Source organism: Tenrec ecaudatus, chromosome 8 (assembly GCF_050624435.1).
Source record: "Tenrec ecaudatus isolate mTenEca1 chromosome 8, mTenEca1.hap1, whole genome shotgun sequence".
NCBI lineage: Eukaryota > Metazoa > Chordata > Mammalia > Afrosoricida > Tenrecidae > Tenrec > Tenrec ecaudatus.
Genome location: NC_134537.1, coordinates 159,512,139 through 159,656,317, shown reverse-complemented (window position 1 = coordinate 159,656,317; position 144,179 = coordinate 159,512,139). Strand labels below are relative to the sequence as shown.

The 144,179-nt window shown below is 46.0% G+C and overlaps 1 protein-coding gene across 1 annotated transcript; it reads left to right on the top strand.

Moving 5' to 3' along the window:
• The first annotated feature begins 88,543 nt into the window (after window positions 1-88,543).
• On the top strand, window positions 88,544-119,165 carry TRIB2 (tribbles pseudokinase 2). The gene is made up of 3 exons (XM_075557093.1): window positions 88,544-90,270; window positions 95,027-95,319; window positions 116,637-119,165. The coding sequence occupies exons 1-3, from the start codon at window positions 90,001-90,003 to the stop codon at window positions 117,103-117,105; spliced, it is 1,032 nt and encodes a 343-aa protein (XP_075413208.1). The 5' UTR covers window positions 88,544-90,000; the 3' UTR covers window positions 117,106-119,165.
• The last annotated feature ends 25,014 nt before the right edge of the window (window positions 119,166-144,179 follow it).

Below are 144,179 nucleotides of genomic sequence, written 5' to 3'. Positions count from 1 at the left end.
TTTATCAAAAACATGTCTTTTTGATTATTATATACCTTTGATCACCTAATACAGTCTTACATTCAACAACATACTCAACAACTTTGCTACGTGTTCTTTGACAGCATATTTTTTGGCAATTGTGTGCAGCTACCATATTCTTTTAATTATAGTGCTACGCAATATTTTTATGTCTTGCTTAAAAAATATTCTCCCCTATTTAAAATGGTTTCTTTTTCAAGAAGAAAATCAAAATATTTTATCTTTTTAAAAACCTACGATTGCATTCAACCTGAACACTTATCTAGGGAAGACGTATTTCTGTAGCTCTCGTTGCTTTCTTTCCCGTTGCACATAGTTTTGCTATGAGTCATAAATGACTCCAGGCCCCTTAACAGCAAATTACTGTTTTTAGTTCTTTAGGTCTCAATTTAGGTCAGTTGTGTGACCGGTCATATCATCTCCCTGCTGCTATGTTGTTGTTCTTGTTGAACGCCATTGAGTCGGTTCCAACCCCTAGCGACCCCGTACACAACAGAACAACATATTGCCTGGTCCTGGACCATCCTCGCAAGTGTTTCTATGCTTGAGTTGATTGTTGCAGGTACATTGTGTCAATTCATCTCCCTGTGGACCTTCTTGTTTTGCACTTCCCCTCTACTTTAGGAAACACGATGTCCTCCTTTGGCGGGACTGATATATCCTGACCACCTGTCCAAAATATGTAAGACGATAAAGCCTTGCCATCCTTGTCTCCAAGGAGCACTCTGGCTGCACTTCTTCTAAGACTGATGGGTTTGTCCTCTTTGCAGTTCATGGTATTTTCATTATTCTTCTCCAGCACCACAATTCAAATGCATCCATTTTCCTTCGGTCTTCTTTACTCGTTGTCCAACTTTCACGTTCATAGGAGGCAATGGAAAATACCATAACTTGGGTCAGGTGCCCCTTCGTCCTCAACGTATCATCCTTGCTTTTCAGTACTCTGAAGAGGTCTTGTGCAGCAGATTGACCTAATGTAACTCGTCTTTTGATCTCTCGACTTCTCCTTCTATGAGCATTGATTGTGTATTCAAGCAAGACAAAATCTTTGACAACTTCCATCCTTTCCTCTGTTTATCAGAATGCTACCTATGGGGCCAGTTGTGAGGATTTGAAACTCCTTTACATTCAGTCATAATCCATAACGAAGGCCTCAATCCTCCTTCTTCGTCAGCACAGGCTCCAAATCCTCCCCACTTTGCATATCACAGGTTGCTAATAAATCTTCCTCTGATCTTGATGCCACATTCTTCTTATAAGCCAGCTTCTCTGAGTATTTGCTTAGCATACAAATTGGTTAAGTATGGTGAAGGGATACAACTTTGTCTTGCACCTTCCTTGATTTTAAACCATGCAGTATCCCCTTGTTCTGTTTGTACAACTTCCTGCTGTTTTGCCCTGAGTCACCATTCAGTACCTAATCCAGGACTCATATGCAATAAGCGTATTATATCTTGTCCTAAGCCTTCAGCGTCAGTGGGTTGACCTCTTCCAGCTCCCTCCCTTTAATGACAGGTTCATACATTCAACCCTTGGAAAACATGCTCACTCTTCTCTAACCCTGTGCCTCTCCCACTTCCCCCTAATTTCAAGTTATGTTTTCATTGTACTAAGGGTTCACACATCAAGTGCTTCGCTTTAGTGCTCAAACTGCCATGCATATTGTTGGCACATTGTAGATGACCAGGTGCCTGACATTTGTAATAGCTCCAAATAAAGAAAGATATAACTGACTTTTCTGTCACCAGAGGTTAATAGCAAACCCATGAGAGGTACCGTCTATGAGATGTCCTCCTGAACGTGGATCAGGGGCTGTGGACTGAGTGCAAGCTCATTGGAGGTGGGTGTCCCCTGTGGAGCTCTCAGCCTTTCTACAGCCTGGGAAATATTCTTCTTTACCCCATGTTCTCAGAAGTCTGCCACAGTTGGCGTTGGTGAAACATGGAAGGACATGTTTGTTCCGTGGTGTTTTTTCTTTCTGTTCAGTATTACTTGGATTTGCACCCCTTCTCTCCATCCCTTTTATCTTCAAGTACTGTCTGCTCCTCCTCCTCAAGGCAACGTGGGAACCAAGATGAACCGGCCGTGGTTGTGGCCCTCAAAGCACAGCCAAGCATTTGAAGTGCGTTGTGTGAAAACCCACGTGACAGAAAGTGCGAGGAGATGCAATCAATAAGTGAGCAGGCTCTTTGGGAGCACAGAGCTTCGAATGATTACCTGGGAGCTTTTAGAAAGGAAAAATAAGAATTCACCAGAAATGCAGGGGAGCCGGAGAAGAGCACATCTCACAGAACATATGATATGTATAAATGGCACAGAGCACTTTTCCATCATGGGCAGCTGTACTGAGTAGGCATGTGGGAAAAGACTGCCATTATCAAAAAAGCATCAAGTTATCTTTGTCATGACCAAAATCCTGTACAATTCAAGTACCTAGTAAATCATCATCATCATCAAATGCAGGAAAATTAGCCCTGCACTTCATTTACAGTGTGCTAGGATACACATCCTCATGTTACGTTACGAAGGAAACCAACACAAAGCACATGGGCTAGGAATTAAAATGCTCACCGTGAATGCCAGTGCTCATCCTGACAACCATGTCATCAAGCCATTGCTCGCCTCCTTGACTTCATTTACTTCTCAAAAGGGTAAGAGTCATACCACGGACTAACTTCAAGGATGGCTCTCCAGGTCACAAGGCATAGCGAATGGACAATTCACGGCCGCCCCGTCTCTCAATATGCAGAACTGTCATGCCACTTATGCAGGACATTATATGGACACCGATTTTGGAGACATATCAGGTGATGGTTGAAAGTCCGCTTTCCAAATGCTAGCTGAGTGAGGCTTCTTGTTATAGAGCAGTCAATTGTACCACCTCCTAAGCCAGCACTGTTTCTCCAGGGAGATTACGCCCCTATTGATTTCACAGTGCTCAGTACAGCAGCCCCTCGGCTAGGACAGCATGCACACGCTTATAAAGACACTCGATACCGAGACTATGTGAAAAAAACTATGCCGTTTGTATGTGAAGCTGAAATAGGTACTGTTTGGGGAGGTAAGAGTGAACTGTGTGTGTGTGTGTGTGCGTGTGTGTGTGCGCGCACGTGCACTGAGAAGCAAAGCTGTAAGCAGCATGAACTGCAGTGAGTTCAACTGTCTGAAAAGGTAAGAAGTATTTTTATAACCAAAGCACGAGACAACACTGACCATTTCTACTCACACATTAATTTTCTATGACTGTCAAACACAAGAATTAGGGTTCATATTTATTTTTCTTCTTCTATCAGTGTCTCTTGCCAATCAATATATAAAACTGATCAGTCTTTACTGAGAGTGGCAACTGGAGATCGGAGTTTTGGACAGGCCCCACAGGACAATTACCACAGAATTTGCTTCAACTCTCAGGACGGCTTTCAGACTCACACAAGCTACTGTGCTGCTGGAACACGTGTAGATCTGTCTGTTGGAAGAGACTGACAAGGCTTTGGATTGTGGTTACGCACCTGGTTAGACATCTACTATTCCCATTGCCTATTTTCTGAATATTGTTACTGGCTTCTCTGCCTCCTGATCTGCATTGTGAGCTCCCCAGGACGACAGACTGAGTCCTGCTTTCCTTTTTATTTCTCAGCACTTAACAGAGACCTTGACATGGGGGTTCATGTGAGAGGAGGGTTTGATTTTGCTGTCCCTCAAGTGCAGCCATCACACATCTTTTGGTGGAGACTCGCACTGAACACGGTTCAGTAAGATTTCCAAATTAAGACAAGGAAGAAAGGCTTGGTGATCCACTTCTGAGAGCCAGTCGATGAAAACGAAAGATGACAACAATCCAATCCCACAGTGCATGAGGTACAATGACAACTAACAGCAACCTGGGCCCCACACATCTGGGGTAAAGTGCCCTGAGTTGCATGGCAACCCTGGGTCTAATCAGTTGAAGGAAGCACTCACCAGGCCTGTCTTCTCATAGTTGTTACGTTTCAGCTCATTGTTGCAGCCACTGCTTCAGTTCATGTAGCTGAGGTCTGTGTCTTGTTTAGCTGGCTTACTGCTTGACAAAGAATGACATCCTTTCCCAGGGACTGGTCTCTCCTGATGGCATGTCTGCAGTGCCCAAGATGGAGTCTCACCACCTTCCTCCGAAGGAGCATTTTGGCTGTACTTCTTTTAAGGGGACCTGGTTTGTTCTTCTGTTGGTGGTACTTTTAGTAGGTCCCTGGTGGCTTCAGAATGCACAAGTCTTTGGCTTCTTGCCTCATTGGGCAGCATTTGCATGACTATGAGGCAATTCCAAGTGACTTGTCTTGGGTCCCATGCACTTGGTCCTTAAAGGGGAATCCTTGCTCTTTTAATACCTTCAGGAGGTTTTCTGCAACATCTTTCCCCAGGGTGATATATCATTCGATTTCCTGAGTGTTGCTCTCATGAGCATGGATTGTTAATCCAAGTAAAGTTCAATCCTTCACCAGGTCTATCTTCTATGCTTTGATCATGACTCGGTCCTCTGGTGAGGATTGTGTTTTCTTTATGTTGAGTTTTAATGTGTACTGAAAGGTTGTAATCTTTTTCGTCACAAACACTTCAAGTTCGCTTTACTTCCAGCAAAGAAGGCTAAGCCATCTGTACACAGAAGGTTGTTGGCCTCCCTTTAATCCTGATACCAGACTCTTCTTCATAAAGTTCAATTTACTCAACACTGAGATTAAATAAGTACGACACAACTCTGACACACAGCTTCCCTGATTTGAAACCATTCATTTGTTCTATTCAAACAACTGCTTCTTGGTTCTTTACAGGTTCTGAAGAGCACAGTAAACTATTCTGAAATTCCTATTCTTAGTAATGTTATCCAGAGATAGTTTTAGGACTCAAATAGTTCAATGGCTAGCACATAGTAGCACTCAGTAAATGCTAGACCTTTGGCTTTGTGCTAAGTTATGTATTGGGCTGCTAACCTCTGGCATTGTAGTGGATTGCACATTGGGGTGCTACCCTCAAGGTCAGCAGTTTGAGACCACCAGTCTCTGAGAGAGAAAGACGACAGGTTCTCCTCGGGTTCAGAGCCACAATCATGGGACCCAAAAGGCCAGTTGCAGCTACAGGATTGATGTGAGTCCGGATTCAGTCAATGATAGTGAATTGGGCTTTTTGGTTAACTATCTAGCACCTTGCTAGGGGATATTACAAGTTTCCTGTCATGCAGGACATCAAATTTTTGAGAGTGAAAAAAAAGAGCCTTAGAGTGCTTAGTGGGTGCTTGTGTGGACCAACGGTTCCTTGAGGGTAAGCCAGGGGGGAGTGGGGGTTGGAAGGGTGAGCACAGGAATGAAGAGTGTTCTAAAACTGATTGGGCTGATGACCGTGCAACTCCTCTTGATGTGACTGAATGACTGGATTTCATGATATGTGAAGTATATGCCAATAACACTGATTAAAAAAAGAAAAGGGTTGGCAGACTCCAAGACTGCCGAAGGGAAGACCTCACACTGGTTTGCCCTAAGTGAGCAAGGAGGAGCCAAATGCCACACAGAGCTTTCACTGGCAAATGAAGGCACACATGACTACACGGATGCTCCTTCTGACTCCTAAGTTATCCAGGTTCTGACATGCAAGTTCCCTAGAAACTGAGATGCAGTGTGATTACAAATCATTCTGCCTCTAAGACAAAGAGATCGGTGGCTCAGAAATTAATGAGTCATGGACGGCCCAAGAGCCACACTGGAAAAGAAGAAAGACATTTAGAAATCATGCAACTGAATGTCGTTATCTCGTGATGGACAAATAATCAGATCACTCCTGAAAGTGCATCCCAGGGAGCTGGGATCAGTACATGACCTGCCATTGTCCCACCTGGGTCAGGTGGATGTTCCCTGAAGAAGTTTGGCACATAAGAGATTGATGGAGGCAATGCTTGTAAAAGACAGTGTGTGGGTGTGTGTGAGTATGCAGGGGCTGTGATACTCACTTAATACATAAAGCTTTCAGACTCTGTTACTAACTCACCCCTGATAAAGGAAGGGGAAGGCAGTGGTCAAGAGAGTCAGGCGGCATGGCAGCCCTAGCAGTTTCAGCCAATTCAGCAAGAAGTTTTAGAGCAAAGCTAGTCTGTTAGGGGAGTCCAGTGCCGAGCAAAATCACCAGTGACCTTCATCTTGCTCAGTCAGTGCCTGGGGCTTTGCAGGAAGAGCCTGGCCCTGGTCGGCTTGGGAGTTGAGGTGGAGCCTGACCGTGCTAACAAGGGAGACTGAGTAACTGTGCTCCTTGCAGTAGAGCAGTGAGTTCTCTGTTGAAAGAAGAGCCAAAGGATGTGCCTCTGTGGCTGCCTAAGTGCACCACCCACCCCGACGTGCCGGCACGTCTACACAGCATCACGTCATCCTTGTCACTAGCTCTGGGTCTGATCATGCTCTGGGGTCCCGGATCCTCAGCCCTGGATCTTTGGGTGTGGACACTGCCTGGAAACTTGACTACACCATCCACCACCACCCTCTCCCCCATTGTAATAAATGGAATTAGTTCTTGCTCCTGAGTTCAGGCTTGCCCGTTCCTTCTAGACTGGGTTACTAAACTGCTGGTTGCTGTCTCCCAGTCCAGGGTACCAATCATTATCGCCATGGACAAGGCCTCTTGATGGGAGGCCTACTGGTAGCAGCTTTCAGGTGGGTATGCAATGTATGGTGTTGCCAGGTGGAGACAAACAAATCCATGCCTAGTCTTGTGCCATTCCCAGAATCAGTTGCCATTTTTACCACTGTCATCAATGTGATCATTGACTGATTTTGGAGAGTGGGTTGCCAGACTTTCTTGTTAGTGCATTTTAACCTAGAATCTCCGTCTACATCTATTTAGCATCATAGCAACACATCAGCCTCCACTGGCTGGTGACTGACGGCTGTACTTAAGGTGCATGAAACCCAGGTCCCCAACAATAATTCCACCAAAGAACCCGTCAAATGCGCCATAGGTCTGCAAGAGGAGTTCAACAAATATTTTAGACAGGTAGCCTCTTTCAACTACCCCAGACAACATCTTTTTCTTAAACCATGCTTTGTATCTCCTGAGTTTTGTGAAACTGTCTTAGTATAGGACCTGCAGAGGAGATGAGGTCCATGGACAAGCTACTTAGAAAGGGAGAAGTTTGCTCTGATTTTAACATCCCCCAAAGATTAAAAGTACAGCTTTCCATTGTCTATTCACCCTGCCAGGAAATTGTTCTACAGATCTGACCTACATTTGTCCAGCTGTGACTGAAACAGCTTTGTCCTGGGTGGTCCTCGGCATGGGCAGCTGGTGAAAGAACTCTTTGTGTCAAGTGACACGAGCAAGGCTCTACCCAGACCTTTCCCTGAGCTGGAAGATAGGCTTAACTCCAGGTTAAGACCCAGCTGATATAGCAGCGACTAGGAAGGCGGCTAGCGTGCAGTTGAAAACTGCGAAGGATTCAAGTTTCAGCTCTTTTTCTGCCCTGCTGGGTGACCTGGGCTTGGTCAGCTAACCTCCAGGAGCCCACATGTTGCCATGTATAGTGCACCCAATAATGCCCATGTCCCAGAGCTATTTGTATGTGAGATGATAGATGTGAGTTGCATGTTCTGTATTGTTTTTTAATGTGTCTAGCAACTGCTGCTAAAATATAAGTTTTTCTGAACCCAGATAGGGAAGTGAGCATTCTAAGGTCACTGAGCCAACCCACATTAGAGTTTAAAACATCTCTTTCTTCACAGTCCTGGTACTCTCCCCCTAAGACCTCCTTGAACCTCATACCGGTTGGAAATCTCCCTCTGACCTCAACATAATGAGACAGATATTGCGTCAGATAGAGAGAGGGATAGGATTGCCATAACTAAATAAAACCCTGAGATAGGCAGCTTTGAATAATGGGACTCTATGGTCTCACAGTTTGGGAGAATAGATGTTCAAACTAGGGTCTTGGTCATGCCAATGCCTTTTATGGACCTCCCTCCTGGTTGCTCGTGACTTCTGTCCATCTTTGGCCTACTGGTGGAACTGATAGACTCATCTATGCATGTTTCCGCCCCCCCCTCTCTGTATTTTGTTCTTTTGTCAGATGCCACTCAGAAGAGACCCTGCTTACAGATCACCCCACTCTGGTAAGGACTTATTAGCACAACAAATAAGACCTCTATTTCCAAGTAAGGTCATGTTCACCAGACAGAGGTTAAGACTTCAACAAAGCTTTCTTTCGAGAGGACACACTTCAACCCATCACAGGGCCACCAATAAAATAGTCTATAAACTTCTTGATCCTCCCAAGAAGATACTTTGGGCCTCCGGACTACCTGTCTGATGTGCACTCACCTGAGCGCATCTCCCAGCAACCCCACGTCATGCTCAGCTGAACTTGCTTGCATTCATGCAGTCCCATCATTCCATGGAAACAGACAGTGAGGGGGTTGACAAGGCAAAAAAGCAGAAATAATCAAGGCTTTCAACGTGGGCTGTCTTGGCTGCAGTCGTAGCTGTGTGCCGTCATTCCAGACACTTTCCTGCCGAGCAAAGCCAGCTGTGACTGGCCCTGTCACTATTTCTACATCAAATAAGCACATTTGCTTTCTTCCCAAACAGTACCTGGAGGCATCAAGGACAGAATAAATCTTTAGTGCCAAAGGCACCTGAGTAAGTCTCATCGATGGAAGAACTAAAAAGAGAATGAGGCGAAGTGGTCCTAATGGGCCTGGACAAGGAGGTGGGGGCAGCGGCTGCTCCGAGTCTGATTCACTCATGAATGGTTGGGAAAAGAGTTCATTGTGATTGGCTCCTGCTCGGTATAAACTGAGTCATCTCAGCATCAGAAGCAGGAGGAGATTGCATCCTTTGGATCCTAAGATCCCGGCACATTGAACCTGCTTTGTTCAGATCTGGTCAGAAGATTTTCAGATTTGGGCTTTAGTCCAAATACATGTGAGTCATCTAAGCACACATGTGTACACACACATATCTGAATCCACATGCTAACGTGAGTTATGATTAGAATTTGTGCCTTGTGCAACTGGCACTGTACTTGGCTTTGCCCTTGGCCTGTATTCTCTTAGGTGGCCAGATCGAGGTAGACATCCACTCCACAGTTCCATCCTTAGCTCTTCTCTTTGCCTGGTTCAGATAGTCTGCTATTTCGATGTGTGCTGTATTCACCACAGATCAAATTTATCAATTTGGGGAACACAAATTTGGCTGGCCTTGAGCCATATAATGTTGGTTTCATCACTTAATGCTTGGATGACCCTTGACAAGTTGATTCATCTATCTGGGTTGGTGTTTACATCTGCTAAATGAAGAGAATAATATATTCCTTGCCTACCTCATCAGACTGGTATGTGAAATGAAATTTGTAAATATGCCTTGTAAACTGTGACATCCCATACAAATGAAAGAACATCCAAAAATATGACATTTGTTTTACTTTATTTTGCTTCTTGTGCAATGCGTTTTGAAACACATTTGACTTATCTCTTTAAATAAAATTCTCCTTGAAGTTATCATAGTAAGAAAATTTGGGAATGCTTTTGAAAGATAGGAAGATTATATAAAAATGATCATCATTCACTCTTCTTTCTGTGCATGGTTGTGTTCAAGTGGCTGTAACAGAATTCCACAAACTAGATGCCTTAAAACATCAGGCACTTTGAACAATATGGTTTTTCTTAATATAGAGTTGATTTCCTGTATTCTATGCAACATTAAACAGGTATTTACCAGGCGGGAGAACACATAACACTTTGAAAGTTTCTTTCTGGCTAGTAAGGCTAAGAGTTACATATGAACTTGTCTGTATTTTATGACATAACTAGAATGAATTTGTGTTTATATATAGTCATTGCCAGAGTAGCAAATGAATTACTAAAGAGAATGTTGTATTGAAACATCTGATAGAAGTGTCAGATAGGGTGTTTGAAGAGATTTTTTTGAAACCCAAGTCATTTCTCAGAGTTCTTGAAACTAGAAGTCAAAAATCACAGTGTCAGATGAGCCCCATCCTCTCTGGAGGCTGGTGGGAAAATTATTCCCTTTTTCTGCTTCTGGTGATTCCTGACCTCCCTACGCTTGTTGATGTGCCCCTCCTTTCCCTTCCTCCTCGTCCTCTGTTTGATTGTAGGACACAAGCCCCCTCCTCCCGTATGCCCCAATGTTAACTAATAGCATCTTCAACGACTTATTTCTGAAGATCTCATTCATCGACTCCAGGGTTTAGGATTTTTCACACATATCCTTGGGGGACACAATTCAACCTGCAGCATGTTGCAAACCTATAAAAGCTGGCTCTTCCCAGTCCACCCCAACTCATAACACTCTTTTTTTTTTTTTACTCATAACACTCTTACAGAACAAAGTAGAACTATCCCCTCGAGTTTGCCTTTCTTTTATATTTTTTTATTAAATACTTTTATTGGGGGCTCTTACATCTCTTATCACAATCCATACATTCATCCATTGTGTCAAACATATTTTATATGTGTTGCCATCATCATTTGCAAATCATTTTCTTTCTACTTGAGCCCTTGGTGTCAGCTCCTCATTTTCCCCCCTCCCTCGTGAACCTTTGATAAGTTATAGATTATTTTTTTCATATCTTACAGCATCTTTTGTTGCCCTTAACCTATTTTTCTGTTGTTCATCCCCCTGGGAGGGATTATATGTTGATCCTTGTGATTGGTTTCCCCCTTTTCTCCCCACCCTCCCCTAATCCTCCTGGTATCTCTACTCTCCTTGTTGGCCCTGAGGGGGTTATCTACCCTGGATTCCCTGTGTTGCGGGCTCTTCGCTGTAGCAGTGTGCATGCTCTGGTCTGGTCTAATTCGATTTGTACGGTAGAATTGCCCCCTCGGGCTTTCAAGGCTCTAAGTCTTTACTGAAGTAGATTGTTGCATCTTTCTCCTGTGGAGAGGCTAGTGGGTTAAATCCACCAGTCTTTCAGTAAACCTCCCCACGCTTAACCACTGCACCACCAAACTTCCACTGGGTGAGTCTCCTAAGTTCTATAGGGTCGTGATAAGTCAGAGTCCCCTCAATAGCAATGGTTGATAGACATGCTGAATGCTTATCATATGTCAAGCATGCTTTTCTAAATACTAGAGACATCGAGAGCAATAAGATGTACTTCTGCTCCCCATGAGTCTAACTAATGAGGGGGAATTGAGGGTGAACAGGTAAACAAGCCCAGCATGCTATCTTGCAATAGGACTGCGATACGGCCACCCAGCCCAGCCAGGGACCAGGCGTGAGTGCTGACATATCCAGAAAACCTCCTGAGGTTAAGCATGAGAAGCATTGTTACAAAGTGAGGGGAGAGCCTATATAAACCGCTGAGATACAAGAAGCCTGGGGTGTGCTAGGCCTCTGGGACCTCAGAAGGCAGAGTACAGAATAGGAGACGCTTTCACCTGGAAAGGTAGATGTTCTGCTTGGTGTTTTAGACAACCCATCTGGAGCCTTTGTCAATTAATTCTGTATGACTGACATGTTGCAAGAGAAAGGCCGGGCTTTGTACAACTCTTCCGTCAGAATCCTATCGGTGTGTATGCTTTTGCTCTGTATCTTCTGAATGACAACAATTTTTGTTTAAAAAAATTAATGTCCGAGTGGCCACAGATCTCTGATTCCCACCGGGCCTCCATGAGTTGGAATGAACTTGATGGCACCTGGTGCTGCTGCTGCTGCAGGCACTGAGCTCACTGCCAACAAGGGGAGCCTCGGCCACAGTGACTCTGTAGGAGCCCTGGTGGAATCCTGGGTGATTCCTTGGACTGCTAATGACAAGATTAACAATTCAAATGAGATGTTTGATGTCTGTAAGGACCATTCTCCTTTGTCCTATAGTGCCTCTCTAGCTGGCCCATCAGAATCAGAGGAGGAACTTGCACGGGATTCAGCTACCTCCCCTAAATCTGAGCCTCTGGGTTGACCCAGGAAAGTGCTTTTGAATGCACCCCACAGGTGATTCTGATATAACCAAACCAACCCATCCCCACAGAGGAGTTTAACTTTCCAATGATTCTCTTCCACGAAGGCAGGAAGAATGGGTACCAAGACTACGCCCAGAATCCAACGAGTTGCTACTGCGGGATTGCTGAGAAAGAGAAGAACCACTCTCCTAGCGATCACGGGGATGTGCACATGGCCCTGCAGGCCTGGCCTGGCCTAACTAAGCTTGGGACACTGCATCGCTTTCTCCAGCCCCTCCATTCCCTGCTCCTGCACCGTAGCACACTCTTCTCGTCACCACCAGAATAGGCCACGTGGATAGCCTTGAGTATAAGAACTTATTTCTACCTCAGTGCAAATCCTCCTTCATCAACTCTCAAGGGAAAACCTCAAGTCATTGGTCACCTTTTCAGAGCCAGGACTCCTAAGAGGCAGTGGACTGAGTCTGCAGTTTCATTAGCATTTCAATCTTGAACCTGTCCCCTGGCAAGAAATCACATCTCCAAGACAGCTGGGCTGCTGACACCAACACTACAGACCTGCTAGATGCATTTTCTTAGACACACTTTGAGGAAGGAGTTTTTCAATGGGTTAGGAGGAGTGTTTGTGTGTGTGTGTGTGTGTGTGTAACATTCCTAAAGTCATTGATTATGAAGCACCTTTCAAGATATTAAATAAATTTCCTGAGCACCTAATATAGCTCAGATCCTTTCACAAACAATGAAGACAAAATAAACCAGAAGCGGTCTTTGCCTGGAGAACATAAAAATGCACAGTATAAAGAGGAGTTGAGAAATAGCACTTTGGACGCCAACAAACCTCATTGCAAATTCAGGCTCTGTCTTTCATTAGCTGAATGATACTTAGCAAGCTTCTTAAGCCACTGAAGCTTTAGTGCCTTTCTTTGCAAAATGGCGATCATAATAGTTTTTCTCAAGGCTCTTGAAAGGGTTTCCCAACTCGGCATAGAGAAAACATCTGACATAGTGCCTGCTACAGCAAAAGAGGGGTAGAATTTTATCAGGGATATAATAAAAGTGAGAAGACTCCATAAACACACCAGAAAGAGCCACGGCCAGCCTGACGGTAGGCACAGGAAGACTGACAGAGTCATACAGGGAAGTGAGGAAATGGACTAACTGGCTGAGGCACAGGGTCTAAGCAGGCAGTGGGGGGTGTATCCGCGCAGGTGCTCTGGGCAGATTCATCAAGAGTCCTGGTTCCCGTGTTGAGCTGGTATATGAGGGAGGGAGGGAGGGGGACAAGTGCTGTATCGGGTTTAATTGATGTCAGTTGAGAATTAATTTCATCATGCCCTATTTCAACTTTCATATATATAATGTACTTACTTATTATCTACTTTTTTCTTGTGTACTTATTTATGACATACTCATTTAGACATAATGGTGTTTTAAGAGAGAGAGAAAACCAAGCTCACTGCCATCAAGGGAGTTCTGACTCATAGTAACCGTATCAGTGAAGGTGGAAGTACCCATGTGGATTTTCAAGACTGTAACCCCCTTTTTCTTTCTTTTTACTCTTTATGGGAGTGGAAGGCTCTATCTTTCTCCAGTGGAGTAGCTAGTGGTTTCGAACTGCTAACCTCATGATTAACATTAAGCAACTAAAGAATTAAGTATACTCCCTTCATTTGGAGAAGGAGCCCTTTCCTAAGAAAACCTATTTTTTTTAAAATGGTTCTTATACTGCTGGGGACTAAAAAGCAGATAAAACAATAAACCAGACATTATTAAAGTGTTGCATTGCTCTTTTAGAGGACACTCTCCAAATGCACTACACCTGTTTAACTTTTTGTTTAAAATCGCCATCCTTTCCCCTTCCTGCAAGGCATAGGGTGCTCCTCAACACGGGGAAGTAAGTGGCGCCACGGGTGCACTTGGTCCTGTGGCTCATGGCACCTGAGCAGCCATGGCCCCTGATTAAAGGGTGCTCAGACGCGCACCTCTGTTTTCTTGTTTTATTTTCTTGCTCATTAACTCCTGGTACTCTCAGCGTGTTCTCAGGAGGCCGAACCATGGCTTCCAGAGTGCGTTCACACAGCTCGTGCTGTCTACTCTTACTCTCTAACGCCTCTGGCGAGGCGAAGATTCTTAACCTCCTTTTAAGGAAGAGGCGCCAATGCAAAGACATTATGTAACTCCCCAGAGTCTGTACTGCTAAGTGATGGCAGCTAGGAAGCCGAGTTTCTCTGCTCACAGTCTAAATTTCTTTCCATGGCCATTTGCATACATTCATTCACAAAACAGATATTTACTGGGTCCCATTGTTGGACTACTAACTACAGAGAGTCAGTGGTTCAAATCCATTATCTACTTCTTGGGAGAAAAATGAGCCTTTCTGCTCCGAAAAATTATTGACAGCCTCGGAAACCCTGTATAGGGTAGCTGTGATCCAGGGTCAAATTAACAGCAGTGGGTTGGTAGATTTATCAGCACTTTACTAAGCAATGAAGTTTATTCTTCGTGGTCTCCTTACCTATGTCACCAATTTTGGTTCTCACTTTATGCCTTGAAATTTAATATGTGGACTACTTTATTGGATGACTGAACTTCTGGTATTGGAAGAACCAGCACCGGCTTACCTGCCAGCCCTGGGCACATACCTGAGTCTCTTTCCACTCACCATTATCCCGATAGAAGTACAACTCTTGGTTGTACGTTGCTGTTGTTGGGTGCCACAGAGCCCATCCTGACTCATCGTGACTCGGTGCACAGCACACACAAACCCTTCCCGGTTCTGAGCTGTCCTGATCCGTTGTTGTTAGATTTGATCTTGTTGGTGCAGCCAGTGTGTCCATCCATCTTGCTGAGGGTCTTCCTCAATTTTCTCTGTTCCTCTACTTTCCACAAGCATGAGGTTCTTTTCCAGGGACAAGAATCTCCTGAAGGATCTATGGTGGCATCGTGGGTTCAACATTGAGCTGCAAATCACAAAGTCAGCAGCTCAAATCCACCGTCCAATCTGGGAGAGAAAGATGAGGCTTTTTCTACTTGTGTAAGGATTTAAACATTCTAGAAAACCCAAAGGCACAGTTCTACTATATCCTAGAGAGTCACTATGAGTCAGAATGACTCAATGTCCCAAAGTAGGTGAGATGAAGTCTCCCCATCCTGGCCTCTAAGGGGTGCTCTGGCCATACTCCTTCCAAAATGTATTTGCTTGTTTTCCTGGCAGTCTATAGTACTTTGAATATTCTTCACCACCATCATGTACAGTCATCCAAACATTTACTCACCAACACAGAGGCCGGTCACCCTAGTGCTATCTTACTCTGAACATGCTGTCCCTAGCTTGGACCAAGGGGCCTGAAGAAAGATGGGCTTCCAATCTGAGGCAACTGTCCCTCCCAACATTCCCTAATACCTCCCTGACAACTTCTCACTCCCCAGTGGGAAAATCAGGATTCGGCCGACCAAAACACAAAAGGCGCATCACATGTGAAAATGAGTCCAAGCCTCAGAACCCACAGACATCTGAACATCGTCTTCCATCAGCTCTAGTCACTGAGCTGTAACTTCCACAGCCTACTGTTTCATTAAAACTCCCTCCAAGCAGCCCGATCCATCTCAGCACCGCTCGGGCGAAAAGCACCAGTGTTCATCCGATAGCCATTTCATCACAGTGCTCCCTGTTTATAAATGAGATGAGGCGACGAAAGCAAGTGTTCCGTAATTCATAGTGTGCACTGTCGGAAAACTTTTCATTAAAGAATTTGATTAGCAGACTAATCATATTGCACACAAAGATGATTTTGCATCGAGACTATGCATCCACGCTTTTGAAGGAAAACAACAACACATCACGGTAGTCTCGGAGGCCTTTTGCTCCTCGGGGACGGGACACTCTAGACACCTGGATGAGTGAAACCGCTAGTGTTATAGCAGCTGCTGTTTCCAGGGACGATATGCTTTTGGAAACCGAGTGTCTATTGTGAATTAATTGAGAGTTGGCATTTCAGATGACCAGTTCACCAGTTTAAACCACTAATGCACCTCTTCCTGATAGATGACCCGACCCCAATCCTTGAACCTGGAGCTGCCTGCTGTTAGATCTGTCCAGCTGGTCTTCCTAACACAAGCGAGCTAGCCTGTGTGAAGGTCCCCTACCGACAGCAGCAAGACCTTCCTGGACTAGAACCCAGACTCCGCTGCTCACCAGTGGTGCAGTTTAACCCCTCTCACCCTTCCTTTCCGATTGACCTATGTGAACAGTCAAACAACGCATTGAAACGTTGGGCGGCGTAGTGGACACTCCCTCCATTCAGGAAGCCGCTTTGAGGGGTAACATCAACCAAATCATATGGACAGAAAAATCGCTCCTAATGTTAAAAACTTAAAATTAAACATTGACAGTGAAACACTCCCTGGGCATTTCTGAGTGGTGCAAAGTATTGATCATCTCAGCTCCTAACAGAAAAGGCAGCTGTTCAAATCCGGCCAGAAGACCTTTGCAAGAAAGGCCTGACAAGGTATTTGTGAAAAGCAGACATGAAAAACCCTATGCGTGGTCACAGGGCATTGGAATCCACTCCCTAGCAACCGATTTGAGGGGCCACGGGTGGTTGCGCGATAGAGGTCTCACCTCTCCTGCGGAAGACCTGAGCTTGATGCCTGGTGAGTGTACCTCCTGAGCAACCACTTCCTTCTGGTCAGTGGTGGTTTGTGCAGTGCTGCTCTGTGGAAGAGGTGTTGGCAGAGCTTTCGGACTAAAATGGACAAGAAGGAAAGGCCTGACAATCTACTTCTGAAGATCCACTGATACAGACCCTAAGCATTCCAACCACCCAATCTGGGAGCGATGATGAGTGTGGCAAAGGGCTAAGCAATGTTTCCTTCCATGGAGCATGGCGTCGCCATGAGTCAGAAGCCAACTCGACGGCAGCTGTGGTACTTACATAATAATGTCATTTCAACTTGACGATATGTCAAAGTGTAGGGGTGGAGTCTAGCCTAATGGTCAGGTCACAGCCTGATGGACCCTCCTTGTGGGTGTGGCTTCCTCATAAGGAAGATCCTGGGAGCCTCCTCCGCACTCTCTGCCTTTGTCTTCCTGCTGGTGGACCCTGGTTGCTGCCAGGCCCTTGGAGATACATCCACCACCATTGGATCTATAGGACTTTGCACCCACCGGCCTGTGATCTTCCTGCATTCTGCAAAATGACATGTGGCTTCATGAGTCTGAAGAGGGACTTATGGACCAGGGTCAGACATATAGACTTGAGTTGAGTTGGACTGGGCTGGGATGCTTTCTCGATATACCATTACTTCTTGCTTTAAAGTTCTTTCTTCTACATATAGGAGTGTCACTGGATTTGGTTCTCTAATCAACCCGGCCTAACACAGCAGCTAACGAAAAGAGCTCTCTGGAACTGAGAGAGAACACAGGTTTATGGGTGTAGACAGCCAACTTTGTGGTGACTTGCTAAGGCACTCTCTGGAAGTATCTGCATGTTTGCTCTGTGGGTATTAATGAGTATGAAAACTCAGGGAAGGTAAGCAATCTGCCTCAGTTCAGGCAGGTAACAAGTAGTAGCACCAGTATGCAAATCTAGGTTTCCTTCACATAAAATTATAATCTTGTTTCCTCATTTGCTTTGTTTTTCCTGTCAAATGGGCATACTTAAATGCTGCTTCTATGTTTCCTTGAAAGCCCCACCTTTCACTTGTTTTCCAAGCCCCTATGGCATAGCTGACCTGGTGAGGCTCACCGGAGTAAAGGAGCAAGTCAGAAATAAACGTAATTGATGACGTCAGGACCTGAAGTCTAGACACAGGAAGCACACTGTCCAGAGTCTGAGGCCCATTCATCACAGTGTACAGACCTCGTTTCTAGGTGCCTAGCTGTAAGTGCATCATAAATCAGATTATTTTAAAAAATATTTTCCTCCGCTGGTGAAAATAGGAAGAAATGCATTCTTATATAACTTGAAAGACCTACATAATTTGAAATTATGAAAGTGTACAATAGAGATTAAAGATATGTCCCATGAATTTGAAATCACTGTATTTGTAGTCTCAGAGGAAGGCGATGGTCACAGAGAGAGGATGCTGGGATAAACTGGACAGTTTTCTGAAGCTACAGCTGCCACACTGGGTGGCTGCTGGGTCCAGAGGGTACCAGGCGCTCTTCTCTGTGTTCACCATCCCCCCTTAATGCGGGGCAGCACTCATCTCCCTATGGTTTTGATCCCATCAGAATAACTGCTCCAGGTATAAAATTATATAAGAGACCTCGCAGAGGGCCATTCACTATAAGCAGATGGCAAGTCCAGGGCACTCCATGCAAATCTCACGGAAGCAGAAAACATGTCCAGGCCATGCCTTCTGGGTGACCCTTGGGCACACTCACTTTGATTCATGAGGCTGGCACTGAGCACGCTGAAAGTGTGACGAAGAAATGGAACCCATCCTGGTGGCAAAGAGGGAAGGAATGCTGCTACTCTCTGTACTTACTGGGGGGAATTCTACAGCGGGGAGAGGGGAAACCCTTCTCAGCACCTGGGGTTGCCTCCTGAAGGTGGCTGCAGTAGGAATGGGCTGAGATACAAGGGACATGGGATTGATGGCACTCACCAGACTGTGTGTCATCTACACGTCTTGTCCGTTATAATGGGTCCTAAGGGATTCTTTCAAGGACCCTCGGGGGGCTGCGGGTCAGCAGAAGTTGGACTGCAAACCACAAACAAGTGCACGGTTCAGACTCACAGAGCCTCCTCTCGAGAAAGATGAGACTGTCGGTGTCCAGAGCATTTAGGGAAAACCCTAAATATTGTTACCAGTAGAACTATGCCCAATTCCAGAAGACTTGCTTTGTTTTGTTGTCAAGGAATCCATTGAATGCCCTTACCTCCTCGATCAAGGGAGAAGACGGGTCTCACAAGACTCACCCGGGGAGGAGGGCGCGAGACTGGGCAGGGCTGTGTTCTGTTGTGAGTCAGAACCAGTACCAGCTCCACAGCACCCCCCAGGGAGTGGGCGACAGAGTTCAGCTCCATCACATTTGTCCCAAGTGTTCTGCACTTCCTCAGATCTGTGCTAACTCTAACAAACAAGACATCTCAACAAGAGAAACAAGCATGTCATGCCCAATAGCATTGTGTTTTCTTTTTCCTCCCACCAACAAGCCTGATGGCAGGGCATGAGTGAGATTCCCTTCCGCCATCACCAAACTTGGGAAACAACAGGTACATAATATGTAGACTTACTTCTGTGTGGTTACCTGTGGGCTGATCAAAGAAACAGAGAGGGCAAGAAGAAGGGAGGGAGGGAGGGAGGACACTGGCACACAGCCGTTTGTTGTCTGAGAGTTGGATCCCTCACCTGCCCCCCTCCCTGCTTGAAGTCATGCCATCCTTTGCTGTCCCCATGCCTGACCTCATCCCATGACCTTCGGTTGTAGTTCTTAACTGCCTTCTCTGACTTACTGGCTCAGCCCCTACCAACTCCAGCCCCATTAGCTTTAAGGTCGCCAGTTGTCCAGCCCTCGGGACCTAGGGAGGGTTTTCTTCCTAACACTGCAACCAGAATTGGGCCCTGACTGTATTAAATCTGAGTCATCTACAAACCATTTCTCTGATTCAGAGAATTATGAAGCACAATTAGCACAGGAGCCAGGACAACCAGATTCTGGCCTCTCTGGCTGTCTTGTGGGTTTCAGGGTAGCCTTCGCTACTTCTCCGTCTAAATGTTCTGTATCGGTTCAGCGGCCAAGCTGGAGTTGAGCTCTGACTACCGTGTCGTTTGTGTTTACGAACTGGCCATGAGTGCCCGGGCTGTGAAAGGGACTTTTCTGAATTCATTACATTACCCGTCAGATCCATCCTGAGGATATGTGCTCGTGAAAGAATGATTCGGCGAAGAAAGGGCTATAGAAATATGAAAATGACATTGGATTACTTAATGACACACGTTGTCAGTTCATTTATTTAAACATGAGTCACCAGGGCCCACAGGGAGTCATTCCTCTTGTGAATTATGTGCTCTCTCTGAGTGGGCGTCTCAGACTAAAATATTCTGAGCAACGTCTGAAGATGTGGGGTCTCCCCTCAGAAAAGGGGTGAGGTAGAAGGCTGTCCTATTCTTGCCACCCCCTGCGGTGTCTACTTTATGTTGTCCCTGGATTCTCTTTAATTCTTCATGGACTTCCACGAGTCCGAGAAAGAGAAGCATTTTGTCAGTCTGAGATCAATCTGGTCTCCTATCTGAATCCCAGTGATGAACCCCTCACTTCTTTTTTTAGTTCTTCCAATAGCTCCTCGTGATTAATCATCTAAACTCCATCACCCTACGCACACATTTGAAGGCACCCTAGGCAATCTTTGAAACAGGCCGCGGGCAGCTTTCTCATCGGCCCAGTTACACGTGTCTGTGCCGGGTCCCTATGAGAAGGCCGTGAGTGAAAACAATAGATTCCCAGCTTTCTTTGCCCTGAAATGGGGCTCTCCTGCCCTATGTCATTTCTGGTTCTTACTTGAACTTCCCTCAATCCCAGACCCTAGACACAGCCTGTTCACCCCAAATCCAGAGTGGAGTACAATCTAGTCTCTCACTCGATAGCAGATCCACTACTTGCTCCTTGTCTACAAAAAGCCAAGAAGTCTGACCTCGGTCAGGTGAGCTGATATCACCTGACTGATCAAGGCACTTGCATACACAAATTTTAACGTTCACTTCCTCCCCTTACTTACAGAAGCCCTAGTAGCTTTGTGGGTTACATGTTGAACTTCTAACTGGAAGGTCAGCGGTTTGAAACCACCAGCTGCTCTGTGGGAGAAAGATGAGGCTTGAAGCTCCAATAACTAGTGGTACCATGTCAGAATCACACCGAGGGGAGTTCTACACTGCCCTTTAAGGTTACGATGAGTTGGAATCAACTCAATGGCCATGAGTTTAGAGTTTGGTATCTCTCCTTCATTCAGAGAAGAAATGCTTATGACACCTTCATTGTCACTTCATGAATAGGGGGCTCCATGAACCCACCCACTGGGTTTAGGAGCCCCTTTCCCTAGAAGCAGAATATATCCTGAACACCCTTACCAGAGGACAGCAGACCTTGTCAGTCTGGTTCCCGTCATACCAATCCCACATATCAAAAATGGTAGCCCAGTATGATAACATTCACATACTTTGTCATTTACTTTCACTAACACTCACTGTGCCCACCATCTTTCTCTTATTCTAACAGTATTGGTTTGTTTGTTTCTTATAGCTGCCACAACAACAACAACAACAAAATACCACAAATGGATAGCTTTAAAGAATAGATATTCATTGTCTTAAAGTTCTGGAAGCTAGGAGTGCCAATCAGGGTCTGGTCCTGGACCTTGCTCTAGTGTCTGGTGGCAAATCCTTGGTGTCATTTGACTCCTTATGAATGAATATGTGGTATATCCCCCAATTTGTGGGTCGACATCTAATTTACTCTTTTTATCACCCACTATGTAGAAGTGACTAGGTTTAAGACCCCTCTTATTTAAGTATGATCTCATCACAAAATAAAACCTCTACTTCTAAATAGGGTCATATTTCCAGGTACAACGATTAGGACGTCCATAAATATTTGAGGGGTCTAACAATTCGCCCATAAAAACTAGTATCGGTGATAAACACAATTAGTATCTGTAACGTATGGTTTTATATCCATTCATACACTGGATTTTTTAATTAAACTTTCTATTTTCTAATAACTATAGAGGACATGAAGCTATAAGAAGTTATTAAAAGGGATGTCATGGACACTCTACTCATCTTTCTCAGTAGTAATGTTTTTGTGGCGCTGCTCTGCAATATCGTGCCTAGGAAATTATCATTGATACAATTCCGGATTCTCGTTCAGATTGGTTTCTGATTTTACATGTACTCATTTGTATGTGGGAGCAAGGATTTATTTTCACTTGGATTCTTGTATCCGCCCCCATGGTAAGGATGCCCGAAAAGCTCCAACATCACCAGGGTCCTTTCAATGAACACACACACTTCCGCCCAGCCACCACCACCACTCCCATCCTTAACCTTGGGCAACCACTGTTTAGATTTCTATTTCTGTTATTTTGTCACTTAAAAAAAATCCTATGTAGAATCACATACTATATCTTTAGTCTGCCTTTTTTTTTTTTTTACACTCAGTGCGGTTCTTTATAGACTCCTCCAATCGTTGCAGGATTGAGTGGTTCTTGTGCTTGACTGCTTGCAGGGAGGTCGGAGCTTTCAGTCCACTCAGCGGTTCTCAGGAAATCATCGTTCCACTCTGACACAATCGGCGTCCCTTAAGGAAGAGTTGACTTGATGCAACCTGGTTTGTTGTCATCCACAGCATGGGGGTGTCACAGTTTCATCATTTGCCTATTGGAAACCATAGATATTTGGTTGCCATTAAGCTAATATGAACATCCGCTTGCCAATGTTGTGAGAAATGTCTTCATCGCTCTTGGAAAAAGGTCCAGGGGATCAGTTGCTGTGTCAGCAGTTGAAACCCACCAGCAACTACGAGGGAGAAAGATTAAGTTTTGTGCTCCTGTAAGTATTTACAGTCTTGGAAACTCTTCACAGATATCGTTATGAATTGGAATTGACTCTATGCCAGGAGAGTGGTCTGGTACTCGTGGGGCACTGTGGTTACTAGGAGAATTCTTGCCCCACATTCTGGAAATCTGGGTTTGATTGCTGGCCAAGGTACCTCACGTTCATCCACAGCTTTCTGTCTGTGGAGCCTGGCACGTTGCTGTGATACTGAAGGGGTTTCAGCAGAGCTTTCAGACTAAGACAAACTAGGAAGTTAGATCCAGTGACCCACTGAAAACTCGGTCAATGAAAACTCTGTAAATTATAAGTTTCATTCCATTGTGAATAACAGCGTCTGACACAGTGTTCATACATTTAACTTTTAAAGAAGCTACCTAATCATTTTCTAGAGTGCCAGGACCCGTTGGACTCCTAAAACTGCTTGCTACCCCAAAGGACTCATATATGACTCCCACCGTGTGGCAAACGTACATTCTACTTGGTGCTTATCATTCTATTTGAGTCTCCTCTAGACCTTCCTCCCCCACCATTCTCTTGGTTCAAGGGCAGACAGAACTGTTTCATTCTCCTTGGTAGACCTGTCGCTTTCTGTGCCTTGCGTGGTATATACTTAACTGCCTTACCTATTGCCTGGGTGCTCCTTGAAGTTGGACCTACGCCGTAATACATGAATGAATCTCATTCCTGACATCATTTTAATTTTAATTGGCTTATAGAAAATGATGACTGGGTCAGGGTGCAGTATAGGACTGATGAAACATTCAACTTTCCTCTAGTTCTTTAATGATCTCCCCACCCCACCCCACTGTCATGACTCCAGTTCTACCTTACAAATCCAGCTAGACCAGAGCATGTACACTGATACAGATAAGAGCTGGAACACAGGGATCCAGGACAAATGAACCCCTCAGGACCAATAATGAGAGTAGTGATACCAGGAGGGGAAGGGGAAAGTGGCGGAGAAAGGGTGCACCGAGTGCAATGATCTACTATAACCCCCTCCCAGGGGAATGGACAGCATAAAAGTAGGTGAAGGGAGACATCAATCAGTGTAAGACATGAAAAAATAATAATAATTTTTAAATTACCAGATGCTAATGAGGGAGGGAGGGTGGAGGAGGGAGAGAAAAAAATGAGCAGTTGGTACCAAGGTCTCAAGTAGAAAAAAATGTTTTGAGAATGATGATGGCAACATATGTACAAATATGCTTGACACAATCGGTGTAGGCATGGATGGTGATAAGAGCTGTATGCGCCCCCAATAAAATGATTAAAACTTAAAAAAAAAAGAAAAGAAAATCTTCAAACCAAAACAGAAAGAAATAAAATAATGACTGGGACTAAAACTTATCCCTCTGTACATTTAAAAAAAGAATTGGATTTGGTTTTCCCCCCCTCCCCCTTTGGAAAAGACATATGGGAAGGAGGCAGAACAAAATTGGCTGAGTGGAATTCAGAAATAAACTCAAAGAAATGCTTCAGAATGAGTGATTTTTCTTCATAATGAAAGTTCTACACTTGTTAAATTGAATAATATATACCTACTGACAAAGAGAGGTTATACATGTTAATTAAATCCAAATTCAAATCTAGACATTCAATCAGATAGTTCTTACATAAGCTCAATTATTTAACTTCTTTAAAGTTGTCTGTTGCTGACTCATGTTCCCGTGAACAGGCTTCCGTATCACAGACTCTCTGCCTGTCACATTTTTAATGCCTGGAGACATTTCTAGTTCGTCCGCCTTGTCAACCTCTTTGTGGTTTCTCTGTGTCCCAATTAAAAGCTAACACTGATTTGGAGATAATTAGCTCAAATGCACATTCACTGAGTAGTCTGGCAAGAAATGTTCATGACGAGGGAATCCGAGCTCCTTTTGCTATTTCTCATCTCAAAATATTAGGATCCACTGGGTTTTCCATGAAATGAGGCTTGATATCACTCAATGCTTGAGGCACAGTGCCTGAGCACATACGTGTGCTAGGAGGGCCAATGGAGACAGGAAAGTCTCATAGCAGGCAAGTGTTCAGAAAGAGACGGATATGGAGGCAGTGTTAGAAATCCAGTTGGGGGTCTTCTCTTCGTAGGTAGGCATAGCATGTCTAGGAGGAAAAGCAATTTCCAGGCTCCCACAGAGCCTGCACTCCCAGTGTCATGAGCCTCCTCAGCCACCTGCTATGTAAAGTCTACAGACTGGCGTGAGGCCACGGTTTATTTCAAACACAACAAGGCAGGCGAGGGTGGAACTGTAATCTTAGGTATCTTTTATAGATCATCTCTGAATTTCGCTTCCTAGTCGTTCACGGTGCCTTTGGTTGTGATTTGGGGAGATGTGGTTTAATTTCACCCCTCATCAGGGCCATTTGCAGCAGAGCAGAACACGGCCGAGACCTGCATCAAGCTCTCCCTTAAGCGCAGGCCTGCGCTGGAAGCTATCGGGTCAATCCATCTTGCTAAGGGTCTGCCTCCTTGTCATGAACCCTCTACTTTACCAAGCATGACGTCCTTCCTTTCCCAGTGACTTGTCTCTCCTGCTAACCTGTCCAAAGCATGTAAGACAACGTCTCACCAGCCTTGCTCTTAAGAAGAAATCAGGCAGTATTTCTTCACGGAAAGACAAGTTAGATGCTCTGGCCCCAACCAGAGGAGCCGGGGAGCTGACCCCACAAGGCAGCGGGGGTTCAGGAGCACTGGCTGACCTGTACCTCACTATCCTCTACTTAGCCTTCGGGGAGTGGGGGAGCCCACATCCCCCAGGGTCCCTGTTCGTCCCTCTGTGCACCTCAGCCCCAGTTCCAAGCCTATGTCCTGGCATGAGCTATGCTTGGCATCAACTCCACCCTTTCCCTGGTCCAAAAGTCCTGGTCGGCCACCCACGTTGACTCACCTGAAAAGTCAAGGAAGGACAGCACTACCTGTTCCTTATGCCATTAACCAACTTGCATGTCTGCTGACAGCAGGGGGTGTAGTGAACACCACCCAGGATGCTGCCCTTCACACATTACTGCCAGCTGGGAGACCTCAGAAGAGTAAGTTTCTGGGCAAGTGGAGGACACACTCCCTAGCTCACTAACATGCACACTTGAGCTCACGGGTACACTCAGACATAAAGTTATTCTGACACATGCCTGGCCACACACCTGGTATCAAAGGTGCCACTGTTGCACCTCAGAGAGCCTGGTCTACTCCTGGGCCAGCAGAGAACTGAGGGGCTCTGAGACCAAAGCATGGGTCCCACAGACCAGGCCAAAGACCACCCTGGAATTCCATTCTGCCATCGGCATTCTCTGTAGGCATTTCTTTCCCAAGAAAGCTCTTGGGTTTCTTCCCCCATCTTCATCCCAGTTGCCCAGGAAGGAGAGGGAAGGCAGAGTCTCTCCCTGAGTTGTCTGTGGACACCCCAGGGTGGGGGGCAGGGCTGAGGACCTGAGATACTGTCACTTAGCAGCACCCATTCTACCCAGTCTCCACCTACCTTCACCAGATGTTCCCTGTGGCTTCTTCTGGCTGGGTACCTGTGGTAGTTATATAATTGTCTATTTGAGGATTAAGCTTGAAGGGGTGGAGTCTAGGCTGTTAAGCAGGATATGGCCAATGAACTCTCTGTGTGGGCATGGCCTAACCCTAAGGATTCTGGGAATTGCTGAAATTTCCTCCTTGGAGGTGGGAGACTCTCTGCTCTTACTCTGAGAGACATAGCAGCTGACAAGACTCATGGACCCATGCTGATGCAGCCCTAGGTCCTGGAGAAGCCTTGTAGAGGCCCCTGTCAGCACTGAGATGTTTCCAGTGCCACTGGATCCAAAGACTTTCTACCCTGCCCTGTGATCGTTTTGCATTTGGCATCACTGCATGTGTTTTGTGAGTCTAAAGAGGACTTTATAGATTGGCATCCGACATATGGGCTAATATCAGACGTATGGACTTGATTTGGACTGGGCTGGGATGTGTTCTCAATGCTCAATTGCTCTTATATATAAAGTCCTTCTTATACACACATGTGTGTCCATGGATTTGTTTCTCTAGTCTACCCAGACTAACACAGTAACTCACCAGAGCAGAGAACAATGTTCACTCCAGGAGCAAACTGAGTCCAAGTCTGATACCAAGGGTTTGGAAAAGCCCTTTCCCTTCATAGTGCGAATGTGGCTTCTTCTCTCAGTCCTGCTTGCAGGAAGGCCCTCAAGGTCCCCTCAGTCTCACTCTTTTCTGTAAAGATCTTCACATTGGTTAGGTACCAGCTCACTAAGCACCTTCAACTGTCTCAGCAGGTGGCCTTCATTCAGGGAAGAGATACCTGGCATTTGGGGGGTGAGGGAGCACCATGCCTTTATTCCCCATCTCTGCAGACAGCTGGGACAGCTGGGAAAACTAGGATACCCAGGAAGCACAAAGACAGCCGCTGGACTAGGGCAAGCGGCCCAGGTGTTCAACCTTCCATTTCTTCAAGCTCCCCATCCCGCCCCCATCCCCACTCGGGAACCTCAGTTTTCCCTGGGCCTGTGGGTCACAATCCCCCAAAGGTTGGTCGCAGGTCCAAAGGAGGCACCAGCAGACCTCACGTGGCCTGCCATTGTCCCTTCCTGTGAAACAACTTATCAAGTGCCTTGTGAAAAGAAAGCGAAATGTTGCTTCAATAAAACTGAACCGATTCCTTCTTCAACCTGACATATCCTTGTGTATATTCTTTAATCCTGCTATTTTAGAGAGATTCTAACTGCATGTTTCTCAGGTAGTTAAATGAATAAGATATAGCTTTTAATTACAACAGCAGACACTCCGTTCGTGCTCCAAATGGGCTTTCATCCTGAGAGTGATCATTTAGGTAAGTATTTCCCTTCCAACTCCAGAGGTAAATCCACAGTGCAATTAGAGAAAGTAAAGATGTATTTGCATCTACAACTTTCCTCTAGTTCTTTAATGCTTCCTCCCCCCCAGTATCATGACCCCGATTCTACCTTACCAATCTGGCTGGAGCAGAGCATGTACCATGGCTACAGATAAGAGCTGGAAACACAGGGAAACCAGGAAAGATAAACCCCTAAGGAACAATATTGAGAGTTGTGATACCAGGAGGGTAAGGGGAAGGTGGGGAGGAAGGGGGAACCGATCACAAGAATCTGCATATATCCCCCTCCCTGGGGACAGACTGCAGAAAAGTGGATAAAGGGAGACATTGGACTGTATACAACATGAAAAAATAATAATAAATTATAAATTATCCAGAGTTCATGAGGGAGGGAGGGAAACATTGAGGAGACGATACCAAGGGCTCAAGTAGAAAGAAAATGTTATGAAAATGACGGTGGCAACAAATGTACAAATGTGCTCGACACAATGGATGGATGGATGGATGGATGGGTTGTGATAAGGGTTGTATGAGCCCCCAATAAAATGATTTTTTTTGCCCTAATCATTTTCTTTTTTTTTTTTTACATTTTATTAGGGGCTCATACAACTCTTATCACTATCCATACATATACATACATCAATTGTATAAAGCACATCCGTACATTCTTTGCCCTAATCATTTTCAAAGCATTTGCTCTCCACTTAAGCCCTTTGCATCAGGTCCTCTTTTTATTTTTCCCCTCCCTCCCCGCTCGCCCCTCCCTCATGAGCCCTTGATAATTTATAGATTATTTTGTCATATCTTGCCCTATCCGGAGTCTCCCTTCGCCCCCCTTCTCTGCCGTCCATCTCCTAGGGAGGAGGTCACATGTGAATCCTTGTAATCAGTTCCCCATTTCCAACCCACTCACCCTCCACTCTCCCAGCATCACCCCTCACAACCCTGGTCTAGAAGGTATCATCCACCCTGGATTCCCTGTGCCTCCAGCTCCCATATGCACCAGTGTATAACCTCTGCCCTATCCAGTCCTGCAAGGTAGAATTTGGATCACGGTAGTTGGGAGGAGGAAGCATCCAGGATCTGGGGGAAAGCTGTGTTCTTCATCGGTACTACATCGCACCCTGACTGACCCATCTCCTCTCCTAAACTCTTCTAAGAGGGTATCTCCAGTGGCAGACCAATGGGCCTTGGGTCTCCACTCTACACTCCCCCCTTCATTCACTATGGTATATATATATATATATATATATATATATATATATATATATATATATATATATATATATATATATATATATGGTTTTTTTTGCATGTTGCCTTATACCTGGTCCCTTTGGCACCTTGTGATCACACAGGCTGGTGCGCTTCTTCCATGTGGGCTTTATTGCTTCTGAGCTAGATGGCCGCTTGTTCACCTTCAAGCCTTTAAGACCCCAGACACTATCTCTTTCGGTAGCCGGGCACCATCAGCTTTCTTTGCCACATTTGCTTATGCACCCGTTTGTCTTCAGCAATCGTATCATGGAGGTGTGCAGCCAATTATATGATTTTTTGTATGTAATTGTAGATATATAACTAAGACCTGACCTTTCCCCAACATCTATGTGCTTTCCACTGGACACCCCCTAGACAAATTACGGCCAGCTCTGAAGTTTCACCTCCTTCCATAGAGTTTCAACATAAATGGTAGGACCACTTGTTTGTTCCATTAACAGTTGGATTCAAGAATCATACACTCACTCGCTATCCACTGAGTCCCTCTAACCAGATGCTGGGTGATTGTCTGAGGTAGATGAGAATGAGCTTCTGTTTGCAGGGAGCTTTGGCCTTCCTGGTTCCATTTTCTGCCCGCACTGAGCTATGTGTCTCCCTTACTAGACCTAGCATAAGACACACACTCATTCATTGTTTGTGAACTGATAGATAGTCACGGGAGTGGTCATCGAAGTCTCTGTGTGGATTAGATACCCAGCCTCCTAGGGCCTACTCTTCTCTATGTGTGTGACCTTGAATGACGGACTTAATTTCCCTAGGTCTCAGGGACACTATCTGCAAAATAGCAGGATACCAACAATCATGCTTAGGGTCAGAGAGCTAAAATGAAATGAAACTGCGTAGCAGAACTGTCCCACCGAAGTGCGAAAACTAAAGCAGTCCTGCCCTGACCAAGGGGTGCAAAGATAAGCAGGCCCACGAAATTCAGAGACAGGCAAGGCATGCACCTTCTCATGGAGCCGCATTGTGAGGTATCTTATTTTGTTGTGAAGGGCAGACGCAATGCTATGCAAAATAGCAAGATGGTGGTGAGAAGAGAGCCGAACAATGCAAATTCAGGAATGCCTCTTGAGAAACTCTACAAGGAGTGCGGCTGCCCTGTAACACAGGGGGTGGCTTCTTAAAACTCTAAACATGCAAGTCCCAGGCTGGCCTTGTCTGAAACCATCGGACTGGCCTCCAACTCATGGTGAGCCTGCCGGCGCTCAGTGCCACAAAACCAAGAGCCACCAGGTAGCACAGGTGGGCTTCCAGTCAGCAGAGGCTAGCCACATACACTGACTCATAGACTTATCTCTGGAAGGTACCACTGGAGACTTTAAAAAAGTTTGATCACATTGTGTTCCTGTCAGCCCCAGGAGATGACAATCTAGTGGGGCTGACGGCTGCTCATAAATCAACTAAATCTGCAGCCGTGCGCCAGGGGAACACACTGTGTCACCCCGTAGAATTCAGTGCAAGCATCTCATTCCTTCAGAACCATGTCACGCAAGCCCCCTGTAGGATGACTGATCCTCTCCCCCACATCTTACAGTGTGACTGTGTGTGTCTGGGCAGTGGTGGCGGGTGATCGGGTGAGGGGGAGTGTCGGGAGGGAGTGGGGTGGAGATTGTCTATCAAATATTGCCCTTTAGATGTGGCCATTCAATGTCTAATTGACTTTCTATGAAGATTCCTGGTGGCACACATGGTCTGTGCTAGACTAGTTACCGCATGGTTGTTGGTTTTACCGCAGCTCCGTGGATTCAAGTCTCTGCCAAGGTTATTGCCAAGAGAATCTACGGCACACTCTTACAGTAACTCACAGGGTCACTGTGAGCTGGAATTGACTCGAGGAGCACGGTTTATTTTATTTTGATTAGTGCCGTTCTTTTGAAATACATGGTGGATTTCTTGGATGAAATGAGAGAGAGAGAAAGAGAGAGAGATTGGCTGGAAGGTGATAATGAATTGGAATATCCTTAGTTCAAAGCGAAATATAAAACACAAAAGCAAGCACCTATAGAATGATCACATGGAAGGAGAGAAATTCTAACTGACCCATTATGTTTGCAGACAATGGTGGGTCTTACGTTAGATTGTTCAATACTCCTACTTTAGTGTGGCCATATGTTTCAGCATTTGACGTAGTCGCATATGTTAATGATAACATGAATGTCTAAGTTCTCAGGCAGTATGTTTTTATTCAAGGAGAGTCACTGGGTTTCTTTGCTGAGGACATTCCCACCCACGGTGCAAGGTAGCTAAATGAAAATACCAGGCAAACCCATCAGTAAGTCAGTCTAATTGCTTGATAACACAGCACGTACAGTCCTAACCATTCCCATCGTGTTTATGGAAGCCGTGGGCTGTACTTGGTTAACTCTCTCACAGCAGGTACCCCTGAAGGGAGCACCTTTGTGAAGCACCTACAGGTGGCCAGAGCATACTTGGCAGAGGAGAGAACTGGCGCTGCTCCGTAGCTGAGTTTAAGCTACACCAAAGCTGAAGAAATAGAGGAGCCATCCTATGTGTGGAACAAAACCCACCAAGAGGAGAGTTACTGGTCTGTATTGGGGTACAGAATCCTCAGCAAAGGAACATGGATTGAGACATTTCATGAGCAGTAGCCAGGCTCTCCTTGAATGACACCTGCCCCTATCATTTCCTTGAGCTTATTCCTGGCTGTGGCTTGGAGTGTAACACAGTTCTGCAGCGTTTTCATCTTTTCCATCTCGGCAAGCATATGTATGTATATGAATACTGCGGGAGGTCGGGGGGGGCACTTTTCAACTGAAAATGTGAGTTCCTTTCCCCTTTGTCCCAGAAACACAGCTGTTGTGGGTTAAAGGAGTCTGCAGTCCTTCTGGATTCAGGAAAAGGTGCGCTGTGCCTCTTCTTCTGTAACCAGAGAGTGAACATCTCCCATGTCGTGTCGTGCAAAGGGGAGTCACCCTCTGTACCCACCTGGTTGGCACGGGCGAGGTTCAGGAGGTCCCTGGATTGAGGTCCTGAATGGCACATTGCACGATAGGTTGTGCCAAGAGAGAACACTGCCAGTGCTGAGGTCTTGCTAGCGACAGCTAGCAGGCAAGTCAGGTGACCGTGGTGAGGATCCAGTGGGGCCATTCTGAGCTTCCGTGGCATGACTTTACTCCTGGACTCAGCCTTGAGCTTCCTGAAAAGGAGGGCGTCCTGGTGTCTCGGTGGATGCTGCATTGGTCTACTCCCCATAAATTAGCACTTGACACCCGCCAGGAGCTCCCTCCACAGGAGGAAGACTGGGCTTTCTGTTCCTGGAAGGATTTACAGCCTTGGAAATCTACAGAGCCAAATCCACTCTGTCCTATGGGATCGTTGTCAGCCGAGATCAACCCAAGGCAGTGAGGTTTTACTGGTTTGTTTGTTGTTTGTTTTTTTAAAGAAAGCTAATCAGGGACAATCAACCCAAAGTAAGGCAGCCTCTCTTTTGCTGGCAGTAAACATTACAGGAAGTAAGATCTGAGGAGATGCCATTTCCTCCCACCTAGGGCTCCTTAGCAGGGGTGGAGATAGCTGGTCCACAACAGCCCCTCCTTCCTGCTTTGGATGTCGGACCTGAGGAAGCATCTAATGCAAAAAGCAAAGATAACTCATCCTGAGTAAACTTCCCGAGTCTTTCACAAGTTATCCTCAGTACTGAGGTCTCTCAAGACATTTCAAAGGGAGAAAGTTCAATCAGACTTTGAAACACAAATCCAGTCAGGAACTGGGATGGGAGAAGGGATTCGGAGATGGAAGGCCTGTATTGAGTCCTAGCTATGCTACTGATTGGAAAATTGTCCCAGGCTCCTCCTCCATTACATGGGAATGATAATCTTTCAGTGTTGCTGTAAGATAATGCCCTTCTTTGTAACTTTTAAAGATTAATAAAAGTACTAGCTATCCTTATGAATTATAAATTTTTTGTATATAAAAGAAAGGTTTATATACAAGAGGAACTGAACATTGAGAAACATCCCAACCCAGTTCAGTCCAAGGCCATAAGTCTGATATTAGCCCATATGTCTGATACCAGTCCATAAAGTCCTCTTCAGACTCACAAAACACAGGCAATGATGCCGAATGCAGGACGATCACAGCCAGTGGGTATAAAGTCTTTGCGTTAAGTGGCGTTGTAAGCATCTCAGCACTGGCAGGGGTCTCTCTATGGCTTCTCCGACTTCTGAGGTCTGGTTGTGTCCATGTGGCTTGTCTTCTGCAATGTCTCCCAGGAGGAGCAGAGAGAGAGTTGTCTTCTGTCTCCAAGGAGGAAGTATCAGATTTCCCAGAGTTCTCAGGAGAAGGTCGTGCCCACATTGAAGTCTCATTGGCTATCCCCAGATTGACAGCCTAGACTCCACCCATAAATTCTTTTTTTTTCAGGGCTGATTTTGGTTTTTATTTTTTTAAATCATTTTATTGAGGGTTTGTACAACTCTTCTTTTTTTACATTTTATTAGGGGCTTATACAACTCTTATCACAATCCATACATATACATACATCAATTGTATAAAGCACATCCGTACATTCTTTGCCCTAATCATTTTCAAAGCATTTGCTCTCCACTTAAGCCCTTTGCATCAGGTCCTCTTTTTTATCCCCTCCCCCCCTGCTCCCCGCTTCCTCATGAGCCCTTGATAATTTATAGATTGTTATTTTGTCATATCTAGAAACACAGCATGCACTCATTTGAATAGGACCACTTTTTTCCACTCTAGGTTTCCATCGTCCTGCCAGAGACCTGTGAGATTCTGAGAGCAATCTTCCTAGGGGGCATGCTGGAGAAGGAGTCCAGACTGGCTGTCCAAGCACTAGGAAGGCAAGTAGCTTTTAAGATGTTTAGTTCCTAAAATGTGCTAGAAGGATATTCATGTTCAAGCAAGTACAATGGCTTCGTGTTTTGTTTCCATTTCTTCCTCAAACCAACCAAACTCATTACCATTGAATCCATCCCAACTCGTAGCTGCTCCTGTAAGAAAGAGTAGAACTTCCCACTGTGGGTTTCTGAGCCTGTAGTTCATTATGAGAGTAGAAAGCCTCATCTTTCTCCAGTAGAGTGGCTGGTGCTTTTGAACTGCTGACCTTGCGGTTAGCAGCCCAGCACACAACCCACTAGACCACTGGACCTCCTCCTAGTTCTTCCTCCAAACTTTAAAAGTAAACTCACTGGCATTGGGTCAATTCCAATTCATAGTGACCCATCAGCACATGGGAGAACTGCAGCTGTGGGTTTCTGAGGCCGTAACTCCATGGGAGAAGAAAGTCTCATCTCTCTCTCATGGAGTGGCTGGTGTTTTCAAACTGCTGACCTTGCTCTTAGCAGCCCATTGTGTATTCCACTACACCACCAGGACATCATTCATCTGAAGCCACAGTGCCAAGGACGGGACTTGGAACAAAGCAGGTAATAAAATGCTTAAGAAATGAATGAAATGAATTAATTGATCATGTATAAAGGTGTAGTAGGAGTAGTACTTTACCTAAGTAACCCAGAGAAATCAATAGGAAGCAAATGAAGAATGTGTCTGAAGCGGTTTGCCCAGAATGCTGTCACTCAGGCAGGTCCGGAGCCACCCTGGGACCCAGCTCCCTTGGGTCCTTCGTAGTGAGGCCTTTCTTCACTAAGCACTGTATTAAAAACTCTTTCCCCCAAATCACTTTATTAAGACATAATCCAGACATCCTATCATTCATTTGCCCAGTCATATCCAGCAGTGTTGTCCAATCATTTTAAAAACATTCCTTCCTTCTTATATTCCTGGATATCAGCTCTTCATTAACCCATCTCTCCCTGTGTACTCCACGCCCCCTCTGGAAATTTTACTCTACTTATTGTTGCTGGAGAGTCATCCAACCTGGGTTTCATAGACCTATACATGTATACGCATGTGTATATGTATGTTTGTGTATGTATGTGTTTATATGTACACACACATAGAGTTAAGAACACAACCAATGATAACCAAATACAACAGAGATAAGCCCCGATTTGAAGGGGGAAAAAAGGAAAGTCAAAACAGATCAAGCTCCAAGCGTATCAAAAGGGAGATCAAATGATGAGGTTTCCACCACCCAAGTCAGATGGATCCACATGATCCTCTGGAACCGTCTCTGCAGTACTCTCTGAAGTCATTCCCACCCCTCCCTTCAGGTCAGAGGGGAAGCACCAGGGGCTAACACTCTTACCTGGCCTTCTCCATGCCTCTTTTTTTTTAATTCCTCTTTCTCCCAAACCCTTACTATCTCCTAGCAGAGCATGCACTGTGTTGCTTATTTTCTTTACTCACCCCCCCCCCCCCCCATTCCTCATAGTTATCCAGTGCAGTTGCCACACACACTCCTCCACGGGCTGACTTTCGAGAAAAGAACATTGTTGTTGGGCTTGTTTCTGTTGCTCACAACTCAGGAGCCTAGAAGCCTAAAAGCAGAGCAGGGCTCTAGTCTAGGAGGAGGCCTTGGCTTCTCTATTCCAGCTTCCAGTGACTGCTAGCACCCCTCAGTGCCTGCACTTGCCTATGCCCCTGCTCCACGCCTGCCTTCCCCTGCCCAGGAATGTGTATGGCCCTTTGTCTCATCTGCCTTTTCTTTTAACTCAGCAGCCACTAGGCTCAGGACACTCCCTACACTGGTATTCCTTCAATTGTGTAACAAACAAAGCAAAGAAAAACAAAACACAGCAAGGCACCCAATATCCGCATAGGATCCCATGGAGAGGGAGAGAGGTTAACATTTCAACATTTATTCTTGGGGGAACCCGATTCAGTTCCTCACTCTCTTGAAAACTATGTTATCCATACATAGGCAAGGGGATTGGGCCTGCTTTGCTTATTGCTGTATCAGTGTCTGGAATATCGTGTCTTTGATGCATAGTTTCTGAATGAGTGAATGCATGCATGAATGCATGCATGCATGCATGCCAGGCATGCTAGTTGTTTTGTGACTGGTCGCTTTGTCAGAAAAGGGAGTAATTATTTTAGTCTAAAGGTTCATGCATTCTCTGAAATCCAAGTTCTATTAATTCAATTAAGTTTATTTCAGTTTTAAAAGAAAAAAAGAATACTTTTGAGTCATCTTATCTACTCATTCTTAGTCCCAGAACAAGCTGATTGAAGAGTAAAATGCTAATGATATAAAATTAAAGTAACTGATACACGTTGTCCTGGAGACAAGTAGTAATGATAATAGTGTTCGACACATGGGCTGCTACCTCCAGCTTTTCCTGTGCTAGGGCAGGGCCTGGGAATACTATGTACATTAACCTAGTTAATCATCGGGCCTACCCTATGGGTCAGTGTGATTCTCATGTCCATTTGACAGAGGCAAGAGCTCAGTGTATACCTGCTCGGCCACCAGGTCTCCTGGAGACAGCACAGGGACAGGTGTATTAAGTAATGTCCTCATCATCAAAGAGCCGCAAGGTGCTAAATCCAATGAAGCTTTGAGAAATGCTGGGGTACAGGAAGTAAAACAGTTGCGGCAAGGGACTCGGATTCCAGTCCTACCTTTTAACCGGTGAATGATTAGGAGAAGTAATTCAATCATCGTTACGTCAGTCACCTCCAATGTAAAATGAACAGCATTGCCCCATCTTTTCTAACGCAAAAAGCAATCTTAGACCGTCGTGCTTCGGCGTGAGTGCATGTTAGCTGCTTCGCTTTGAGTTTTTGTCTTTATTGTTTCCATCCCGGTCCAGGAAATGCACTTCTGCCATGCAGGCAGCAGCCTCTGGACCAATTCCTCACCGTTCCTCAAGCCCCGGTCATCTGACAAGAGCTGAATCAGAAAGGGGGAAAAGCTTTCTCGAGGGTGTGGAGGTTGTCTTCTCAGATCAAAGACTCTCTGCTCTCTCTTTGAGACAGCAAGAGGATGGCAGCAGGAGGTCAAAGGCAGAAGGTCAAATTCAGGAGGAGACCTCTGTCACCAAATGCAAGTTTTTTAACCGCCTAGCCTGGGATTAAGGAGCCACAGTTTATGTGCTGCAGCGTGTGTTGGGGTGGGGTGCCCTTTGGCTGCGCATATGCAGGGTATTGTAGGTGGAGTCCCTTGAGCCCAGTCCTTTTTTCTGGAAAGGCTCCCTCACCCGCCTCCATTGTCCTCAGTAAATACCCCATCCTTCAAACCCTAGCTCAGATTTTACTTACCAGATATACTCGAGTATAAGCCTACCCAAATTTCAGCCGAGGCACCTAATTTCACCACAAAAAAGGCATTAAAAATGTGCTGAAACACTCGGCTTCTACACAAGTATAAATGGTATTTCAGAAATCCTCGCCGACTCTCCACCTGGATCCAGTGCCAGAGGGCACCTCTTGTTAAGATGGGGAAAGCACACCCACGTGTCAACATATCGAGGTACATCTCAGGCACGGAGTGAGTTTGGATGAAAAAGCACACAGGAGGCCAACAAGAACACAGCTTCCCTGCTGAGGGCCAGAGAACTTGCCGGCACTAGAGGATCCACGGAATGGCTGGAGGCTTTGCGTGTGAATCAGGTTCCCCCAGAGATATATTTGGATCTTGCCAGTCCACTAAGTGGTGTTTCACTGTGGCCACGGGGATGCATCCCACAGCGAATCCCAACTTACTGTAAATAGAATGAAGAAAGCTTGGCTGTAAATTATTTATTGCACTTTATATCCGGCCGCAAGCACTGGAGTTTTCAGGTCCCACAGAGGTAGCTGTGCGTACTCTGTATCATTACGCAGCGGAAAGTCTGACGGTTTGTATTATGAAATATAAATTACCCATTCATTACCCACGGAAGAGCACACAGCGTCAGGCCATTGTGGCAGGGCAGGAGACTAGAAATAGATTTCTGCATTTTCTCTCGAACACTCTGTCCAGATAGACCATAAAGATCCACCGATCAATTTTTTTTTAATTCGGTGCATTTGTATAAACTCTTCTGTCTTCTGTTTGAGGACTCAGCTACAGCTACCCCATGCCTCTGGAGAGCTACTCGAATTCTAGAGCGTTTTTCTAACTAGAGATGATCACGTCAACTTATAATAAAAGCCTTTTGTCTGCCCCCATCTAGCCACACCAGGTATGAAGTTCATAGAGATATTAAGGAGGGGCATTCCCTATATACCGCTCTTTAATAGCTACAGATACTTTCCTTTCCTGGAAAGCTCTTTCCACCTCAGACTTTTTGTACATTTTCTACCTTCTGATGGTTTCATCTCTTCCTATTATCCATTAAATGATGCATCTGTTCCCTTGGTCATTGCTTTAGCAAGTACAGATCAATCCCATGATGCATATATAGAATCTATTCCTCTTAGGGGCTATCCGTTCCAACTCTCAGGGGCCATATGCACAACCGAGCAAAGACACTGCTGTCCTTGCACTTTCCTCCCTGTGGCGGTCATGTGCGAGTCCACTGTGGAAGTCACTGTTTCATTCCGTCTCATTGAGGAGGTCTTCCTCTTTGTTGTCGACCCTTGTGTTTTACCAAGAATGACGTCCTTTTCCAGGGAAAGCTCTCTCCCGCTAACATGTTCAAAGTACAGGAGAAGAAGTCTTACCACCCTGGCCTCTCAGGAGATTCTGCCCATACTTCTTCCAAGACAGATTGCTTTGTCCCTCTGAAATTGTAGCAAAAGTGGGGTCAAATGCACCGCACATAAAGAAAACTCCACTCCTCTTCTTTTAGAGCCCCATGGGGTGCCTTGACTACAGTCACTTCGTCCTGAAAGGCCCCCTCGTCTCCCTCTATTTCTCCTGGGAAATGCCCCCATCCTTCATATCTTATCTCAGCATTTCCATAGTTTGAATTTGGAGAGCCCTGTAGAGCCTGCCCATTTTCTGTGCTCTGTGTCCTCATTTACCCTTGGATCTTCCCTGAGCTTTCTGTGATGTCTACACATCACCTGGTGGTTGCATATGTTTTAAAACCAGGAAAGATATGCAGCAGAGTTGTAGACCTCTTGCTATACTTGTTCAATCTATATGCTGAGGAGATCCCACCGAAGCTGGATTACATGAAGAAGAATGTGGCATCAGGATTGGAGGAAGGTTTATTAACAGCCTGTGATGTGCAGATGACAAAACCTTGCTTGCTGAAAGCCAAGAGTCACTTGCTGATGAAGATTAAGGACTGCAGCCGTCAGCATGGATTACAACCCGATGCAAAGAAGACGAAGAACCGAGAGTAGCAAGAGGATGCATCAAGAAAAGGCTGAGATTGCCAAGGATTTCGTCTTGCTTGGATCCACAATCGACGCTCATGGGAGCAGCAGTCAAGAGATCAAAAGAGGCGTTACATGGGTCAATCTGTTCATTGCAAAATCAGATTTCAAGTCCTGACTCTGAAGCATTAGCTCCCTATGATGGGCAGCCCATTGTCCGACACGGAAGGTCCTCTGCTCTTACAGAGTTCTGGGCCAGAGGCTGATGAGGTGGGGCAGACCACACGATACCCACAGAGAAATGACGAGAAGAAGGAGCTGGTCCTCCTGTGTCTAATGCCTGTTCTCCTCCCTCACGACTTTTGCTATCTGTCTCCAGTGAACATCCATCTAAGGGACGCGCACTGAACACGGAGGATATGGTAAAGAAGGCGTGGAGGAAGACATGAGGAACCAGGGAGAATAAGTCAGGCGTTGGGGTATGGCGAGAAAGATGAAAAGGTGGGAGATGGATGCTGCATGCCAGTTTCCTTCACTGCCTGGAGCCCTTTCCTTCCCCTCCCCATCTCTCTTCACCCATCTCTAAGCAAGGAAAGTGACTGGGAAGCTTACCAGCTTTCACATCCTGCACCCTCTTGGCTCATAGATCCATTCCTGGCCTTTCTTCTGTGACCCTTTGTGTTAGAAGGAGGGCAACATTTCAGGCTGCTCATGGGCAGGTGGCCCTCTCAGCTGGCTTTTGGCTCCAGTCAGTTGGCCAAAGGGTGGCCTGGATAAGCAGTAGGAGAGCCAGAGGAAGCGCAGCTGGGTTGATGTCCCCTCTATGGCTCCCAGCCCTGCTTGTGGCCACAAGGTCTCTGTGGCTCAGGTCCCCAATCTAGGAGGTATGCTGCTGCTGTACAGCCCTGAGTCTGTGTAACATTTCCTCATCCCTCCACTGTCTGGTTCAGGAGGCCAATCTTTGGATGCCTTGGTTGGTCTACTTGACTTCTCAAATCTTCCATTACTCATCCAAGAGCTCCCCTGGATTAAATGTCTTCTGGTGGTTTTTTCTGGCTTTTTGCTTTGTTTTTCTTGAATGACACACAACGGTATCTTTAAACAATAGAAAGCCACCCTAAAAAGCAGCAGGCATTGGCAGTGGTGAATCCTTCAGGTCTCTGGCTTAAAGGAGGTTTTATAATTCAACAGCAACCACTGTGTTTGAATAGACGTCAAATGTGTTTACAGTCCCAAAAGGGGTAATTTTGAAAGAATAATCAGTCTCTTTAGAAGTTTTGGTAAGGAATTAAGATGCATTATGATCTACAAATTTTCTAAAAGGTTCATCAATATTTCATTTTCTTAATAAAAAAAAAAGACGTCAGGATTAACATTACAAAGAAAACCGGCTTTTATACCAAAGGAGGAAAATGTTTCTCTAGGCAAGGGCTGTTTTAGCTGCTCTCCCCATTAGCATAATACAGAGGAAAGGAGTTTATTTATACTAACAACACATCTCTTTTCCTGAATGTCTGTCCCTGGCTACTTTTACAGACTTTGCATCTTTTCCCAACAGGCAGATGCAGGGCAGAAAACTTTGTAGCAGCAGGATATGTTCCCTAATGTTTGGCTAATCTTGCAGGGTGATCTCAAGAGAAGGTAATGGAAGAATTTTAATAGTTTGCAGGGGTTATGTGAAATTCTCTTTTTATTACCTGGGTCAGCTAACCCTGTGCAAGATGTGTCGGCCCAAGAACTTCATGAACATGCCCCGATTGCGTTTCACTGCTCACTTTAGAGCCAATTTGTATCTGCTTCCCAAGTGCCAAGCTTTAATAGGTATGCTCTTAATAATTAATTCTTTGCGTAAAGTGCTTTGGGCCTGTTGTTGGCTGTTTTATTTATTTACTTATGTATTTGCTGATTCGTATTCAGCAAAGTATATATTTGGCAAATTGTAGTGCTTGGGAAGTCATGTTGGTCTTTTAGCCCACAAGAGAGCAGAAGAAACTGGGAATGTCAAGGAGGCTCTGCTTTGTTCCTTCACCCGACTAACCACACTCAGCCCCAGTCCAAATGCCCATCCACGCGGCCACCACTGACATGGTCTGCCACACTGGTGCCTTTGTTCGTGGGGCTGCCTTTCCATTTTGCTTGAGAATTCATCTCTCTTCTGTATCTCCAGCTTCCTATCTTCTGCTTGTCTTGGAAGACTGGATTCAGCCTCCACGCCCTCTAAGAGGCACTTCCAGACTCCTCTCTCTAGTCGCCTCTCCTCTCAGTGCTCCCCAGCTTCCTCCCTCCCCTCACTCTCTTCCTCACCAGATAACAAGTTGGTGCCTTCATGAGTCTACCTGTCACAGACAGGCTGACCTCCTCCAACGCCACCCCACTCTGTCTCACAGATGGGCGTGTGTAGCTGAAAGAGCTCTTCAGTACGTGGGTTGGGAATCTGGTTGAACTGAGCAGCCCTGACTGTGGGGTTGAGCAGAGGGGGGTGATGGTAGATGGGGTCGAGAGCTTGCCCCCCAGCAAAAAGGCATTAGGCAACTATCCCTCTAGCCCGGGGCTCCAGGTCCATTCCAGGACACACAGATGCACATCCATCTCATTTATGCCAGGTCGCCGGTGTGCAGAGCCAGCTTGCATTTTTCCTTTCCCTTTTGGCATTCTTCCTGTAAGAATTACACAATCTCCTGCCCCCCTCTTACCTCCTCCTCCTCCTGCTGCTGCACTGTCCTGTCCCTGCAGCTCCCAAAGGCTATGAATAAAGAATAAAGACATCTGGTGCTTCAGGATCCTGTTACTAATTCAATACGCGCATACCTTTTCCGTGAGTCCTGTGGAGTCACATTTTCGTGAAAATGGCAAAGCCAATCAGCCCTTCCCTCTGGCCTCTACTAAAAAAGCCAGATTCCAGAAACTTGGAAGGATTTTTTTAGGAGCTCAGTCTGACTGGCCCCATCCCTCATGAGAATGCAGTGGGGAGCCCACAGCTACACCCGGGCTGGAGAGCGCTCCGCTTGTTTCCTGTGCGGGACTGTCAACCAGCTCCTGTCCCCTAGGCAGATCACTGTGCTCTTTTCTGAAGTCAGGTCAGTATGATTTACCTCAAAGTGAGCCAAAATAGCAGTATTACGGTTCAGAGTAACAATCGTAACTGATACTGTTTATTCCAAGTTTACCTTGGTGACACGGAGGAATACAGACCTCGCTGTGCCTCCTGGCCTGAGAGCCATGGTTGAAGGAGAGTCCCACCTGAGCAGCAGGGCTGCAGACACAGTGCTGTTGGTGAGAGCACTGGCTTCGATCAGCGATTAATGTGTGGCTGCGAGCGAAACAACAAAAGCAAAGCAAAACCAAAACACCTGTTGCCATTGAGGCGACTTTAACTCGCAGCCACCTAGGTACACTAGAAAGCACAACTGGTGGCCTATCGGGCTTTCTGGGCAGGAGTCTTTATGCTTTCAGAGCCCCCAGCCTTCTGTCCGTGGGTGCAGGCCAACTACCACCGGTTAGGTTAGTGCTGTCAGTGGGTGCCATTGAGCCGGTCTGACCCATGGCAACACTACCCATGACAGGTCAAAACACTGCCCCACTTCTGTGCCAGCCTCACTATTGTTCCCGTGCCTGCGTCCCGTCACAGCCCTGATCGATCCATCTCCATGAGGGCCTTCCTCTTTGTCACTGCTCCTCCACTTCCCCACCTCTGACGTCTTTTTCCAGGAGCTGATCTCCCCCGACAACGTGCCTGATGTGTGTCAAAGGAAGGCTTGCTGTCTCTGCCTCTAAGGAGCACTGTGGCCGTGCTTCTTCTAAGAGCTGTTTGTCCTTTCCGCAGTCCGTGGTGCTTCCCGTAGACTTCTCCAGCATGGCAGTTGGAAGGCCTGAATTCTTCTTCAGTCTTCTTTATTCAGTGTTCTACTTCCGCTGGTGTGTCAGTCTGGATGGACCAGAGAGACAAATCCAGAGACACGCCTATGTGTGCAAGCGAGCACTTTATATCAAAGAGCAATTGTACATTTAGAAAACATCCTGGACCTGTCCTGATCAAGTCCATCAGTCCAGTGTTACCCCATATGTCGATACTAGTCCATAAATTCTTCTTTAGACTCATGCAGCCACACAATGACAGCGAATGCAGGAAGATCACAGGCCAGTGGGTGGAAAGTCCTGTGGATCCAGTGGTGGTGGAAGCATTTCAGCACTGGAGTGGGTCTTCATATGGCTCCTCCAGCTCCAGGGCTCTAGCATAGTTCCATGTATCTCATCAGCAAGAAGAAGCAGAGTGTAGATGTGTGTCTGTCCTCCAGTGAGCTATTTATCTCTGTGATGCCTCCAAATGAGGCCATCAAGCTGCAATCTGATCGACAAGCTAGACTCCACCCCTTCACACGTTGACAGGAGATGATGTAACTTCCACAACATGTACAGGAAGCAATGGGAAATATCGCGGCTTGGGCTAAGTGCGCATTAGTCCTCAAAATAGCATCCTTGCTCTCGACACTCTGAAGAGGCCTTATGCAGCAGATTTACCTAATGCAATGTGTCCTCTGATCTCTTGACCACTACTTCCAAGAACACTGATTGTGGGACCCGGCAAGACAAAATCCTTGATAACTTCAGTCTTTTCTCTGTTTGCAGTGATGCTGCATATTGGTCCACTTACGAGGGTTTTGTATTCTTTACATTGAGTTGTAATCCACACTGAAGGCTGCCATCCTCGATCTTCATCAGCAAGTGCCTAATGTCCTCCTGATTTTCAGAAAGCAAGATTGTGTCATCTGCATATCGCAAATAGTTAATAACTCTTCCTCCAATCCTGATGCCACATTCTTCTTCATATAACGCCGCTTCCCTGATGGTTCCTCAGCATACAGATTGAACAATACTGGTGAGAGGGTACTATCCTGCTGCACATCGTTCCTGACTTTAAACCATGCAGCATTCCCGTGTTCTGTTTCCCAACGTGCCATTTGATCCATGTACAAATTCCGCACGAGCACAATGAAGTGTTCAGGAATTCCCATTCTTCTCAAGGTTACGCATAGTTTATTATGGTCCACACAGCCAAATCTCTTTGCCTTGTCGATAAAACACAAATCAGCATCATTCTGATAATCCTTGCTTTCAGCCAAGATCCCTCTGACGTGGAGTACAAACCATGTGTGCCATGCACAGACCTGGTGTCACTCACCACAGCTTTCGTTAACGCCCCTAACAAGCCACCTTCTCCCAAAGGCATTCCCTGGGCTGCTTTCCTCGGCATACCCAACATGCACCTCATGTTCTCTGATAACCATTGGCACATCCTCAACCCCTACTGTGCTCTTCAACTGGGAATTACAGAACCCTCTTGTGGTAGGCTCCAATTCAATGGGCCTACAGTGAAGCCCAGACACCCCAGAGGGATGCAGAAAGAAAACACTCTCAGATGTTCCCTGAACCATTGGAGGTTCACCTACCAGCATCTGGTAGGGTGAGGTCCAGTCATTGATGTTTATTTGAAAGCTCCCAAGATAATTCTAAAGGGCAACCAGGATGGAAATTGGTACATGAGACCCCACACCCCTTAGAGTAGGGGGTCTTAACCTTCCTAATGCTGAAATTCTTTAACACAGTTCCTCATGTTGTGGTGACCCCCAACCATAAAATTATTTTCATTACTACTTCATAACTCATTTTTCTACTGTTATGAATCATAATGTAAATATCTGCTATGCAGGATGTGTTTTCATTGTTATAAATTGAACATAATTAAACATAGTCAAAGCATAGTGATTCATCACAAAACAATATGTAATTATTTATTGTGAAATATTTATGAGTTTTCTGATGGTCTTAGGCTGCCCCTGTGAAAGGGTCATTAGCCCCCCCAAGGGGTCGCGATGCACAGGTTGAGGACCGCTGCCTTACAGCATGGCGCCTCATATCCACAGAAAGCTATGAGATGGGTGCTTTAAGAATAGGTTGGGAGTCAGTGAATTTAATTTCAGGTGTTGAGTAAATACACAACTTCAATGTCAACAACCCAGACTGTTCAGTCCAGATCACATAAAAGGGACTCTGAAAAAATTCATGGAAAAATTCCCTAACTTTTTTATTCCGTTATCCCACAAACTTTCTAAAGCATATATATATATATATATATATATATATATATATATATATATATATATATATATATATATATATATATATATATATAGAGAGAGAGAGAGAGAGAGAGAGAGAGAGAGAGATACCTCTAGCAGTTATGTCAACTTCTCTAGCTGAGTCCATAAAGTGTTTTCTGAAACCATTACAAAGTCTTTCTGATGCTGGTCGGATCCTCACCATCCTTGGCCCTGGGGCTTCTAGGGGCTTCCCTCACAACATGTGTAGAAATCCCCTGAGACCTACATCAAGATGCAAACTCACTACCTCCAAGTGCTGTCCAACCAGATGGACAATCCCCACAGTCCATTCTCATTCCATCCATAGCTGAGAACCCTCTGCAGTGGCCAGTGTTCATTTTAAAGAGGCTCGGCCACCAAAAGCGTCTGCCAACACTGACTCCGTGTTAAATGACTGCAGCTCTCCAGGGACCTGACATGGAAATCCAGCTGTTGGGGAAGCGCCTTTGTTTTGCATGCGAACAAGGAAGGGTAACTATACATCTTGGTGCAGGGGGGCACAACCTTCACCAACACTACACCTTGGTTGCCACCACCTTACAAGCATGGACCTGAATGAACCAGGGATTGTCTTTATGATTGACAGATGGGACAATGGTTAAGTATAAACCCCTCTCTTGATAGGCACCAAGATAAAATAAAAGCAAAAGGCAATGTCCTCCTTATTCATTCATACCTTCAGCTCTCAGGGAGTCTTTGTTCAGTAGTTTGAATGCTAAAACCATTGCCAAAACCTCGGGCAAAGTGGCAAGAAGATTATTGCCTCACAGAAAGAGAGGGAGAGAGCTGCCTTTGCGGTATCTCCTATACAGACCCACCTTTCCAGGGGCTTGAGATGGGAAGAGACCATCAAGGGTAGCAACCAACCAGGCCCGACGCTTGTTCACCCTATTCTAGTTGCTTTTTTAGAAATACTTTTATGGGTCAGTCAGGGTGCGAGGTAGTACCGATGAAGAACACAGCTTTCCCCCAGATCCTGGATGCTTCCTCCCCCCAACTACCATGATCCGAATTCTACCTTGCAGGGCTGGATAGGGCAGAGGTTGTACACTGGTACAATTGGGGGCTGGAGGCACAGGGAATCCAGGGTGGATGATACCTTCAGGACCAAGGGTGTGAGGGGCGATGCTGGGAGAGTGGAGGGTGAGTGGGTTGGAAAGGGGGAACTGATTACAAGGATCCACATGTGACCTCCTCCCTGGGAGATGGACGGCTGAGAAGGGGGAAAAGGGCAAGATATGACAAAATAACAATCTATAAATTACCAAGGGCACATGAGAGAGGGGGGAGAGGGGAGGGAGGGGAAAAAAAGAGGACCTGATGCAAAGGGCTTAAGTGGAGAGCAAATGCTTTGAGAATGAATGGGGTAAGGAATGTGCAGATATGCTTTATACAATTGATGTATGTATATGTATGCATTGTGATAAGAGCTGTATGAGCCCCTAATAAAATGTAAAAAAAAATACTTTTATTGGGGGCTCTTACCTCTCTTATCACAATCCATGCATTCATCCAGTGTACCAAGCACATCTGCACATATGCCACCATCATCATTTTCAAAGCATTCTCTTCCCACTTGAGCCCCTGATAACAGCTCCCCATTTTTACTCCCCAATCCACCCACCATCACAAACTCTTGATAAATTATAGATTATTTTTTCCATATCTTACATCGTCCTCCATCGCCCCTCACCTACTTTTCTGTTATTTGTCCCCCTGGGAGGGAGATCTAGGTTGATCTTTATGATCAATTTCCCCTTTCACCCCTCACCGACCCCTCATCCTCCTGGTATCTCTACTCTCCTTGTGGGCCCTGAGGGGTTTATCTATGGATTCCCTGCATTGCGGGCTCTTATCTGTAGCAGTGTGCATGCTCTGGTCTAATCTGATTTGTAAGGTAGAATTGAGGTTATCATGATAGTGGACGGAAGGAAGCACCAGAGAACTAGAGGAAAGTTGTGTACTTCATCGGTGCTCTACTGCACCCTGACTGGCTCATCTCTTCCCTGTGACCCCATGCCCCACTCCACCATTCATCTCAGGTATAGTTTTGTTCTGGATCTTAGATGCCCGATACCTGATCCCATCCACACCTCATGATCACACAGATTGATGTACTTCTTCCATGTGGACTTTGTTGCTTCTCAGCTACATGGCCACTTGTTTATCTTCAAGCCTTTAAGACCCCCAGATGCTATATCTTTTGATAGCCAGACACCATCAGCTTTCTTCACCACATTTGCATATATTCCCATATTCTAAAACAGGCCCTGCATGACCCTCTGCCCATGCTGTGACAACATGAAGACACTCAACCCCCACAATATGACTCTTGAGCTGTTCTAAAGGCTGTCTCTACTGTGCCTGTGTCCAGCCTGTTTTCTTTACTGGATTCACAACCCCTTTTTGGCATCAAAACTTGGCTCTAATTCTCAATCAACTTCTATGGATCAATAACATGATTTCAGATTAGCAGCCTGCACCACCACTGTCAGTAGATAGCACCCCCAGCTCCTACCCACAGCAGTGCTGCCTCCTCACCTCTCTCTCCACTCACCCACAGACATATCTGCCAGTTTCTGTTTGTGGCTTCATATGCTGAAACCATAGGTAAGAGGCTACACAAGCTCTGTTGGGGCCATAGGCCTTCTGGAATCTTCCTGAGCCCAAGCAGGATCCTGCCTGGCTATGAGATGTCTCTGAGCCCCAGTCAAGGTTATCATCTGTATGCCAGGTAACATCAAATCAGCACTCACTACTTAGCTCTGGTCATATTTCTACAGTAAATTGCAGCTAAGTATATATGAAATTAAGCCTTGTGCATGTAAGCTTCAGTTTATCTGCTAGAAAAGCTGATCATTATGAAACTCACAACAGGGATGTAAGCCACCATCTATGAATACGAAAGCAAGAACATTTATAGGATTTAGATTATAGACTTGACTCAGATTTCATTTTATGTAATTTGATTCCCTTCTGGCCTTTCTATCCTCCACCTCAAATTCTGAAACCATTTATCTGTAGCAAAGAAGGGTGAGAAAGAATGACTACACTGTCTGAAACTCTTTGATCAGTGAGTGGTTCTCAACCTTCCTCATGCCACGATCCTTCCATAGGGTTCCTCATGTTGTGGTGACCCCCAACCATAACATTATTTTTGTTGCTACTTCATAACTGTCATGTTGCTACTGTTATGAATTGGGTGACCCTTGTGAAAGATTGAGGACCACTACCTTAGATTCACCCAAAACAGAGACTATCCATAGCAATGAAGCATGCCCCATATTCTATATAAGGTCTCTGAGATGAGAATGAATTTGGGAAGTTTTTAAGTTCTTGAAAATAATTTGGTAGATAATACTTATAAGTATCCTAACATCCCAGAAAGAAGTGGAGGGGAACTTAAATTCTATTGCCATCTAGTCAATTCCAACTCACGATGACCCTACTCAGGGTTTCCAAGGCCATCCATCTTTACAAGAGCAGACAGCCTCAGCTCTCCCATGGAGTAGCTGGTGGATTTGTACCTCCGACCTTGTGATTAGCAGTTCAATACTAGGACTCTTTAGAGAACTTATTCTCCAAATCCAAAATTTACATTTTATAGATGGGGTTGCACAGCCTGAAGGGGAACGACTCATGCAAAAGTCTGAAGTCAATGTCACAAAAAGAAGCCATCCTTTATTCTCTATCGTCTGTTGGTTGATGGGCAGTTACAATATAACAACAGGACAGTCTAGGAAAGGGGTTGGGGAATGGACATTTGACAACACTGAGGGTAACTGCCAAACTCCATCAAGATAGCAAGCTCTTTAGTCTTAGACTGTTTTTTCCCATAACGTGGAGATAGTAATACTGCAAAAGTTTGTTCTGATGATAAGCTGATACCTTATACCTGAAGCCTTCAGTGCAGATTGAGGCATCTTTACAGGAAAGTTTAACAAAGACCACTGACCCTTTGGCCACTTCCATGCTCGCCATGTAGCATCTTCCCGTGTGGCAGGAAGCACCATCGTGTGGAGTGATGACCGTGGAGAGATTGAGCCCTGAGAGAATCGGGACAGACTGCCATCTCTGGAATGAACGTGTAGTTGAAAAGTCCCCTCCATATTCAATATTAGTGAGTGGCATGGGATGAATTTATTTGCCCCCAAACCAAAAAACCATTGGTGAGCACACATTCAGATCAGTCATAAAGAACCCATAATATATTCACCAAGAGAAGATACACAGCACACTGGGCCCAAGAGGATACCACTATTATGAGTACAATCAATCCGATTGGATGTTTAAAATGCTCCCATTTGCTTCAGCAACAGTTTCATATATTTTGCATATAGCCAGTAAGCTATTAAAGTGCTGGGCAGGTAGCCAAGGATTTGATGGCATTTCTTTTCTCACTCTGTCTTCAGACAACCTACCACATGAACTTACCCTAACAGTGGGATGAGCAATGGAAATGTTAGGAAAAGAGAGAGGGCGTTTTGTTTTGCTTTTATCATTGTTATCAAGAGGAACCCTTGGTTCTCCAGACTGGCCCCCACTGGCCCAGGAGTAAGTCATGAGCTGTGGCTCAGAGAGGGCCCTCCTCTTCCCAGTCATATGACATGGCACAAACCTCAATGTTCTCATATTTGCAGCGAGGAAAAGAAGATGCCCATTGCTGGGTGCTTGTGAATCTCCTGAGATGTCCCCACAGTCCTCCAACATATTAGGAGCTGGAGAGTGACCTTGTCATTCCAGTCTCAGTGTTGTTGTCCCCAGCACTTGCTCCCCGAGAATGTGCTCTCATTCACTATCTGTCCATGTTAAGTTCATCGCTCTTTCACGGGCATTTTAAGGCAACTATTGATCCAGTAAACCTTCTCGCTCAGGACAAACCCCTCACTTCAAATCCATACAGTTAAAATGACCTGCTTCCACGGCCGGGTAAAATAACTGACATTCATTGGTCAGGGGTCTGTCACCATCCAGGATGACGGTTAACTAGTGTGATAAAGCTACTCCCTGCGTTTTATGGAAGAGAAAGATTAGCATCCAAGATGGTGCCATGTACTTTTCCCAGCACCCAGAGTGACTTCCTTTGAGCTTGTGCCCATTGCTCCTGTCATCATGGACTAACATTGCACGTGGACTGCATTGCCAACTCCTTGAGGGCAGCACTGCCCTTTATGTGACTTGCACCTTGAACATGGCTTAACACTCGGTATGAAGCGATAGCTCATGTAGGATGAAGAATGATATTTAAGTTTTGCCTTTGCTGTTAACTTAAAGCATGAGTAATTCAAATGCCTCTACATTTCTTCAGTTGTGGATGAGCAAAGAAACGTAAAACAAAAAGAAAGAGTTTTCTTATCACTGCTATCAAGAGAAATCCTTGGTTCTACACTAGATAGCCCTTCACCTCCTGATGGGTAATCCGTGAGCCATGGATCAGGGGGGGCCCTCTTCCCAGACCTGTGATCCTAAGAGGCCTTTGGATCAAGCTCTCTTTAAGATTACAGAATGCTCTAAATTCTGTAATTAACTCTATGTGTGAGTCTGGGTTGTCCCAACTTAACCACTTTCTTCTGCACCTCTCCTGACCCTCAGCTGCGCATTTTCACCACCAAGTCTATTCAAATATTCATTCAGGAGCTCACTCCCTCCTCTCAGGCAACTTCTTAGCTGACACCATTACTTTCCCAAGTATGGTGTAGAGATCCTTGATGTGTGTTATAATAAGCATGCTATTTTCAATATAAAGAACATCTCCCTTGGGAAAGTATTCATTCAGTTGACGCAAAGGAGAAATACTGTCTAGATATATGAAACTGAGTCCAATAATAAAGTGGTTTTCTAGGCATAAGCTGGAGGCAGAGGGTCTTCAGCACACAGTGCACCATCATCCCAGCCCTGTGAGTTGAGTTCCCGATGAACAAACTGAGCAGCTAGAGTGGAGAGGGGAGGCTAGTGAGCACACAAAGACTCCGCTTGGACACAGTTCACATCTGTTTTCTTTAGCACCAAAGTTCTCCCAAGGTTCCAGATTCATGCTGGGATTTTTTTTCAGTGACATGAAATTTCAGCTGCTCAGAATGATATCAATAATTACATTCTGCTCAGAGGAGAATGATTGTGTTCCAAGCTGCAAGCAGGCCCTCTAGCAGCGGTCAGGATTTCTTTTCTCCCTTTGGGCCAGATAATTACGTAGATTCTTTTAGCATAAACATGAAAAGGAGAGGCTTCCACCACTCAGACCTGAGGAAATGTGTCTCAGTTACTCCCTAGTTCTGGGGTCTTGGGTGAAGTCTTCCAAGTCTCAGTTTCCTTACTTTCAAATTAGAAATAATTATGTGCCCACTTTCTAGAGGTTCAATGTTTATAAATAAGTGGAAAACTTATATGCAAAGCATCAAAGATGCTACACAAAATATATCCAAAATGAAAAATTAAAACTGTTAAGTGGGGTTGCTTAGAAAAAGTCTCTGTTTTTCTTCCTCTAAAAACCTCTTTACACTGTGACTCTGGACTTGGCCACGTGACTTTTTGTGGCTAATGGAATATCAGTAGAGATGACATCGAACGGCACGTGAGTTTAAGAAACATTTGTAGGGCGGGGCCTGGTCCTTCCCATTTCCTGTACTGTCATAAGGAAAACACACTCAGGCTGGCTTCCAGTCTCAGAACGAAGGTGGATCAGAGCCCAGCCAGGGGAAGCTGAGCCCCGGTGACTCTCCAAAGTCCATGTGAATCCAGCAGAAGTCAAATAGCCCTCAATGGATAGACAGATCCCTAAGAACAAATGATCATGCCTGTCAGTGAGTAATTGTTAGAAATGCTTGCTGAGCAGCCATGGGTGGCAAGCGCTAGCTTCTCCACTCACCACACATCTGCCAGCCCAGTGCCAGCCCTGTGCATGCCCTGCTATTTCCAGGTTTCATCTGAGTCACCTTTTCCTGAATCTCTACTTTTTAAAAAACACTATGAAGATCAACGGTGGCATTGACATCTCGGTATGTCGGGAGGCCTTGAACTTTGCTGCGATGTATCCAGTAGAACACGAGAGACCACCCTCCCATGCAGGACTGAACTAGAAAGATGATAAGCAACAGCCTAGCTTGTTTCTCTGACCCTTTCCAGACAAAATGCAGTGACCACTTCTCCTTCGATGACCATCATGCAGGGGGTTTGCAATGAAGACAAAATAGACACTCACAGCTGGGGACAGCTAATCCTCCCACTCTTGAGTAGCAGGATGAGAAGTAGTCAGCGCTGCTTCTGGCAGTCATATGCTATGCCATCATCCAACGGTGCCACCGCTATGTGAAGTTTGCCAGGTTCACCAAACTCCTCTGCCATCCACCAGAGGAGGATCTAAGGGGGAAGTAAAATTACACACTAGAGAAAAAATATGCACAGAAACTGGGCATTCAGGAGTTGTGTCTCGATTACTTACAGAGCAGGGGTTGTCATCATCACGTCCTGAAAATCTGCAGTGACTTGCAATGATTTTATTTGATACAGCATTTTTTTCTGCTGCCATGAATCATATCAGAAACAGTGAGCTCAAAAGGTGCATATCCAACAAAATACAACACGTCCCCGTTCTCTTTCTCAAGAAAGGTAATCATGACCTAGCAAAGATGCTAGTGAACACAGATGGAGGCTGTGGTGGTGGTACCATGAGCCACAGCAAGACTGAAAGAGCAAATGTACAGAAGAAGCATCCACATTCATTGAAAAAATAACTTCAAAAGACACTGTATGAAAACTATAATTTAATACATGAAACTGCAGAAGGCACATGGACCATGACTTTGCATTTAGATCAAAATACTGTTTAACTGAATTTCTTATTTTAAGTCTGTGTGTGTGCACATACTTAATGAAATGTGTAGCATGTTAGAAGAAATTGATAAGGAGCCAATGGTCCCCACTGCTTTATGTAAAAGAAACTCTAATAGGAACTTGGATGCATTTCCATAGTAGATTGTTTTCCCCAATCAGTAGAGCCAAAGTAAATGGATTTTAAAGTTATTGCAAATTCAGTTTAAAATTCAACATAAAAGATAGGTTTTGTTTGTTTGTGTTTTCAAAATGTAAACATGCAATTAAGAAACCTATGTAAAAGCTGTGCTTGGAATTGGTCGTGAGGGAGCATAAAGTAAAAATGGTATTTAGAGAAGAAGACCTCGTAGTGACATTGGGCAAATACTGGACTGCAAACTATAGGTTAGGTGGTTCAAACTCACAAGCCCTTTTGTAGGAGAAATATGAGGCTATCTGCTCCCGTAAAGATTCACAACTTCTGAAACCTTATAGAGGGTGGTTAACCCTTGAAAAGGAAGGAAGGAAGGAAGGAAGGAAGGAAGGAAGGAAGGAAGGAAGGAAGGAAGGAAAGAAAGAAAGAAAGAAGGAAGGAAGGAAGAAGGAAGGAAGGGTTTAACTCTAATCAAAGGCTGTGGGTTTGGTTATCAGTTTTCTGCCAGTGAAATTAAAAGTTGTAGTTGTCAAAATACATACACATACACATATAATGCAGGCATTTATATCTCAAGTGACTAAATTACAACAATTTTAACAAAGTTGTTGTTTTTTTAAAAATCCACTTTCTGTTGTTTCCTTTCTTCAATTAGATAAAAAGTTCTATACGTGTAGTACTATGTAAATCAACTGAAGTACCATATACTGAAGTTAAACATTTTCAAAACAGGCTCCTGAATTTCAGGCATTTCTTTGTTCAAAATTATCAGGAAATCTTTAATCAAAGGATTCCATGAATGGAACGTCCCCCTACAGAAACACGACACAAAACGCTGCAGCTTTCGAAGCCTTTAGTGATTGAAGACCTCCAGCTACATCCCTACAGAAGCAAAAGGAGAACTGGATGAATTCAGTGATGAAAGTGTCGAGAACATATGCATTTAAACCCTAAAATTCCATGAGCATGTTTGATAAAGCGTTCTAAAGACTTGGAAATATCGGAAGTGTTTGGCTAACAAAGTATTACAAGAAAGGGGCTCTGACAAGGAGCCTACATGGCAGAAGTAACTTGTGAACTGCTGCCACCGTGAAGGGTGACCCTTAGGAACCAGCGGGAAGACAGTTCTGGAGAACTGCCTCTCGAAAGATTAAACCAAAAAATCCTAAACCTGCTGCTATGGGGTCAAAGCCAATCAATACTCACTTTATAGTGGATGCTGAGCCTATAAAACAGCATCATGCTTCCTTCTTGGGGTTAGTGGGTTTAGATTTGGGGACCTCAGGTCAGCAGTTTGAGAGTTGACCAGTGGCTCCACCAGGGTTCCTCTGTCAAGATCATAGTCAGGAAAATCGTATGGAACACTCCTATTCGGTAACACTTGGGGCCTCCCTAAGGGGGCAGACACAATGGCAGCTAGGACCGCAACACATGCCTTCCAGGAAGAGCTAGCCATTTCAGCTAGTGTGCTAGGAAACCAGTATCAGGAGGTGACACATCTGCTCTACGTAGAGGATAGGTATCATTTTTCATGAGCGTATACTATTCTGATTTTTGAAATAGATTTTAGCCTCAAAATTTATTTTGGATACCATTATCTTGTAGATTCATCAATATAATAAAATTAACTTGTCAATACATATACATTTATCCCAAATTATAGAAGTTCAATTCTTATTTGTGCCTGCTTTCCATCTCTGAGTGTGTGTCGCCATCCAGCATTAAGAGAACTCTCCTAGGGCAATATTGCAGATTTTCACCCTAACCAATGAGAGTCGTTTAAGAAAGGTTCCAAAAGCTTTCGCTGGCAGGACGAGGGGTTATGAGAGCGCCCCCACTGTCCAGCTGTCCTGGGACAGTAACCACAAGACAGGAGCGATGCTGAACTGTTTGGGAAAAGAAAGTGATGCTGCTGATATCTACTAATGTCTGCTCCAAAACAAACAAACAAACTTTGTTGATCGCTTTCTGTGATCTCCACCACACCTCCCTGATTGCTTAAGGTCTACAACTCTTTAAAGTCCAGTGCTTGGGTCAGAAAAAGTTTGAGTAAATATTTGTGGCAATAATTTTTAATATGACAAATCTTTAGTGTCCAGATTACGTGCTAGGACTTCCCTTCTGTTGGAGACCTTAGAAATCACTATTTTCATCTATGTAAAATAACCTCTATGAGTCGGAATCACTGTGGTGCTTGCTAGAGCTGTGTATCTTTTGATACATGTGGGTCTGAAGCAAACTGAAACATTTTAAAGGATATTAATCAGATTATAGTGATTTCATTTGCTGGAAAAATATTTATGGCTCACAAATAACTTTTTAAAAAGAATTTTCATTTTATTTTATTTATTCCCCCACCCCAACAGTTTTATTGGCACATAATTTACATACATGTCATACAATTCATAGTTCAACCATTCAGTCTTCTCAAGGGGCTTTGTACACTCACCACCGCATCCACCTGAGGGCCTCCCCATCCCCCACCACCATTTAAATCTCCTTTAAAATGAGTTGTGCAGTCACGGTCTGTTCTAGTGCTCCCCGAAGCCTCCTGCCATCCTGATTTGCTCCCCAAATCCCCTTGCCCTTTCCCTCCCTGTTACCCACCCCTGCTTTTGCTCTCCCCTTGGATAGGTCCTTCTCCTGTGCGTGAACTCCTGTCTTCACTGCTGGAAAAGCCAGCAGACAACCATGGACAAGCAAAATCACACTATGGCGGTCCGGCTGAAATCATAATAGTACCAAAACAAAAATACAAATAACGCAAAGGAAAGAAAAGACCCTCATCAATAATCAACCAGCCAGGGAGGAAATTTCTGTCATGAAACAAGTAAGAGACACTTGTCTGCAGTACAAACTCAGGTTGTGGTCTCAAGGAGGGACACCTGACCAAGTATTGAGTTTGATCCAGCACACTCAGTATTACAAGAGTCTCTGCCTGATTGTAAGGCTGTTAGAGACTCCTGCTTTTGGTTGGAACAGATCTGCCCGGTGGCTCGGTCTGACTGGGTACTCTGAAGATGGGTTTGGGGCTCCCATTGTCCTCCGTCACCTTCTACAGATTGGGTGTTCATAATTTTAGCTGTGATACATTTCTCTTCATCATATTCCAATTTGATAATTGTCATCTTTGGGTCACACAAGTTAGTGTTCTCTTCTGTGTGGACTTAGTTGATTCGTCCCTTAGATGGCTGCCTGTTGGAATACAAGCTTCTAAGACCGCAGGCACTGTTCTGATTGATAGCTGGGCACCATCTGCTTTCTTCACCGCACTTTGCTGTAGCACCCTTATCTTCAGTGATCTCTTCATACGGTGAGTATTGAGCAGGACCATGAGGTAAGAACTAGTTGTTCTTAAGTTAGAGCTAGGACTTAGTGGGAGCCCACAACCCATTTCTGAATCTAAGTTGTTTTTTTGTTTGTTTTGTTTTTTAATTTGCTGTAACTTGGGAGTTAATATGTATGTCATATCAATCCATTGTTCAATCCTGTCAAAAATGATTCTAAAATTGCTTCCATAACCAGCCTCTAAATATAATTTTCCGTCCTGGACTTATTGACATCATCTTCTTTTTTCTCCCACCCTCTGTATCACCCCTCCCCCTAAACCCTATTTTACTTTCTTTCCCTGTAGGCTCCGTTTTCCTGAGTTTCATTTAACAAAAACACAGAAAAGCCAGTGAGACAGCTTCAAGTGGGTGGCCCCAATGACTGTGTCCCTACGAGATACACCCTAATATACATATGCTTATGCATAATACAATGGAATGGCCAAAACTCAGGGTTGACTCCTGTGTCTCAAATGTCTGCTGACACCTGGAGTAGGTTTACTTTTTTTTGGGGGGGGGGGAAGGGGGGTCTCTGTTTAAGAATGGAGTGATGTCAAGCAGCTGTATCTTGTTGGTGTTTTATTTTGTTTTCTAGTCTCGATTCCCCCACCCCAAATTTTATTTATTTTGTTGTTGTCAGAAGATGACCATTTCATGTGATGTTCTCTTGTGGGCACACAGTCCTCCCAAATGTTTAAAACACACACACACACACACACACGCCACCTTCCATTAAAACTACATCATTACCTGTTTGCTAGGTAACAGCTAACTGGAAAACTCTGGAACACGGACAAGTCTGTTTGATGCTTGTCTGTCTAATATGACACGGGTGTAGGAAAAACCTAACAGGTGTCGCGTCCTTGGTCACCAAATGCACCTATAGTCTGAGCGAAATGGTCACGCACAGAGACCACGAGGAGTTGTTTCTGGCACTAAGACCAAACGTTTGCGGGGTTTCCCTGCTGTTCCGAATGAAGCTGCGCTGCTCACAGTAAACACAGAGGCTCCAAGGGTTTCCCATAAACTGTGAATCACATGCAGGAGGAGGGTACAGGCCCTTCCTTACAACACATTAGTCATTTCTCTCTTTATTGGAGGTTTACCCGTTCCTGCTTGGGGGTGAATACCTTTTAAAAATAGCTCTGACAAGAATGCAGAGGTCAATTAAATGTGGCGATGACTGAGTCACGCATGTATCTCTGGATCCTAGAACATATTTTCTATTTATATAACGCACATATTCCAAAGGTCATAGATACTCCCTAAATTTCTGCAGTGAAAATAATGGCAACTTGAGAGTGAGAAGCGTATTTCCCGCTGCTTCTTCATACAGTCACCAAGGCTGGAAGTTCCTAGACACAGCGTGGCTGCACTTGCGCCTGGCAATCAGTGGTGTCGCCGCTCTGTGTGTAACCCTTCATCCTAGCTAGCACCTCGACCCCGATCGCGTCATCCAGTGTCCAGAGGGCCCCTTGAGGAAGACCTGTGTTTCTCTATGCCCCAAAGGGTGGGACATTGAGAGAGAAAGAAACAGGGAGGTGTGCACTTTGAAGCTTTTCATTGCTCCACTGCATCCCAAACACAACCTAACGGGACAAAAATGAGGTGCCGTCTCTATTTGTGATTGCAGGAAACATGAAATCACACTAGCTGGTTCATTCAAAGAGAACATAATGATATGGATAGCAATTCCAAACTTCATAGACAAATAACGCCCCATGTTTAGGAGCTTAGAAAGTGTCCTCTCATCAATGTTACCTTTATGTGTGTCTGTTTCCCTACACTGCTCACTTGACTCTGTTGGTTTCCTGAGGACCTAACATGGCAAATTGTCCCTGGCCTCTTTTACAAACCTCTCCCCTTCTATCTGGGCCGTGGTAATCTAATTAGTCTCTGTGTCTCATAAAGACACAGAAAATATGAATGGTTCAATATTTTTAATAAGTCGATCCACTAGGTTTGAGTGCTAGCAATTACGGACATGGTTAGGCATACTACGAGAATACTGCTGGAAATGAATGACCAGTCTGGATAGCCTTTCCTAATTCCTAGCTTTAACACTTTAACTAAACAAAGAAATAAACCATAGTCCAAGATAGCAACACTCAAGACTAGGAGACTGCCAATTTTCTCCAAATGAACCCCAAACAAGCCAGAAAAACCAATGCCATGAAGCAGATTCTGATCAGATCAACCGATATAGGGTTTCTGATCTTCAAAATCTTGATGGGAACAGACTGAAGGCTCTGCTTTTTCCTGAGGAGTGGCTGGTGGGTTTGAACCTCCAACCTGGGCTGAGCATCCCAACCAATACCTCACCTGCAGCACTGTCAAGGCAAACGACAAATACCAATAGCTAATTAACCTTGATTATATACTTTCTGGAAACTCTTTGGTGGCACTAATTGCTAATCACTTGACTGTTAACCAAAAAATTGGCAGGTGAGTGCCATCCAACAGTATCTTGGAAGAAAGGGCGGGACATTTGCTTTTGAAAGGATTCACTGCAGACTCATAGTAACCCTATAGAATGTGGTAGACTTGCCCCTTGTTGAGTTTCTGAGACGGTTACTGTTTACAGGAGTTAAAAAGTCCCACCTTTCTCCCAAGGAGGCACTGGTGATTTTGAACTGCTAACCTTTTGGATCATAGCCCAAAGTGTAACCACTACATCACCTTAAAAACTCTATGGAGCACTGTGTCACCCTGAAACACATGAGGTCACTGTAAATTGCAATTAGCAGCTGACTTTGCATATGTCTGTAATTCTTAGGTGCCAGGCAGGATGCTAAGAATTTTATTTTAATTTTTGGTGATATTTACTTAATAACTCTATGCATACAATATTATTATTCCCATTTTACACATGAAGAAATGAATTCAGCAACTTGGTAAAACTCACCATTTATACAGTTTTAAATCCCTTTTCTGACTTCTGGGCATTTCTTTCCTAAACAGTACTCCCATTCACTGGGCCGTACTGCACCTCACCATCTGTAAACTTAGCACTCACGACATCATCAAAATCAAAAAGAACCCTGGTGGTACCGTTGTTAAGTGCTTGGCTGCTAACCCCAAAGCAGGGGGTTCAAAGCCACTGTCCACCCCACACAAGACAGAAGCCACTATGTGTTCTGCAGGACGGCCGCGGCCGCCCATTTCTATAAATATTTACAAGCTCAGAAATCCCTGGGCCTGTTCCTTTTTTCTTCTAGGGTTGCCATGGATCCGAAGGGATTCTACAACAATGAGTTTGGGTTTCAGCTCCAGTTCCGAAGCTTTTTTGGAGAAGTTCATGGAGCTTAACCCCTGAACACAAAGTTTTTCTGGATCCTTAAATACCTAGAACTGATGGGCAAGCACTGTGAGTAAAATGAGGATAAATGATCTTTAGTTCCATTTTCCCGCAAACTTCTGGAAGCCACTGGGGTTGCACCACTGTCACACACAGTAGTGTCAAAAATCCACGGAGTACATAGTGCTCCCCTGCCCTGTAGGGCCGCTATATGAGGTGGAGCTTTCACAGTATGGCTATTTCCCACTAGACACGCATCTGTCCTCTCCCTCCCAGTTAGTGCCCCCAGTAGCGTGGCCTGGGAAGGTTCTCTCTGGTCACAGTGAACTTTTTGTAAAAGCTGTTTTGCTCAAACCTCCTTTCTGTGAAGAGAATGGCGTGTGGCTGTGAAGTTTTGTTTCCTGCTCAGGGGAAAAATGCCGCAGAAACATGATCTTGAACACTGCTAACAAGGACAGCGCTATGGGGAAAACTCAAGTGTACAATGGTTTTCTCATTTCAAGAAAGGTGACATGTCATTGATGACAAACCTTGTTCTGGACATCTGTCAACTTCCTGAACAGATGAAAATGTCGATTAGAGCTTTTGGAGTTGGTTTCACTAGGTAAGACTGTTCATCAAGCTTTCTACTTAGAAGGTCTGAAAAGATTGTTAAACGGTGTGCAACCATAAAGGGCCTGCTTTATTGAAGACGAGGGACTGGCTTTGCCACCACAGCTATGCACCTGCTCACACAGCCATCTCAGTGAAGCAATTTGGGGCAAAAAAAAAAGATGCCTGTCTTGCTTCATGCATCTTACTCATCTGACCTCATTCCATGTTTTTTTTTTTTTGTTTCGTCAAATGAATAAGGACATGAAAGGACAGCGATTTGGTGATGTAGAAGAGGTGAAGAAGAAAAAAACGAGGGAGGTGCTGTCAGCCATCCCAACAAATGAGTTTGAAAAATGTTTCCAAATATGGAATCGCAGATTTGACAAATGTATTGTTTAATTGAGGGTACTTTGAAGGCAATAGGGTTGTTTTGTATACAAATTTAAATACATAGCTTGGGGGCGTCTGCTTTTTGGGGGGGTACTCCCTCATAAGTCAAGATTGACCTCACATAATGTAGACACACACATTAGCTAGATAGATGATAGATAAATAGATAGATAGATAGATAGATAGATAGATAGATAGATAGATAGATGAGAGAGAGAGAGAGAGAATAACTTAAACTGCATTGTGACTTGGGTGCAAGATATCAAGTGCAGATTCTAGAAAACAGCCCAGTACATACATGGGTATTTAGCATATGATGAAATGACAAAAGTGGTGTCTCAAATGACCCAGGAAAGAATAACCAATTCAGAAAATGACCAATTTGAAAAAAGATGCAATTGTTATGATTCACAAGACATGACATTTTAAAATATGTATGCATTAAAAATATAAATTATTTATTGTATACATGTTTATGAAACACCGCTATTACCTAAGGCTACCCAAGGCAGCACTGACTTGTATCCAAAGCAGTTCTTATGTCAGTTTAGTCACTTCTGTAAAATGTCTTTGCTTGAGTCCATCAGTTCACTTAGCAAACAGTATCTATCTGAGTCCTTTCTGTACCTGAGTCCTTTCTGTACCTGAGTCCTTTCTGTACCTGAGTCCTTTCTGTACCTGAGTCCTTTCTGTACCTGAGTCCTTTCTGTACCTGAGTCCTTTCTGTACCTGAGTCCTTTCTGTACCTGAGTCCTTTCTGTACCTGAGTCCTTTCTGTACCTGAGTCCTTTCTGTACCTGAGTCCTTTCTGTACCTGAGTCCTGAGTCCTTTCTGTACCTGAGTCCTTTCTGTACCTGAGTCCTTTCTGTGGGTCATGCACTGGCCTTGCAAATGCAAAGAGGACATTCTCTTTAGTAACCAACTCCGTTATTTTGTGCTTCAGCTCAATTCTTTTTTTTCTTCAATCAGGACTTATTAAATATGTGCCCACATCAATAGTCAGGATCACACATCAAAGAGATTTCTTGAGACCCCCACTGGTGTGAACCTCAACTTTGCAGGGATCTTTAAAAAATTGGATTGGAAAGGATGTTCCTCAGAAAATAGAACCCTTGTGAATTTCCTTTTCTTTTTTGTATCTGTCTCTTATATATATATAATCATTTTATTGGGTGCTCATATAACTCTTATCGCAATCCATACACCCTTCAATTGTATAAAGCACATTTGTACATTCATTGCCCTCATCATTCTCAAAACATTTGCTCTCCACTTAAGCCCCTGGCATCAGCTCATCATTTCCCCCCTCCCTCCCTGCTCCCCCCTCCCTCATGAACCCTTGATAATTTATAAATTCTTATTTTGTCATACACTGTCCAACTTAATTCTTTATTGCAAAGACTGTGGACACTCTTCGGAGGCCAGGAATTCTGCTGAGCTCTGTGTATACACAAAGGAGAAGGGAGAGCAGGAGGAAAGGGGAAAAGAAGATATTAAGAGGGCAAAACAGAAGGACAGGCTCCAGGGAGTGGGGAAGGAAGAAGTAAAACAGAATGACTCCTCGGGAAGTTTCATCCCTCAGTTTAGTAAAGATGCATTCTAGTTGGAGAGATTTGCAGACACACAGATTATTAGTGTGAGAGATACAAGCCTAGCTAGCTGAATGTTTGTAGAGGAAGGACACGGAGTCAAGTCAGGAGGTCCTTGGAAGACATTTCCAAGGTCATGATGCCAGACAGCGTTCCGAAGGTCAGCAGAAGTCAACCACTGAAGAAAGAAGAATCTGTACAGTATCCTTGATTAGTGAGTAGATGGAGGAAGAAATGGGAGGATGGGAGAAGCAAGCATGCCCAATAGGTAGTCTCTTAATTCTAGTGTTTCTTAGCTGTTGGAAAGATTAACTGCAAGCATAGGCGCACGAAAATACTCCCAAAAGAAATTTGAAAAGAGCTTTTCTGTTCCATGTTTTGACTACCTGAAAGGAAACACATGACTAAAATGTGGCTGAATCAGTCACTCGTTTGAGAGAAAGGAGTTTATTTTAAAACTCATTGTGTAAGGTATCATGGGCGTATTTATGTCCCCAAAAGAAATGTAGGGGTCCTGGCCCCAGTATCTGCAAATAAGATCTTATTTGAAAATAGAGTCTTTGAGGATACAATTCGTTGAGGTAACATGAAGTCATAACTGAGTAAGTCTAGTCCAGTGGTTCTCAATCTTCCTAATAACCGTGACTCTTTAATACAGTTCCTCAACTGTGGTGACCCCCCAACCATAAAATTATTTTCATTGATACTCCATAACTATAATTTTGCTAGTGTTATGAATTGTCATGTAAGTATCTGATAGACAGGGTATATTTTCATTGTTACAAATTGAACATTATGAAAGCATTATAATTCATCACAAAAACAAGATGTAATTATATATTGTGAAATATTTATTTCTAATTACAAATCAATAAAATCTTGTTTGAAGCATGGTGTAGCATGGGTCATAGTCTTCTTATAACAACAGTAAACTATATTGCTACATTTTGTGACAGTATGTGTAAAAAACCAACATCAGTGCGAAGGTTGAGATAGCTTCTCTCTCATCAGATCAGCATATCTGCATGTGGGCAGACCTGCCTGGAGATGGATAGAGGAGTCGCATGCCAATTCCTAAGACCATCAGAAATATGTGTTTTCGATGGTCTTAGGCGACCCCTGTGAAAGGGTCATTTCACCCCCAAAGGGGTCGCTGGTCTAGTCCAATGGTACTGATTCCTTTAGAAGAAAAGGAAGCAATCCTCAGAGCCACATAGGAAGGTTTGTGATGGGGAGAGATTAAAGCTATGGTGTTATAATCCCAGGACCACCACAGAGATTCCAAACATTAGCCCAAAACCAAAGCCAAATCACTGCCATCGAGTCAACTTTGACTCAGCAATGTAGCCAAGGTAGACCAACCTCCGCCAGTTTCTGAGGCTGTAACTTTATGGACACAGGCAGCCTCATCTCCCTCTCACTGAATGGCTAGTGGTTTGTTTCCAAATGCTGGCATTGCGTTGATCAGCTCGATGCTAATTTGTCCTCTAGAACCTTCCGAGAGAGCATGGCCTTGATTTCAGCCTTCTAGCCTCGCTGACTGTGCGAGAGTACGCATCTTCTTTGCAGGCCCTCACTCTGTGGTAGCCTGCTATCACGCCCCTAAGGACGACTGAATGCCAGGACCCAGAGGGAGGAGCTCATCTCCAGTTCTCCCCCGTCTTTCCCCTCCTGGTTTCAGGGTGCTATCAGAGCATTGAGCGTCAACTCGTCACATAAGAACACAAAGAACAAGAGCAGATTCCTCTTTATTTGTCTGGATAAGAAAATACTTCCCAAAGATTCCCCGTTTCCCTCCGGCCCATTCGCTCGGGTTGCACCACGTGGCCTTGCTGAGTTTCAAGAAAAACTGGGAAGATAAGTATCTGGCATTTTGGCACAAAACAAAGCAAACGCCTCACTGCCGCTGAGTCCATGCCACCTGATAGCAACCTCTAGGACAGGGTAGAACTGCCCCTGCGGGTTTTTTAGACTGTAACTCTTTACACGAGTAGAAATCCCAGGGCTGGTGGTTTCAAACTCCTGACCCTGCAGTTAGCAGCCTCTTGAGTAACCACTATGCCAGCAGGGCTGCTATCAACCTCTATAACCAAACCAAAGCCATTGTCTGGGACTCAGTGCTGACTCATAGTGCCCCCTGCGGGTTTCCAAAGACTGGAATGGTCCACAGGAATAGAAAGCCTCATCTTTCTCCCAAGGAGTTGCTGGTGATTTCTAACTGCTGACCTTGAGGATCTCAGACCAACCCAGAACGACTATGCCTCCAGGGCCTTTTTTTCAACCTCTGTAGCAGTGGTCCTCTACCTGTGGGTCTCAACCCCTTTGGGGGTGGAAAGACCCTTCCCAGCAACATTGGAAATATGTGTTTTCCTATGGTCTTGGGAACCAAGATACTGCTCTATCTGTCTCCAGGCGGGTCCGCCCACATGCAGATATGCTGATCTGGTGAGAAAGAAGCTATCTCAACCTTCCCATGTCGTTGGCTTTTACACATACTGTAGCAATGTAGTTTACTGTCATTACATTAAGACTGCTACCCATGCTACACTATGCCTCCAGACAAAATTTTATTGATTTGTAATTAGCAATAAATATTTCACAATATATAATGACATATTGTTTTGTGATGTGTCACGATGCTTTCATGATGTTCAATTTGTAACAATGAAAATACATCCCACATATCAGATATTTACATGACGATTCATAAAGTGGCAAAATTACAGTGATGAAGTAGCAATGAAAATAATTTTACGGTTGGGGAGTCACCACCACATGAGGAACTGTAGGAAAGGTTTGCGGCATCAGGAAGGTGGCGAATCACTGCCCTAGGGAAAGGATTAAATTAATTCCCCTCAAAGGTGAGTAGGACAGTGGTTGCTGGGAGGCCAACCAAAGAGCTGCCCTGGAGTTCAGTGAACCCCCGAGGAGGGAAATAACCAGCACAGGCAACATTTATCCCACCGCATGCTAAGGGGCCTCATGGAAACTTTGATTTTTAAATATCAACAGTAAATAATAAGCATTTAGCTGCATTCTCTAAAGTCTACCACCTCCTGCCCTTCTCTCATGCCCAGGATTCTCCCCATAATATAGGAAGTGAACATATATGTATCTCAGTCCTAGTAATGCAGACAACATTGCACCTGCTTCTTGCTGTAATATCTTATATCCATTCCAAGAAAAAAAAATGGGCCTGAAGAAAATGGAGAAGAGGTAGACAGCCTAGGTTGCTTCCTAATCACTGTATACATTGTGTCTGTCCGGTCTACACATTGTATCTGTCTGTTCTACACATTGTGTCTGTCTGTTCTACACATTGTATCTGTCTGTTCTACACATTGTATCCTTCCTTTTCGCGTGCTCCCTGCCTTAGGCACTTGTTTCAAGCCAGAGACCTCAGAAGGAGTTCTTAAGGCTGAAGGTACAGCCTGACCTAGCTGGCTGCAGTGTGTCTGTTAGTATTGCTACATACCAGGAGGTGCTTTCATGCCTATTTGGCTATGCAGACAGTCTACATTGTGGACACTCTGCTTGTGAAACTTCTCTGCATGAACACTAAGCCTTGGATGTCTCTTTGAAGCCTGGCCTTGCTTATTTACGTGTTACATCATTTGGGCCTCACACTGCAGGCCCCATAGTATAGCCCCACCCCCCAAAAAATTGTCCTCAGATTATCCAAGAGCATAAATCAAATTTACAACAACCCCAAGAACTAAAATATCAAGGGTTTGCCTGAGGTTGACTGAACCTTTCATCTGAAAGATTACGTAATTTGTTTTGAGCCTACACATTCATTATTCATTCAACAGATATTAGCCCAGCTTCCAGCGTGCATCGCGTCCTGTGCACTTGTAGCCACTTATAAATGTCGACTTGTGATCCTGTTTTAATTCAACAAATATGTCCCGCTTTTCTGCCAAATGCCAGACGTTGTGATAAATACTGACGAGTGAAAGAAATAAGCAAAACCAGGAACTCTAGACCCGGAGAAGAAGCTCGCTCTCTCTCTCTCTCTCTCTCTCTCTCTCTCTCTCTCTCTCTCTCTCTCTCTCACACACACACACACACACACACACACACACACACACACATTGTCTTCTGCTCTTTTCCTTGCCGTAAAAGCACAGTAAATTGTATACGCGCCGAGGGTTGGTGCTGATTATTCCATTTTTTGATCTGACTTGCAGATCTGCTTTCTACTCTCCACTCTGTTCTGCACTGCCTTGACCCACATGTAGTCAGTCCGTGTCTCTGCACAGCTAGTCTGGGCTCTGCCGGGTGAAACGTCATGGGAAACCAGAGGCTGGGAGAAGACCGAGCGCAGGTTGTGTCTTCTCTGGCCCTTCTTGCTTCCGGGCTGTGCCCCCTTCGCTCCTCATCCCTACCAGGATTGGACTCCCCTGGTTTTACTGTTTCTGTCCTTTTTTTATCCCTGCAGGTGGTCATGGCCGTCTGTTTTTCCTGACTCTCCCTTGTTTGTTCTCTTAACCTGAAACGCACATAACTCTAGGGTCCCTTTATTAAAGTCTCTTTATGTGAACCATCTGGGCCCAATTTTGATTCTTGCTTGGATACTGGATCATCAGAAACGAAAAGAAAATATAGAAATCATGATTTGGGTTTGTATTTTTTTTTCTTTTTCATTTTGCAGGAATGAAAACGCAGGCCTGACACGGGGCCTTTCCTTGCCTGAGGCCCTCCATCCCAGGTCGGCTGGAGTGAGACCAGTTCCCCCAGCCCTCCTGCCACGTTCCCTCTGGGCAGCAGCCTCTCCGCAATCGGTTTCCTCGGTGGGGTTTAATCTCCCACACTTTGGACTATGGCCCCCCTGCAAGCCTTGGAGGCTGCCGCCAGCTAAGGGCATGAATGAACTGAGTCATCCCCGCAGTGCTTCATTGCATTTAAGGCAATTCAAAATTTCTGAGTCACAGGCTTCAATCATTTAGACTTCCCCAGCTGGTCCTGTTCTTGCCCACACATATTTTCCTTTAGAGGTGGCATCTGTGACAGTTTCTGAGCGAAAGTGACCTTGCAGAGCGATACACGCGGGGCTATGTCATTGTCGTTTGCCACATGCACTGTCTTCTTTGCACGAGAGCTAAATGGACTCCGCCGTCTCCCGCTCCGGCCCAGTCTGTATCCACCGGGGCTGTGCACAATTCCAAATTCTATAGCCAACACACTATTTTACATAGCCTCAGAGGCAAGCTCAGTTCCAACATATGGTGACTCTGCTCACTGAATAATATTTAGCAATTTGATGAATAAAGACTGAATCATATCTTAACCACCTCGGCCAAAGATTGTTTTATATAGCAACAGTATTAGTAATATATATGTTTTAATTTTTTCACACCAGTACTTCCTGCTACGCCCACTGAAAATTAAGAGCTAGACCTCACTGGAAGTAGACAGCACAATAAAAGAGTTTGCTATCTCATTAGCAAGCTTCAATTCAATATTGCACTGTATGTATGATACATTCAGAATGCCTGCTTTTTCTTTTCCTTCAGAGCAGCTGCTGGTATTGAGCAATCGTCTCCCAGGGTAACACAGCAGAGATTCCTGGGGCATTTCCCAGCTCCAAGGAAAGGGCAGGACTTGAGTTCTTTCCCACCAGATAGAAGCCCCACAGATAGAAAAGGATCTCCACTCCCTGGACAGGATCTTGGGGCCACGCGAGCTTAAGGATATTGTTGTCCTCTCTGAGAAAAGCAAGACACTGGTTTAGCAAAGACGAAACTGGAAGCTCTTCCTGCAGCACACAAGTGTTCCCTGCCATCGATGGAGTCTGACTCAGGAGGTCCAAAGGCCAGTGCACTATTTCTGATGTACGGGAAGTATATAAGCTGCTTAAGCCAAGGCAAGGACAAAGCAATCCATACCTCGAAGACATTCTAAGTTGAAAATAGAAATATCCAAAGTTGACTTCAATTAAAAAAAGAAATGCTTTGGCTTCTACAGAGCTCTGAACAATGTAAAGGTGTGTTAGCTCTAAAGAAGAGTGCTTGAAGAAGCATGTGCCCAGGATGAATCTTGAAGGGAACACAAGATCTATAGAGATGAGAAGGATGTTACAGACAGCAGAGGGCATGGTCATTAGCAGAAAATATAATCCATTGCTCAAAGTGACAGGAAATAAGTCAATATTCATAAAGATTAAGCCATACTAGTTAATATCACTAGTACAACTGTGTTTTGCTTTGTTTTTCTTTGAAAAACAGAGAGAGGGATTTCTAAGTTATTGTTATGACAGCAATAACTCACTTTTTTCCTACCGCTCATTGCAAATATTGAGTTAATCTACTGGGATTCTATAGGTTATAAAAATATGAAGCTTATTAAAATTAGAATAAAGGGGCCTTCCTGCTTTATCTGAATGTTCCCTAGAATGCAGATTTCTGCCGAAATGAGCCTACTGCCTCCAGAAGGAGATGGCGCTGTCTTCATTCTTACAGAAACATGTGTTACGTTCCACAGACCTTAAGTTTTCTGCAGCAGGTTTGAAAATGAAAGAATGAACGAAGCACTCATTGAAATGCTGAACATCAAAGCGAAGGAGCCTGAAGGTCAGTCATATAAAGTTCTTGTTTTATAGGCGAGGTGATTGCAGCCTAGTGGGGGAAATGGGTCAGTCGGACCATAGGTACCTGGTAAATTAGACTCACCATCAAGAGCTCTGGTGCAGGTGGGGTGGAGTCTCCAGCCTCTAGCCCAGGGAAATCACTGCTATTCATGGATTTTCAGGACCTCAGTCTGCGCTTCTGGGTGACTCGACATTGAGGAATATGCTACACAGCAAGGAGAGAAGATGTGCTCCCTTATCCCTGGGGAGCTCCTGATTTCACTCAGGGAGACAAGTTCATGGGAATGTATTATAAAATCATCGACAAATGATACGACGCAGGTCAGGAAAACAGACGAGTCCTCGAATAAATATGTTGATGGCAGGAGGACCGGAGAATCATTTCCAAAGCAAACAAACTAAACTCATTGGCGGCGAGTTGCTTCCAGCTCTTACAGACCCTGTAAGAGTAGCATTGCCGCCTATGGTTTCTGGGGCCATTTGTGTTTAGGGGAGCAGATAGCCTCATCTTTCTCCCTTGGAGTGGTTACTGAGTTTAAACTGCCAACCTTGAGCCTATCTAGCCAACACCTAACCCACAGTGCCACCATGGCTCTCCAATGAGAATCATTTAACCTATGCTTATTAATCATCATCGGACAATGTTCCAAGGGAAGAAAAAACAGTAATGGTATAGCTAGAGCTTCTTAGAGGAACTGGCCCTCAAAGAATGTTTAAGACAACTACAGTGCATTGTTCATGTTATCTACTGCTGAGTATAAACAAATCCAACATATCATGAAGTCAGACAACAGCCTTTCACGGTGCATTGTGCTTTTGATGGCACATACATTTGGGCAGACGACAGCAACTGAGGTCTCGTGTTGCTATTCTTGTTAATGACTAAGTTTGGCTAAAAAGATGAAGGTGGCTTTACTCACATTCCAGGCGACTTGAAAATAGTGACCTTTCCCTGAGCTTAACCTGGTCCCTCTACTTTATCCATGGTCTTAGGGTCTTTCCATGTGTTCTCTCCAGCAGATTCATCTACTAGACTCAGCACTTTGTAAAGGCAAAGTCTGGCATAACCAAAATGCCCTGTTTGCCATTCTCTTTTGTTAGTGTCTTTGTTCAGTCCACATTTCAGAGTAGGGGGGATAGGTCCCCAAAATGTCCAACCACCTTTAACTTGGCCACTTATTAAAGGGAGTCTCTTCATGTGTGTAAGAACACTTGTGATTTATAGCTCGATTAAGAATGTGATAGGAAGCAAAAAAAGTTTCAGACGAGAAAACAATGCAACATATGAGAATCTCTGTCATTACATTATGCGTTCCTAAATAACACACTCAAGGGAAAGAAAAGACTTTCTACTCCCATAAGCTAGCATTCTTGGAAACCCACATGAGTCAGTTCTACCCTGTCCAGCAGGGTCCCTGTGTGTTGAAATCAAGTTGAGGGCAGTGTGACGGTCAGGTTCACTGTGCCAACTAGGCTTCCATAGGAACATGTGAGAGGAGTTTAATCAGATCTCAGCTTGATTGGAAGGTGACAAGATAAATGGCTTTCCAAGGCCTGCCCCCTTCCCTCTTTCTCCCTGGTGATCAGACCAGCGCTCCGCTGCCTGAGTTAGTCCTTTGCCTCAACCGTGTGCTGCACTATTGTGGGCCTAGCCACCCCATGGATCCTGTTGCTTTGCCATGCATGCATTTCTAGAACTTGAGGTCCCATCGAGACCTGCTTTGCATGCTTCTTGAGGATCCATAAGTTGCTTCACCGTGCTCCCGAGCTACTGGCCTCTGGTCCACCTCAACTTCTCACAGTCCTGCCATTGCTGCTCCACCCTAAGGGCAGACTCCAAGGCCTGTTCTCCTGACCTTGGACCAGCAACCCAAGTGAGCTGAAGAATATTAGTATTAATTGTTCCATGAAAACGAGTTGAACTGAGCCCTCTGTGCTGCTGTGTGGACGAATTAGCTGTTATATTCCTTCTCGCTCTTTCAACTTATCCGTTTATATACACCGAATCATAAGTGTCCTGCTTTTGTTTCTTTAGAGACCCCTGAGTAACACAGGCAGTGAGTGTGGTGTGAAATGCTACACTGTACTCTACCCAGTACCTACTACAATTATTGGCACATAGAAGGTGCCCAATGGTGAGAAGTGAGCTAATTGACTGGATTTCATTATATTAAATATTGTGTGAGTGAATCTCTCACACTAACCTTACCAGGAAAAGTGCCAGGGGAATCTTATTGCAAAACTAGCAGTTTATTGGGTTGACAAAGAGAACATTCAATTAAGATGGTTTTTAAGAACACAATGGGATCATTTTAGTTGTGAAATGAAGACTTCAAATAATCATTTAGAAACACCCAAGAAACATTTGAAGACCAGATGACAAGACGTTTCTTTTACTCAAGACTGAGAGTCCTTAGTGGGCACACAAATGAAGACGCATAGTCAAATTTGGGATTCAATCCCAGGTACCTCTCTACCCTAGTACAAGGTCAGACCTTTTCCCATAGGATCAGGCTTCTAAAATAATTCTGGATAGATTCATTGATCCCACAAGTAATAATGATACACTGTGTTACCATCACAAACCCAAGCACTAGTTGGGTTTAGAGGTAAATAAGACATGACCCTAGACCTTGAGGGAAGCCCATCTCCATGGGTATTCTGTAAGACTGGAGTCATTTGGGGGTGTCGTAAAGTGGTAGATTAGAGTTGGGAGTAGAGAGGTTAAGATAGCACATCGCGTAGCCATGGAGCCACCGCCTTCTTCAGAAGGAAGAATCCTTGATGAATAAATGATATCAACACTTTCACTGTTGCTCAACAGATTTTAGTTTCTGCACCCTCCTGATAAATTTGGAAGACGGCTACCTGTCTAAACAACTGGAAAAGATCCATCCATACCTGTTCCATTCCAAAGAAAGATGATATAACACAAGGCAAAGATTATCAATATACTTGTATCACACAAAATTGTATTTCCCTGAAGATACTTCAAAAATGGTTGGAGCAATATATCAGCTGAGAACTGCCACATATTCAAGCCAGATTCGGAAGAAGCTGTAGAATGAAGGCTATCATTATTGATATAAGATGGGACTCGTTAGAAAGCAGAAAATACCAAATGGATGTTTGCCCATTTTATTGACGATGCAAAGACATGTGATTATGTGCATCCTTACAGATTATAAATCACATTTCAAAGAACGAGAATTCCAGAACTTATAATTGCGCCCATGTGGAACCTGTCAGGAGATCAAAGGTAGACGATCAAACACAATAGAAGGACATTGTGTGGTTTAAAATCAGAAAACATGTGTGTAAGAGTTTAATGTTTTCATCATACAAGGGGGCTTCAGGGAGCTCATGGAAAAATGGAATGGCGAGATAATGGAATTTGTCCACAAACGTTCTGGAACCCCTTCATATTTACCCCATCTGTTTGCTGAGGAATTCTGCCTGTAGTACTTCCATTCTCTTCCCCGAAAGGCTGCAGTCTGTGAAGAACTGGACTCCCATAATTGGAGGAAAACCCCTTAACATGTGGCATGTGCAGATGCTACAGCCTCGCCCACTGAATGATTACTGATGACGATAACTCATATAAGTCTGTAACAATAGAATTAAATCCTTTTTATAATCCGGATCTGGTGCATTTTCTCTATTAGGTGCTTGTGAGTGGTAAGTAGCCTTTGCCCAACAGAGACCACCAAGAAGTTGTTAAAGAAAACAAAGCCCTTGATCCTTAGCTCAGTCTCCATGCTTCCTGTGACCTGATCATGACCTTGCCAGCCTGCCCTGCAGGCTTAACCTCTGCCTTAGATATGACGGACATCTTTTTCCAGCAGGTCTGTCCCTTCTCCTGCAGGACATGGTGGCCAAGGAGTCCTCTCTTACAAATGCTCTCCCATATTGACTTTCTGGTATTCTGCTGCAATTTGAAGGCCAGCTCAAATGTTTTCTTTGATCTCCTGAGCAGAGAAATATCCGTTCTTCCTCAAAGCTTCCAAATGTGTTTTAAGCTTTTAGACTTGTAGTTATACATGCCACGAATCCCTACCATGTGCCAAAGGCAGTGGAGATGCAGTGGCAAACAAAACCTCCTGTCCTGAGTTGATATTTTGTAATTCGTTTCTACACTTGACTTTTGTGACAGGACTACTTTATGTCAATCTTTTCTTTTTTTAATCATTTTATTGGGGGCTCCTACCACTCTTATCACAATCTATCCATCCATCCATTGTGTCTAGGACATTTGTACATTTGTTGCCATCGTCATTTTCAAAACATTTTCTTTCTATGTAATCCATTGGTATCAGCTTCTTACTCTTTCTTCTCCCTCCCCCGCCCTCCCTCCCTCATGAACCCTTGATATTTTATAATTTTTAATTATTTTTCATGTCTTACACTGACCCATGTCTTCTTTCACCCACTTTTCTGTTGTCCATCCCTCTGGGAGAGGGTTATAGGTAAATCATTGTGATCGGTCCCTCCTATCTCCCCCCACCTTCCCCTTCCCCTTCTGGTATTGCTAATCTCAATAGATAAGCTCCTGAGGGGTTTATCCATCCTGGATTCCCTGTTTCCAGTTCTTATCTGTACCTGTGTACATACTCTGGTCTAGCCAGATTTGTAAGGTAAAATTGGGGTCATGATAGTGGGGGAGAGGAAGCATTCAAGAACTAGAGGAAAGTTGTATGTTTCAATGATGCTATCTGCACCCTAACTGGCTCATCTCCTCCCCTTTGTAAATCTTGTGTTGTTTAACTGGATTATAAATTCTGAGGGCAAGAACCTGGTTTCTGTGATGTTTATAGTAAGAGTCCCAGTGCACAGTAACTGTATTGGAAGATAATTCAGCCAAGCAAGGAAGCAGATTCCTAAGGGTGTGGACAGGGCATGGGCAGTAACAATGTCCAGTCGCTGCATGTGTATCCTCTCTCTATGTGACACTACTCAACAGAAGCCACGTGCCATTGTGGGGTCTCTGCGGTTCTTTTGTAAATAATGCACTATAGTCGTGAGGACTGTGCAAGGTGGTGTGTGCAAAATGCTTGGCATGAAGCAAAGCTAGAAAGAAGGGGAAGGAGAAGAGTCTTTTTTTTTGTTCTCTTTCATGGCTCTTCTACCTCAGGCAAAGATGGGCTCAGCAATAGATTAAACCATTTGGAGCGTGAGATAAAGTAGAAAACCCATAGAGTTGGTCTATTCATTATTTAAATGACATTTTTCCATCATAGATGGTTTGCATTAGTTTTTATTTTTCAAAAGATTGCCTTAAGATATGATGTGCCGGGATGACTGAGCTGCTTGGTTCTCTTGGTGTCCCGGGCCAGTGAGTCACACTCCTCCCCAGAGTCTGAGCCATAGGTCCTGCAGTCCTCAGGAAGGACTCTTCGGGCTGTGTAGGAAGTTGATTACAGTCATGTTTTAATACGCAGGCTTCTGAAATGGTTCTGCACCCCGGTTTCTGGAAGGCTAATTTTTTTTCTTTTTACAAATCATTTTATTGGGGGGCTCTTGCAGCTCTTATCACAATCCATACATCCATGGTATCAAGCACACTTGTACATATGTTGCCATCATCGTTTTCAAAACATTTTCTTTGTACTTGAGCCCTTGGTATCAGCTCTTCTGTTTCCCCCACCCTCCCCCACCTCCCGCCCTCGTGACTTCTTGATAATTTATAACGTATTTTTATTTTCATATCTTACACTGTCTGTTGTCTCCTTTTACTCGTGTTTCTGTTGTTCATTCCCCTGAAGGTGGGGATTGTATGTCAATCATTGCAATGGGGTCCTGCTTTTTCCCCCTTCTCCCCCTACCTTCCCCCTACCCTCATGGTATCACTACTCTCATTATTGGTCCTGAGAGGTTTCTCTCTCCTGGATTCCATGTATCAAGAGCTCATATCTGTACTAGTGCTCACATTCTGGTCTAGCCAGATTTGTAAGATAGGACTAGGGTCATGATGCTAGGGTGATGTGGGGGGTTCGAAGTACTAAAGAACTAGAGGAATGCTGTATGGTTCCTCCATGCTATCCAGCACCCTGGCTGACTTGTCCCTTCCTTTTGACCCTTCTATCAGGGGATATCCTATTGTCTACAGATGGGCTTTGGGTCTACACTCCACCTCACCCTTCATTTGCATCAAAATGGTTGTTTGATTTTGGGTCTTCTGATACTTGAGACCTGACACCTTATGATCACACAGGCTGGTGTGCTTCTTCCATGTGGACTTTGTTGCTTCCCTGCTAGATGGCTGCTTCTTTAACTTCAAGCCCTTAAGACCTCAGATGCTATATCTTGTAATAGCTTGGCACCATCAGCTTTCTTCACCACATTAGTTTATTTATCCATTTTGTCTTCAGGGATGTGTCAGACCGTGAGCATCACAGATTGTCAGCAAGGACAATGTGTACTTGCATTGAGGGAGGACTTGAATCCATCTGCTACCTTAATACTTAACTTATAAACATATGTACATAGACCTGTATCCCTATGGTTACATATCAATATATTTATATATGTGCATGCCTATATTTATACCTCTATAAATGTCTTTTGTCTCCTACTTCTTTCCTGTACTTCCTTTTACTTTCCTCCTGTTTCACTATCATGTTCAACCTTCATTCTGTGCTCTAGTACTTCCTCTTGGCTACATTGCACTTGATGGAACCCCACTAGGCTTTCTATGCCCTCCTCGTCATCGATTACAGAATTCTTGTTGTTCCCTTGCCCCTGGGTGAATTGGCTCCCCCATCCCTTTCCCCCAAATCCCCTCTCCCTCGTGCCCCCAGAACTGTCTGTCCCATTACTTTCTCCTCGGGATTGTTTATCCTGTTTATCTTATATAGATAGTCATGAAAAAACAAATGAAAAGAATGATTGATAGCCTATGCCTAGTTCTAGGTCTATCTGCTGACCCTTATGAATGTTTTCTGATTGTGTCTGATGCAGTGCCAAGCCCTGCCCCCAAGTCCAAAGTTTATTTTCAGAATTCCTTGGGGACTTTGTTACTTTGCTCCCCTCACTGCTCTGTTGCTCTCCCTTCATGTTACACCCTTGGGTGTGGGGCTCAGATCAGGCACAATCCCCATACTGTATCTCCAGCGCTGACCACCATAGTTCTGTGAGTCTGTAAAGGGGATGTCTATGTCTTGTGATGGGGCCAGCCCTATGGTCCTTTCTGTGCATTGGCTGCTCTGAGCAGAAATCTTGTCCTGGAAGCTAGGTGGGTCAGGATGTTGTTCTCTCTCTCTCTCTCTCTCTCTCTCTCTCTCTCTCTCTTCCTCTTAGTTTGCTCCCATGCGGTCTGAGCAAACCTGCCACTCTCCCTGGGCTGTATATTCAGTGCTGTCCTCTGCAGTGCATTCTTCTGGAGAGGCAGTCACCTCACCTTAGCTGGGACAGGGACCGGCCTCACAGACCTTGCTGGTAGTTCACTGCTTCACACTGGTATGTTGCTTTCAAGGGTTGGCACACTAGGTTGGGGTCTGGTCCCTCTTTCACTTTCCTGTGGAGACGTTAGCAGTGCCCTCCCCATGATAGATGAGTGCCCTGTTCCCCCAGTGTCTGGCAGGCTGTTTACAGAACGCTTTGTCTGTAATGCTTCTCTCTCTCGGCATTTGGAAGCACAAGGCTGCTGCTTACAGACAGCAGGGTAAAAACAGACACTCTCTCTGAGATAACTTAGAAATGGGGCTCTTGGGGTGTGGGAGAACTAAATAATAAAAGCATTTTCAAAACATGTTCTTTTGGCCTTTTGCCTATGTTACCAGGATAAACTTTTGTTAACTTGGAAAAGGCACGGTGCTGGCCGTGCCTGAGTCTGGGAATGACTTTAGGGAGATGCGAGTCTAGGTCCCCTGACTGGGAACTCCTGGGTGCCCGTATGTCCTGTGTGCTGAGGTGCCCGTCTCTCCTCACTAGGCTGAGAATATCTAGACTCAAGGAATGTGATCTTTGCCAACATTTCCATTTTTTTGCCTACCATAGAGCCTTCCAGAAAATTAGAAAGTCGACAAAGAAGCAAGAGGCAAAGCTGAGAGAGTAAGCGAGGGAAGGAGGTGAAGAAATGGACACTGGTCACCGTGCAGGGGCAGTGGGTCAGCAGTGAGAGATTATTGTCACTCCCGTGCAGGCACCTCACCTTCATGACGGCATTTCATCCTCTGGAGCACTCTGTGAGGTCTGCTCAGGGATTCTGAAGAAGCAGAAACCAAAGCGAGGTGACAGGGAAGGATTCACCTGAAGTCGCAGAGCTAGGACAATTGAGAATAACACCGAACTCATCTCTGAGTCAACTCTGACTCCCACCATCCCAAAGGACAGAGCAGAATGGCTTTGGAAGGTTCCAGAGGCTCCAACCCTCACGGGAGCAGATGCCACATCTTTGTCCAGCGGAGCGGCTGGTGGTTGTAAACTGCTGACGGGTTGGGTAGCTACTGGGCGCATCAACACTGACTACCGAGGGTCTTCCACTTGACCAGAAGTGCTCAGTGGACATTTCATGGCCGGTGAGGTGTGATTTCCTCTCTTTTCTAGCTGTGTTTTCTCCAGGGTCTGGGATCCCCGATTTAGAAAGCCATTCCCTCCCTGGCATCCCCAAACTGTACTGTCGATGTGACTTCTCAGCAGGCTCCTTCATTGTTCCAATGGAGAAGAGGCAGCTTGAAGTCTCACACTGGGAAGAAGAATATTTTATTTTGTCATTTAGTCTTCTAGGTTGCCGCATAAACTACACCCCAATCCTGCCCCCTCCCCAGAATAAGCACCCCTTGTCCCAAACGTTGGCCTAAAGGTCAGGTTCCACCCCTCTGGAGAAGAGTTTGCTCCAAATCTGGGTTACTGCGGCCCAATTTGAGTGACATAAAGTGCATGTCGTCCTTCCTGAGAGGTAGTGGTGATACTTTCGATGCAATCTGTATACTGACCTTCTGTAAAGTAAATATTAGAAAATATTAGCTAATTTTTATTTACCACAAAGCACTGCATGGGTATCTGACGGCTGCGTGTCTAGACAGGAGTGAGGCATGCTATTGATTCCATCGGTAATCTTCAGAGACTCCATGCTATACCTAACATGCTCAAAGCTTGCCCAGAGACCCACAGTTCATAAGGGGAACAGAAGGACTATTCTACTGACGTCTTCTTCGTGTCCAGACTTGCTTTCCTGTTTTGTAGCTATTACTATTGTATTCAGATGAAATTCTATGCAAAGAGCCTCAGCAAAGACCCCCAGATGTTTTACATTTGGAATGATTCTTGGACCCAGCCAGGAATCCAGAGAGGAGGCAGAGACATGAAAAGAACAAGGACAAGGCAGATGGGAAGGGAAATGCTTATCCAAAAGGAGACACAGGATTTGCTGCTATTAGAAGTACTGGGTACATAGGCTCAACTTTAACCTTCCGGTGACTCAGTTTCCTCAACTACCTACCAAGGCTCGTGCTAGAACATTCTTTACACAGTTGTGCTACAGATTCGACAGGACAACATGCATGAGAACAGTGTGTCAATGGGCAAGCCACATGCCCCTGTTAATAATTATAAGCCTTAGTTTGAGTTCTTACAGGCTTCAAAGTAACATATGAATTAAGGTCTGTAGGATATGAAAACTCAAGGCATCTCTATTAAGCTATCAGTATACATGTGACAAGTTCATACTGAAACTTTGCTCTTAAATGTTTCAGGAGTACTGAAGCAACCATTTAAGTCAGGCCAGGCACTCTGAAAGAAAGCTGTTATTCACTCTGTTCTATTAAACTGGCATTCTATGATGCTCACCTTCCCAACACTATGGCTGAAGACAAAGCAGGTGCTTAAGCAATTGTGGTGAAGAAAGCTGATGGAGCCCGACTATCAAAAGATATAGTGTCTGGGGTCTTAAGGGCTTGAAGATAAACAAGCTGGCCATTTAGCTGAGAAGCAACAAAGCCCACATGGAAGAACACACCAGCCTGTGTGATCACAAGGTGTCAAAGGGTCCAAGCATCAGGCATCAAAGAACAAAAAATCATATCATACCAATTACAAGGATCTACATATAACTCCTTCCCAGGGGATGGACCATAGAAAAGTGGATGAAGGGAGATGTCATATAGTGTAAGACATGACAAAATTTGATAATTTACAAATTATCAAGGGTTCCTGAGGGAGAGGGAAGCGGGGAAGGAGGGGAAAATGAGGAGCTGATACCAAGGGCTCAAGTAGGAAGCAAATGTTTTAAGAATGATGATGGCAAGGAATGTACAAATGTGCTTGACACAATGGATGTATGTACGGATTGTGGTAAGAGTTTTATGAGCCCCCAATAAAATGATTTTTTAAAAAGGAAGAAGAAAGGTGTTATTATCAGCTCCACTCTTCCCGTGAGGTTACAAAGGTCAGATGAGTTACGTGCCATTGAAGGCTCCTGGAGCTACTGTGAAACAAGAGAGAGGCCTGGACACAGGTAAATTTTCAAACTCCCCAACTACTCTGTGGGAGAAAGATCGGCAGGTTGGAAACCCTATGGGGCAGTTCCACTCCCTCCTATAAGGTCTCTAAAGATCTATATAAGCTCAGCAACAATGGGTTTGAGATTTTTTTTGTTATTGTTTTAATCATCTTGTAAATAAATAGCTGTTCCACAAATAATATGAGCTGCTTTGGGCGGGGGAGGGGAGACCCAAAAAGCTAGAGAAAGCAAATCATAGTTAGGGAAAGATTTCAAATGGGCTATTCAAATGAAGTATTCAACAAAGCCTTAAAATATGATGGTAAATAAAATGATGTATCAAACAATTACAGTTTTGAAATAAACATAGTCTTCTCCTACCTCTTCTCCTACCCTGTCCCTCCTCAATATTCTCTCTTTTTCTCTTTCTCTCGCACACACACTACACAGTAATTGGGTAACTGGGCTATCATAAGAAAATGCAGTTTCTCTTGGTCTTGATTCCTTCACCGGTTCAATGGAGGTGGTTTGAAGAGCAGTGTAGAAATCACAGAGAAAGTCTATCATTCCCAAAAATTTCATAGTTAAAGTAAACCTATTATTAAAATGAGTAAGAGGAGATTACTACCCTAATGGGGCAATTTATGAGATGGAGTCAATATAGTCCTAAGGTGTCAGGACCTAGAAATAAACCACGAGCTTTATGACTGCCCCAAATACCACCAAACAACAGGGCTGTCATCCTAACCAAATGCACACCCGGTGCGGTGCCTGCAGCTAGGAAGGCACACTCCCTTTTTTCAGGAATCTGCCTCCTTACATGAGTAAATGCCAAGCACTCTGTCTCGAATTAGCAGAATGTTGACACAGAAGCATCCAGAGGAAGGAAAGTTGAACTCAAAGCTGCTGCCATAAGCAGCTGGCAAGTGTAACCCGATGAGCACGTGCACAATGGAAAGACGTGCTCTTCTGTGTGGCAGCAGGGCAGACCTTGGTGATTCAGAGGGCTTTCATCGGCTACTATTCAGAAGGTGAGCACTAGGAATTTCCTCCTGGTCCTTCTTAGTCTGGAAGTGCTGCTGAAGCTGAGTCATGAGGACACATAAGCTTTTTATGAATCTTTCTCCAAAGCCATTTATTTGATCAACAATAAACACACTTAGTTTAGAGTTGCCCAGTTAGCAGTACCCACAAAATGAATGAACTAATAAACAGAGTGAAGGTAGGAGCAGAGAAATACAGTTCAAATAAGGAGTGTTCTTGATGTTTGCACAGCAGGTTAGTGAACTGAGTCAGCTGGTTTGATTGGACCACAGAGTGGAGTGGATAAACTGTATCTCATTGAAATTATATAATCCTATTTTCATTTCCACCCATTGTTATATAATCATCTCATTTTGTACTCAACTATTTATATGACTGGAGTTTTACAAACCCCCAATACATTTTACTAAATACTGTTATCAAAGGCCTTGGATTGTGGGGATCATTACTAACTATGTGTAGTAGTGAGAAGAATGGGAATTGCAGAATACTTCCTTGTGCCTGTGTAGAACCTATAGATGGACCACGAGGCAGTTCAAACAGAATTAGGAAATCCTAGCTGGTTTAAAATCAGGAAAGGTGTGTGCCGGAGGGCATCCTGTCATCATATGCAACCATCTGTGTGCTAAGCAAATCATCTGAGACACAGGTGTGATAGTTACATAATCTGTTGTCAATTTGAGACTTAAGAGTGAAGGGGTGGAATTTAGTCTGTCAATGGCGTCGCTGCTTGGTGACCTCATTTGCAGTCACTAAGGAGATAACTAGCTTGCTGGAGGTGGGACACACCGACACTCCCTGCGAGACATTCATGTTGAGAAGGCACCTGGAGTTGTGCTAGAGCCCTGGAGCTGAAGGAGCCACATGGAAAACCCTGCCAGTGCTGAGATGTTTCCAACGCCCCTGGATCCATTGCAACTCCATGTAAAGAAACCCCAAATCCTCATAACTGGACCAGCAAACAACACTATGATAAATGGGAAAAAGCTGAAGTTGTCCAGTATTTCTTTTAACTTGGAGCCACAATCAATGCTCATGGAAGTAGCCGTGGAGAAATCCGCTGATAGATGGCATTGGGAAAATCTGCTGCACGGACCACTGACAGTGTTGAGGAGCAAGGATGGCACTCTGAGGACGAGGGGGCTCCTGACCCCACACCCGGTACTTTCAATCGCCTCACTCGCTTATGAGTGTTGGACAATGAATAAGGAAGACCACAGAACAAGTAAGAGAACTTGAATTATGGTTTTGGTGAGGAATCTTGAACAGCCAGAAGAATAAACAAATCTGTCCTGGAAGAAGTACATCCAGAATGTTCCCAAGAAGCAAGGATGGCAATACTTTGCCTCGTGTACTTCGGACACGTTGCCAGGAGAGGCCAGTCCCTAGTGAAGGCGTCATGTTTGGTCAAGCAGAGGGTCAATGAAAAAGAGAGAGACCCTCATGGAGATGGACTGACACAGGGGCTGTTACAATGTCTTCAACATCACAACATTTACGAAGATGGAACAGAACCACGCAGTGTTTCATTGTGTTGTACAAAGGTTGTTGTGAGCCAGAACTGACTGGGTGTCACTTAACTACAAGCATGTATTTTTATTATTTTATGTGTTGGGTTGCTAACTGTGGATATAGTCTCATAATGATAATAATAAAAACAAAACCACTGTCATTGAGTTGATACCAACTCATCTCAAACTTTTTCTGAGATGTTAAATCTCTACAGGAAGACAGAGCCTTACCTGAGGAGTGGCTGGTGAGTTTGAATTGCTGACCTTGAAGTTAGCAGCCAGTGTCTGGACCTTAGCACCACTGGAGAGCATCTTAGTGACAGTAATAGCAACAATGTATTTCATATAATGTGAATTGCCTAACACATGACAATTATGGAAAACGTATACAGAGTGGCCAGCAGAATACTCTGCGTATTACATCAAAATGCAATAAAGGATCTGTGCTATCAGGTGTTGTCAAGTCAGTTGTAGCTCACAGCCACCCCATGCACATCACAAGACACTGCTCGGTCCTGCACCTTCTTCCTCACAACTGATGTTAAGTTTGAGCTCATTGTTGCAGCCACTGTATCAACCCATGTGGGCCATGGCCTCCCTCTTGTACACTACCCATCGACTTTATCCTTCCAGTGTGATGTCCTTCTCCAGGGACTGGTCTCTCCTGAAAAATTGTTCAAAGTATAGGAGACCACCATCCTTGCCTCCAAGGAGTCTTCTGGCCACAGTTCTCCCTTAGACAGATTTTTCTCTCCTTCTGTCCGTCCATGGGCTGACAACTAATACTAGCAACTGTTAGAGTAAACCAGCCTCTAACAACCTCAGGATTCGTAGGCGCAACTGTACGGTGATAAAATATCCAGATGATAATAAAGTCCTAGGGAATAGGAGGGAAAGATAGGAGAGAAGATCAAATAAAGGAGGCAGACACATATCCTGGTAGCATGCTCACCCCAGCCCCTCTTGGTGGTCAATGTGGAGGCGGAAGAAGAGAGAGGGAGTCTTTACAGTCTTGGGGGCATAGGTAGCTATAAGACATGCATATTCAGTAGTTACAAACGTCACGTCACAAGGTGGGTGTTAATCCAAGTAAAGTCCCTGAGCTCACAGACAAGGAAACCCAATACCTGCCTGGGGTAGGCATGAGGGGGGATGGGTTCTGGGGCAGGAGGAGATACTCAGGGAAGGTCTGCTTCTACCTGGAGAGGGAATCCACCACGTGCTCACCTTAAGGCAGCAGAGCTGTTAGGGGAATATCTGTGGGAATGATGCTTAAAGCAGGATGATGTGCTTGGACTGCATCTCTAATTTGCCAAAGTGGTGTCTTTCCTACCGTGGAATATCAGCTTTCCAGGTTCCCTCTGACATAAGTTAGGGAACGGAGTCCTAGCTATATTTCCCTCCGTGTTGGTTTCCCACAAGCAACCATTCATTGCATTTTGATGATGTGCAAGGTATACTACTAGCTGCTTTTTAGACATCCCCCATAATCCTCATGCGCTAGGCAAAATTCACACTTCAATTCCATCTTACAGGTTAAGATCTTCTAAATTCATCCAAAGTATAGAACTGAAAAGTGAAAGAATGGAGATTTCCTCCCATATAGCCCTGCTACATCCCATTCCCCCAAACTTGAAAAGATTTAAGGTAAGTGACATGATTTATCAGTTTAAGATACTTGGTACGACTTATCTAATATATTGTGCACTGCAGCAGCATTCAAGAACCATGAATTTGGTCTTTAAAAGTATATAATTTCACCCGAAGTCGTGAAAATGCTATCAGTGACGTATAACACCCATTACACATCTTAAGCCTTTATAATAGAACCTTGGTGGTGTAGTGGTTAGACGTTAGGCTGAGATCGGCATGGTTGCCAATTCAAAGCAACCAGGGAGAAAGACTGGGCTTTTTACTCCTGCCTGGAAAGAGGTAACAGTCTTGGGGACCCACAGGGAGCTGCGATTAGACAGCAATGACTCGATGGCAGTGGGCTGAGTTGAAAAGCTTTTCTTTCTCGTAAATAATTTTATTGGGGGTCCCTACAGCTCTTATAAAAAGAGGAGCTGATACCAAGAGCCAAATAGAAAGTAAAGGTCTATAAAAGAATGACGGCAACATATGTACAAACATGCTTGAGACAATTGATGTATGGATTGTTATAAGAGTTGTAAGAGCCCCCACTAAGATGATCTTTTTTTGATTGATCCTTTAATAATTATATATACATCAATTGTATCAGACACATTTATACATAAAATCATCATTTTCAATGCATTTTCTTTCTGCTTGAGCCCTTGGTATTAGCTCCTCTTTTCCCCCTCTCTCCCTGACCATCCAACCCTCATGAACCCCTGATAAATGATAAATGATTATTATTTTCATATCTTACACTGTCTCCCTTCTCCCATATTTCTGTTGTTCATCCTCCTGGGTGCATGTGCGTGCACACGTGTGTTATACAATGATCATTGTAGTCAGTTCCTTACTTCTCCCTCTTCTTCCGCTTATCCCCATGTTATTGATGTTCCGTTACTGTTCCTGAGGGGTTTATACACCCTGGATTCCGTGAATTGAGGGCTTTTATCTGTCCCAATGTACATGCTCCAGTCTAGCTGGATCTGTAAGGTGTCATGATAGTGGGGCTTGGGGGGAAGTATTAAAGAACTCGAGGAATGTTGTGTGTTCCGTGGCTGCTATGCTGCACCCTGACTGACTCGTTCCTTCCTGTGACTCTTCTGTGAGGGGATGTTCAGTTGTCTACAAATGGACATTGGGTCTCCTCTCCAACCCTTATCATTTGCATCAATATATTTGCTTGTTTTGAGTCTTCTGATGCCTCATAACTGATCCTGTCTACACCTAGTGATCACACAGGCTGGTGTGCTTCTTTCATGAGGGCTTGTTGCTTCTCTGTAGATGGCCACTTGTTTACCTTCAACCTATTAAGACCCCAGATGCTATAGTTTTAATAGCTGGCACCATCAGCTTTCTTCCCCACATTTGCTCATGCACCCATTTTGACTTCAGCAATTGTGTCGGGAACGCGGGCATCACTGAATGCCAGGTTGTTAGAACAAAGTGCTCTTGAGTTGAAGGAGTACTTGGTAGCGGTCCAATGTTTGTTTGTTACCTTAATATTAACATTTAAATATATTTACATAGACCTACATCCCTATTAATGTAGTTACACATTTGCATATGTGCATATGCCTGTATTTGTACCTCTATAAATGCCTTTTGCCGCCTAGTGCTTTTCTCTATTCCTTTTGCTTTCCTCCTGTCCTACTATCACGTCGACCTTCATTCGTCTATCAGTACTTTCTCTGGGTTATATTGCCCTTGATCAACCCCCACCAGGCATCTAGACCCTCCTCACCATCAATTTTAGATCCCTTATTGTTCCCTTGTCCCTGGGTTTGTTGGCGCCCCTCTCCTTGTCTCCCCCCTACTCTTCTCCTATGTCCCCCGGAGCTGGGGCCATTGGCCCCATTATTTTCTCCTAGGTATTGGTTATCCTGCCTATCTTATATGGATAGATATGAGAAGAAAATGAAAGAAAGAAAAAAGTCTATAAATAGTTCTAGGTCTTTCTGCTGACCCCTTTGATTGTTTTCCAATCTGGTGAAGCGCCACGCCCGCCCTTCCCACTGATTCTGTTGTGGGCATTCCTCAGGGACTTCATTGCTTTGCTCCCCTTGCTGTTCTGCTGCGCTCCTTCCGGGTTTCGCTCTGGTGTGGGGAGTCAGACCAGGTCCAATTCCCACTGTGTTTTCAGTGCTGTCCCCTGTAGCTGCGAGTCAGCGAGGGGGTATCGTGTCTCATGGTGGGGTCACCCCGAGGGCCGTCTCTCTGCATTGGGTGCTCTAAGCAGGAATGCCATCCTCATGGGTTGGTGGGCAAGGAGGTGATTCTCTCTCTCTTCTCTCTTAGCTGGCTCCATGTGGTCTGGGCAGACCTGCCACTCTCTCTGGGCTGTATCTGTAGTGCCTTTTTCTGGGGAGGGGGTTGGCATAGCTGGGACTGGGACTGGCCCACACATCTCTGTTAGTTTGCTGTTTTATGGCGGTATGTTGCCCTGGAGGCTTGGCACCCAGGTCGAGGTCTGGTCCCTTTCTCACTTTCCTGTGGAACATGAACAATACACTCCCTGTGTGTTGGTTAGTGCCCTGTCCCCCGCGCCCCCCCCCCCAATTCATGTCCTCCTTTTGCCCCCTCCCCTTTTAGGTTGGCTGCCACATGCATCCCTGGGTTGGGTGCAACCCCTGCCGGAGTGCCTGTACTCACCCCAGGAATTGACGCCTTTGGTGGTCCCTGTGCCCCTTGTGTTTTGTAAGCTTGCCTCAGTGGACTCATGTTGTACTTTTTGTGCTTGGGAGAAGCTTTTCTTGATCTCTCCATGCTACCTGTGAAGTCCAGACGTATTACTCCACGTGATCTCCAGCCTAATCCTCCGAAACCACCATGCCGCGTTGTCTTCTACCACAGGTCTTTCCTCTCACCTGCCCTCTAGTAGAAGGGCCATGCTCTCTGTCTGCACCAATAAAACTTCCCCTGCAATCGCAATCCATTTTGCCCATAGTATCTCTAGCTACATCTCTAAAAGCTGCTGGTACTCCTGCCATGTGGAGCTTCGAGAACTTTCAGTCCATCACACTCCTTTGCCTCTGAACATCCTTTGTTTCTTCCTGAAATTTCTTATTCCTTATTTCTTCCAACAATCTTATTCATTTTATTTTATGACTCAGATGACTATTTTGTTTTGAAAGGTCTACGAAAACAGACATTTGTTTTTTAAATCACAGTGTCTCCAGATCCAATGTCTGGCACATGGAAGTTCCATAAAGAGAATTTTCTCCATTAGTTCCACATAAGACAACCTCGCTTCAGGAAAAACCGCCTGCAAGTCCCTCCTTAGTCTTCGACACACTCGAGTGGCTACATTGTTTGTATTTGTCTCCATAAATTGTAATCTTCGGGACTAGAGTCTGAGCTCCTGGGTGGCAGAAACCCAGTCTTGCTCATACTTGGATCCAGAACCCACAGCACAAGGGCCTGGTTTAACCATAAGCCTTCCCAGATTCCCTGGAACCGCAAATAGACTCAGCAGTCATCACCTGAAGAGAAAGGGGTGGATGCTTCCCTTCTCATTCGACAAATGAAGATGCAGAGCCCTAGAGAGGAAGTAAAAAACAAACAACTCCTTGGTGCAATTTCCATTTGAAATTAGAGGCTCACCCAGGGCTGGAACACACTCTCCCAATCACTCCTTATCAGAAAAGCATTGTTGTCAGCTTCTGTGGGAATTAACAGCACACACTGGCTCCATTTGTCCTTCAGGCAGGCACAGGGCACAGAGTGCTTTCTTGGTGCCAGGCTGGATTGACTTTGCTCAGCCTCCCTGATCCTAGGTTAGCGGAACACGCTTTCTAGGCAAGCTTGTGGGGGAAAAGTACAGGGCAGAAGGTGCCAGGAGGCAGGGGACCACTTTGTTAAACCTTCGTTTCAAATGTGGTGCCCCAGATTAGCCCGCTGTCCAGTCAGTGTTCTCTCTCTCTCTCTCTCTCTCTCTCTCTCTGGACAGCTTCCAGGGAGAGTTCCTTATCACTAGTGACTCAGGTCGACTTATCGAAAGAATAACTATAAATAGAGCTACTGTGGGTGATGCACTATCATATGCACCCTAATTATAGTATCACCTGGTCCTCCCCCCACTAGAAAATATGCATGTATGTGCGCAGGAGCTCAGGGCGCTTCAAGAATTTTCTAAATTTCTCGTTCTGTTCCCTATCTCTTGATTCCCCCCCTCCCCACTCCCAACCCACACGCCGCTCCTCCCCCACACCCGCTTTGTTTTTTTTTAATTTACTAGGCCAGACAGGAGCTACAGCTGGAGTTCCAACACTATGCTTGAATCCATACCCCTGTCTCACACATTCCTATCCAAACAACCCGTCTGGAAATTTCTCAAGGAAGTGGAGAATGATTCAGGCGTGACACTGCAGCCCCTCCCTTATTCTCAATATTGAGCGCATTTGCGGTTCACGCGTGGCGGGCAGGAGAGCGGCCCTTGTGAAGCAGAGCATTCTGGCAGGGAGCTGCTTCGGAGGGGCAGAACTGGGGATTGATTACACGTGAGCTGGCTCCGTCTACATGCCATAATAAACACTGACTACTACTAGGAGTCAGTGCGTTTTCCCCTTGCAATCCGAATAATGTGTCCGAGAGAGAGAATGATGCAAACGCACACATTCCTCAAAGAAAGACCCAACTCCTCCCCAGGGCAGCACCTGAGCAGAGGAGGTCACAGGATGCCTGTCACATTGGTGAAAACCCAAAAGCTCAGCGTCACAAGAAGATGAAGTAGACTGGTGAAGAAATGCACTTGGGGAAGTTATACCGTCGGGGCGGGGATAGGGGGCTGGAGAGAGGGGTCGTAAAGATAAGTCCGTAGTTGCTGCACTGCAACTTTCCCGCAGCCGCTGCTGGCGGGGTCCCCAAACTAGGACCAGCTCGGTCGGAAGGAGGTGTTTCCAACCCGCCCCCCTCCCGGCGGTCCAGGCGCTCCCGCACAAAGCCCCCCGGGTCTCCAGCCGCGGAAGGATCTGGCACTTTGTTTACCTCGCCCTGGGCCCAGCGAGCGAGCTGCGCCGCCGGCGCCGGACGCCTCGGGCCCGGAGCTGCAATGGCTGTGGCAGCCGCCGCGCCGCCCGCGCGCCGAGGGAGCCGCCAGCGGACTGGCAGCGGCGCGGCTGATTGATGGGAGCCGGGCTCAATGGAGGGGGCGCAGGCCGAGGGGCGGGGGCGGGGCCAGCGGCGGCCCGAGCCAGTCCGGGGCGCGGCGAGGGGGAGGGGGCGCCGGGGCGGGAGGCGCCGGGGCGATGTGTCGGTGACATTGAATGGGGAGTCTCAGTGCGAGCGAGGCGCGCGCGCGCACACACGCGCACACACAGCCCCGCTCACTCCGAGATCCCCGGCCACGTAAGTAACTATTAATACCGCCTCGCCGCCGGGAGATGCCGGCTTGCTGAGCTAGGGGATCGGCCTCCGGGATCGTCGGCGCTCCCCTTTCATTTGGAAACACCTAGTCCTCTCTTACCTCTCCGGGGGGAGGGGAGAGGAACGGAGAAGCAGAGGAAAAGCTGTCAATTTTCTGTAAACCAAATCCCGCAAAGAAATCAGGGGTTCGGCTTGGGGAAGAAGGAGTGGTTGAAATTAAACCAAGGCAAGACCCAGTGATACAGCCGGGAAGAGACGACCCGAGTTGGCCGGATCGGAGGTTCATCACCTACGAACGCCCGGACGACCCCAGGAAGCTGGTGCCTGGGAATCGGAGAGCCCTGGGCTGCCGCCGCCGTCCCAGACCCCCTTTCTCGCTTTATTCCCGAGACCCGGGCTGCGAGCGGGAGTCCGGCGAAGGCGACCCGGGCATGAGCTTTCGCTGACCCATCGCGCGGCGGGCCAGCCTTGGCATCGGTCGCGGTACCTGCGCCGGCCCCCCTCTGGTCTTCAACTCCATGCCCAGCTTTTGCAATCTTTTGTTGGCAGCGCTGACCGCTCCAAGTTAAATGCTCCCTCGTAATTTTTTTTGTTTTGTTTTGTTTAATTTCTGGAGCGCGCTCGCGATCTTAGCGAAGACTCCGACGCCATCTACAGTTCAAACGTAGGTAACTGCCCTCTCCAGCCATTCCACCACCACCCCCACCCCGCTTCCACGCCCCCCACCCTTGCCGTTCCACCAAAAAAGGGGGTGCAGCACGGATTCCGTGTGCGGTGCGTCGCGAGCCGGGAGACTCGCCTGCCTTTCCCTTTTCTTTTTGTTTGGGGTCTGACGCCTCGCGATCGAGCCGCGCGGCGGACTCGACGCAGACTGCAGAAACTACCGTAGGGGCTTCTCCGCCCCGGTCGCGATCCGGAGCCCGCGTGGGGTCCCCTCGGGAAACCCAGCGCCGCAGCACCCCACCTTTGCCATTCGCTCACTCGCCTAGATAGGCGCTGGGGACCGGGGAGGCCGAGAGAGAAACTAAAAGTGCAGCGCATCTGCAAATCGCCGGCTGCTTTTCAGTAACAAAAGGACGCCGGCCGCTGGCCCACCCAGTGCTCCCTGGAGCCCGGTTCCCAGCAGAGAAGGTGCCCAGCGCTGCCCGTTTGGGGGCTCCCAACTACTTCTCCACGCCACCCTCTTCCCTCCCTTCCCCTCCCGTCCTCTTTGAAATCCGTGACACCGAGGCGCCTGCAGCCGCACTCGCCCAGCGACGACTCATCTCGCCAGCGGGGTTTTTTTTGGGGTTTGTTTGTTTGTTTGTCGTGTGTGATCCCCACACTCATGAACATACACAGATCCACCCCCATCACAATAGCACGCTATGGGAGATCGCGGAACAAAACCCAGGATTTCGAAGAGCTGTCGTCAATAAGGTCCGCGGAGCCCAGCCAGAGTTTCAGCCCGAACCTTGGCTCCCCGAGCCCGCCTGAGACTCCGACCTTGTCGCATTGCGTTTCTTGCATCGGGAAATACTTATTGATGGAACCTCTGGAGGGAGACCACGTTTTCCGCGCCGTGCATCTGCACAGTGGCGAGAGGTTGGTGTGCAAGGTAAAGAGCTTCGGGCTTGTTTGTGTGTTTATTTGTTCGCCTTTTAAAGGGTCCCTGGCCCGTTGAAGAGGGTCCGGATGGGACCTGGAGGTCGCCCAGCCTTCCAGCCCAAGGGGAGGGAAATTCTCAGAATAATCAACCGCGATCTGGCTAAAGGGATATATGTTGCTTGGTTGGTTCCCGTTCCAGTAGTTGCGAAGTTTTCTGACGGTTTCAGACAATGGGGCGCTTTGCAGCGGGGGCGTTTGGGGAGAGCCCGGGGCAGGGGAGGCGGCAGGACTGTGCGGGGGTCCACGGACACGCGGCTCCCACTTGCACGTCCTGCTGGGCCGCGCCACCAGGGCCCTGCTGCCCACGGGCTTTCTGCCTCTTTCTAGTCTCCTCGCTTTCCGACCCGGACATGGGGAATTCCCAGCTAATTTTGAGACACGGGCGACTTGATTCTAGTCGGAGCCATTGTTCTGAGCGGCGGGCAGGTGTTAAACCTTTGTTCCGAAGGTGCCCTTTAAAAGGGACACACAAAGGTATCTGTCCTTCCTGGTGGAGCCAGGGGGCCCAGCGCGGGGAAGGAGTTTATGAAAAGCTTGGTTGGCCTAGAACCGTGAAAGGAAGGTGAAAATCAAAGCCGCAGGCACACCTTTCCTTGGAGGAAATAGTGACTCCTTTCGGTCTTTCTTCCTGTCTGTGTCTTCCTATGGGGAGACTTCTGTGCCGGCCGCCTCCCCCTTCTGGTGCCCTCCCCCCCCACACCTTTGCCTGTGGAGGCTAGCATTTCAAGACCCCTTGGGGTTTGGGGCAGCATGGGGATGGGCACTTCTGGTTGTCTTTTTTGTCTTTGACCCTGAGCGTGGACTGTTTCCTGTGTGTATGTAAGTGGGTGAGAGGGAGTCTTTGTGTGCAGTCATGCGGGGCTCCAGACAAGCCGATGAGGAGGGGGATAGTCGCAGGAAAAATAATGACAATGTCATGGAAGATACTGCTACCCAGGAATTAGACACATACCAATAATTCTTTGTCACTTAATTTTAAATTTGCTCACTGTTGTCTTGGGGGGGGGGGCTGGGGAGTGGGGACTCATGCTGTTATTGAAATGGGCGCTCTGCACAGTTTCCATACAAATAATGCATCACACTTTCACTAGACGGATCCTGGACTGGCTTTCATTTCACTGTGGACTAGAATATGTCTTTGTAAAAACTGGATTTCACAGAGGTCTTCCAAGTCTTTTAGAGATTTTTTTCAACTCAGACCTCAAAGGAGAAATTGGGAGTCTCTTCAAATATGGCCCTTTACTTGTCCTGGCATGTTGCATCTCTCCAAGTCACTGAGAACCAGTGCAGTTGTCCCCGGGTAACCAACATTCGGTAGGCTTTTCAGAGCTGGCTCGAATTCTCAAAAGTCCTGCAATGTTGCACAATAGGAGAGTCATTCTTTGAAATGAATGAATTCCACAGATCGGCCACTCCAATATGAAATATGCACAGGCATCCAGCAGTGAGTGGTTCCACTCCATCCCTTTGCTCAACTTGGGTGTAGCCTTTGAATAATGTTCAAAGACGGGGGATGCTTTTTCACCAAGCCAAATTCTGCAGGAGCATCTTGTTTGTAGTTTATGTCTTTGTTTAAAAGCAGAGGTGACTCTGACCCCTGCTCTTTCTTTATCCCTTCAGATTCTTCCACATGTGTGTCCTCTGGGCAGCCCTCAGTGTGGTTTGCAGATGGCTCCCTGGCATAGAACTGTATTTGATGCTTTTATGGGTTTGGTTCTTGCAAAGATTGAGTCAGCCCCTCCACAATGACTGTGTGGCTTCAAGTGGATTTAAGTGCTGTATCATTGTTCTGCTTGACATAGGTCATCCCTTTAAGGCATAGCAGGCTCTGTGTCCCTGCCTTTTTCAACCAGGGGTGTTGTGGGCGACTTCTCTTGCCAGCACCATTGTATTCATATAGCCTAGGAAGTTGCAAGTGAGCTTTAGAAAGCTGCTTCTGGGAATGACCCTGAGACATAGACACTGAACTCTTAGCTTACTTCGGGGCTCGGTGAAATCGCCACATTGAACCAGCGTCCTTTGGATGCCTCCCATCAGAGTTCATGTCTCCTCCTAGCACTGTGTTGAAGACTCAAGAAGAAAGTGTGCAAAAAGCAAGCCAATATATAGATGCCACCCCCTACCCTAGAGGTGTGCAGAGAGAATTCTTCAGGGCTCTGTTGGAAGAGAGGGAGGCTCCAGTGCCATTGAAACAAAATAATCAGCCCTATTTATTGTCTACAGACTCCAAATGCCTGCGCTAGCTGCACAGACGAGGGAAGGAAGGGAGCTGTTAGGGAGCGTTAACTGTATAATTTTCATGGAACTGCTGCTAGCTACCATGCAGATTGACATAATTACTATCTTAGCGGATTGGGCACTTTCTTTCCCCCCCCCCAAATGTTATTAATGATGGGCTAATCTTAACTGCCTTATCTGAACTGTCACATTGCATAACCCAGGCTCCAAAATTAAACATTTAAAAGGAGTTAGCACTACCCCAACAGGCTGCTTTTTCATTTGAAGGTAATGGTTTCAATACCAATCCAAGCCTATAAATGCCTGTTATATAGCTACTATTAAAAGTTTTGCTCCTTCCCATGTGAGGAAACATTCAAAGGACACGCATTATTTTTCATCCTCGGTCCACCATCTTGGAATCTGGGCTGCTCTACAAAGGGTGGCTACATTTTGCAGCTACAATGAATAGGTATTATTATTATTATTTACAGTCCATGCCCGTCTGACTGGAGGGCAGGATCATCCTTTAAAGGTGCTAAGAACAATATTTTTTCATCCCCTTTTATTTATATTTTCAATGCAACTTGAAACCGAATACATAATGGATCATCTTAACTCCTGAAGCGAGCACTGGAGACAGACGTGGAGCCCTGTGCCTCAGAGCACAGCACCCTCGTTATATAATGCGCAGTGTTTACATGAACCACTGCAAAGCCTGTCTTCATCTCTGTGAAATCTTGGGGGTTTGCCTTGGCGTCTTTGCCTGCAGCCAGGGTGTTAAAGTTGACTCAGGCATTTCAGATTCCTAATTGAACAGGCCTCTGAGGTCACTGCTCTTAGGTCATCCTTTGACAGTATCAGGGTGTGATTTGTGGTCCCTGGAGATGTTGAAGTATTCATTCTTAAATTCTAGGTTCTAGTGGCGGCAGCTGTGCCGCTTCCCTGAGATGCCTCATTATGGTTCATTCACAATGTGACTTTGCTTCCTCGCCCAGGGTTAGCACCAGCCCTCCTGAGGTTTTTGCTGTTTGACTCACAAATTTTGTTATATTTTAAAACTAGGAGGGACTTGTGGATTCTTAAATGCCAGCTTGTGTCCCCGAATAGGTTTCTGAAGGCCTGCAAATACCCTTAAAACGGATCCAGTTTTTATGTATGAATTTGAGAATGGGCGTTGTCAACTTGGGGGTGGGGGGCAGGGGGATGGGGACACACCACTTTTATCAAATTCTCCCCAGAGGGATCTCAACCCAGAAATAGCGAGCAGTGTTCTCAATCAATCTCTTCATTTTTCGAAGAGCGAGAAGGAGGGAGGAAGGCCTTCGGTGACCCTCAGTGCCGGATCTAAGATTAAGACTGCCAGCTTGCTGGTGGCTGAGCCAGGGCGAGGGTCTCAAATGCAGTGATTCGGAGGCTAGCAGCAGTTCACCACCCTCCCGCCCCACCTTGCAAAAGGCAAGAATGTCCTAACCAATGACAAATGCGAAGAGGCAGAATGCTGGTGGACTGGTAACATTTAGGCTATTGTTCAAGCATCCCTGGCTGAGATGCCCTCCCACCGATCACCCCCATGCCTTCCCTCACGCTTTCACACACAGAAGAGATTCATCTGCCCAAATTCATAGGCAGCTATTAGAACCACCCAGGGATTTGTATTCCTGATTTGTGGAAGTCTGGAAATGCTAGAAGCTTTCCCCCACTGCCTCAAAAATTCCAAGCAGTGTTAATTCCCGTTGGGTCTGATTCAAGAAAGGTATTGGTGATTTTTTTCTTTCTTAACAACCTCACAGCGAGGCAACATTTCCCAGGCAACTTTTGATTCACAGAAAATCATTGCATAACTGCCTGCCTCATTGAGTTCTGTATCTGTGGAGGGAGGGGAGAGGGAGGGAGAGCGCTTTCATCTTCAGAATGTCTTATTCCTCACTTCGCCACTGGGTGCTAGAGTTTGGCATGTTCCCTTCCCCTCTGAGCCCACATCTTTACAGTCAAGCTACTGAGTCAGAGAGTTTCTTAGATCTACAAGTTGAAACTGTGCAGCAGAGTGCTTTTTGGTGGCACATGTTGTGCTTGTTTTTGTTTTCGAAAGTCAGAATTGTCTGCTGCTGCAGGTGGGTCACTTTACTTCCGATTGGGCCACTTCTGTAAACAGAAGCCTGTGGGCTGCAGAGAATGATGAGAAAGCTCCTTGCCCCCGTGCATTGCATTTTGCAAAGTGCGTTTACCATAGCTTTCTCTTGTAATTCCCCCACTACTGTGTACCAGGTATGATTCGCCTGTTTACACATGAAGATTTATAGACTCTGAGAGATGCAAGTGGAAGGCCCTGTATGGGGCTGAGAGGACAGGCCAGGGTGATATAGGTTCAAGGACAGCATCCTCTGTCATCTTAAAGTTCCTGGCTGACGGGGAGGGGTCAAGAGTGTGTGATTGGGTTGGGTACAAGATGCCTCTGACTTCTGGTTCTGTTGTTGATCCCACCCTAGGTGTTTGATATCAGCTGCTACCAGGAGTCCCTGGCCCCGTGCTTCTGCTTGTCTGCCCACAGCAACATCAACCAAATTACCGAAATTATCCTGGGGGAGACCAAAGCCTATGTGTTCTTTGAGCGGAGCTATGGGGACATGCATTCCTTCGTGCGCACCTGTAAGAAGCTGAGAGAGGAGGAGGCGGCCAGACTGTTCTATCAGATCGCCTCAGCGGTGGCCCACTGCCACGACGGGGGCCTGGTGCTGAGGGACCTCAAGCTGCGGAAGTTCATCTTCAAGGACGAAGGAAGGTAAGGCTCACTGACGGTCAGACCCGGGGCTGAGTGTGGTCGGTTGGACAGAGACTGGAATGACCTCTATTGTCTGTCTTCTGGATGTGTCTTAGCTGTGTTAGCTGTGTCATTCCGCAAGAAGGGGCATTCTACAAGTGGGTGACTTTCACAAGCAGAAATGGATTCTCTCACAGTTGGAGAGGCTCTTAAGTTTAAATTCAGGAAGCAGCCAAGGGAAGGCTCTCTCTCTCTCTGTCTCTCTGTCTCTTTCTCTCTCTCTGGAGGAAGGTCCTTGTCTCCAGTCTCACTTGGCTTGGCATCTCACTTCCCCAAGTCTGCTTCTTTCCTCTGTTTGTTCGATCTTCTTTCTCAAAAGAGTTGGATTTAGGACACATTCTACACTAATCTTGACCCATTCACATCGAAAAGGCAACCTATTCCCAAAGGAAATTAGAACCTCTCCACTCCCTGCTGTCAACTCAGTTCTGACGCCCGCGACCGGGGAGGACAGAGTAGAACTGCCGCTGGGGGATCTGAGCCTGTGATTGCTTTAAGGCCATAGCAAGACTCGTCTGTCACCCATGGAGGGGCTGGTGGTTTTGAACTGCTGACCTTGTGCTTAGCAGCGCAACAACCAAACTCACCATGCCATGAGGGCTCAGACCAGGGGAGAGGAAAAATCAGAAAAATTGGGAGGACAAAGAGAGGGAAAATATCGGAATGTTTGAAGCCCCTTTGTAAAGTTTTGCACCATCCCCTCTAAAGTTGCTATTTCACCTTCCCAGAGACAGGTGCCAGGGTAGTGTTAGGCAGTAAATGAGGTGATCTATGATTGGGTGTTCAGAACCCCGTGGGTGGCTGCAAAACCACGTAACGTTTTCAATGTTAATAACTCAGGAGTCTCAGAAAAGTCTCCATTCGGAACACTTGGGGTCTAGAATCAGATATTTAAAATCCATCTTTTCTCCATTCACTATCTTGATGTACGTTTCTTAGGCCTACATCATATCTTCATCACCATCCTCAGTACTCTGATTATTAATGTGAATTATATAGTCAATTGATCTGAGAAAGAAAGAATGAAAGGTTATAAATAAAGGTATGTGCTGGCTCTCTTAAAGGAAACAAGTCCTTTAGAGCCCAAACCTGACTTAGCATATGTCACCCCTGAATTTAGAGACCATTTGAATGCTGTATTGACCAGCAGGGAGCAAAACAGGAGATGAGTGAGTTGTAGAATGCCATCAAGGACATCGTGAATGAAGAACGCCAAGTGTCATTAAAAAGATAAGAAAGAAAAAAGTGCAGGTCAGAACAAACTCTGAAACTTGCTCTTGAATGTGCAGTGATAAAGTGACTATAATAAGTGACGTTTTACTCAAAAATTACTGCGTATGTAGAAAAAGACAGTTTGGAAACATTGTGGTAGCGATTGTATAATATTACTTGATGTGACTGAAGGAGGAAGTGATATGGTATATGTAGTAAATCCCAGTTAATAGAAATAAATAAATAAAAGCAAAACAAGCAAACAAACAAAAAGCATGACGAAGGATTAAAGAGTGGAACAGAATATTCCAAGGGAAGCTGGAGAAGGTCAAGTATAATGAAATGTGCAGAGACCTTGGGGTCCGAAAGCCAAAGGTGAGCAGCATGGTTAGCATTTGTCCAACTTAGAAAACTGAAGAAAAAGTTAAACCTTGAGTTGTCATGTCAGGGGCAAAATGTCCAACGATGAGGAACCATTAAGGGACAATGGAAGGAATACACAGAGTCACTCTGCCAGAAAGACTTGGTTCTGCTCAACTATTTCAGGCGGTTGCATCTGATCAAGAACGAAGTCCGGACTACACTGAAGACCTTGGTGAAAACAAGGCTCCGGGAATTGATGGGCTACCAGTGGAGGTGCTTCAATAAATCAATGAAACCCTGGAGAAAAGAAGTTTGAAAATAGCTTCATAGCCAAATGACTGCATTTCCTATCAGTGCCCATCCAAGAGAAAGGAGCTGCAACACAGCGGGAGAAATTATTGAACACTATCATTAGTAGCAAACACAGGCAAGCTTTTGCTGGAAGTAATTTTAAAAATGGTTGCACCAGTAAACATCTAACGGGAACTGCCAAAAATTCAAACTGAATTTGAAAGAGGATGCGCAACAGTAGGTGTCAATATCGGTGTCGGTGTAGATGCAACTTGGCCGAAAGCAGAGAGTACTAGGGACATGTTCATGTGCGTTTTTATCGACTGTGCAAAGGCACGATGCATAGATCAAAGCAGACTCTGGAAACCATTGTGAAGAATGGAAACCGCAGAGCCCTTCCTTCGCCTTGCATAGAATGTGTACATAGACCAAGAGGCAGTTCTTTGAACAGAACCAAGGATTACTGCATGGCTTAACAGGAGGGAAGATAGATGTGTGCCAGGGTTGTATCCCTTCACCATACTTACATCATCTGTATCCCGGGGAAAGTCTCAGAGGCTGGATGATACGAAGAAGAAGGCGTGGTCGGGATTAGAGGAAGAGTCATTAACACAGTGTGTAATATGCAATTGACATGGCCTGCTTGGCGAAGGGGAAGAGGACCGAGCGCATTCAGCGATTCAGCGATGAAGGTAAGACTGCAGTCTTCAGTCCGTGCTCCTTCAACATAAGGAAAACCAAAGACCTCACGACGAACCAGTAAGTGACATTGGGATAAATGGGGAAAATAATTAAAGTTGTCAAGGATTTAATCATCCTTGGACCCACAATCCGCACCCCTGGAAACAACAGCAAGGGACTGAAAGGACATCCATGGACACTTCAAAGAATTTGTTCATGGGTAAGTTCCACTATCTTTTAACTCCACATTTTATTTTTCAGGAAATAGTTGAAGTCCTTTGCATACTGTATTAGGCAGGTCATCTGCAAAAGACCTTCTTGGAAGCATTAAAAAGCAAAGATATGAAATTCAGGATCAAGGTTCAGCTGGCCCAAGTCACTTGCCTTGTATGCATGTGAAAAGGGGGCATTGAATAAGAAAGACCGAAGAAGAATCCATTCCTTTGAGCTATGTCGCCTATGACGAATATTGAATAACCCATGGGCGGACAGAAGAATGAGTATACATCTGTCTTGGAATAAGGACAGCCAGAGGCTCCTTTGAGTCAAGGAGCCTTCCTGTGGACATCTCAGCAAGAAGGACAGTCTTTGGTGGAAGACATTATTCTTGGTAGAGTAGAAAACCAATGAGAATGTGGAAGACCTTCAAGGAAGTGGACTCGTGTCTCGGCTGCAACAATGGATGCCAACAAAAATGCTCGTGAGAAGGGTCCAGGATTTGGTAGTATTTCATTTGGGTCAGGGCTCTGAACTGGTTTGACCCCTGTACTGAGAACTTCCCCTTCCTCCCCCACTACATAGAAGGAGACACTACTTTTTTTTTCTTTAATATTCTTTTTTTTTTAATTTTAACAATTTATTAGGGGCTCATACAATTCTTATCGCAGTTCATACATATACATACATCAGTTGTATAAAGCACATCTGTACAGTCTTTGCCCTAATCATTTTTTTCTCCTCTTTTCTATTTTTACATTTTATTAGGGACTCATACAACTCTTATCACCATCCATACATATACATACATCAATTGTATAAGATCCCCTCATAGAGGCGTTTAGGAGAGGAGATGGGTTAATTAGGGGGACACTACTTTTTATCATGACCGCAAGGGGGTTCTTATGGAACTATAGATTCTGCTTGCGTGTATCTGGGCTAGAAATGCAAGTTCTCGGCAGTGGATGGAACCAGACACTGGTTCTGCTGTCCCTAGCATCACTAGCAGTTGCAATGGAGCCAACAGCACCTAGCAACAACAGCTGCATGCCTGAGGAAGACCAGGAGTGGGAGCGTGGGTCCTGCGGGCCAGGTTGTGAAGAATGGAGAAAGGCTGGACTCTGTAGAAGTGATTTTGGAGCCCAGACTTGCAAGATGAATTTGTTACAGGCCGTGTGAATGGAAGTTGCCAATGCAAACACATGGCAAGCTCTACTTGGGCGCCTGGACTCAGGGTTCTTCCATGAACTCATTGCATTCTACTGATGGGACCCTGCTTGCTTTGCCTGCTGACTGATTATAGAATCAGTTTTCAAGCCCCCCCCTATTTTATTAAAGAATATGCTTTTAAGAGTGGAGGCAATTCGTTTATATTCGTAACTCTCTGAGAGCTTCAACTCTGAGAACTGTCCGAAAGACTTTACGCACACGATGGCCTTGGGCATTCTCATCCCCACCAGGTAGAAAAGGTCAGCAAAGTAGGAGGTCTGGTGACTAAAAGCTATTATAGATTGGGTTGGAAGGCCAGTATGTGCCTTTTAGAAGTCCTTGGGTGGTACGCATGGTGATCTCACTCTGCTGCTAACTAAAAGCTGGCAGTTCTAGTCCACCAGAGGTGGCTCGGAAGAAGCTCCTGGTGATTCGGAAAACCCAGCCCTTGGAATCCCTCGGAGGTGCAGATCTGCTCCGATTCTGTGAGTCCAGATCTTCTCCAAGGGAGCTGTTACCCTGGTTTGCGAGTTAATCCCCTTGTGATATTGTGGAGGTTGGCCTTCTCTTGGCCTACCTGCCTACCTTCTCTTAGTACCATTGCTCTTTTGACATTGCCTGTGAGTCTTTTGAGAGGTTACCTGGTGGCATGATAGTTAAAGTCTTTGGCTGCCAGTTGAAAGGGCAGTGGAAAACCTACCAGCCACTCCAGAGAAGAACTGCATCCCTGGAGATTGTAACCTAGAAAAACCTATGGGGCAGTTCTGCTCTGCTTCTTAGCTCTCTGTGACTGAGCAGCGACGACACTGAGGAACCACAACGGGTTTGCTGAGTTCTAGCCGTCGGACTGTGCACATCTTTGATGATTGTCATTTGGAAGCTATAGCTACCCCACCCACCATCCCCAATCGAACCCTGACTGGAATACCATCTTTGCCTCGCTGTAGCCTGCCATTCTTGGAGATGTAATAGCTGTAACAGCAAAGATTAGAGATAGTCCTTGATGACTTCTTACAACGAGGTGATTATGTATCTTATTTAATTCTTTCTATACATGGGGGGAAGTGAGTGACAGCCTCTCCCTTGCATAGGCGAGGTGGCATGGAAAAGACTCTGGGTGACCGAGGAGGAGAGCTAAGCTCATGTATGTTCCCCTGTCAGGCAGCTCTCATGCATCCATGAGACAAACGTGCCTTCTCTCCCAGAGCTTTGCGTGTTTGAATAGAGCATCATAGATGGGAGGGAGTTCCAGGCATCAGCTCTGTGCAGGGAGTGTGCCGAGGGGTTGCACGTGTAGTGAAATAGATCTTTGTGAAGTGAGCCAAAATAAGGCAGAGGGCCTCGAGGCACAGAGCAGTGCAGCAAAAGTGGACTCCCGTGGTGACGGGCTCTTTGCTTCCATCCTCTCCTTCCGCCATCCAGGGAGTAGAGATGCAGTGGTGAGGGGCTTTGCCCCAGGGCCCACTGCTATCTGGAGGAATTGAGGGGCCACCTCAGTTTCCCCACCTTCCTGCACCAGGGATTGTCCTCCGAGAATCAATGGTGCTGTTTAAGAGGGCTGAGAAGTGGAAAAGCAGGCATCCCCAGAGTCCTCGGACCCACGGGAGCAACGCTGAGGAGCTGGAAGCCTCCAGCGCAGGAACGGATCATCAGTCTGGTGCTCTTGGATTCGACTTTTGTGAAAGAGCATGACCCTCTGCAGAAAGAACCGGAAAGGGACGGCAGGCCTGAGTATTACGCCAGAGCAATTCACTGGAGAAAAAGATGCCAAATTCCTTTTAATCTTAAAGAGCAGTGCATTCCCCAGTGGGGAAAAAAAAAGAATGTGTTCGTGACCGATAGGAAGCTCACTGCCATCCCTTCCCTGCTTGTCTGAGAACCTTTGTCCATGCAGCCCTGCCTGTGGCCTCCTGGGCCATGTTGAGGTTTGTTCCAGCCCCATGCGATGGCCCAGGAGCCTGACAAGGACCCCATTGTATCTGTGAGCGAACTGGGCCTCCCCAAGTTTGTGTGACTGTACTCCGAGTCACACAGCTGGTTTGGTGATCAAGTCACTATAGCATGGCACTCCCGAGCTTTTTCTCTGCCCCTTGCCAGGTGGGGTCCCGGTGGGCTTGCCATTCCAGAATGGGTGCAGGGTCTGTGTCTGAGCAGTTCTCAGATGATGGCTTCCCTTTTCAAGGGTGTTCTAAATTCCCTGAGTGGAACCATAGTTACTTTTCATCCAAGTATAAATCTTGTGAAGGAAGCAATGTCTTCTAGCTTGAATCGGGGCAGAGTCTACTTCTGTAGCCCACGTGGCCTATGTGCAACATAGCATTCCCTGGAAGACAGTGTGAGAACAAGAGTCGGGGGACCTAAGGGCTCACTGAGACAGCGATGCTGGTGGCCTGCATTTCATTGGCTTTCCATCCTGTCAATGCCCAAAGGGCTAACGCTTCCTTTTCTCTGTAGAATAAAGCAGTATTCTAGGATATGATTGCTGTCAGGTGCCATTGAGTTGATTGTGAACCATGGCGATCCTCTGGCCATCAGAACAAATGCTGCCCAGACCTGTGCCACCCTGTTGTTCCTGTGTGTGAGCCCATTGTTGCTGCCACTGTGTCCCTCCATCTCCTTGAGGCCCTTCCTCTTTTAGGCTGCCCCTCTGCTTTACCAAACTCCATGTCCTTCTCCAAGGACTGGACTCTCCTGACAACATGTCCAAAGTCTATCAGACGGAGTCTCACCACCCTTGCCTCTAAGGAGCATGCTGGATGTCCTTCTTGCAAGACAGATACAATGGGCTAAGTGGGAAAGAACTGGAAAAGTTCGAGTGTGGAGTCATTGCTCCCTAACTAACGAGGAAACAGCGTGGAAGAAACGTGGGGCAGTGCTGCTTTGGGGAGTGTCAAGTAATCAGCTCTTGTGGATTCACTTCTTGTTCTTTCACAATCTTGAAGTGAGAACTGTCTGCTGATTGACTCCTTCATCAGGGCTTCTAACCCACTTATCCTTGGTTGACACCTTACTGGATGTTTGCAATTCCATCCTAGTGATATGGATCAGAATCTAACAACTGTCCCAGGTGGACACATGGCCCTCTGGATTTCTTTGATTCTGTCATTGCCCAATCAGTGCTAGCAGGGCCCCAGCAAGCTTTCAAGCACCAAGTTTGAAAACTGCAAAGGTTGTTACAGAGAGATGTGCCCAAGACGAGATGTGCTCCCTCAGAAAATAGGCTCCCTTTGCAGATTCCCATCCTGCACTGCCTGTAACTCTTGCTCGGTGGCTCTCCGTGAGATGCTGAGCATCTTGAGTCTAGTTTCCCCCAGTAGCTGTGTAAGCTTTATACACAGGTGACAAACAAGATCCTAGAAACATCCAAGGCCAGTTGGCGTATTCGCCACTAGGTTTGACTGCCAGCAACTCAGGGCCTTCTTGATTTTAACTTGCATTGGTGAATCTGCTACCTGCTCTCGCATCGTTCTTTTAACGGGCCTGTGCGGCTTCAAACTAGAAATAATAAAACCGTCCCTGGAGGGTGGATGTGAGCAGTGGTTGAGCTGACCGTGTGACGCACAGAGCTACACAGGCATTCGGTAAGTGGCAGCCTCTCCCCCCCGATAGTCAGCTTTAGATGACAGGTATTGGGATGGGTGAGCAGAGCAAGGGGTCAAATCTGAAGAAGGAGGTCCTTCTCTGGGGCAGCCTTTTTCCACAAAAACTACAGCCCTTATATAGTAGGGTTTCAGAATTGGACCGCATCCTCCTCTCACTTGCTCTGATTCAGTTATGTTCAAGGAATCATTGGTGTGAAGGAAGTCAACAAGTCGTGTGCAACAGATGTGAAACTTATGGCCCAGAGGTGCAGAGACTTACAGGAAGATGTGCATACAAGGGGATTTACCCATTGAAGATGCTCACTAACACCAGAGTAAAAAAACCCCCAAACAACACACATTGTCGTAGCGTGAATTCCATCGCATAGCAACCCTAGATTTGTATATCTGTAACTTTTTCCGGGAGCAGGAAGCCTCATCTTTTTCAGAAAGGTGTACACAAGAGATTTCAAAGAAGCTAGGTGCCTGATCCCGGCTGCTGTGTCCCTCCAGCCCATGCTGCTGCTGCTGCTGCTGCTGCCTCTCCTTCTGGTCCATGAGGGCAGTGCCTTCAATTTGCACTATGGAAAGTGAAAAAAACCCTCAGGGTTCTTTGAAGACTGACTGAACCCCAAGCATGACTGAATTTCCCTTGGCGCCTCCAGTTCAGGTAGTAACGTCTAAGATGTGTGCGCGTAGATGGTGCCAGCCTGCAGGTGGGGGCCCTGGAATCCGATTAGAGAGCTGTGTCCAACCCTCATGTGGTTTGCCCGGTGCCCCCTCCTCCCCTCCCATCCCCGCCTCCCTGACCCTGCTGTGACATTAGCGTGATCTGCTTTGTCAGCCCATTCTGTGGGGCCCATGTTTCCCTGTGAGCTCTCCGGGAAGGGGCCTGCAGATGGGCGAATGCGAGCTGCTCCAGAGTAGACTTGGAGTCTGGATTCAGATCTCACACCTTTGGGTAAACTTAATCTTGACAAGGAGGACTGCCTCCTCTGTACAGCGGAACTAGCTAGAGGACTCTGCTCATAGACTTGAATAACCTGATGCAAAGGAGCACACTGATTGGCCCAGGATCTGCCACTGCTCCCTGCTGCTTTGCTGAGCCTCCTCTGCACTTGGCCCTGGCCCTCTGAGGCGATGCAGGACCAGGGAGCTGACTGTCCAGGATGCAATAAGCCTTTTAAGCAGCTGCCAGCCTTGGGATGAGTAGAATTAAAATGTGACCTCCAGAAAGGCCTTTGTCGGCTTCTCAGCTTGCTTTTGCTTCTCCCTGGGGACAAGGTTCTTTGCCACCCCTTGCTCCCTGCCTTGACCCCAATCAAAAGTCGTCAATGCTGACAGTTTTTAGCACAGGCATTGCCCAGGTGAACTCCCAGCCACGCCTGTCTGCTTGTTTCTTCTTAGGTTAGAAGATCTGTATCTCTTGACGTCACCGGTTTCATTTCCTCTGCTTTGTGGATACCAATTTGTGCCAGCTTCTGCAGGAGGGAAACTTTGGGACCCAGAAGGCTCCTGGCCCTGGGGCTTTCAGTTGTAATACCTGCCATCTTCCCAGTCTACTCCCCCTGCCAGGAGGCCTGTCCCCTCTGCCCACAGGATGTCAGCTCTTTCCTTTCCCAGGTCTCCCGTTACCTTCACCCGGAAGCCGCTTCTTTTCCGGTTTCCATATGTATCTCACAGAGTGCAGAAGGCAGCAGTCAGAGCCCGGGAGACTGGATGCGTTTGTCATTTATTGATAGACATTTCCATTATTTTAAGTTGTAGGCTTTTTATAGCTTAGGACTACTTTTCAACTTTATTTTTTATGTTGAGGAGACCCTGGGGGATATGCATGCCTTTTAATATGCCCCACTTTTCTAACTGCAAGGTGGGAGGTTTGAGTCCAGTCGGAGTTGCCTCAGAAGATAGGCCTGGTGATCTACTAATGAGAAAACCTAAAGCCCCAATGGCCACGTGCCATGACAGGGTGTGTGTCATGAATCTGAGCTAGTACCTCAGCCGCCTTATGTGTGTGTAGCCCTTGCATCTATTCAGGCTCAGTCAACTTTGGGGGAAGGCTTGTTTCCCCATCATCTCTCAGGCTGGGTAAGTTACTGATCCCACTCCCTGGGCCCTGCAAGCCAGCCTCCTTCCCAGCACACTCCGCTGTGTTCCAGCTGCAGTGTGTTTCTCTGGCTGCCCCCCTGGCCCCTACTGGCCTGGGAGCATCATGCACACAGCGGCCCTCTCCCCCATACTTACTGCTCTGGTGTGTGGGGGCGGGGGAGCACCCCTCTTTGTTGAGTGGACAAAGGATAATCTCCTCCTGGGGCTGCCACAGCCCAGATGAAAAGCAGGTGACAGAATGAGAAAAGCAGAGATAAGTGGAGAGCATTAGCATCTAGGTCATTGCTCCATATGGGGACCTGGAAAGACCAGCACATGCAAATCCCCCAGAAAGAGCTGTTTTCATGGTTAGGCATCTTGGAGAAATGAGCCAGTTGTTCCCTTATTTGTTCAGTGATTTCTACAGAGGTGGTGTCTCTTTAAGTGCTTTGTCGGTGTCTATGGCAGGCTGTAATTTCATCTGTGAAGGGCTTTTTTAACCAGGGTTAGAGACAGGAGATTGTCTTCGGGACCCTGTGACTCAAAGTAAGCTAAAGAGGAGGCATTCTGAAGTGAGAAATCTCGCTGGATGCTTTGCTCCTGAGCACCTCCTGCATTAGACAGACTGTGACACTGGGCGGATGTGCCCTGCAAATGAGGACACATCCATAGAACGCAATCTACTGGGGTCTTGTTTTAATTTCTCTACTTAGCTGTAGGACCTTGACCTACCTCCCCTGAAATAGCTTCTCAGCAACAGGGAGAAGGTACGAGATATGTGGCAGGGCCTTGCAGAGGGCAAGTGCCTAAAGCAAATGGTACCGTTATGGCTGAAGGCAAGGTCTGATGGCATTGAGGCTCATAGCCTCACTGCCTGGAGAACCATTGAATTGCTCCTTACAAAAGGACAGCCTGGTAGGTCAAGTATCGAGACGGTGGGCATCCGTCGCTAACACAGATTGCCGCCATGACAGGCCCAAGGATGAACTCAAACTCACCCCAGGTTGTGAAGGACCAGGCAGCGTTTCATCCCGCTGCATGTAAGGTCACGTGAGTTAGAGCTGATTGGATGCCAACTAACGACAACAGCAAATACGCACTGAACACTTTGGGCACCGCATGCTCTTCTAGGTGCTGGGGGGTTGGCAGTGCCAAACAAGACCAACCCGCTTGCCCCAGGAGACACAGTAGTGCCACCGAGTACTAGTCCACGTCCTGACTCTCTTCCATCCTCGATCCTGAAGGACAGAGTAGAACTGCTCCTGTGAGTCTCCGAGCCCGTATCTGCTTACAGGAGTCAAACTAGGGCACTTATTTCAACTACAGAGTCCGACCAGGTGGCAGAGAGTGCGTGTGGAGTGCTCATAATCTCCCGTAGGAGGGCACTTCAAAAAGTTGGTAGGGTCGCCCTATTTTTGAGACCTCTGCATAGATAAGGTGACGATTGAAACCATATGAGTATGGTACGATGTCGACCACTGTCTCACAGATGAGGACGGGTTTGTACAGCTAAGACATGACCATCTTCCAGCTGTTTCCTGTCCTTGCCGTGAAACAGGGAGCAGACCGAATACTGCCCCCCCACCCCATCCCCCCACCCCTCGGGCCGTGGGAGGTGTTTTGTCTTGCCTTGTGGCAGGGCCAGTATGCATCCGGAGGAGCCTGCCTGCTGGAATCTCAGGAAGCAGAGTCGTCGTTGGTTTTTCTCTGGGCAGCCACAGTCACTGTGGGACTGGGCCACGTTAGCTTCCAACCCCACGGGCGGTCCTACTGTGTCCCCTTGCGCTGTTGATGGGGTGGGTTTTGTTTTCTCCAGCGAACTTGAGTGTGAGGTCTGTTTATATTTCCGTCTCCCATCCCAAGCAGAGGACTTAGCCCTGACAGTACTTGGCAACGATATGCAAATTAACTGAGGAGATGTATGAATAGCCCCTGATGCACTAAAGCCAATCCCCTAACTGCTTTGAAGGTGCAAATGCATCAGGTTGGAAACACATTTTAAATTCCCATTATTTGACACTGGGGGGGAGGGGCACATCTCTTTAATTCATAAGATAAAGCCCAGCCTTTTATTTACATATAGTGAACTCCAGACATAAAAAGTCTTAGTGGGATTGTGCTTAAATACAAGGACTGTTGGAGGTGGGGGCATCTTAGACAAGGGAATCACCTTATCGCAAGTATTTATTAAGCACCTCCTGTGTACTTAAACTACTTACCTTGCTAGATGTAGGAGTCCTGGTGGTGTAGTGATTATATCTTGTGCTGATTTAAGGTCGGCAGTTCAAAACCACCAGCCTTTTGTCCGGGAAAAGACAAGGCTTTCTACTCCTGTAAAGAGTTATAATCTTGGAAACGCACAGGAGCAATTCTGCCTCTCCTACAGGGTCACTCTGAGTGGACATCGACTCGATGCCAGCGTTTGGTTTGAGTTTTTTAGTGCTGCCAGAATCGGTGCAGAGAGGCCTTGCCTAAGGGAAGAGACCGTGTGGGGCTACTTTTCATACCACGTGATGGAGGAAGTGTTTGTCTTGCTGGGCACGTTCATCTTGCTGGACAGCCTGCTGTTGTGCCAAGACCCTGGTATCTCCAGGATAGGGATGGTAGGGGATTCATGCTGACCGTTCTGCAAGTGTGAAGTAGAGAGAGGTGTCCTAGGGAGGGGATGGACCTGGCAGTTATGCATTGGGCTGATGTCTGCAAGGTCACCCGTTAGAAACCACCAGCTGCTCCCCAGGAGAAAGACTGGGCTTCTACTCCCCTAAAGCGTTACGGTCTCAGAGCCCCACGGGGCAGGTGTGCTTTGTCCTATGGTATCACTATGAGCCGGCGTGGATGTGATGGCGGTGAGTTGGGTTTGGGCGTGGGCTGCTCTGGGTGAAGTAGGACAAGGTAAAGGTGACGGGAGCAGGGGTCCCAGAGAATTTGTGAGCAAAGCCTAGAAAGTAGGATGACGGCGCTGCTGGGGGGTGAACTGTGAGGGGACAGAGGTAAGGCTGCAGAGAGTGGAAATCAGGGGTGTGGGACCTCGGCCACATATACCCAAGATGCTAGACTTGACCTGCAATCCAGGAGCAGCCTGGCAGGAAGTCTACACCACCGGGCAGGACTGTGGTTAGGATTGTACCCTGGGAGAGAGTGAACAGCATGGATGGATGAGTGATCATGGGAGGTGGGAGTTGACCTGGGGCCTTAACAGTGGGACTGAAAGAGGGTAGAGTGAGGAAGAGGAGGGATGATTAACACCCCCTGACCCTATCATTTTACAGATAAAGAAACCTAACCTAGACCTTATCAGGATGGGGGTGGTCCTTACCCTAGACTTACTGTCTTGGGAGCACAAGAGAGAGCAGCCTTAGGCTATTCCTGAGTCCTGAACTTGTTCGGTGTGTGTTCCACCATCACTGGGAGATTTCCCTTCACTTGAGCACTCACTCTGCAAGTGGAACCTCCTTGGTCCCCTGGGTCACTTGTGCAGACAGACCTCTTCATAGTGTCCCCTGAGAGTTCCCTGGAAGAACTGGCAGGGTCTGGGAAGACTAAGTCCTGCTTCCCCAGCCCCCCTGCCCTTCCCGCTACCCCACACAGGAGTGGGCTGGACCCTTGAAGGAGGCTGAGCAGCATCTGGGCATCCCGGCTCTCCCTGGGTGAGACCCAGTTACCCCTTCTCCAGCAGAGCTGCCCCGCAGTGAGCTGTAGATTGCCTGAGGAAGCTGGTCGATTGATTGGGTTGGTATCCTTCCTCGGGAGCCAAGTCTGAACGCAGTGGAGGGGGCAGTGAATGGAGTATTGATGAGGCGTTCTGAGCCACCCTGGTCGGGTTTCCCTGTCTGTTCCTATGGAGACGGAGGACTTCCTCTGCCAGCGCTGCTGCGCAGCCGGCCTCCTCGCTGCACTTCTGTGGTTTCTCCACCGGCAGTGGGAAGGACGTGCAGAGGTGGAGTGGCTTCCCCGCTCCACGTGGCTCCCATGGCCTTGATGACTCAGCACCCTGAAGGAACACGCACCTCAGGAGGCCTTGGGTGGTGGATCCTCCAGCCTGGGCAGCCCCGCTGATGTGGGAGGCCCCCGGGCTCTTGAGTCAGAGTGAGTTTCTCCTTCCAGGCTCAGCTGCTTCCTAGCCAGACACTTTATCTTTGGAAACCAGTTTTCTCAGACTGCAAGCTTGTGCGGAGATGCTGGGGGACCGCAAGAGGATTTCAGGACTGTGTTTCTGCTCCCTGAGCACCCTTGAAATGTGCCACTGAAGCTTGCCCTGCCCCTCTCCCCAGCTAATGTGGGTTAACTTGAAGCCTGTGTTCAGGGGTGATGCAGGTTAAGCGTTAGGCTGGGAATCATGAGATCTGCCATGCTCCAGCTCTGAGTGAGAAAGATGGAGGCCGTCTGCTCCCGAAAGCGTCAGAGTCTCAGAAACCATATGTAGCGTTGCTGCGAGTTAGGATTGACTCGATAACAATGAACTTGGGTTTTAAGCTTGGCATTGAGTCCTATTCCCCACGCAGACTCTTAGGAACCGGGGCAAGGTTAGCTGTCAGATTAAGATGACGGTTGGTGGGAAAACCCGTGTGTGCACGAAACAAAGACTTAATGATGGAGCGCGTACATGGGACAGCCCAGCAGCCGAGTTCTGCCTGTTGGTGTTCATCCTGCACGCTGATTGCCCACCCCTGGACGCCCCTCTCTCAGTTCCCCCAGGTGGAACTCTGTCCTCCAGGAGGACAGGAACAGCCCAGGTTGCTTCTCAGGAGCAGGCTGAGCTACGCTAGGCCTAGCTGCTGCGGGGCTTTCTGGCTTGACACTTAGCCTGCCTGGACCCACCCAATGCCAAGTCCTGCAATGGCTTCTCTAATTTCACTGACCGCAGGCTACCGGGCTTCCTGTCCCAGCCAGGCCCACTTCATCTGGCTGAACTCTCAAGCCGACCCCACCCTGGCCCACCCTGTCCTGATCTCTTCCTGTCAAGAGCTCTCCCTGGGTGATGCTTCAAGGTTTAATTAAAAGCAAAGCCTACTTTGCTTGTGTAGGCCATTTTTCATCTAGTGAATGGAGTATTAATGAGCCGTAGAGGCTGGAAAACAGGGCTGGAATCTGAGTTTAGCCACTTGCCAGGTAGTATGGACAAGTCCCATCTCCCCCCTCTATCTCAGTTTCTGCATCGCATCCATGGGCATACAATTCTGCCACCGGCGCGGTAGTGATTTGATACTGCACGTGATGGTGAGTTGGCCACCAAGCACGTAACCATTGTTCTGGCAGGGATCCTGAACGCAGTGAAATGCTGAAATAGCCCAACGTGATCTCCTTCCATGCAGAGTCTCCCTTTAAGAGGTTGTTTTCTCCAACACTGTAACATTCTGTGCTGCTGGTGTCTTGATGCATTTGTTGGAGAGCGCACCCACATTAGCATCATCCTGATGTGGTGGGCGGTCTCCATTTGGGGATTGCCAGATAGGTAGCCCTGGGCCTTTCACTCTGCGGGCTCCTGTTACAGTATTTAGAACAGAGCGAGAGACCGTACACCGGTGTGTCCTAGTGTCTAATAGCTGCTTAGTTCCTGGTGGTTATTTTATTGTGCTTCTTGTTAATTCTATTAGGATTAGGATTTCCTACAGGAAGTATTGGAATCACTGTCATTTAAGGATTAAAGAAAAGAAACATTTGAAGTTAAGATATTTTGAAGTTAGGAGGACTCTTTTCAGGCCACTTCAAAACCAAACTCACTGCCAGCAAGTCCGTTCTGGCTCACAGCAACCTCACAGGGCAGGGTAGAACTGCCCAGTGGTGAGTTTCTGAGACAGTAACTCTTTACGGGAGTAGAAAGTCGCGTCTTTTTCTCATGGAGTGGCTGGTAGTTTAGAACTCCTGACCGTGCTGTTAGCAACCCAAGGAGTAACCACTACACTGCCAGGGCTCCTGTCAGGCCACGTAGTCATGTGTAAATTGTACAGAGGAGAGACTGAGACTACAAGAGAAGAAGCCCTTATCTGTGGCCAGGTTGCTAGTTAGAGTCAGTGGCAGGGTACAAGGAGGCCTGTGAGAGGGGAAACAGGACCTACTTTCAAGGCCAGCGGGTCCACAGCCAGCCAGCTGCACTGGAACACCACATCCTGCTGGTCCGGGCTTCCTCACCTGGCACCAGGGTCAGGTGACACAAGGCTCTGGGCTGGGCTGGCGTGGAGTACAAAGGCTGCCGATGTGTGAGTCTTGTTCATTCAGCAGGTCTAAAGCAGGGCGGCTGTTGCCATCCTGTGCCAGGGACAGATTGCAGAAGGCATGCAGGGATCCAGCTTCTCTAGCCAAATACATCTTGCCTGGGGCTTTGGGCTTGCAGGGAGGTGGCTCATTCTCCTGCGAAGTTGCAGGGGATGAGCCCTTCCACACAGAGCGCTTTTCCTGGTGGCTGGGTACCCTCCACCCCCGCTGCGTCACTCTGGGGAATCTTTATTCTTGTAGACCCTCTCAACGCCTCCTCCTCCTGCAAGCCCATCCTGATCACTTTAATGGGGAGTGAGGCGAATGAAAGGGAGTGAGCTGGGGACCAGCACCCCAGGTGGTGGGGGGAGTAAGTAGAAAGGTCCCAGAGAGGATCGTGGTCCAAGAATTCATATCTACTTGGAGCTGCCTCCTTAGGGAGTGCTTGCTTTTATGCTCCCATTGGGCCCTGGCCTTGAGGATGGTGAGGACCGTCTCTTAATTATTGCAATCGCTGATTTTATAGTGAGTCCTGTGACAGCTGGAACCCACTGCCACCGCCTCTTCTTTCCGCCTTTGACAGAGGCTAGTCTAATCATTTTGCCGCCACTCGTGCTAGTGGAAACTTTCCAGTTCTCCTCTGATGGCTTTCTGCCCCGCACAGGCTCCGGCCTCCACGGGTCTTCCTGCCACCACCGCTGTTTCTTGTACGTCCTCCGTGTCTGGTACCTTGCTGGGCGCTGGACTTGCATGACGCAGCCTTCTCTCCACCCTGAGTAAACGGATTCCGTCACCTTGTGTGTGTACCCGGTGCCCAGTTTGGGAGCCAACCACCTCCTGCTGTTCGGTGCCCGGTGCGATGAAGCTGACGCTGTGTCCCCAGGAGAACTGTGACACAGGGCTCTGGACTGTGGCCTCTGGGAAATGGAGCGCCAAGCCTGTTGATCGAGGCTCCTGGGAGTGAGTTTGCACCACCAACCCCAGTGCCGCTGCTGCCTGGCTGTGCAGTGGGGCATGTGCATTCCGAGGTCCACAGAGGCTCCGGCGTGAGAAATGCCTCATCCCCAGACTTGCGCGGGGCACCCCAGGAATGGGGAAATTGCTGCATTCGATCCTCTCCCGTCTCTGCCACGTGTGGGTGCCCCATGTGTGGGAGCGCTTCGCATACGTGCTCCAGAGACAGTAGCCCCGTTTCCCGGAGGAGGACGCCAAGGCCCAGAGACGTTCAGCAGCTGGGCTGCACTTGCGGTACAAGTCCTTGGGGACCGGAGCTGCCCTCCGACCCAGCTTTGCCTGAGTCCCCTGTGCTTCCCCAAGATGGCGCGTGTCCCGAAAAGTCCTTGTTTAAAGACGCAATCCAGTCTGCTCGCATCGCCCTTGCCTGCGGGTGATGTAAACAAGTTCAGGATGTTCCCAGAAGGAGGCAAGGTCAGAAGAGTGCAGCGCGGGCTTCCTTTCCTCCGTCCTTTCCGGGCCTCTCTTTCCCTCTGCTGGCTGCTCGCTTTTGCTTGACTTGCAGGTTCCTTGGCTGGAATTCCCAAAGGCAAGCCTTTCTTCCCTGGCACCCCTTGATTTAACAGCCTGGGAAACCCTGAGCCCTTCTGACCTTGAGGTTAGCAGCCAGGCACAGTCACTGTTTGTGCCCCCGAGGACTCCTCGAGGGGGGTTGAATGGACCAGATGGGCCCCATAAGCATTTACCCGATCCTGAGGAAGGCTTGCAGGAAAAGGGCCTAGGAGGCTTTGCCTGCGGGGAGTACTGCTACTCAGGGATCAGGAAGGGTAGCATCAGAATCTCGAGTTATAACCTGGAAGGAAAAGGCTGTTGGGAAAGGGGGCCTGGACTTGAATTCCCATAAAGAGCGTTGGGTCGTAAGGGCCATCTCCTCAAATGGCAGAGCCAGAAGGAGTCAAAGTCCTTGAGTCCATATCTACCACCCGGCCCACTCTGGTCTCTTCCTGATAATTTGTCAACCATGTCCTCCAGAGATCTTTCCTTTGGACCTCCACTCCGTTGCTATGAAGCAAGAACGCTGGGGGTCGAATGGGGTTATATGTCGGGCTGATAACCGCAAGGTCAGTTTCTTGGGAGAGAGAAGGTACCATAAAGATTTAAGAGCCTTGGACATCCTAAGCAGCAGTTTGCTGTGTCCTATAGGGTCACTGTGGGTCCAAGTTGACAAGATAGCAATAAGTTTGGAATTTTTTTTTTAGCTTGTTAGTCACAATGAAGAACCCTGGTTGTATAGTGAGTTAGTTGGACCACAAGGTCAGTGGTTCAAGCCCACTAACTTCTCAGCAAAAAGATGAGGTTGTGTGCTCTCATCAGAATGTAGAGTCTTAGAAACCCAATGAGACAGTTCTACTCTGACTTCTATCGTGGGTGTAAGTCAGAAGACTCTCAGTAACATGCCAGGCCCCCACTGACAGCTGGGTGATGGCAATGCTTGAAGGACACTGCCCATGAATCTTAACTGGAGTCTCCTACATGGAAGACAAGAATTCTACTGCCTCTCACGTATAAGCATTCAGGATTTTAGATGTGGCACACAGGTTATGTGGGCACGTAGTGCTTTATAGAGGATGTTTGGGCAGCCTCTTTAGAAGAGCTCATTTGAGCAGAGATCTGGAGGTGAGTGGTGCACCTCCGGGGGAAGAAGATTTCAGGCCGGAGGAGAACAAGTACAGAGGCCGCAGGAACAGTAAGGAGGCTGGGATTCAGAGGGGACGGGGACTAAAGAAAGCCACACGGTCACCTGCAGCCTTGGGGGAGACATCAGCTGCTATGTGCTGCACCACGGAGGATTTTGACAGAATCCTCTGATTCGAAGACTTGTGCTTGTTCCACGGGCCCAGCCACGGTCACATAGCAGAGGGTTGATTATTATTGGTTCTACCATGGTGAAGACCGTGAAATCGGAGGCGAGGAGTTTGACTCACCCCTGAAACTAGGCGAGAACTGCTGATGGCGGGGCAATGTGGGACAGGCTGGAACAGGGAGGCTCTTGAGAGAGAGAGCCTCCACAGCTTGTGTCTGTGGCTCCCTTTTCTCCACACCTTGCCATTTTTGCTGACTCCTCTCCAGTCTCAGAACACATAGTGAGACCGCTATGGGTCAGCCCCGCCTGTCACTTTAGATTCGAAGAACAAACAGGAAGAGATTGAATTGCAATCAGTTTCATTTTAGCTAGATTCCTCTCGCTATAGGGGAAGGTGCCAGCCATATATAGATAACTATATAGATATACATTGATATCAAGTCAGTTCCCACCCACAGCAACCCTGCGCAACAGAACAAAACACTGACCAGTCCTACACCACCCCCACAATCGTTCCTCTTCCCGAGTCCATTGTTGCAGCCACTGTGTCAATCCATCTCACCGAGGACTTTCTCTTCCCGGTGCCCTTACACTTGACCAAGCGTGATGTCCTTCTTCAGGGACCAGTCTCACCTGACAACATGTCCAATGGATGTAAGATAAAGTCTCACCACCCATGCCTTAGAGATAGAAAGGCATGTAAAGATTCTTTCTATTTGCCAGGGGGGTCAGAGTTTAAACCAATGTTTATCCAACGCTTCAAGGAGATAATTACAGTCCCATTTGTTGTCAATGATTGATTTTGACTCCTAGTGGCCTCCGGTGACAGAGTAGAAAGGCCTCTTGGCTGTGATCTTTATGGGAGCAGATTACCAGGCCTTTTCTCGCACAGAGCCACTGGGGGATTCAGTCTTTCCCAGCTTCATGTTCAACAACTGTGCTTGGTACCACCAGGGCTCCTTGAGTAATTCTTACAAGACAAAAGGAAATTGGGGACAGGTGAGTAGTTTGAGAACACACACACACACACACACACACACACACACTATGAGAAATCAAGATCATAAGTGTGGTTACAGAGAGAGGGAATGAAGATAACCTATGCAGATAAAGCCCTGATGGAGTAGGGGGCTACACATGGGTCTGTTAACCACAAGGTCAGTGTTTTGAACCCTCCGTGGGAGGGAGATGAGGCTTCCTGCTGTCATAAAGACTTACAGCTTTAGGGAGCAGTTTACTACTGCCCTATAAGGTCGCTATGAATTGGTATCTACTTGAAGACAATGGACTGGTTCAGTGATTGAAGGAGCCGCTGGGTGTTGCAAATGCATCCTCATTCAGAGCCTCACCAAAATGTTGGAAGCTCAACTCCACTTAGAGGTCCTTCAGAAGAAAGTTCTGGTGATCTTGTTCTGAAAAACCAGCCGTGGAGACCCCTAGGGAACACAGTTCTACTCTGGCAGACGTGAGGGTCTGTTATTCCCATTCCTGGGAACCCTACATATGTAGCAAATGAGGTACCCCCTCCTTAGTTTTCTACAGATTTTAGCGTCTCGAATTCAGGATATGGTGCTAAGGAAGTATCTTAGGTACGCCCTCTGACTCTGAGTCTGTAGCAACTGGTTTTTACTAAGGTGTTAAGTACCCGCCGAGGAGTGTGGTTGGTGGGATAAGAGCTGGCATCAGCAGAAATGCTAGGAAAGAGAAGATGGACTTGTAAGAGAATTTGGGCCTCAAGTGGACGAGGTTTTGAACCTACTTCTGTCAGTGGGAGAAGTCTCCCATTAACATTCAAAATGCCAGGGAAGAACTTTCTCTCGTGGGACAACTAAGAGATGCTTGCACCTGGTACAAATTTAGGACGTGTCTGTAGGGAGGTCAACGTCGACTGGCCAAGTATCAAGTTCTGTCCAGCATAATCAAGATTGCGGTGGCCTCTTCCTGCGAGTATGGCTGTTTGGGACCCTTGCCTTTAACTAAAGCAGCTCTGCCAGTGGGCAGGTCTGACTATATACTTGGCAGGTGGGTTTGGGGTTCCCACTGTCCTTCATAGCCTTCTACAAATTGAGTGTTTACAATTTTAGCTCTGATACTTTTTGCTTCTTTAAGGTATGCGTCTAGTATTTAAGGCTCACAGAAAATACCTGTCACTGTTGACCTATGTGACCCAAGTCTCATCTGTGGCGTCTAGATCATCGCTGGTGTTCGTAGATCATCGCTGGTGTTCGGTCAACACCACTTGGCTTGTGAATGAATGAACGCATCAGGAGCCATTGGGGTTCCTGGGTGGTACACATCGTTACGGTGTTTGTCTGGGAACCTGCAGGTCAATGATTTGAGTCCAACAGAGATATCTTGGAAGCAAAGCCTAGCAATATCCCTTCTAAAAATCAACCATTGGAAAGTCTGTGGAGCTCAGCTCCATGCTGACACACGTATGGTCCCCATGGACGGGGGTACCTCATTTGCTACATATGTAGGGTCCCCAGGAATGGGAGTAGCAGTTTTTTGGGGGGTGGGGGGAATTTCTGTTTTGTTTTAAATTTAGTAAGAGCTACATGAGAATGACGGAATTCCTGTGTCTCAGATCACCCTTGGAACCTCATGTTTCGCTCCCTTCCTTGCAGGACCCGGGTCAAGCTGGAAAGCCTGGAAGACGCGTACATCCTGCGTGGAGACGATGACTCCCTTTCCGACAAGCACGGCTGCCCGGCTTACGTGAGCCCGGAGATCTTGAACACCAGCGGCAGCTACTCGGGCAAAGCCGCCGATGTGTGGAGCCTGGGAGTGATGCTGTATACCATGTTGGTGGGGCGGTACCCGTTTCATGACATTGAACCCAGTTCCCTCTTCAGCAAGATCCGGCGTGGCCAATTCAACATTCCAGAGACCCTGTCCCCCAAGGCCAAGTGCCTCATCCGTAGCATCCTGCGGCGGGAGCCCTCGGAGCGGCTGACCTCGCAGGAAATTCTGGACCATCCTTGGTTTTCTACAGATTTTAGCGTCTCGAATTCAGGATACGGTGCTAAGGAAGTATCTGACCAGCTGGTGCCGGATGTCAACATGGAGGAGAACTTGGACCCCTTCTTTAACTGAGCTCCCGCCCCACAGAGAGACTAGGTATTTCCCAGGTACCAGGAGCGCGAGAGGGAGTTCTTCCAGGGAACACACACCGCCCGCTTGGTAGCAAGAAAGACATTCACACTCACACGTTTCTTGTTTCAAAGAAGGAAAACCTTCAAGGAGCAGACAAAACATGCAGCATGGGGGCACGAGGCCCGGGATGCAGTTGGGATCTGGGGTGAGGTCTCATGGGTGGCATTTAAGCAACAGGGGCCACTATGGGGCTACTCTGCCCTTCCAGGGTCCAGGAGTCCACCCCTGCCAGTTGGGCGCTTCCGCCTACCCTAGTTCCTCTTCTGTTCAAAACTAGTTGTAGATCCTGACAGGCCCGAGTCTCTGCCTCAGACACACATCTTGGCATCGCACTGTTAGCGTTCAACTTCTTGTCATGATTCAGGGCAGGTACAATTGGCCAAGGATATTTTTTTTCCTCCTTTTTAAACCAAGCCAACCACCGATCTGATCATTCGTGGGGTTCACTTCAAAATAATTCGGTGCACACAGACTGACAAAGCAACCTGGGTGCTAAACTAAAAGAAAACAAAACAAAAGTCCAGTTTGTGTCTCTCTTAATGGCTCGCTTCAAATCAGTTCTTCTAAATAAACTATTTCATATCCTGGTCAGGAAATAACATGTTAATGCTTTGCTCCCTGAAGGGGAAAAAAAAGAAAGAATGAAAATCTGTCCTTTGACAAACTATTCTGTTCTGTGTCAATTGGTTTGTGGCAGGAAGCTATTAGAAGCCAAACTTCCAGATGCATTACCGCTATCTTCGTTTAAAGTAGAGTGGGGTGCGGGGGAGGGGAGGAGAAGAAGAAAGAAAAAAAAGAGAAATTCAACTCCTTCGTTACTTCGTCTCTCTCTCTCTCCAGAATGGTGAGGTTTGAATTACAGCCATTCCTCCTTGCCCAGATGATCATAGTGGCCTGAGATAACAGTGTGCTCTTAGATCCATCGGCTTTTGCCACATGCCAATCTACTCAACGTTTCGTCCTTGTTTGATTGGATGCTAGTGAAACAAAGCAGGTTGTCCCACATAAAATACAGGGCAGCTATTTTGATGTTTGTTTATTTTCTTTTGTTCTGGGGAAGATGAACCGTTAGCTTGGAAGACCCTCTGGTTTGAAACACACGCTCAATAGACAGTGGGAAGGCATCATAAGCTGACAGCTAGGCGTAGATAAGTAAGAACAGCAGCTCTCTGTCCCAATACGCACCTTTGTATTTTCAAGAACTCTTCTATTTATTAAGGAAAATGTCACATTGTGATGTATTAAGCCAGTACTTCAATTACGGGTTGACTTGGGATGACATGTTACATGCTGTAGTTAACATTTATAATTTTTTTTTCTTGTTTGAGTATTTCTGTCCCCGAAATAACCTTTCATTTGGCTTTTCTAGATAGCTTGATTTGATTTCGAGTGGCAAATATTTTTTTTATTACTGCTTTTCTATTGCTGTATGATACAGAAACCTTTCGGCATAAGTATTTGTGTTTCCAGTACCTCAGTTGTTTGGATTTTACTGCTTGTATATGTTTTGTGAAATGGTCATGTTTTGGGTAGGTAATACGTGGACTCTAGTATGTAAATGTTACTTGAATCTGTGCTTAATTCTAGTGTGTGGCATGTATGTGCAGACCCTTGGATGCTTCACACCTGCTCTGCAGGACCCATGTTGTTCACGTTCCCATGAGGGTGGCTTGACCCTTCATCATCAGGAGACAAGGCGGCCGTGGATTTGGCCTTGGTTCTGTTTTGATCATGGAAGCTATAAAGGAGAGAGGTGTTTTGCTTTTTTTTTTCTTCTTCTTCTTCTTCTTTTTTTTTTTTACCATTCTGAAGATGGTGCTCTGCCAAGAACGACCTTATCCTCACACCCCTCTCCCCTGTTTTTTTAGCCTATGTTGTAGGAGGAAAGATTGGTGATATGCATGGTGGGGATCTATGGCCTCTGGTGCTTTGTCATGCATTTGGTTTAATGTTTTTGTCCTAATCTCTTCAATAAATAAAATCGTGCGTATTTAACTAAAGACCCGGGGTTTGGGAAAATGGTTATTTTCTCACAACTGGTTGTGTCTCGCCTATCCCCACCACAACCAAGAACCAATATCTCTCAGGTTCTCTGCATTCTTTCAGAGAATGGTGAACCACTGTTACTACGATGAACACACACACACACACACACACACACACACACACCACAAGCTGTCTTTCCTTACTTAAAGGTCTATGGCCATGAACTGAGGAATACTGTCTCCCTGAATAGGAGCCCTGGCGTCTGCTGAGATGGGCTGCTCGCTGCACTGGCAGCAGCTCTGAGGGAGAACACAGATTTCCAGGCCCGGAGACGAAGGAACAGTCTTACCCTGTCGTGTAGGGCCACTGGGAGTCAGACTCGACTCATTGGCAGTGGGTTGTGTCTCCAGGAACGAATCCTTCCAAACAACTTTGTTCTTGTTCATTGACATCTGACTCCCGCGACCCCCTTCACAACAGAAGATGAGTTGTGGATGAGAGCATTGTTACTGAAAGGCTTTTCAAAGACTGTCATTCAGAAACAGATGCTCAGCCTCCCTCCATCATCCATCTGAGCCTGGAAACTTCACCGGGCCTGTTCCATACCAGCAGCACGCAGACCAAGCCTCACTGACAGACCCGTGGCTGTGCGCGAGGTGCCCCACACGCTTTTTCCATGTCAAAGCCCAGACGCCCTCAGAAGTGGACCAACAGCTCTGTTTCAGCCAGGCTGATCTACAAGGTATGTGCTGGGTGGGCTAAAATCCACAAGGTCAGCCATTCAAAACCACCAGCCGCCCCTTGGGAGAACAAGATGAGACTGTCTACTCCCATGAAGAGTTACAGTGTCGGAAACCCAGAGTCCCTTCCACCCTGTCCTGTAGGGTTGCTATGAGTCAGCATTGACTCAGTGGTGGTGAGTTTGGTTTGGGGGCGGGTGCACGTGCATGGAGTACTGGTGGCACAGAGGCCAGGTGCCCACCCACCTGCCACTTATGGGGGAGAGAGATGTGGCCGTCTGCTTAACAGACAGCCTTCAGTTTATGACACCCAATGAAGCATTTCTGCTCAGTCCTATCGGAGCGCAATGACTTGCCTTCAACTTGAGGGCAATCACACCTGGAGCTCAAGTAATGCAGCCTTTCTACCTGGATGGCTGGACGCCGAAGGAAGAGCATCTGCACCGCTTGGGGGAGAGCTCCAAGGAAAGCACCCAGCTCCTAGTAACTCATCTCCTAGCAACCTTTCTCTCGATCCCAGACCCACAGAAGCTCCGCCTGAGATGGGCTAGACCCATGTCTCTCACCACCCTCCCCACGCCCCCCCACCCCACGCCTCCCCAGTATCATTGGTAGTTGAGGTCACAAAGAAGGAGAAACATAGAGGAGCCCTGCTAGCTACAGGGTTAAGCATTGGGCTAATCCCCTGTGAATCCAGGAGCCTCTCCTCGGGAGAAAGATGACGCTTTCTAAAGAGTTGTCAGCTTGTAAACCCATAAGGACAATTCTAACCTGCCCTCCAGCATCCTTTTGAGTCCAAATGGACTCCATGGAGGAGTGAGTTTGGTTTTTGCTTAGGAATTGAGCGAACATAGGATTCCATGGGAGCCCATAGGCTAGGCACCTTGTCCAGTGAGAGGAGGTGTCCTGGGCCGGTGGGCACCCCGGTCAAGGTCCAGAGAGCTCAGTGGCCTAGGTAATAAATGAGAAAGCAGAAGCATGCCAGGCTGTTACCCAAGGGGACAGTATTAGTACCCAGCTAAGAATGGAGCTCATCGAAGTCTTCTGAAAGAGTAAAACTTGTCGTGTGTTGGAGGACATGGCTGAGGATCTTTTATCGCCTCTCGGACCAGTCATAAATTCACAAAATGCTTACGATTTAAAGACATATTCTTAGATCCACAGTACCTGGCCTAGTGGTTACCAATAAGGCAGTGCTCAGGTCTCTGCACCAAAAGAAGAAACAAACAAGCACGGAAACCTCAGGGGCATGGAGTCAATTGCAACTTAGTTGCTCTGTAAAACAAGGTAGAATACCCCTTGGGTTTCCAAGACGAAGTCTACAAAGCAGAAAGGCTCAGCTTCCTGGTGGTTTGGAACTGCTCCCGGTGTGAGTAACAGGCCACTGTGTAACCACTATGAATTTCGAGACTGTACCTCTTTGTGGGAGTCGAAAGACCCATGGTTTTGAACTGCAGACCTTGTGGTTAACAGCCCACTCTGTAACCACAGTGCCACCAGAACTCCATAGGTAGATGGCAAAGCTTAAACCTCTCTGCCATCCGAGTCAATCCTGGCTCATAGCAAACCTGTAGGACCACAGTGGGGTTTTCTGAGACTACATCTACAGAAGCAGAGAGCTTTCCTCATCTTTCTCCTGGTGGTTTTAAACTGCCAGCCTTATGGTTAGCAACCTAAAGTATAAACCTCTGAGCCACCAGGGTTCAGGTGCAGGTGAGGTGCTCAGTCAATAGCTATTAATGGATGTACAGTAAGTGCCAGGAAGGGCCTATCCCGTTATCTGCTGCCGAGTTTCTTCCCAACCCCAGTTTTCCACTCTGCACATGATTGGAAAATAGCCGTTGTTAGCAGCAGGGCCTACCAGTGGCTTTTGCTGGGGAGCACATTGGCTGATCCAATTTATTTGCTCTTTCACTGCCTGTGATTAAGCAGAAATGGGCCAGTTGCCTAATGAGTGCCTGTTTGAATTGTGTTCTATCAAACCTTCAAATGCGGCTGCTGGGGGAAGAGAGTTGTTGGCACACATATCCACAGCCTTTACATAATGAGCTTCCACCTTGGTGGGAACCCAGAATCAGCAGGCCCCCGCCTTCCTTTCTGCTGAAACATTTAACCAATAAAAAAATAATAAAAACATTGATTCTATCATCTCTTTAGGTATTGATACTTCATCTCCTTTCTATTCTGAATGTGGACCAGGGAAAGGGCCTAGGCCAGTTGGAGAGAGGGCCAGGTGTGTCGGGCTAACAGAACCCACTCTTGATGCTTACTCAGTTTCATATGAGCCATGACCAGGCAAATTACTTAACTTTTTATAACCACGGTCAAGTAGAATTATGAGAGCAGACTGAATTCACTTGCTGCCCTTCAGTTCAGGTTCCAATTACTGTGAGAGAGCAGACCTGCCCACAGGGTTTTCCAAGGTGATAAATCTCTACGGAAGCTGACTGCCACCTATTTCTCCCATGCAGTGGCTGGATTTAAACCACTGACCTCTTGGTTAGCAGGCAAGCTTGTGGACCACGGTGCCAGTAGAGATCCTAGACTGAATTAAGACATGTTAGTTTGGAATGGTTCCCAGTTACTATGATGAGTTAAATGTTTGTTGTGGTTCTAGAAGCATCAGAAAATGATGAAGAGAGAACTCTGTGAGCCCCCCCCCCCCGCCATCAGCCTCAATCAAAGCACCTCTGCTTTTATCAGACATATATATAATCATATATGTATATATATCAATCAAAGCACCTCCACTTTTATCAGATATATATATATATATATATATATATATATATATATATATATATATATATATATATATATATAGTTCTAGTGCCAGTGTATAAGGAGGAGAGTAAAGGTCCTGCTGTTATATACCTATGAAAACCCAACCTCTATATTTTATGAGATCCAGGGAGGGAAACGGGCATCGCTAAATCACAAAGCAATGACAGAGTCTGAACTCAATGATCCAGGTGGGCAAGTCTTCGTTAAGTGGGACAACCCACCACAAAGTTCAGAGGTTCTTATTAACCCAATTCGCACTGTTATCCTGGGCCCTTCCACTGTAGCCCTCTTTCCTGCCCCAGCTCATGTCCTCTTCAGTAAGTAGCTCTGCGACCAAGAGTTGATGGGTATTAGTTGATAATCTTCACATATTATGAATTACAAGTGTATGTTTTTAAGTAGCTGAACAAATGTATCCTAATTCATCAACTGTGGCCTTTTGATACCCCTGTGCATATAAGTCTGGATTGTCATCTAGTAAACCCATAGCAAACAAAAAATTCAAACTGAGCAGGATGCTGTGGAGTTGATTCTAACTCATGCCAACCAGGTACTTCAGAATATAGCCGTGATCTGTCCCATCGATGTGCAAAGGCAGATTTCCCACATGTAGACCCCTGGACCTTTCTTCTGACTTTGTGGTTAGGAGACCAATGCACAATTCACCATGCCACTAGGGGTCCTGGTGGACTTGAGCCACGAGTTTCGACTGTTGGCATTACTCAGAGACTCCACAGCTGACAATGCCAAGAAGTAACACAACTTGGAGTTGGACTCCTCCCCTGAGCACTCTGTACCCGCATGCCCAGGTGGATTTGTGCTAGCATGGCAGAACCTCTGTGAAACTGAGACAGAGGGACAAAAGCACAGGAACCAGCATTTCCTATTTAGTCTGTAGGTAAGCCTTTCAGAGGAGCCCCACGCTTCGGAGGTGAGTACATTGAGCCCCGAGAGATGAAGTCTGATAAGTGATTTCATCTCACTGGGCAATGTGGGATCCTCAACTGAACTGCGGTTTCTGAATTGGTTTGTTCCTGCTTGGACACCCCCGCAAACATATGAGTGGGTAGCCCCAAAATCGAGATTTTTTCCCCAAAGCCATGTTTTCACTATTATTATACACTTAATACATTTGTCAAGTCTGCAATTCCATTTTTTGGGAACATTTTTCAAACTCATCTGTTGGGATGACTGACAGCACCTCCCTCATTTTTTTCTTCACCTCTTCTACATCAACAAATTGCTGTCTTTTAATGTCCCTCTTCATTCAAGGAAGCAAAAAGAAGTCCCAGGGAGCGAAGTCAGGTGAGTAAGGTGCGTGGGGCAAGAGAGGCATGCTGGTATATTTTTTGCCCAAAACTGGCACACTGAGACGGCTGCCTGAGCAGGCGCACAGCCATGGTGGCAAAACAATTCCTCCATTTACCACAAATCAGGTCTTTTTTGTTGCACATGATCTTTTCAGAACGTCTAAATAGACAGCTTGATGAATAGTCTGACCTGGTGGAATGAACTTACAAATGTACTATCCCCCTCACATGAAGAAAAAAAAAAAAAGAGCATCGTCTTGATCTTTGATTTCAGTTGACAAGCTGTTTTTGGGTGGGGTGAGGTGACAATGGTGTTTTCCACTGGCTTGATAGATGGTTCCCTTTGGAGTCCAAAGAATAGCACCGTGTCTTGTCACCAGTAATGACCTCGGGGGGAAAATGTCTGGGTCATTTTGGAGCTGTTCTTTCAAAGCATGGCATATTTCCACTCGATGCTCTTTCCCCTGGTCAGTCAGAGCCCAAGGCACACATTCCCAAATCTTCTGTAAAATTTGCTGAACTGAGCCTCAAGATAGTCCAGATAACTTCCCCATTTCTTCATTGGTCTCTCATTTCTCTTCAAGCGCAAGTTCACAATTTTTTGTCAACATTTATATCCTTTTGGAAAGTTGGCAGATGTCCAGCACAAGGTGTGAGTGTTACATAATCTGTTGTCAATTTGAGAGGATTCAGAGGGAAGGGGGCGAATCTAGACTGTCAGTCAGGTCATAGCTTGATAACCTCGAATGGAGGTGCTAGGGATAATAGCTCATTGAAGGTGCGACACAAGCTCAGTTCCTGCAAAACACTGCGGTTGACAAGCCACACGGGAGACAGACAGATGGAAGCCAGAACCTCAGAGCTGGAGAAGACACATGGGGAACCCTGCCAGCACTGAGATACTTACAATACCACTGGATCCACAAGACTTCCCACCCCCTGGCCTGTGATTGTCCTGCACTCGGCATCATTGCATGTATTTCGTGAGCCTGAAGAGGAATTTATAGATTGATATAGGGATAGACTAACACCAGACTTATGGCCTTGATCTGAACTGGGCTGCGGTGTTCTCTCAATATTCAGTTGCTTTTGTATATAAAGCTCTTATACACATGTGAGTGTCTATGAATTTTTTTCTCTAGTCTACCCAGACTAACACTCAAGGTTTGTTATCAACTGAAATTTCACTTCTTTTTAAAACAAGAAAGCGATTCCTACACTATTTTATTCCATAGCACTGTCATCGTAAACTATGTTCAATACCACAGCAGTTTCTGTGGCATTTCCCCCAAGCAGGGAACAGAATTCTGTAGTTGCACGCTGTTTTCTGAAATCAGCCTTCACAAAAAATGAGGTTTGAGTAAAAGCATTACGAAAAAATTCACTGCGACCAGAGAGAACCTTTCCAGGTGATACCACCGGGTGCACTAACTCAGAGCAAGTTGCTTGATACTCACCTAGCTCAGCAGGGAATATATGTGCTAGGAAAGCTCTACCTAGCAGAGATATTTTCTTTTTTGGGGGGGATGGGGGAGGCGGTACTCCCTTGTACTGGATCAGAATCTACATGTTAACACGATGTAAAGGCAATCCATGTAGCTCACCAAGGGATTCGTAGCTGTCCTCAGGATTCGCGTGTAACTATGAATCAGCTAGGGTTCAATTCTAATTCACTAAATCTAGGGTTAAAATGGGAGTTCTTAGCTAGATGTCAAACCTGCATACACCTGCCTAAAGCCCTGATTTTGACCTGGCTTCACATGCTCCCAAACGCTTCCACTCTGCCAAGGACAAGCGCAGGTGTCTCTGAGGACACAGATGGAAATGCTGAAACCCTGGAACCATCAGCACAGCCTCCTCTTGCCGTCTCTTTCAGAGAATACTTTCTGCAGGCAAGGAACTAGAGGTCTGAGAACATCCCAACCCAAGGTTTTCCCATTTCCCCGAACATAATCTTCCTTCAAGCAGACTCGAACAGAAGCAATTGTACACCTAAATTTTCTTCCCCTCCAAATGAGACACTGCATGACTCACACTCTCAAAGCTTTAAAGAACGAGCATCTGAAAATAAAGCAAAGAAAATGCAGCTCAGAATTAGAAGATCCGGGTTCAGTTTCCACCACTTATTGTCTGTGTGATCGCTGACAAGTCCTGAGATGCAGCTTTTACAGCAGTGAGGCTACTCGTGAGCTAAGGGCCCAGGCAAACCTGGGGCCACCAGAGGCTGAAGCGTAGATAGGAAAGGCCCCGGAGAAAGGCGCCTGGGACCTTCAGACAAAGCTTTCCCAGCTCTACTGTCTCAGACCTTCACCCAGAGCTTCAAACAGGTTCCCTCCAGTGGTTCCACCGAGAATTTGCATTTTCACCTGCAGGTAAACTGCATCAGAACCTACATATTCATGAAAGTTCCAGGTGACTCATATCCATCCCCCCAGGTGAATGTTAGGTGTACTTGGAATGAGTTGTACAACCCTGGTCAACAGGTCTAGTGCTTCTGTGGTGATAAAAAAAGACCAGGGAGCACTCTGTGAAAGTCAAATAACACCATTGCTTGAGTATTCAGCCAGACGCCATGGGAAGAGTAAGCTTCCGTGTTTTCTCCTCGGATATTATATGTGGCAAGTGATTCTGATAAGTAAGACCAAAGACCCTTCTCTTCCCATTTGGAGATTCAACTCCTGGTGTGTTAGTCCAGGGAGACTAGAGAAAAAAATTCATGAACACGCATATGTGTATAAGAGAGTTTTATGTGAAGGGTAATTGGACCTTAAGAAAGTATCCCAACCCAGTCCAGTCCAAGTCCATAGTCTGATATTAGCCCATATGTCTGATACCAATCTATAGAGTCCTCTTCAGACTCATGAAATACATGCAATGTTGGCAAATTCAGGAGAATCACAGGCCAGTGGGTAGAAAGTCTTTGGATTCAGTGGTGGTGTAAGCATCTCAGCATTGGCAGGGGTCTCCACATGGCTTCTTCAGCACCCAGGGCTGCATCAGGGTAGGTCCATGTGGCTTCTCCTTAGGGATGTCTTGCAGAAAGTGAGCAGAGAGTCTCTCCCACATCCAATGAGGAAAAAACCAAATTTCCCAGAATTCTCAGGAGAAAGCCTTGCCCACACAGAAGCCTTATTGGCTAAGACCCGATTGATAAACTCCATCCCTTCACTCCTAATCCTCTCAAGTCCCAAATTGACACCAGATTACGTAACTACCACACCTGGTAAACCTCACATTGCTGGATATGTGTCATATCCAGAAGGCTGCTGAGCACAAGTGAACCCATTTCTACTATGCAAATGCATGACCTACTCCTGGCCTCTGGCACAGTACCATCCTGTCCTCTGCCTCTCACCTTCCCTTGGGACTAGGTGTGACTCTGCCTCTAATTAATACTGACTACTTTTACATCGTGCATGTAGGTATGTGTGGTCATGATGTTGTCTATTGGTCCAGCACGTGCACCTTGGCTTTATTTATATTGAGGCGTGATCCACACTGGAAGCTGTACCCTTTGATCTTCATCACTAAGCGCTTCAAGTGCTCTTTGCTTTTAGCAAGCAAGGTGCAGCCACCCTCCATCCCTGACACTGTGTTCTTCATATAGTCCAGCTGCTTGGGTTCTTGCCCAGCATACAGATTGAATAGGTATGGTGAAAGGGTACAACTATGGCACCCACCTTCCTCATGTTAACCCCTTCAGTATGTGTTTGTTCTGCTAGAGCAGTGGTTCTCAACCTGTGGGTCGAGACCCCTTTGGAGTTCAAGCAACCCTTTCTCAGGGGTCGCCTAAGACCATCAGAAAACACATACTTCCGATGGTCTTAGGAACCAAGACACCGCTCCTTTATCCGTCTCCAGGCGGGTCTGCCCACATGCAGACACGCCCACATATGAGCACCCGGAGTGAAGACTGTTCCCCATTCTACACCATGTTTCAAGAAAAATTTCATTTATTTGTAATTAGAAATAAATATTTCACAATATATAATGACATATTGTTTCCGTGATTAATCACTATGCTTTAATTATGTTCAATTTGTAACAATGAAAATACAGCCTCCATATCAGATATTTACATGATGACTCATAACCAGCAAAATTACAGTTGTGAAGCAGCAATGAAAGTAATTTTATGGTTGGGAGTCACCCCACCATGAGGAACTGTATTAAAGGGTCATGGCATTAGGAAAGTTGAGAACCACTGTGGTAGAGCAACTGCCTCTAAGTCTATGTACGGTTTCCACATGAGTACGATGAAGTGTTGTGGAACTCCTGTTCTTTTCAATGTTATCTATAGTTTGTCATAGTGCGTGCATTCAAATGCTTTTGCATAGAAAATTAAATACAGGTACCTCTTTCTGGTGTTTCTGGTTTAAGCCAAGATCTGACATAGGTAATGATATCTCTCTTTCTGTATCCTTTACTGAATCCAGCTTGAATTCTCAGCTCCCTGTCGATGTGCTGTCACAACCTGAACTACCTTCAGCAGACTTTTACTTGCATGTGATATTGATAATAATCAAAACACTCCAAAAACAAAGAACCCAAAAACAAGCAAAATGCCTCCTATCCAGTCAATCACAACTCATAGTGATCCTATAGGACAGGATAGAATGCCTCTGTCCAGTTCCTAGACTATAACTTGTTACAAGAGTAGAAAGCCTCATTTTTCTCCTTCTGAGTGCCTGGTGGTTTTGAACCACTGATGTTGAGGTTAGCAGCCCGGTGAGAAACCATTACATCACCAGGGCTTCTGATGTGAATAATATTGTTCTATAATTTTTGCATAGTGTTCAGCCACCTTTCTTTGTTATAGGCACAAATACAGATCTCTTCCAGGCAGCTGGCTTCTGAATTTCTAATTTCACAGACAAGTGAGCACTTCAAGTGTTGCACTGGTCTGCTAAAACCCTTCAACTGCCGTTCCTTCAACCACCGGAGCCTCGTCCGGCTGAGCCTCCTGTGCTGCTTGAACGTCTTCCTTCAGTGCCAGCTCTTGATCATCCTCAATCTCTTGAGATGGTTGAACATCCACCAATTCTTTTTGGTGCAATGACTCTGTGTTCTTTCTATGGTTTGTTTGTTTGTTTTGCTTCCTGCATTAAAATGTTTCCCACAGAATTCTTTTATATTACAACTCAAGGCTTGACTTTCCTTCCTTCAGTTCCTGCAGCTTGACAAATGCGGAGCATGTCCCCCCTTAGAGTGTTCTAACTCCAAATGCTTGCACATTTCGTCATAATATGTTATTTTCTTGAGCTGCGCTTTGACATTTTTCTGCTCGGCTCTTGTAATTCAACACTTTGAAAGCAGTGGGTTTAGACTGCTATGGGGTGGCACTAATGACTACCATCTACCTGAAGAGCCCCGGTGGTGCAGTGGGCTATGAGTTGTGTCCCTCACCACGAGATCAGCAGCCTGAAACCACCAGCAACTCTGGAAGTGAAAAATGAGGCAGTCTGAGCTCATCAGACCTGTATCTTTGGAAACCCGAAGAGCATTTCTGCTCCGTCCTAAAGGGTCAGTATGACTTAGAATTGACTTGATGGCAGTAGGTTTTTTTCCTTGCCTTTGAACTTGAGGGTGCAGTATTGTTTTGGGTCTGCTTTCTTGGCTAGGGAAAGTATGGGTAGGCCTTCCCGACTAGGCTAGTTCTTTGCTCTGTAAGTTAAGGGCCTAAGGTGTGTTAGTCTGGGTAGACTAGACAAACAAATTCATAGACACACATATGTATATAGGAAAGAGGCTTATATATTCTTATATATAAGAATTGAATTTTGACCAAACATCCCAGTCCAGTCCAGACCAAGTTCATAAGTCTGATATTATTCCATATGTCCAATAACAATCTATAAAGTCCTCTTTGGACTCTTGAAACACATGCAATGGTGCCAAATGCAGGAAGATCCTAGGTCAGTGGGTGGTGAGTCTTCTGGATCCAGTGGCAAAGTAAGCATCTCAGAGCTGGCAGGGGTCTCTATGTGCCTGCTTTGGTTCCAGAGGTCTGGTTGCACCAGGGTAGGTCCATGTGGCTTCCCCAACTCCCGGGGTGTAGTGCCATGGGTCTTGTCAGTAGAGCGTCTCCACAGGAGTGAGCAGAGAGAGGAGTGTCTCCTGCCTCCAAGGAGGAACACTAGGAATTCCCAGAATTCTCAGGAGAAGACCATGTCTACACAGAAACCTCATTGGCTATATTCTGATTGACAGTCTACACTCCACACCTACACTCTTAATTCTCAAATTGACATCAGATTATGTAACTATCACATAAGGTAAGGGTTATTACAACTGCTAAGGATGTCAAACCCAATTATTCACTTAATGGGGAATGGGGAAATGCCTCTCAGGCAAGTCTGCAGATCCAGTAAACACAAGATGAGCTGGGATTTTGCAAGGGCTCTTTTTATCACATTATACCCCTCCCCCATGTCCCCAAACTAATATGGACCCATGAAGACACTGTTTCCAAGTGACTCCTCTCTTGTGCCTAATGGTCCTTGAATTCTCTGGGCATTGTAGTTTCCTGAGTACACAGTCGCCTAAGTAAACGGATGTAGTTCCCCCGGGGAAAGAACTGGGGAATCATTACAGTATATGGTTTTAAAACTAATGCCCTGCACCTGAAAAGTTGCTGAACTGCAGTAGCCGAGCCAAAGGGAATGACATTGAAAGGACTACCTTCCAGCCTCCTGCTCTGCATTCTTACTTTCCTTCAAACACCCTGTGAGCTTTACAGTAATTGCAGTCTCTTGATTTAGGGTGATAATTGCCAAGACCTACCTCTCTTGCTTCTAGGCATCATCATCCCTCTTGATGTTTGCAAATCATCTCTATAACCACCTCTTCACCTCAGCCGTGACCCTCAGAAAAGAGCCACCATGGAATTTCTTATTAATGCTTGTTCCCCTATCACCAGTATGCTCCTAATGGCCTTGGTGAAACCTTTGAGCCATTGTGAAACAATCCTTGATAGATTTTCTGTCCTCGTGTGGATGCATCCACAACCTCCTGCCCACTTCCCTGAGGCTTTAAGACTCTTCATCGGTGTGGCAGGATGCTCCAGGCATTGCAGCTTAGCTCAGTTTGGGGCCTGGCTTCAGGCGGAACTACTTGAAGAGCATCTTTGTACCACACTGTGGCATGCTGGCTAGGATGATGCATGAGCCTCCTTCAAAGAGTTTGTAAAGAAATGGAATGTTTCCATGACCTCTTTGAAACACCCTCTGATTAGTTCTTTATGCTTGCTGTAAGAAACAAACACAGGGACAAGGGAACAACAAGTGATCCAAATTGGTGGTGAGAGGGTTAATATTAAGGTAGCAGAAGCACATTGGGTCTCCACTCAAGTATTCCCTCAATGAAAGAATACTTTCTTCTATTAAATTGGCATTCTATGATGCTCACCTTCCCGACACAACCGCTGAAGACAAAGGGGGTGAATAAGTAAATGTGGTGAAGAAAGCTGATGGTACCCAGCTATCAAAAGATTTAGCATCTGGGGTCTTAAAGGCTTGAGGATAAACAAGCAGCCATCTAACTCAGAAGCAACAAAGCCCACCAGCCAGTGTGATCACAAGTTCTCAAAGGGATCAGGTATCAGGCATCACCAGAACAAAAAATCTTACCATAGAGAATGGGGGGGGGGCGCATATGGAATGGAGACACAAAGTCCATTTGTAAGCTACTGGTGATTCTCTTGCAGAGGGGTCTCTGGGAGGAGACAAGCCGGACAGGGTGCGATGTAGCAACGATGAAACATACAGCTTTCCTGTAGCTCCTAAATGCTTCTCCTGCCCCCCCCCCACTATCATAATCCGAATTCTACCTTGCAAGTCTGGCTAGACCAGAGGGTGTACACTGGTACAGAGAGGAACTGGAAACACAGGGAATTCAGGGCAGATGATCCCTTCAGAACCAGTGTTGTGAGTGGCGGAACTGGAAACACAGGGAATTCAGGGCAGATGATCCCTTCAGAACCAGTGTTGTGAGTGGCGATACTGGGAGCATAGAAGGAGAGTGGGTTGGAAAGGGGAGACCGATTAAAAGGATCTACATGTGACCTCCTCCTTGGGGAACGGACAACAGAAAAGTGGGTGAAGGGAGACGTCAGACAGGGCAAGATATGACAAAATAATTTATAAATTATCAAGGGTTCATGAGGGATGGGGGAGTAGGGAGGGAGGGAAAAAAAGAGGACCCGATGCCAGGGGCTTAAGTGGAAAGCAAATGCTTTGAGAATGATGAGGGCAATGAATGTATAAAAGTGCATTACACAATTGATATATGTATGGACTGTGATAAGAGTTGTATGAACCCCTAATAAAACGATTTAGAAAAAAAAGAAATGATCACATACTGAGTGGCCTAAAATAATACAGACTTAGAATGTTATGGTTAAACTGATTAAAAGTTCATTATCGGTCCCATTGACTTCACATCAAAAGGTGAACAGAGCCACAAGCCGGCCTTAGGCCCTAGGGGACCCAGCCTTCCCTTGTCTCTTCCAGTTCTCCAGAGAGTGCCTGCGGGCCTTGACTCCCCCCTCTCCCCCTCAGCTCAGCCTCTCTGTTTCCGTCACCACATCTCCTTTAGGGACTCTTCCTTTCCCTTTTTTTTTTTTTTAAATTTCAAGGGTTCTTGTGATTCTATTGACCTACCTGGATCATATAATCTCCATATCTTAAGGTCTGCTGATTAGCAAACCGTAATGCCAATAGTATTTTAACTCCCCTTTACCAGGTAAGCTAACATGGCCACAGGTCCCAGTAATGAGGAGCTGGACATCTTCAGAAGTCACTATCCTGCCTAGTAGAATACCCCACGTGAGTATTCTCAAGAAAATGACCTCTCCCATCCATTTTAAAAAATCATTTTATTAGGGGCCCATACAACTCTTATCACAATCTTAATAGAGAGTGGAAGGCGGCGTTGTCAAACTGCGAGGGTTCAGAGGAGTCTGAAAAGTCAGCATTTTGGAGGGGATGCAACCAGATGTGCCTGGGACCCAGGTTTCCCCAATCAGGGAGAACCTTGGCCCAAGAGACCTGTCTTCCCTAAGCATTTAATTGCCTTCGAAGTATTTAATCTTGATTTTTGTGTTCTCACTAAATAAGACAACAGCTTCTGTGTAACCCACAAAAGAAGCCCAGGGGTCTCACACTCAGTTTTCAATCATTTGTTAACATCCCTCAACTTTTCATTACCCCTGTGCACTGCAAAGCAGTTCCATTTTCTTCATAGACACTGGTTTCCATGTTGTCAAACTTCTCGATTCAATGCACGGCCAGGCCATGTACCTTTATAAGAACTTCCTGCTAAAGTTAACACTCGTGCAGTTTTGGTATTTGGGTCACCACTTTGTCACATGGACTATCTGTGCCTCCCACGCACTACCTGGCAAGGGGCCCTCATTGCTAGCTGCTGGTGATTTATGCCAGCTCCCAAACTTTCATCTTATCACTTGTGGGGTACCAGCCTCCACAATTGGACAGGTCCAAGGGTGGCTGTGAAATTGAGGGGTAAAACTAAAGAGACATCGGACAACAGAAAGCATGTAATTGCTCACCTTTGGGATGACCATGATTTCAGTAGCCAGGTCCACAGAGAGTGAGAACATATTTCCAATCACAGTTTATATATACTTTGGGGATGTTCAAGTCCCCCTAATTACAGGTAACCACACGTGAAACAGGAAGGGGCTCTATAATAGGCATATGTGTGATAGGAAGGGGACGAGCTAGGGGTGGGCATGCAATAGGACGGGGAGGTGCTAAGGGCATACATGTGACAAGATGGGTGGACCTTAGATTCAAGATGGCAGCCTAAACTTGAGCTTCCTTGAGTGGGTTTGATCTTGTCTTTGGGCTCTCCTTCAAGGGAATAATCCACTATCCTTTTCAACCAGAAGTGAGCCCCACCTAGTGTGGGACAGACAATAGTGTCTGATTGCACTAAATAAGTGGTTCTCAACTCTCCTAATGCTGCGACCCTTTAATATAATTCCTTGTGTTGTGGTGACCCCCAACCATAAAATTATTTTCATTGCTACCTCATAACTATAATTTTGTTACTTATGAATCCTAATGTGAATATCTGATATGTAGGATGTATTTTCATTGTTACAAATTGAACATAATTAAAGCATAGTGATTAATCACAAAACAACATGTAATTATATATTGTGAAATATTTATTTCTAATTACAAATCAATGAAATTTTGTCTTGAAGCATGGTGTAGCATGGGTAACAGTCTTCACACTGGGTACTCATATGTGGGCACACTGGGTACCCATATGTGGACACCAAGGAGCGGTGTCTCGGTTCTTTTTTTTTTAAGTCATTTTATTAGGGGCTCATACAACTCTTATCATAATCCATACATACATCAATTGTGTAAAGCACATTTTACATTCATTGCCCTCATCATTCTCAAAACATTTGCTCTCCACCTAAGCCCCTGGCATCAGTTCCTCATTTTTTCCACTCCCTCCCTACTCCCCCCTCCTTCATGAACCCTTGATAATTTACAAATTATTATTTTGTCATATCTTGCCCTGTCTGGCGTCTCCCTTCACCCAATTTTCTGCTGTCCGTCCCCGAGGGAGGAGGTTATAAGTAGATTTTTGTTATCGGTTCCCCCTTTCCAACCCACCCTCCCTCCACCTTCCCAGTATTGCTATTCCCACCACTGGTCCTGAAGGAATCATCTGACCTGGAGTCCTGTCCTTCCAGTTCCTATCTGTACCAGTGTACATCCTCTGGTCTACCCAGATTTGTAAAGTAGAATTGGGATCATGATAGTGGGTGGGGGGAGGAAGTATTTAGGAACTAGAGGAAAGTTGTATGTTTTATCATTGTTACATCACAAGCAGACTGGCTCATCTCCTCCCTGAGACCCTTCTGTAAGGGGATTTCCAGTGGCCTACAAATGGGCTTTGGGTACTCCACTCTGCACGCCCCCTCATTCACAATGATATGATTTTTTGTTCTGATGATGCCTGATACCTGATCCCTTTGACACCTTGTGGTCACACAGACTGGTGTGCTTCTTCCATGTGGTCTTTGTTGCTTCTGAGCTAGATGGCTGTTTGTTTACCTTCAAGCCTTTAAGACCCGAGATGCTATATCTTTTGATAGCCAGGCTCTATCAACTTTCTTCACCACATTTTCTTATTCACCCACTTTGTCTTCAGCGATTGTGTCAGGAAGGTGAGCATCATAGAATGCCAATTTAATAGAAGAAAGTGTTCTTGCATTAAGGGAGTACTTGAGTGGAGGTCCAATGTCCATCTTCTACCTTAATACTAAACCTATAAATATATGCACATAGATCTATTTCCCCATCCTCATAAATAAATATATTTACATATGAACATGCCTTTATTTAGATCTCTATAAATACCCTTTGTCTCCTAGCTCCTTCCTCTATTTCCTTTCATTTTCCTCTTGTACCACTACCATGCTCAGTCTTCATTTGGGTTTCAGTAATTCCTCTTGGTTACATTACCCTTGATCATGCCCTACCTGGCCTCCTACACCCTCCTCACCACTGTTTTGGATCCCTTGTCCCTGGGTTTGTTAACACCACTTCCTTTCCCCCCACCTCCCCCTCTCCCATGTCCCCCCAGAACTGTCGGTCCCATTGTTTTCTCCTCCAGATTGTTAATCCAGCCTATCTTATTTAGACAGACCTGCAGAGATAATAACACGCACAAAAACAAGACAGAACAAAACCAAGCAGCAACAACAAACCAATTACAACAAAACAAAACACAAGAAAGAAAAGCTTGTAGTTAGTTCAAGGACTGTTTGTTGGCCTTTAGGAGTGTTTTCCAGTCTAGTATCTTGGGGCACCATGCCCTGGCCCCAAAGTCCACGTTCAGCATTCCCTGGGGACCTCACTGCTTCATTCCCTTGCTGTTCTGTTGCACACCCTTAGTGTTTTGCCTCGGTGTGGTGGGATCAGATCGGGCACAATTCCCACACTGTGTCTCCAGTGTTGTCCCCTGTAGGGCTATGGGTCATTGAGGGATGTCGTGTCTCAAAGTGGGGCTTGCCATGTGGTCCTCTCTGTGGACTGGCTGCTCTGAGTGGGAACATGGTCCTCAAGGCCTGTTGGGCCAGGATGTGCTCCACTCTCTCCTCCTCCCCCTTCATCTGCTCCCGTGTGCTCTGATCAGATATGTTTTTCTCCCAGAGCTGCAGATTCAGTGCCATCATTTGAAATAAATTCTTCTGGGGGGAGGGTCAGGTGCCCATGAGTGTCTCGGTTCCTAAGACCCTCAGAAATAACCCTGTGAAAGGGTCTTTTGACTACCAAAGGGTTGTGATCCTCAGGTGAAGAACCGCTGCTCTAGATGACTGATAACTCTCAGACAGATAGCCTTTAAGCAGCTGACCTCCAAGTGGCTAGTCAGTGACCATGAGTTAGCAAGTGGTGTACCTGAGGCATGGCATAAAATATGGGGGACAACCTGGGGAAAAAATCTATCTGCATCCCACAATCTCTGCTTTCTGGAAGGAACCAAGTTCTGGTCATCATTAAGTCAGTCAGGTCTTCCCAAGGCAGAAGCTCTGGTAAGTTGGAATTCTGGGGAGGGGGATACTTGTGACAAGAAATTGGAGGAAGAAGCATTGAGCCACATGTGACAGCAGACCTTAGTGCAGTGCTGATACAATGTCGACTGGCCCTCCAGGAAGCACCTTACCAAGCATCGTCCATGTGAGACTGCTCCTTGCTGCATCACTTCCCTTCATCTTTAACTGGGTCCTCCCTCAGAAAAGTTTGGATTTACCTCAAATCGGAGATGCACCTGCAAAGTCAACCCCGGAGGCTGTCGACTAGCAGTACTCCCAGCATTATTTTATGCAGGGGGATCGGAGCAACACGTCCCAGGATTCACACAGCGTGTGCAGCTCATCTGAACAGACGACACTTTAGAAAATGTAACTTGAACCCTGAAAAGTTGGTTTCCCAATTGTAGGGAGTCCTGCTCACTGCATGAGACCCTTGTAAGGCGTGGTTCCTGCGGCCAAGGAGGAACTTGGAGCTGGCTAGGGAGATCTGAGATTAGGGCATTGCGTTTTCAGGCTCAAGGTGATTGCCAGGTCATTCCTCATTAAAAACTAATAATAATAAATACAACTTCAAAGGGAAGTACACATCCTTCCTGGAACAACCCAGCCCAGAGGAAGGAGAAACAATGGGGTTACATCCTTAGGCTAGCTTTTCCTTTTATGGGACGGAAGTAGATCTTTGGGGCTTGGCAGGGATTTGAGTCTCTGGATTAGTTGCTGAAGCATACATTTGGGCTCTTAGAGGAAGGTAGAAAGACAGCCTGAGGCAGACTTCTGGAGAAGCTTCTGGAAAGAAAGCATCTGCCTCACGAGTAGTGCTGATATATATATCTTCTCCTGTCTTTTCTTCTCCCACAGTATTCCCTGGTAAGTAGGGAGAGCACAGGAGGACAGGGGCCCTGGGAGTCTAGTTCTCAGATCCTTTACTGGGACTCTGCTCAGGAGCAAGGTTTATATCTCTGGAGTTCTAGTATGATGTTCCTGTAAGTGAAACAGACTAAGAGTGTGAAAGGAAGTTAAAATGATAAAATCCTAATTAATTAAAAAAATCACTTACCTTAAGTCACCCACATTCCTTACATGGTGCACCTTTGCCTACATATTTTGCATAGGGATGGCGTGTCATTCAAGATGTTTCCAGAGACAATCAGTAAGAATCAATCAGTAAAGATCTAAACATATACATTCTAGGCCAAATCATTACACAATGATATGAAAATCATAGAATCCTTATTAAACAAAAATATCAAAATGTGAAAAGGCTGTTTCTCAACATAAGCACCTTCTATGTCTATATGCTTTGGAAGGCATTGTTTTCACTCTTTAAACCTTTCCTCAAATAATTCTGTGCTCTGGGATTTATATTATGTCAAAATGACAGTTAGCCTTTGTGAGGGTCTCAAAATATGTTTCTTTTAAATGTTTGTTGAGAATAGGAAACAAAACATAGTCTGAAGGGGCAAGAGTGGGGCTGTTGGGCAGAGATGGTAAGGTTTCCTAACAAAATGATAACAGACCAATCCGGCCACCTTTGAAGACTGAGCATGGGCATTGTCATGAGGAATAATGGTAATTCCTCACTGTAATTTTCCTGCCTTTTCTTCACCGCTGCAGTTTTTAACTTTCTTAAAAGCTTTTCATATAGGTCCACCTAGATAAGATAGGCTGGACAAACAATGTGAGAAGAAAATAACAGGTCCAATGGTCCTGGAGGGACATGAGAGTGTGGGAGGTAGGGGAAGGGAGGAGGTGTTGGCTAACCCAGGGACAAGGGAACAATGAATGGTTCAAAACCAGTGGAGGGAGGGGATGGTAGGGGATGGTAGGGAGTGACCAAGGGCAAGGTAACTGAGAGGAATTACTGAAACCAGAATGAAGGCTGAATATGATAGTGGGACAGGAGGAAAGTGTAAGGAAATAGAGGAAAGGAGTAGGAGGCAAAGGGCATACATAGAAGCCCAAATACAGACATGTACACGTGTAAATATATTTATGATTATGGGGGAAATAAACCTATGTGCATATATTTATAGGTTCAGGAGGACGGTAGCAGGTGGACATTGGGCCTCCTCACATGCACTCCCTCAATGCAATAGCACCTTGCTCAGTTAAACGGTCAGTTGATGATACCCACCTTCCTGACATGATCGCTGAAGACAGACATGTGCATAAGCAAATGTGGTGAAGAAAGCTGATGGTGCCCGGCTATCGAAAAGATATAGCATCTGGGGTCTTAAAGGCTTGAAGGCAAACAAGCGGCCATCTAGCTCAGAAGCAACAAAGCCCACAGAGAAGAAGCGCACAAGCCTAAGTGAACACGAGGTGTTGAAGGGATCAGATAGCAGACACCAAAGGACAAAAACCATCATTGTGTGATCACTTTCCCCGCATAAATGCTGAAGATGAATGTGTGTGTAAGTAAGTGTGGTGAAGAAGGCTGATGGTGCCCTGCTTTTGAGAGATATAGTCTCTGGGGCTTTAAAGGCTTGAAAGTAAACAAGCAGCCATCTAGCCCAGAAGCAACAAAGCCCACATGGAAGCTGCACACCAACATGTGTGATCATGAAGGGTCAAGGGGACCAGGTTTCAAGCAACAAAGCGGGGGGTGGGGGCGGAATCATATCATCGTGAATGAGGAGAGTGCATGATGGGGACCCAATACCCATCTGCAGACAACTGGACATCCCTTGCAGAGGGGTAGTGGGGAGGAGATGAGTCACTCACGGTTCAGTGTAGCAATAATGAAACTCACAACCCTCCTCTAGTTCTTAAACGCTTCCCCACAACAATCATGATCCCAATTCTACCTTGCAAACCTGGTTAGACCAGAGGATGCACAGCAGTGCAGATGGGAGCTGGAAACACAGGGAATCCAGGACAGATGAACCCCTCAGGACCAGCGGTGAGAGTGGCGATACCGGGAGGTAAGGGGAGGTAGAAAGGGGGAACCTATCACAAGGATGGGCAGCAGAAAGGTGGGTGAAGGGAGACGCTGGGCAGTGTAAGATAAGATAAAATAATAATTTATAAATTATTAAGGGTTCATGAGGGAGAGGGGAGCGGGGTGGGGGGGAAGGTAAATAAGTGGATTCCAGGAACTTAAGCAGAAGACGAATTTTGAGGATGATGAGGGCAACGAATGTATAAGGGTGCTTTACTCAATGGATGTATGTACATGATTGTGATAAGAATTGTATGTGCCCCAATAAAATTATTTAAAGGAAAAAAAACCCCAAAATTAATAAATAAAGTTTTTTTAAAAAAGTTTTTCACAATAAGCCCCATGGTTGTTTTGTGTCCTTCAAGAAATTCTGTCCAAATTATCCCTTTTGGCATCACAAGAAAACATTCACCATATCCTTCAGGATTGCGCTCTCTGCCTTGAATATAATTGACCCAACAGTTCCTGATGGAAGCCACTGTTTGCAGTGACCATTTTCAAGGCTCCCTAATGAGAATGAATTGTTGAGTTGTTCTGTACCCATCCACTGATCACAGAGACATATTTAAACATGTCTCGTTTGGAACAAACAGGTGTGTATTGGGATCTTAGTTTAAAATGCATTAAAAGGGGCAAAAATGGTAAGATGTTAAAATTTAACCTCACACTATCTGTAGTAGTCCAACTTTCCAATGTGCACTGTTGGACGACAAGACAGGCTCTTGACAGCCCTGGCCAGTGGTCCAAGGGAGTTCCATGGGGTCTTCATCCACACCAGGACTCTGCACATGGCTTTTGGTCATTTACGGTCATCCCTAGTCTTCTGCAAACCCAGTGCTCAGAGCCTAAGCTCTAATTCAATTCCTTTCTGTTATCTTGGATTTGATTACTTCCAATCCTTGGATCACATGAGCTGGGGTGCTCCCTCTGTGTGATGAACTTAGCTGATTTCTCACTTAGATGGTTCACTGTTTTAAGACAAGGCTTTGTGAGCCCAGATGCCATTCTTTCGGCTAGCCAGGCCCGGCTTAATTCTTCACCAGACCTTGCTGTCACACTCAGATCATCAGTGATCACTTTATGAGAAAAGGACCACATCACAAGTACTCGTCTGTCTTAGTTTAGGTTATGTTTCAGTCTATTCATACATCTAATATCTATATCTATATCTACATCATACATCTATATACACACACACACACACACAGACAGACATCCCTGGACCATTTTAAAGGCAGTCTCTTCAGAAACAATATAAGTAATCTACAGGGGACATGTGGTAATTCTATCATTCTATCCTTCATCTAGCCAATGGTCTAGAATTAAAAAAAACTGATGAGAAAAGGAAAATATACACATATAACTCACCACCGTCAAATGAATTCTGACTCAGAAACTCTCCAGAATAGGGTCGAACTGTCCCTGTGGGTTTCTGAGACTGACATTCTTGAAAGGGGGTAAAAAAAAAAAAATCTTGTCTTTCTCCAGAGGAGCAACTGTTGGTTTTGAACTACGGACGTTATGGTTAGCAGCTGAATGCATAATCTGTTACACTATCAGGGCCGCTTCATATATGGGGAAGTTTATTGAACTAAAAGGCATAGAATGTCCACTTCTACAGTTTAAAGACTTAAGTGACTGAATTCTGCTTAAGGAAATAATGTGGGTTAGTTACAAGGCAACCATTTGCTAAAGCTCATTGAGTACAGTCAAGCTGTGCCTACAGAATAAAACAATTGACTACTGCCACCGTGCCACGGGTGTTGAGATCATTGGGCTTTAGTTCAAATCTCTGGCCTTCAAGACTACTCAACAAACGACAACTTAAGATCAAGATTTTTTTTTTACATGTCTTCATTCTGAAGGTAAACTCTTGCCTTAGTAAATGAGTATTACCATCACCCCCATTTCTAAGGCATCTACTGAGTGTATTTCTTCTAATGATTTTATATATATGTGAAATTCATCCATGCAACTATGAAGACTAACAAGTCTGGAGTCTTAGGGGAGTCAGACTGGCCAGAAACCTTCAGGAAGCAGTTGATATTTTAGATGGCAAAGAAACTTAAGAACCACCTGGTTTGATCCCTGATTTCTATGGATGAGGGCACTGAAGATAAGGGAGGGAAAGAAAGGCAGTGGCTCTTCTCAGACCATCATCGTTCAAGACAACTCTGAATCCCTGTTTTCCAGAAAGACATGCTCGGAGTACCACATGGCCCGGCATCTGCTGCACCTCAGAACGTTGACCTCCAAGAGGGAAAGGCACAGTTCAATCCATCTCTAGATTGCTAGCCGCCCACACAGGTTGTGGCACAGATACCACACCTGCTCCATGTGTGTGGATAAATGTCATTGCCACAGATACCATGCTCACTACACATGTGTGGATGAATGACAAGAAACTGGCGGCGTTCATGGGAGCAAGTCAGAGACATAAGTCCGATAGAGTTACTGAGTGCAGAGGAGTCTGACAAGCATCTCCCAGCAGACAAGGACATGCCAAGGAAGGCGGGACACTCAGGCAAGAGGAAGCAAGTAGCAAACTGGTGAATTACGGAATGTACCCTTTCTCAAAATTACCAGCAATTTTCGTCATCACACAGAGTGTGCTCTTTAACATACTGCATCTAGCTGCCAGCGGGACTAGCGTGCAAATCTGGAAACATTAAAGCAAACCATGGTCGGACTGTCTCAATTCTGCATTCCAGTCAAGGATGCAGGTCCTAGGAATGGAGTTAGGTGAGCAGGGAGGGAGCATGTTCTATTCACTATTGATCATTCACAGCAGACGGACTCCGTAGCTGACGAGGAACAATTACGTGTGGAAGGAAAGGACACTAGGTGTATCCGATTGTCCAATCTCCATACAGCCCAAGCACCTTGTTGGCCTTTATCTGGATGTCATTAGGCAGAATGATCGGAGTTCATCCCAGCGTAGACAAGATTCTTCCAGCAATTTTCATCATGTCATACACACCAGTGTGTCTTCTGCCGAGATTGGTGAAGTCATGCACTGGGATGTGAAATATGAAGTCCGGTTCACACCAGGAGGCTGTTTCCACCAGGGCTCCGCTGAAGAAACGTGACAGTCTCTGTTGCTTACCTGCCTACTTTGAGGTTCTGATATTTCCCCCCAAGAATTTTCCCACAGCTCACTTTCATCAATGAGGTAGCTTATATTAAACTGTATGCATAATTGAAATCGATATCTTTCATTTTCCAAAGATAAATATGTTGCATCATCAAGTGTACTGTTTTTAAAAATCACGCTTGCGTCATCTACTCCAAAGGAGGTTTGGATTGCAGCCGGGTGAGCTTCCCCCAGTCTCACCTCATCAAATGTCCTGCGTGGACCCCCGGCTCAGGGGCCTCAATGGCTTCCGCAGCAACTCCAGGGTCCCTTCCCAGCCACAGGCCCTGGATAATGTTGGGGAAGATCATGGTTTTATTTGTTTATTTGCTTTTCTACCATTTACCTTATTTTTGTTATTGTTGTCGAGAATGTACACAGTAGAGCGTACACCAATTCAGTCATTTCTACTTGTGCAACGGCGTGACAATAATTACCTGAAAATAGTTCATGCGTCTCATAAAATTATGAGAGTTTTAAGACATTCATGTAGTTGCCGACCATGGTGTGGAATGAAGCAGGGGGCTGGGGGGAGGGGGAGCAAAATGAACAGTGGGATTTTAGAGTCCTGGAGCTGTTGGTTCTTCCTATTTTGACCCAATTAAATATCATGTTGCCATGGTGACATAAAAACCCTCTTTATTGGGACTTAGGTGGAGGTTTGTAGAACAGAGCATCAGTTTTGCATTCAACAGCTTATACACATTCTGTTTCAACTCATCCCTTGCAGTCCCCTCCACATGCCATCACTTACCCACTTCCCCCTGCGGGTCCTATTTCCGGTCCCACTTCTCTCCTCATGCTTCTCAACTTTGTCCTCGGGTGCATGGCGCCCCATTGATGTTAAACACTTGATTAGTCTAGCCAGTGACAGGAGGGTTTCATAAGAGGATGACGAAGGGCCATAGCCTTTTAGGGTCCCACCAATCGCTAGCCAACCAGTTTAAGCTTAATCTGTTTTATGATTTTAGGTTTGTTTTACATCCCTTCCCACCCAACCCCTCCCCCACCACCCATCCCTCCACCCTGACACACCCCTTTATGCAGAGTCTTGACCATGAGCCTTTGCGGAACAATGGTAGTAGCAGCCAGACACCATCTCCTTCTGGACTCAAGGCTGTGGGGACTGACATCTGTGGAGTCCTTCGGGCTGATTGTTTGCATATGTCCTTCAGGTTTCCTCTCTCTTCTTTCCTTTGGGCAAGGAGAGATTAACAGCTGCACCTTAACTGGCTGCTGCTCCCGAGTTTTAAAGACCCTGATTTCTACTCAGTAAAGGAGGGCAAAGTACGGCATGCCGGTTAAATGGGGTGCCCTAAGGGACAATGGTCCCAACCCCCAGCAATTCAGTCCCTCGAGGTGTTTGGCTATTTCTAAGAAGTTTTCATAACTTCCCCCCTGTATGCTTGACCACATTGAGGGCTCTCTTCACAGCAAGAGTAAAGACACAGACATACATATCCAGTGTCAAGCCTATATATGTCTTTGCAGCTATTCTTTCTACACCTATTTGATCTACCTGTCTATCAAAACATATAAT

What these genes read in the sequence shown, in the direction of transcription:
- TRIB2 (XM_075557093.1), top strand. Translation starts at nt 90,001, where the DNA reads ATGAACATACACAGATCCACCCCCATCACAATAGCACGCTATGGGAGA. An exon ending in GCGAGAGGTTGGTGTGCAAG is followed by an intron (nt 90,271 to 95,026) that starts GTAAAGAGCTTC and finishes ATCCCACCCTAG; the next exon opens with GTGTTTGATATCAGCTGCTA. An exon ending in ATCTTCAAGGACGAAGGAAG is followed by an intron (nt 95,320 to 116,636) that starts GTAAGGCTCACT and finishes CCTTCCTTGCAG; the next exon opens with GACCCGGGTCAAGCTGGAAA.